The sequence below is a fragment of the Neofelis nebulosa genome, chromosome 15, assembly GCF_028018385.1.
Source record: "Neofelis nebulosa isolate mNeoNeb1 chromosome 15, mNeoNeb1.pri, whole genome shotgun sequence".
NCBI classification, from domain to species: Eukaryota; Metazoa; Chordata; class Mammalia; order Carnivora; family Felidae; genus Neofelis; species Neofelis nebulosa.
The window spans coordinates 4,653,078-4,769,403 of NC_080796.1; the positions used below are offsets into that span (position 1 = coordinate 4,653,078).

The 116,326-nt window shown below is 59.0% G+C and overlaps 2 protein-coding genes, 1 long non-coding RNA gene and 3 pseudogenes across 3 annotated transcripts; 2 read left to right on the forward strand and 4 right to left on the reverse strand.

Annotated features, from left to right (window-relative positions):
- Positions 1-12,014: 12,014 nt before the first annotated feature.
- LOC131495925 (epoxide hydrolase 1-like) lies at positions 12,015-36,272 on the forward strand. The gene is made up of 9 exons (XM_058701104.1): positions 12,015-12,339; positions 22,118-22,305; positions 24,086-24,266; positions 30,284-30,511; positions 30,985-31,114; positions 31,525-31,767; positions 34,427-34,450; positions 35,456-35,572; positions 36,017-36,272. The coding sequence occupies exons 1-9, from the start codon at positions 12,246-12,248 to the stop codon at positions 36,216-36,218; spliced, it is 1,407 nt and encodes a 468-aa protein (XP_058557087.1). The 5' UTR covers positions 12,015-12,245; the 3' UTR covers positions 36,219-36,272.
- On the forward strand, positions 16,528-18,656 carry LOC131495966 (uncharacterized). The gene is made up of 2 exons (XR_009254221.1): positions 16,528-17,162; positions 17,954-18,656. It is a non-coding gene; the product is annotated as an uncharacterized LOC131495966 (long non-coding RNA).
- Positions 36,273-37,085: 813 nt separating the features above from the next.
- LOC131495871 (CSC1-like protein 1) lies at positions 37,086-65,897 on the reverse strand (annotated as a pseudogene).
- A 2,608-nt stretch (positions 65,898-68,505) lies between these two features.
- On the reverse strand, positions 68,506-71,263 carry LOC131495929 (left-right determination factor 1-like; annotated as a pseudogene).
- A 17,533-nt stretch (positions 71,264-88,796) lies between these two features.
- On the reverse strand, positions 88,797-92,129 carry LOC131495889 (pyrroline-5-carboxylate reductase 2-like; annotated as a pseudogene).
- Positions 92,130-98,246: 6,117 nt separating this feature from the next.
- Positions 98,247-101,143, reverse strand: LOC131495930 (left-right determination factor 1-like). The gene is made up of 4 exons (XM_058701106.1): positions 100,861-101,143; positions 99,608-99,854; positions 99,019-99,261; positions 98,247-98,738 (listed from the first exon to the last, which is right to left on the reverse strand). The coding sequence occupies exons 1-4, from the start codon at positions 101,108-101,110 to the stop codon at positions 98,381-98,383; spliced, it is 1,098 nt and encodes a 365-aa protein (XP_058557089.1). The 5' UTR covers positions 101,111-101,143; the 3' UTR covers positions 98,247-98,380.
- Between the last annotated feature and the right edge of the window lie 15,183 nt (positions 101,144-116,326).

Consider the following 116,326-nt stretch of genomic DNA (forward strand, 5'->3'; position numbering starts at 1 on the left):
AGCAGAAACCTTACATTCCAGGAGGCAGTGGGATTACATATTCAAAGTGCTAAGAGAAAAAAGACTACCAATCAAGAATACTTTACTCAGCAAAATTATCCTTCAGAAATCAAATCGAATAAATACATTTGATACACCGCATTAACAGGATAAAAAAATCATATCATCATCCCAGCATGGGAGAAAAAAGCATTTGACAAAATTCAACATCTTTTCAAGATAAAAACTCTCAACAATGTGGGTACTGAATTATCACACCTGGACATAATGAAGCCCAATATGATAAGCCCATAGCCAACATCATATGCAGTGGTAAAAAACGGAAAGCTTTTACTCTAAGTTCAAGAACAAGGCAAAGTTGCCCACTTGACCACTCCTATTCAACAGGATAGAGGAAGTCCTAGCCAAAGCAGTCAGGCAAGAAAAGGAAATAAAAGGCATCCAAATCAGAAAAGAAGAAGTAAAACTGTCTTTGTTTACAGATGATATGTTCTTATATATAGAAAATCCTGATGATACCACCAAAAAGCTGTTCCATGGATGAAGGATACCAAATCAACATAAAGATGCAGGGGTGCCTGGGTGGCTCAGTCAGTTAAGCTTCTGACTTCAGCTAAGTTCATGATCCCATGGTTTATGGTTCAAGCCCTCTATTGGGCTCTGTGCTGACAGTTCGAAGCCTGGAGCCTGCTTTGTATTCTCTCTCTCTCTCTCTCTCTCTCTCTCTCTCTCTCTCTCTCTTTCTCTCTCCCCCTCCCCTGTTCACACTCTGTCTCTTTAGCCTCTACTACAAAGCTGTGATCATCAAGACAGTATGGTATTGGCACAAAAACAGACACACAGACCAATGGAATAGAATAGAAACCCCAGAGGTGAACCCACAAATGTATGGCCAACTAAACATTGACAAAGCAGGAAAGAGTATCCCATGGGAAAAAAAGACAGTCTCTTTCTTCTGGGAGAACTGGACAGCAACATGCAGAAGAATGAAACTAGATGACTTTTCTTATACCATACACACAAATAAACTCAAAATGGATGAAGGACCTGAATGTGAGACAGGAAACCATCAAAACCCTAGAGGAGAAAGCAGGAAAAAAAACCTCTTTGACCTCCGCCGCAGCAATTTCTTATTTGACACATCTCCCAAGGCAAGGGAATGGAAAGCAAAAATGAACTATTGGGACCTCGTCAAGATAAAAAGCTTCTGCACTGCAAAGGAATCAATCAACAAAACCGAAAGGCAACCGACAGAATGGGAGAAGATAGTTGCAAATGACATATCGCATAAAGGAAGGGCTAATATCCAGAACCTGTAAAGAACTCACCAAACTCCACATCCACAAAACAAATAATCCAGGGAAGAAATGGGCAGAAGACATGAATAGACACTTTTCACAAAGAAGACATCCAGATGGACAACAGACACATGGAAAGATGCTCAACGTCACTCCTCATCAGGGAAATACAAATCTAAACCACACTGAGATACCACCTCAAGCTGGTCAGAGTGGCTAAAATGAACAAATCAGGAGACTACAGATGCTGGCAAGGATGTGGAGAAACAGGAACCCTCTTGCACTGTTGGTGGGAATGCAAACTGGTGCAGCCACTCTGGAAAACAGTGTGGAGCTTCCTAAAATAATTAAAAACAGAACAACCCTAGGACCCAGCAATAGCACTGCTGGGAATTTACCCAAGGGATACAGGAGTGCTGATGCATAGGGGCACATGTACCCCAATGTATACAGTAGCACTTTCAACAATCGCCAAATTATGGAAAGAGCCTAAATGTCCATCACCCGAGGAATGGAGAAAGAAGATGTGGTTTATATATACAGTGGAATACTACTTGGCAATGAGAAAGAGTGAAATCTGGCCATTTGCAACAACGTGGATGGAATAGGAGGGAATTATGCAAAGTGAAATAAGTCAGGCAGAGAAAGACAGATACCATATGATTTCACCTATAGGTGGATCCTGAGAAACTTGACAGGAGACCATGGGTGGGGGGGATGGGGAAAAAAAGTTACAGAGAGGGAGGGAGGCAAACAATAAGAGACTCGTAAACACTGAGAATAAACTAAGGGTTGATAGGAGGTGGGGGAGAGGGGAAAGTGGGTGATAGGCATTGAGAAGGGCACCTGTTGGGATGAGCACTGGGTGTTGTATGGAAACCAATTTGACAATAGATTATATTTAGTAAAAAAAAATTACAAAATCAGCATCAAGAGATCCGTTACATTTCTAAACAATAACAATGAAATAGCTGAAAAAGAAATATAAGGAAAAAATCCCCTTCCCCAAAGCATCAAAAAGAACAAAATATTTTGGAATAATTTTAATCAAGGATTTCTGAAAGATAGGTACAGTAAAAACTACAAGACATTGGTAAAAGAAATAGCAGAGACACAAACAAATGGGAAGATACCCCGTTGTTATGGATTCGAAAAATTAGTATCATTAAATATCCACATTACCTGAAACCACCCACAGAGTTAATGCAATCCTTGTCAAAATTCCAATGACCTTTTTCACAGAAATAGGAAAAGCATTCCTCAAATGTGTAAGGAACAAGAAAGATCCCAAATAGCCAAAACAATCCTAAGAAAGAAGAACAAAGCTGGAAGCATCACACTTGCTGGTGTCAAACTATTACAAAGTTATGGTAATAAAAACCGTATGAAGTTGCACACACACACACACAAAAAAACAAAACACAAAGATGAATGAAACAGAATCAAGAACCCAGAAATAAACCCATGCATAAAGTCAACTAAAAACCCATGCATAAAGTCTCTTTGTTAAGAGACCCAAGAATACTCAAAAGAGAAAAGGTAATCTCTTCAATACATGATGGTGAGAAAACTGGATATTAACATGCAAAAGAATAAAACTGTGCCTCTACCTTACACCACTCACAAAAGTCAACCCAAACGCAAATAAAGACTTCTATATAAAATCTTAAATCATAAAACTCCTAGAAGAAAACAGAGGATAAAAGCTCCTTGACATAGATCTTACGAATGATTTAGGATAGGACATCCAAAGTACAAGTAATAAAAGCAAAAACAACCAATGCAATCAACAATGTTTCTGCACAGCAAAAGAAACAAGCAACATGACGGAAAGGCAACCTATGGAAAGGATGAAAACATTTGCAAGCTACAAATATGAAAAACGTCAATATCTAAAATGTGTGAGGAATTCGTACAATTCAACAGCTAAAAACAAATATAATTAAAAACTGGGCAAGGCACCTTAAAAGACGTCTCTCCTCAAAACATATTCAAATGGCCAGGGGTACACAAGAAGGTGCTCGATATCACTATTCATCAGGGAAATGCAAATCAAAACTGCAGTATATAGATATCACTTTGACCTATTAAAATGGCTATTGTCAAAAAGACAAGAGATATCGTTGGCAAGGATGTACAGGAAAGGGATTCCTTGTACTCCTGTAGGACTGTAAATTGGGACAGCCACTATGTAAAACAGTATGGTGGCTCCTCAACAAACTAAAAATAGAACCTCCATATGAGCCAATAATCCCATTTCTGGGTATATATCTTAAAGCCATGACATCCTTATCTTGGAGAGATATCTGCAGCCCTATCTTTATTGCAGCATTATTTACAATAGTCAAGAAACTTGGGGCGCCTGGGTGGCTCAGTCGGTTAAGTGGCCAACTTCGGCCCAGGTCATGATCTCACGGTCCATGAGTTCAAGCCCCACGTCGGGCTCTGTGCTGACAGCTCAGAGCCTGGAGCCTGTTTCAGATTCTGTGTCTCCCTCTCTCTGACTCTCTCCCGTTCATGCTTTGTCTCTCTCTGTCTCAAAAATAAATAAATGCTAAAAAAAATTAAAAAAAATAGTCAAGAAACAACCTAAGCATCCATCAGTGGATCCATGGATTAAAAAAATATGGTATACAGTTACAATGGAATATTTTCAGCCACAAACAAGAAGGAAATCCTGCCATTTGTGACAACATGAGTGAAACTTGAGGGCTTTATGCTTAGTGAAAAGAAGTCAGACACAGAAGACAAACACTGCATGATCTGACTTATATGTGGAATTAAAAAAAAACTGCACAAGAAACAGAACGGACTGGTGGTTGCCAGGGTTAGGAGGCTGTGAGAAATGGGTAGATATTGGTCAAAGGGTACAAACTACCTGTTACAAGATTAATAAATTCTGGGGATTTAATGTGCAGGATGGTGATTACAGTGAACAATACTGTATCATATCATTTGAAAGTTGCTACAAGACTAGATCATCACAAACAAAAAATGATATTTATGTGAGATGATGGAAGTATTAACACTATTGTGGTAATCATTTGACAATATAAAAGTGTATCAAATTAATACAGGTACACCTTACAGTTAGTTACACAGATGTATGTTACTTATATCTCATAAATCTGGAAAAACTTAAAAAATTCAAAAGTACTCATATGTTATTATCTATCACTCAAAAATAACAATCATCTGATTAGTTGTGCTTTTGTTTAAAAAAAAATGGTTTGCGGCGCCTGGATGGCTCAGTACGTTAAGTGTATGACTTTGGCTCGGTTTGTGATCTAAGGGTTTGTGGCTTCAATCCCCACATCGGACTGTGTGCTGACAGCCCAGAGTCTGGATCCTGCTTTGGAATCTTTGTCTCCCCCTCTCTCTGCCCCTCCCCAACTCTCACTTTGTCTCTCTCCAAATGAAGAAACATTTTAAACAATTAAAAAAAATGATTTGGTAAATTTTGTATACTTTTAGCCTAATATCTAATCCTGATAGAAAAAAATGGGGGATTCACCAAAAAGAAAATTATAATTCTGTTTTCATGGACTAAATGCATGCAACAGAATATTATTACCATACAGCTACGTACATTTCCAAAAATAATGAAATTTCCCACAGATTATTTAAGACTTAAACATGAGCCCCGAAGAGCACCAAAAACAAAAACAAAACTAACAATTTTTTTTCAAAAACTGTTATACAGATAACTTTCTTCGTGGAAATAACATCCAAGAAAAGAAGAATCTTTCTGAAAGCAATTGTCAAACAATTCCTCTCAACTCAAATTTCAAAAATGAATCTGTAATTATAGAATTTGAAATAGCTTTCATTTTGAACCCAGTCAATAGAAGCAACTTTTAAGTAGAAAACATCTGGTGAAAGCCACCTCAAACTTAGAAAAAACAAAACAAAACAAAACAAAAAGAAACCCTAACACGTAGCCATGGTAACAAGAAGCCACCAGAATCAGTTTTAAATGTGTTAATCAATGCCCACCAGCCCTACTCACCAACCAATCCATTTCAGCTCCTTCCTTCTGGAAGACAGCAAATAAAGGACAAAAATGACTCCAATACACATGCTTCAGCGTGGCAACCAATCCACAACAGTATCACCCAAATAAGCATGGTGCTTCAGATGATGACAAACCATTTAATTTTCTGAAAGTCCCCCCATCCTTAAACTCCACTCTTCCCCAAACCCTGTATAAGAATAGCAGACTGCTCTGTTAGAAACGACTATACCTAACCAGCAAAGCTCGCTCTTATTTGTAAGTGATCAATTACAACTTCATCTTTTTATTTCAGATATTGAGGGCTCATAATCTTTGGCAAGAATTTTTAAAGTCCTATAATAATTTGCCACCATATTTTAGTTTCCTTAATAAATATAAAGGAAGTTTGCTATTCCTTTGATACATTTCACCATAATGAAAACTAACATAAATACAACTAAAAGAATAAGTAGCAAGTAAACACAATATTGGGCCCCCTAAAATCCAAAAACTGTATATAACTGGCAGGTTTACTTGTCAGAATGAACCCATGCCAAACTTTGTCAAGGTGGGGACTAGTATTATGTTAAAAACTATACACACAAGTTAAACTCCGTTCACTCAATAAACATTATTGAAGAAGTACTATATAGACTAGAACATTTTCTAGGCACTGAGGACATGGCAATGAACAGATAACAATCCTACTCATGAGTGAAGTAAACATACAATAACAATAAGCTACACAGGCAAAATATACAGTATTAGAGGAGAAAAACTAAAGCAGAGAAATCACATTTTGATGTGTTATAGGGAAAAGGGTAGTTGAAGTACTAGTCAGGATGGCCAAGAAAGGCCGTGCTGAGAAAGTGACTTTTAAGCAAAAACCTGAAAGGAAAAACAAACAACAAAGGAAAAATCAAGCCATGAGGTATCTGAGGGAAAGCATTCCAGACAGAGTCAACAGCAAGTACAAAAGTATGTCCAAAGTACTTAAAGAGTAGTGAGAAATCAGTATGGCTGGACAGAATGAAAGGGGTAGAAAAGAGTTCAAATCAGAGAGAGAGAAGGAGACACCTGATCATATACAGGCCTTGTCGGCATTAGGAAGAGTTTGGGCATGTACTCTGAGTGAAATGGGAGGCAATTCGGCTTGGAGCAGAGGAAGGACACAATCCGACTTATGTTTTACTAGATCCAATGTGTTTAGAATTAACGGAAACAGAGGAAAAACAAAAGAAGAAACAAACAAACAAGAAGACCATTTAGTTACCTATTACACCAATATAAACAACAGATGATAGTCTCTTGGTCATGGAAGATGTGTTTGGATTCTCGATATATTTTTTTTTAATTTTTTTTCAACGTTTTTTTATTTAATTTTGGGACAGAGAGAGACAGAGCATGAACGGGGGAGGGGCAGAGAGAGAGGGAGACACAGAATCGGAAACAGGCTCCAGGCTCCGAGCCATCAGCCCAGAGCCCGACGCGGGGCTTGAACTCACGGACCGCGAGATCATGACCTGGCTGAAGTCGGACGCTTAACCGACTGCGCCACCCAGGCGCCCCCCCAATAGTTTTTTTAAATATATTTTCTACTTCCTTGTCTCCCGTATATGGGTAACATGCAAACATGCAGTCTGATTCAGTGGTCTCCTGTTACAAGGTCGTGAGGGATGCTGTCACATAGGCGTTTGGCCAGGTTGCCTTGAGGTTTTTTTGTTTTGTGTTTTTCTTTCCTTAGGGAGGGGACTCTACCACAAAACAGGGTTCCTGTTTTTTAAAAAAAGTGGTGGGTCAGATTTGGCCCATGGGCTGTAGTTTGCTGATGCCCCACAGGTCTAGAGCAAGAATCTGCTTGCTTCTGGTTGAAGAAAGGTTTTCAGCTTTGTCTTGCTAACTCAGTCACCCTGCTTTTCACCTTACAAAAACTCGTTGACATTTCTCCTCTGCTGCTATCTTTTCTCCCACTCACTTTATCCCTGTGGCATTTACAGCTGTTTTCCCCCTCTGTAGTTATTTTCACGTTGTTTTCAGTAGCAGAGACAAATGCATGTTCGTTAGGTCCACAAGTTTTTAAGCTTTTTCTTTCAAAATAATTCCAAACTTAAAAGTTGTTGCAAGAATGGGACAAAGAGCTACCATACACCCTTTACCCAGTTACAAATTGTTAATACTTTACAGCATTTCCTTTATAATTTCCCCCTCTAGATACAACCATTTCAGACCTGGTGTTCTATTCACTACTCCTTAAATACTTAAGTGTAGTTAAAAAAATTTTTTTTAATGTTTATTTATTTTTGAGAGAGAGAGAGAGACAGAGTGTGAGCAGGGGAGGGGCAGAGAGAAAGAGGGAGACACAGAATCCGAAGCAGGCTCCAGGCTCTGAGCTGTCAGCACAGAACCCGACGCAGGGCTCGAACCCACAGACCTTGAGATCGTGACCTGAGCTGAAGTCAGATGTTCAACCAACTGAGCCACCCAGGTGCCCCTTCAGTGTATATTTTCTTTTTTTTTTTAATTTTTTTTCAACATTTTTTTTTTATTTTATTTTTGGGACAGAGAGAGACAGAGCATGAACGGGGGAGGGGCAGAGAGAGAGAGGGAGACACAGAATCGGAAACAGGCTCCAGGCTCCGAGCCATCAGCCCAGAGCCTGACGCGGGGCTCGAACTCACGGACCGCGAGATCGTGACCTGGCTGAAGTCGGACGCTTAACCGACTGCGCCACCCAGGCGCCCCTCAGTGTATATTTTCTAAGAGCACAGATATTCACTCAGAAAAGAACTCAATTTTCCAAGATTTATAATGCTGTTGTTGAATCTACAGACCTTTCTCAGACGTCCCCCGTAAGTCCTTTCTAGAACTGTTCTCAGCCCAGGGCCGGGTCCAGGTACAACCCTGCGGTTGGTTTTCAGGACTCTATAGCCTCCTTTGATGAGGAAAAGCCTGTCAACCTTGTTTTGTGTTTCATGACACTGACGTTGTTTTGACATTGCCATTTTTGGAGATACAGGCCGTTAGTTTGTGGAACGTTACTTAATTTGGGTTTTGGGTGATTTTTCTCATGTGTTCATTTTTGACATAAAGAATGCTGTTTCCTTTGTGGTGAACCCAGAACTGATCTACAATTTTTATTTAAGATTGCCCCCCCACCCCCACCTCCACCCCCCGGAAATCATTTTTCATTCTACTTGAGGTTCCTGGAAACTTTCCAGATGTTACAAGCACAGAACGGTCTTTGTTCTGATTTTTTTTTTAATCTAATGTATTCTAGAGGTCCCATTATATCCATTCTTTTGCTTCATAAACCTTTTCGGTGGCTTTTGACACATGACAGTGAATACATGACTGTCTAAACTTTGCCCTGTTGACTGGGACTCTGCCTTATTTATTTATGGACTGCATATACACAGACTGCAATTGGAAATGCCTTGCACTATCGTAGATTTCATATTCCAGTGCTGGGCGGATGATGTAACCAAGGAGGAGGGTGTTAGGACCCAGCAGTGAGCCCTGAGGTGACAGTCTCACCGCAGTTACTTGGTTTTATTTTTTTAATCTTTTATTTTTAGTTTATTTATTTAGAGAGAGAGAGAGCACAAGCAGGGGAAAGGCAGAGAGAGGGAGAGAGAGAAGCCCAAGTGGGCTCCAGCACCATCAGCCCAGAGCCTGATGTGGGGGTTGGAACTCAAGAACCTCGAGATCCTGACCTGAGCTGAGATCAAGAGTCAGATGCTTAACCCACTGAGCCCCCCAGGCGCCCCCACTGTAGTTCCTATAAAAACAGTTACTGAAATGTAATTCACACACTATGAAATCCACCCTCCTAAAGTGTACCGTTCAATGGGGCATGCAGCCATCACCAGGACCTAAGTTGTACCATGATTTGTTACAGCAAATTTGAGTCCCTTGGTGAACCGGCCAGAACTACTTCTATGTGAAAGATTTGGGGGAAGGTTGGCGTGTGTGTGTGTGTGTGTGTGTGTGTGTGTGTGTGTTTGTGTGTGTAACAGACAGCAAGTTTTGCAAGAGTACAGAGATGCCAGGGCCCTCGGGGTGACAGAAGGCTCCTGCAGGAGGGCACCACTTCCGGGTGCGGCGCGAGCAAAGGCCTGGAGGCAGCCACGGTCCTGTGTGCCCGCTGGCCCGAAACAGCCTCTCTGGGTGCAGGGGAGAGTCCGGGGCGGAGATGAGCGGCCAGGCAGGAGGCCGAGGGTAAGTCAGTCCGCGGCACCCCGCCCCCGCGACAGGCCATCCGCCGGCTGAGGCTTGAGGGTGCCCGGCGTGGGGACAGTCGCCTGCGGAGCGCGGGAGCGAGGCGCCGCGGGGGCGCGAGCAGGTTACCGACCCTGGGCCGTCCCAGGGCCAAGGTCCGGGGATCGGTGCCCGCGGGAGCACTCAGCCCAGCACCCGCCGCTCCCGAGTCGGCGCCGCAGACCCGGGACCTCACCGGGAGGACCGCGAACGGGCCCCGCTTTCGTGCACACCGCGTGCAAGTGTGCCAGCGCGTGGCCGCGCGCGTGGGCGAGGTGCAGGGGCGGCGAGGTCTGCGGGGAAGAAGCGGGAAGGACACGCGGCGTGCGATCCACCGCCCCCCCCGCCCCCCCCCCCCCCCCCCCCCCCCGAGACAGCCGGCCAAGGGGCCGCACTCGGACGCGCCTCTGCGCGATCAGGTGCGCGGCGGCGCGCAGGTGACGCGCCCTTCCCGGGTCGCCCGGGTAACCCGGCCGGGTCGTCCCCAGGCCGTGGGCCCCGCCCCCGGCCGCCCCTCGGGGCCGAGCCTGGGCGGGATCAGCGCGGGGGCGCCCGGGGCGGCGGAGCCACAGTCCCAGCGAGCGCGCGCGCCGGAGCCTGGGGCCTGGAGCCGACGACCGTAAGGGGCGCGGGCTGGGGGCGGACGCGTCGGGGGGCGACTGGGGGCGCGCGCTGGGAGGACGGGTGTCGGGGCGCGGTCCCGGGGGGAAGAGTGGGTGTGGGGGCGCGGTTCCGCGGGGGGCGGGCTCGGGGTGGGGGGGGCAGTGTGACTTACTCTCGCTTCGGGGACCCGCGTCTGCACCCGACGGAGGGCCCGGCGCACCCATGCCTGCCCCCTCCGTGCCCCCGGGGCTGAAGGGGCGCGGCGCCCCCCCCCCCGCCCCGCACTCTCTCCCGAGAGTTCTGCTAACAGGGTGCGTCGCGCCCCGCGGTGAAAAGCACGTGTTTGTCTCTGGACCCCTAAACCCTGCTCGGATCTTGAGTTTGGAAGGCGCTTTCTTGCCTTCGCTGTCCGCCGCCCCCGCCCCCGAGGGGAAAGGGGTGCCTACAGCCACCTGAGGGGACCCGGGCCTGGGTCCCAGTTCACCGTGTGGCCCTGAGTTGCACCCGCCCCTCTCTGAAGCCTAGGCGAGGCGACGGGATCGTGGGGGCAGCGGCTCTAGCAGTGGTCAGTCCCAGTTTGACTTTTTTCTCCACCTGCTCCCTCCCGCCCCCCGCCCCATAAGCCTCGGGGTCCGCAAAGCCTGGATGTGCCCTGCGCCCGCGTGGGCAGACACCCCTCCCCCTTTCTAGACTTCCCTCTCCGTGCCCGAGCAGCACCCAGGCTGGGGGGCGAGGAGGCCTGTGCATTCGGGGTCCCTGCTGTCCGTTCAGCGCCTTTGCTCGGATTCGTGAGCTCTGGTGGGAAATTGCTGAGGACACTGGCAAACGCTGTTTCCGTGCCCCTCCGCGGCATCGCCGAGAGCAACCGTTCTCAGGAGGCCTCGGGGGCTCCAGAAAGTAACACTGGCCTCTGCCCCGATGGCTGGAGGTTGTTGCCCGAGCGAGTAGGGGCTGGAGGGCAGAGCCCCACTGGGCCTGGCTTAGTAAGAAGTTCTGGGATTGTTCAGCATTTATCCCAAACGTCCGCACTTGGAGGGCCATGTGAGGACACTCTTGTTTCCCTGAGGAAGCATGGACTGTGCTCAGGGGTGCCTTCTGCCCTGGGCGGGGGGCTCAGCAGGGAACGTGGACTCACTGGGCTCCCAGGTTTGCTGGGGAGAGGTGGACGATAAAATAAACTTGTAAAATGTAGAGTACGTGTGCCGTCGGGTGTAGAGCCCTGGAAGAGGGAAGGGGGGTGTCCGATGAAAGGGATGCCTTGTCTGAGAGATGGTGGTTGAATGACCCCGAGGAGTTGGGAGTGGCCGGTTGCCATCGGGGATGACAGTGCACTGGGCTGAGGGAAGAGCAGGAGCAAAGGCCCTGTGGCAGGAGCAGTCCTGGCATGGATGAGCTTTAGGTCTGTTTGCTGCGTGCGGGCCTGGCTGCCAGCAGTGTCCTTTGGTGTGAATGACCTCTTGCGTAAACTGAACGAGCTTGAGAGCGAGAGGACTCAGAACTTCTGAACCTATGCTGCCTCTCCCCGACCCCCCAGTTCCAGGAACGGGAGGAGCTCCACGGCCAGTAACTGCTCAGGAGGGCGGCCGAGGTGAACCTCGACACCGTCTGCTCCAACCCGCGTGCTCCCCTGTGCCTTAGGCACCCTGGCCAGACCGGCTTCGGGGAGCGGGGTGCCTGCCGGAAGTGACCGAATGCCCTTGGGCAGGGGGGCCTTTCGAGAAGGAGCACTGGCCATTGCAGGAAGCAGAGCACCACCCCCAGGAACCTCCCGCTCACGTCCGGGCACCAGGTGGAGCTCGCAGGGAGCCCCCCCCCCCCCCCCCGCCGTTGATCTGAGAGCCCAGCTTGCACAGGCTTGGTAATCGCTCACCCGACAGCTTTGACTTCCCTCCCGGGCTCCCGGCCCAGGCCCAGGCCCCACTTCTCCACCCTTGAGCGGATGACACAGAGCTGGGCTTAGGGGAGAAGCGAGGGCTGGGGGCGCCCGGCCGGCTCAGTCCGTAGAGCGTGTGAGTGTCGATCTCGGTCGGGGCTGTGAGTTCGAGCCCCAAGTTGGGTGTGGAGGTTACTTACAAATAAAATCTTAAAAATAAATGAACAAGGGAGATCTAAACGTGAGCGGGTTGCCACCGCCGAGGGAGGAGCCCAGAACATACCCACCCGGGGCTGGGTGTGCAGAAAGAGCAGGTGCGTGTTGGTTCGGGGGGACCCCCTGGATCTCATGCTCAAAACCCACCTCTGCAAGGGCCCTAGAGCCCATCACTAGTGATTGGAGGGAACGCAGCGATGTGGACAGAGAACTGGTGTGGAGAGAAGAGCGGGGTCATGCACTGGCCGGGCCGAGACGTCCCCTGCCCGGGCCTGGTCCAGGGATGCAGGAGGCCGGGCCAATCTATCTGCAAGGCTCCTCGTGGCTCCAGCGGGTGGTGACTGTGTGGTTAAGTCCAAACTGATCTTCAGGGAAGGAAATTTGTAGGCGGGGTGCGGTCGGTTCAGATGGGGCCAGGGTGGGCTTGAAGCCCGTGCCAGGCCCGCTGAGGGCAGCTTCAAGGACAGTGAGGGCTCCGGCCCCAGGGTGCGGGGCAAACCCTGGGACAGAGGGCAGGGACTTCAGATCGACACAGAAGTGTCACTGCCCAGCCCGGCGGGCCTCCTGGGGATAGCGGGGGACTGCCGGTGGGTGTTCTTGGCCTGGGCGTGGCCCTTTAGGAGCAGACGCTTTAGGAGCGTGCCATGGGGACGAGGTGGGGTGCAGCAGGGAGAAGGCCTCCCCCTGCACAGATCCCCCAGAGCACCCAGCCACCCGCTGCCCTGAGGAGGGAGAAGTGGTTGGTGCTCCAGGAAATCCTCCCTGGCGCCCGGGAGAGGACCTCGCAATCCCATCCCTGCTTACATAACGTAACACAGCTGAGCCAGCCAAGTTCAAACTGGTGTTTTTGCTTTTGCTGAGGTGTGTTTACCTTGCCAAGGGAGGTCCTAGTTCATCGTTTCTTGACTCCTGAAGGCCTGCCCGAGGCCCCTCCCCCCAGCGGGGCTCACAGACCTGAAGTGGCCCCCCCATCGTCTGTGTCCAGCGGCTGGGGACACGGTCCCGCTGCAGCTAAGCCTCCCCCTCTGAGGCCTCACTGGAGGTGCTTGCATTTCGGGAACAAAAGGGCTCTTCTGTCTGAGGAGCTCAGGGATGTTCCAGAAGATTCCATAGGAGGAACAGGAGGTCAGGTCAGGAACAGGGGTTTCTGCTGCCTTTGGGGAGGCTGGGTAAACTGTGTTCAGGGGTCTTCTTGGGGCTTCTGAGCCGGTGGGCTCAAGAGAACGGCTTTGCCCGAGCTTCGTTTTTGTGAGTCTCTTTAAAACAGAAGGAACCAGCCCTCACTTGTCGGGGTTAGTCGGTGTTCGAAGAGCCTTCCCTCCCAGGGCTTCTCCCTGCCTCCTCACAGAAGGCCGTGGTGCCCAGACGGACCGTCCCCACCAGGGGCCCACGGGCGGCCTTCAGCCGGCTGTGTCCTGCCCCCAGAGCCCGGGAGGGCGCAGGAAACCGGTGACCAGGAACAGGAGGCCCAGGTGGGCCTGTGCCTTCCCTGAGGGCCACCACCCCGGGCAGCGGGGACTTGGCTTTTCCCTAGGGGACGGGCGCCCTTGGCCTCACTGAGTGGTGATCCTCCCGTGTGTTCCCCTTCTTGTCGGGACTGGACAGATGGGGCCTTCTGGAAAGTAAGAGAAGTGCTTTGGTTCCGGGACCAGGATCAGTCCGGTCAGTGACCAGCACAGCTCGGGGAAGTCTGAGTCTCTTACCAGGTTTTTGGGGGGTCGGGGGGGGGGTCAAACAGATGTACTTTCCGGCTTTCCAGGTTTTTTTTTTTTTTTGCCTGTGGGAGGACCTGCTTGCTAGGCCGCATTGTCTCCGCAGGAGCTGACGGGCCCTGCCACCAGGTGCGGGAGGGTGACCTCGTCCCCCTCACCCGGCTCCGGTCCCCGCCCTCCCACAGAGGCAGGGCTGTTTTGTCCACCAGGACCTTCGATGGAGTTCCAGAAGTCGTTTTTGGCTTCTGCGACTTTTATTCCTTTTTGCTGCCCAGACTTCGCCGCAAGCAAACTAACCCCAGGCCCAGAACATTCCCAGACACCGGACCCCGGGCCCGAGGGGCCGCCCTACGGGAAGCACAGAGGCCCTTTCGCTGCCGTCCAGACGGGAAGGCGGCTTAGGTTCCTCAGCCAGGGCCCAGCCAGCGGCGCTCTCTGGTTACACAGCCCTGAGGAGGCATCCTGAGCCCGGAGCACATTGGTCAAGGGCTGGCTGAGCTGGGGGGCCAGGGCGGCAGAGTGAGGTCAGCGCTGGGAAGGAGATCCGGGGTGCTCGGCCGGGCGCCACCTGGCCCGCTACCTTTATCCTCGGGAATCGGAGTCTTTTCTCTGCTCAGAGATGCCAAGTGCCGAAACCCCACGGAGCACAGCGCTCTTTCCGCGAGGCGGCGAGCTGTGGTCCGCTCGGGCTCCTTCTCTTGTCACTTAAAACCGATGGAAAACTGAGCCAGGAGACAGAACAGGGTCTCAAGTGACTCCCTGGGCGCGAGCCCCCAAGCCCCTCCTCGCATTGTTCAGCTTCAGGCCTGCGTGGAAGGCTGCGTAGACGAGCCTGGGGAGGGCTCGACTCGGGCCGGCCGAGTCCCCCCAGAGGTGCCGGGGGCCTCTAGCCCAGCCGGGTGGCCTCCCTCCTCCCACCGAGGCCCCTGCAGCAGGTGCTGGGCGTCCCTCGCTTTCTGCCTTCCGCCACCCTGGGCTTTGGGGCTCATGTTCCCCGGGTCCCGCCTGCTCTTTCCTCTACAGAGACCACCAAGCTTCCTGTCGTGGTCCCAGCAGCACATGTCTTCAGGGAAGGTTCCCTCGGCCTCCGCCCCCTCTCACCCACCTGTCGCGTTCTCGGGATTTAAGTGCAAAAGTGAATGCCCAGGGCGCCCGGGGGGCTCAGTCGGTTGGGCGTCCGACTTCGGCTCAGGTCATGATCTCATGCGTCGTGGGTTCGAGCCCCGCGTCAGGCTCCGTGCTGACAGCTGGGAGCCCGGAGCCTGCTTCGGATGCTGTCTCTCCTTCTCCCTCTGCCTCTCCCCTGCTGGCACTCTCTCTCTCAAAACTAAATATTAAAAAAAAAAAAAACCTTTTTTAGCGAGTGCCCGTGTGGGGGCACCACCCCTTGACCGAGGTAACTCCTTGAATCCCCAGCTCAGCAAGGCCTGGACAAGTGGGGCCACCAGCCTGAAGTCATGTGGCTGCCGAGTGGCAGGAGCACAATTGGAGGCCAGAGGTTGGTGCCTAAACACCGGCCGGCTGACCCCTGGCTCCCTGGACGCCCCTGTAACACCAGCAAAACGAGTCCTGTCTGTCTGTCTGTCTGTCCACTCAGGAGCAATTGGAGAGTCGGGTTGGGGGGCGAGGGGTCTGCCGGAGCGTCCCCTCCAAGGCAGCTGTATGTCCCTTCACTGCGGCCCAGAGCAGGGCCCCCCCCCACCAGGAAGCCTGCACCACCCCCACCCCACCCCCACCCTGTTTTTACTTCTCTATTATTCTGCTTTGTGGTTGCCTGCAAACTGCATTTTCCCTTCCCTAGGGGCTTGGCTCTGGGCTGTTCTTTCTCCCAGGGCTTGGCTCCCGGCCTGGAGGAGGTAAACAAGGCCCTTGTCGTGGGCAGGGGTGCAGGGCCCATCCCGCCTCACCCATCTTGAGTCCCCGTCCTCGTCTGGCCACTGGGGTTCCAGGGAAAAGGCTGTGGGGGCAGAGGGGGCGCGGTCCGGACGTCCTCTCCCCCTCCTCTCTCCCCTCTTCCCCCCATCCCTCCCCCTCCCCCCCTCCCCAGGCTTTCCCGCTCTGTCTGGGCCAGCTGCCACCAGACCCAACAGCGAGCAGGGATGGCGTCGGGGAGCCCCTGGGAGCCGTGCGTTGGCGGCAGGAGGGCGGGAGGCTCCCTGCCCCGCCGCCTTGGCAGTCCCGCCCTGGCTCCGACGGGAAACCATCTGCTTTTCCCTTTCCGCTGGATGTTCCTTTGCCTTCCTCCAGAGAGGTGTGGGGAAGGCGGCGCGGGGCCCGAGGAGGCACACACACCCCTACGCCCCACTTTCTGTCTGGCTCGCCTCCCCCGTTCTCGCCCTGCCCCGCAGTGTGCTGTCCAGACAGACCTCCCCCAGAAGGAGCCGAGGCCCTCGCTCTCATGTGAGTCTGAGTCACTGGCAGGAAACCCTCAGGAAGCAGGGCAGAGGGCAGAGGCCTCCTGTGCACAGAGCTGGGCCCTCCCGGCCTCTTTTCTCGAAGAAGAGCCCCGGATGCCCGGCCCCCACCCCGGCCAGTACAGGTGCGCTCAGAACTGGGCTTAGCTGGTCTGAGGGTTCTCGCACCTGCCTGGGTGTGAGGCCGGGGGAGGGGCGGGGGTCTTTGAGGACAGGCTGGCAGGACTCCCCACTAGTGTTCAGCAAGGTCCAGAGTCTGAGCCTCATCTTCTGGATCCCAAATCCTGATATCTGCCGGCCACCGGGCACCCTGGCTCTCCAGTCTTCCTTCAGGGGGAATTTGCCAGAACACCACCTCCCACCTACTCAGCCTTCTCCCTGCATCCCACGGCCCGTGTCTCAGAATAGTCTAAGAAGTAGATGATATATATAACTCCTCAAGGAGAATTCAGCCATCTTTCTGGGCACGAGCTCTGGAAATTTTCAACATTGTCAGTGAAAAATTTTTTATTTTGATTTATTTTTTGACGTTTATTTATTTTGAGAGAGAGCGCGGGCAGGTGCAGATGTGTGGCCAGGGGAGAGGCAGAGAGAGAGGGAGACAGAGAATCCCAAGCAGCCCCCACGCCGTCAGCACAGAGGACGCGGGGATCGAACTCACGAACCGCAAGATCGTGACCTGAGCTGAGATGAAGAGTTGAGACGCTCAAGCCACTGAGCCACCCAGGCGCCCCTCGAAGAATTTTTAAATTCATTCTTTCAGCAGAGATTTTCTGAGCATCCAATACGTGCCAGGTGCCGGGGACCAGCGGGGAGCCAGAGAAGACATGGCCTCTACCCTCGGGGAGCTTACTTCCGGGGTGCGGTGGGAGGGTGGGGGCGATATTGCCGCAGGACCTTGAACAGATGTGACCGTGACTCGAGCTAGGGGTGGGAGGCGCACAGAGCTGAACTAGGTCACGGGAGGCTGCCTGGAGGAGGGACGCTGCATTTGAAATCTGAAGGATGAGCAGGGGTTCAGGAGCTGAGGGGAGAGGGTGCTCCCCCACCGCAGGAGGGCGAGGAGGGGAGGGGTGGGCGGGTCAGAGAGCACAGGCCCTGAAGGGTTAACCAAGCATCTCGCTGTTGCAAGGACAGCAGGAAGCTGTCCCGGGGTTTACACCAGGGATGTGCAAGGTCAGGTTTGTATCTGCAGAAAGTCACTCTGGCCGCAGGGCATGCTGGGGGCGGGACAGGGAGGCAGAGCACGTGTGAGGGGACAGGACAGGGCCTTTGCTCTGCTCCAGGGGAGGCGGCCGTGCAGGTGGATTGAGATCGACTTTGGAACTTGCCGATTGATTGGCTCCACGGGGGTGGAACGAAGGAGGGGGTTTCAAAGACGTCGCCTGGGCTCTTGGCTTGCCATTCGGGGGGTGGGTAGTGCCCGTGACAGCGAGGGAACCCCGAAGGAGACAAATTCAGGGGCCCAAGGTCACGGTGCGATCGCAGATGCGCGAGGAGGGGATGTTGAGATGCTCACGAGCAGGGGAGGCGGCAGGGGGCTGTTGGGGTCTTGGTGGGAAACACGCACCTGTCTGTCTGTGCAGGGGTGACGGCGGGAGCCACGTTCGCGGAAAGGGTGGCCCCATTCGGACACAGGTTCTCTGGCGCCCCAGCCAGCTTCGTTGTTGACCCACTGGTTTCCGGAGGCCTGTGGGTTTCCAGATCGTCCTTTTTACAACCCCCCCCCCACGGGTCCTTGGCCGCTAGAAAGTCACCCAGCAGGATCCCAGCCACAGCTGCTCAATTGTTCTTGTGTGGAGAGGGCGTCTGACGCACTGTGGAAGTGGGGCCGCAGGAAGGCCGTCGCCCTTCTGGTCTTTCCCCTTTAAAAAAAAAAAAAAAAAAAAAAAAAAAAAAAAACAACCATAAAATAATCCCTCTGCCGAAGGGGCACAGATTCGTTCTGTGACTCAGCCACAGCGCATTTCATCCCCAACTGGTGGCCAGTCTTACCCTTCTACGGAGAGAACAGGGAGACACCAGCTGCGGAGGCCACATTGTATGTAAACAGAGGTCAGTGTTCCGCAGAGAGAGGCCCCCTCCCTGCCCCCAGGGCTGGGGCGGGGCGGGCAGGGGCCACTGGTGTTTTGCATTCTGACACCTGTCAGGAAGTTGATTCTCACTTAGAGAAGCAGCCTGAGGGGCGCCTGGGGGGCTCAATGGGTGGAGCCTGCAACTCTGGATCCCAGGGTCGTGAGGTCGAGCCCCACGTTGGTTACTTAAAAATAAAATCTGTAAGAACCGAAAGGACAATTTTGAAGGCTGAGCATTTGTTGTTGAGAGTTTGTCCACGGGGAACTGGATATATTATTTCCCCCGCTGACTTTTTTCAGTTAGTGAGGATGTTAAGGTTTATATAATAGAAAACTCAAAGCAGCAGTGGCTCAAACAATGTAGAAATGTGTTTCCCTGTCACCCAAAGGAAGTTTAGGAGTAAGTCGTCCCGCGGTTAGCAGGAACCCACTTTCCATCATTGTCCTGGTGCTGACCTCTTTCCTCAAGAAAACCTCATGGCCCCAAATGGCTACCAGAGTCCAGGCATCACACCTATGCCCCAGGAAGCGTGAAGGGGGAAGGGCAAAAGGTACGTGCTTCCCAGCCGAGTCCAGGCTCTTTCCAGTCTTCCACACACGGGCAGGATCCATGCACCGTTGTGCACGTTGTGCACTGCACAATCTTAGAGGATGCCACGCACGTCATCCTCTAGATGTATGTAGATCTACGTACAAGTGCTTTCTGGCAGATGGCAATGAGGCATCCTATGACAAGAGCAGCAGATTAGGTTAATTTTCTGGCAGCGTTTTGAAGAATGGGGTCTTTTCCTGATTCACACGGAGGTACTGTCTGGGCCACGAGCGGGGAGGAGGGGGGGGCTCCACCCCAAATACACTTACAGCTCTTTGTCAGCACCTAATCGCTCCTTCAAATCCTCAGCTCGATGCTAAGCTGCAGGGAGCACCAGGAAATGCAGTGTTTAGCTGAGCTTTGCCAACAACAACGATTCCCTCCATTCGATTCCATCGCGAGGAAGGAAGGGGCGAATTTAGCCGCCAGGCTCAGCCACCCCGTGTCTCAACCCGAGGGCGCGTTTGCGGAGCGGCCGGAGTTAGGGTGCCGAGTTTTGAGGAACTTGCCCAGGCCCCCTTTTTCTCACACAGCCATGCCGTGCTCCCCTCCCCAAGTGCCCGTCCTCGCCTCGCTCCGGAGTGTTGGCTTGTAATTTACAGGAGGGCCATCCGAATGGCAAACCCGATTTCTGAGTTAAAACTGCCGGCTTCATCATGCAAAAGGAACCGCGTACAAAGGAGGTGAGGTAGAGACCCGTCTCGGCCGGCGCAGGTAGAAATGGAAAGAGTGCGCCCCGGAGGTCCCAAGTGTCCACACCTGTGTGGAACCCGGATGTAGATCCTAGAGGCTCCTTGCTTACACGGCGCACTGTCTCTCGGCCTCGTAAATCCCTGTTTATCCTTAAAACCTCTGTTCCGCTCCCCGCTCATCCGTGCAGCCTTTGTGGCCGACTTAACCACTGCTGCGTTTGCACGCTTCTCCTCGTCTGTGTAGATGGCTGTCATCACTTGTTCATCTGTCTGCCTGTCCTACCAGAGCATGAGCTCCTGCGGCACAGGGCTGTGACCCACCTCTTGTGCCTGCAAAGGGCCGGGCTCACGGTCACAGCCACGCAGTGACCGCCGAACCCGCCTGTGGTCCCACGAGCCAGTTTGCGTTTCCCCTCCCGGGGCCCCGATCCGAATCTCTTACCTGAAAAGAACGAGTGACTTCTGGTGCCTTCCAGACCGCATTCAACTTACAAGAGTTGACTTCGGCTTTTAGGACCAAGCCTCAAATGAGGTGTACATACGGTTTTGAAGCTTGTATTTTTGCCCCGAGCCTAACAGAAACACCGCCTTCGGTGAAACTCCGAGGCCGACGTTCCGTTTACCGGCGACGGGAAGCACCTGCCTGGCTTGACCTCCTGCGTTTAGAGCCGTTACCTTGCGGCAGTCAGGCTCCGAACCCTCAGATCTCGCCGAGTAAAGAGTCAGAACCCGGGCGGGGCGGGGGGCCGCAGTCAAGGGCCGGCGTGCAGGCTCGGGAGGCCCGTGACCACGGCCACCCCAGGCTCCCCACGGGGTGTCCCCGCGGCGGTGACCCCGTGCACCCCTGAGTTGTGTCCCGCACCTGCCCGAGCCTGGCTCCTCGGGTGTCTCTGGCCCAGGCGACACACGGGCCTGTGCCCCCTGCACACTGTCATCGCGGTGAGTGCCGGGCCGGGCCCCGCCACCAGAGGAAACTCCACGCTGCCGTCTCGTGGCCCTGACAGTGGCCTTCCTTTAGGAACGGTCTGCGGGACGTGCCGTTTTGTGTCTGGCCCGTTCGGTGCGGACTGTTGGGGGCCCCCCTGTGTGGACGGATGGCGTCAGGGACGTTTCTAGGTGTGGGGCTCCCCACCTACAGCGCGGTGTGGCGCACCCTCGGGCACCTTCGGGCTGGGTCTGCGCCTCGGGGCGAATCGCGGAGTCCTCGCGTTTGTGAATGTCAAGTTCTAGTAGATTCCGCCAGTGCTCCAGAGAGGTGGTGGGAAAGTCTGCTGCTAGATGTTGACTTCTCCTAGCTTCTCTCTAGGAGTGACCACCACTACGGTTCCGACGGTGCCCTCCATGTGCCCTCGCCTCCTTAAAGGGAAATGTCTCACTTGAGTCTCCTGGTGGCAGGGCTGAGGCCTCCCCAGCCTCCCCGCCTCCCCGCGTCAAGCTGGGGTGATGGCCTCACTGTCTGTCATACACAAAAAATCACCAGATCGAACACTCTAAGTGGGCGAATTATATGGCCCGTGAATTATGCCTCGATAGAGCTGTTTTAAAAAAAAAGCTGAGGGCTCCTGGGGGACTCAGTGGGTTAAGGGTCCGCTCAGGGCATGATCTCAGGGGCGTGGAGCCTCCTTTAAAAAAATACCACCGGGGGGCGCCTGGATGGCTCAGTCGGTTAGGCGTCCGACTTCAGCTCAGGTCATGATCTCGCAGTCCGTGAGTTCGAGCCCCGCGTCAGGCTCTGGGCTGATGGCTCGGAGCCTGGAGCCTGCTTCCGATTCTGTGTCTCCCTCTCTCTCTGCCCCTCCCCCGTTCATGCTCTGTCTCTCTCTGTCTCAAAAATAAATAAAAACATTAAAAAAATAAATAAAAATTAAAAAAATAAAAAAATACAGCTGAGCCGCGTGGCCGTGTTCGGGCCCCCAACACTCCCCGGGCCCAAACCGGGTGCGCCCGGCCCCTGATGGGCACCCTGGGGACAGGCCCCTCCCAGAGACAGCCAGGGGCGGAGCCTCAGAAGCCCAGCATTCCTGGGGGTGGGGGCGCGCGCGCACACGCACACACACACACACACACACACACACACACGAGGGTGGAGAGAAGCTTCCAGAAGCATGGAGCAGAAGGCCCCTTAGAAAAGCAAGAGGCCTCAGAAGTGCAGCCCCAGCATCCAGGGCCGCGAGAGGCCACCCTGTGTTGGTATTTTCCCAATTCGGTGGATGAATGCCACAGCTCTTGTCTTTTTCCTGCTGGTTTCTGTTTCTTCCATGTGCTCAGACTCTTCTTTCACAAGTTCCCGCAGTCGGGGGCTGGGTGGGAGGGAGGGTGGGGGTCAGGGTCTCGGCCGGGGGTGGGGGTGGGGGGGGTCTCCGCACTGACGGGCCCTCCTCGCTCCTGCAGGAATCATGTGGCTGGAGATTCTCCTCGCCTCAGTGCTGGCCTTTGTCGTCTCCTGGTTTGTTTCCCGGGACAAGGAGGAAACGCTGCCACTAGAAGATGGGTGGTGGGGCCCCGGGGCGAGGCCCACGGCCCCAGAGGACGAGAGCATCCGCCCTTTCAAGGTGGAGACGTCAGACGAGGAGATCAAGGTGAGGCCCCTTCCCCAGGCGGGGCTGAGCCGAGGGGAGGGCGGGGACGCCTGGCTGTGTTCCCCGGGGAGGCTGGGAGTGGGGTGCCCTCCGCTGTTCTCACACCGGCCAAGGGCAGATCCTACAGAGACGTGCCCAGCCAGCCCCGTGCCCACCCCGTCCCCCTCTGCCCACCCGCCCCTCTGCTCCTCCCTCCCCTGCCCAGAGCCCAGCAGCACCAGGTGGGCAGGGGGTGCCAGCTGGCCCTGGGCGCGGGCATCACGGGTCACAGACAGCAGCTGCTCTCCCCTCCTCCGCGCCCTCCTGCCACCCTGGGGGTGCGTTTAGCCAGAGAAAGCGAGCAGGTTGTCATCAGGGCCTGGGCGGGGGTCCTGAGTGAGACGCAGGGCCGTGGTGACATCAGATGCTGGGGTCCAGAGAGGCCGCCGCAGGGCCAGCATTGGTGACGCACCTGCTCTGTGACAGCTGTTCGAGGCCCCATTCAGTCCCCGTAGGAGGCAGGACCGTCGTTCCCTCTGCACGTGCAGGAATTGAAGCTTTTTACCCAAGGTGACTGAGGGATGAGCAGGATTTGAACCCAGGTCCGTCAGCTCCAGAGCCCAGCCCCCACCCCGCACGCTGGAGTCAGCTGGGACGTGACCAGGGGGGTGTGCTGCCGTGGGAGCTGGGCCAGGAGGGTGACCCGGATGTCCCCTCCCGTTCTGAGCTCGTCGGAGCACGTGTGTGTGCAGGCACGGGCTGGGTGCTCAGAGAAGAGAGGGGCCCTCCCTCCAATAGCTCCTAGTCCCGTGGCTGAGAAAGGAAGGTGCACAGAGAAAACGTAGCTGAGAGATGAGCAGGGGGTACGTGCTTTCACAAGTGCCCAAGTCGTGAGATTTCCGAGGAGGAAAAGAGTACAGAGCAGAAACTGGGCTGCACCCAAGAGAAACCAGGCTGAGGATAACGCCTTTCGTGGGTTCCTAGACTTGGAGTCTAAAACGTCCAGAATCTGGGAGCCCGGGGTGCTATGGAGGACACCGAGAGGGCCCGGGCTGGTCCCCTGGCCTCGCCTGCTAGGTGCACACCTTCCTTCTCTCCCGGTCTGTCATTTTATCCCAGCCGAGTTACAGCGTATCGTTCAGTGCTGTGTACCCGCGTCCGCAAACCACAGCCCTGGGACAGATCTGTCTGCCCCCCCCGGGTTATACAGCCCCCGTGTTAAGAATAGCCTTTACATCTTTAAAATGGCTGAGGACATAACAAGAATAATGTCTCGTGACCCGTGAGAACCACCTGGCCTTCAGACGTCAGTGTCTGCGAATAAAGTTTTACGGGAACACAGCCGTGTGCATTGGTCCGCGCAGTGTCTGTGGCTGCGTCCACACTGCGAGGACAGAGTGGGCCAGCTGCAGCTGGAAAGGGCCTAGAACGTTCATAGTGCCTGGCCTCTTACAAAAAAGTGTGGCGGTCCCCACCAGAGGTCAGCCTAGGTCCGTTAAAGATGCATGTAGCAGTGATGCACTTAAAAACGAAGAGGAGATATACGGGTGACGTCGAGGGTGAAGGACACAGCTTTGGGAACAGCTGCGGTCATGGGAAACGAGGTGCCTTCTGGGGAAAGCGGACGACCCCGAGGGCACCTGTGGCGGACCCGGGGGACCTCACCCTCCCCGAGGGACTTGGCTTCGCCTCCCCTGTCACAGTATCTGGCCGCTGCGGGTCTGCTCGCCTTCTGGAAACAAACCTTCTGTGCTCTGCCCCACCCACCCCTCTCTCCCTGGGGTCCTGCATTTCGCTCCAGGACTTACACCGCAGGATCGACGGGACCCGTTTAACCCCACCTTTGGAGGACAGCCGCTTCCATTATGGCTTCAACTCCAACTACCTGAAGAAGATCCTCTCCTACTGGCGGAATGAATTTGACTGGAGGAAGCAGGTGGAGATGCTCAACAGGTACCCTCACTTCAAGACCAGGATCGAAGGTATGTTCCCCAGACGCCAGCGGGAGAGGGGTGTGTGTCTCAGGAGCGGCCTTGTAGCTTCCGGAGGGGACCCGGACCCAACTTAGGATCCAATTTCTGGTCCTTGGGGTGTATTTACAGGCTGACCTCACTGGGGCAAAAAGAATGCAGAGTCCCCACAAATCCAGTGGGCTTTAGAGCGAGGCAGGAAGACACGTCAGTAATTTGAAAGCCAGAGATACGCAGAATCTGGTCCGCCGCTCCGTGAGGGTTTGGAGTCCGTGACGCCGTGACTGCTCAAGGGCGCTCAGCCCGGCGGTCAAGGTCCTGAGAACGATTGCCCTCCCTGTCTGCGGCTCGAGACCTGGCGTCCTGCCGCTGTGGGACGCCGCTGTCCCTCGGCATCGCCTGGGAGGTCCCTTCCCGCCCAAAACTGTCTTGGCAAGGTGACCTCAAGATCATTTGGGTGAGGGAATAGTTTCCTGGGCAGAAAAGCATTTTCCCCAGTTCTGCTGAGAAGTAACTGACGCCCATCAGCGGGTAAGTGTGAGGCGTGGGGCATGATGGTTTGATTGACTTCTGCTCTAAAGTGATCGCCTGGGTTGGGGGGAGAGGGGGTGTGGGGGGGGTTCAGCTCACATCCAGCTTCTCCTGCAGAGACGATACAGGGAGAGAACAAACTCCTCTCCCCGTGTTGAGCTCTCAGGACTTACCCTGAACCTCCCTACGTACCCACAGCAGCGCCAGGTCCCATCACCAGGCTGGACGGACGCCCCCAGGGCTCACCTTGACCTGGGGTGTGCACCTTCTGACCCCTCCCTCCAGCTCCCCCACCCCCAACCCTCCTCTCGTCTCTTTTTTCTACGATTTCGGCTTTCGTTTCGTTTTAGATCCCACACATAAATGAGATCACGCGGTATTTGTCTTTTTTCTGTCTCTGGCGTGTTTCACTTAGCGCAGTGCCTTCAAGGTCCACCCATGTTGTCATAAATGGTAAGGCTTCTTTGGAGCGCCTGGGTGGCTCGGTCGGTTGGGCGTCCGACTTCAGCTCAGGTCATGAGCTCACAGTCCGTGGGTTTGAGCCCCGCGTCGGGCTCTGTGCTGACAGCTTGGAGCCTGGAGCCTGTTTCGGATTCTGTGTCTCCCTCTTTCTCTGACCCTCCCCTGTTCATGCTCGTTCTCTGCCTCAAAAATAAATAAATGTTAAAAAAATTAAAAATAATAAAAATAAAAATAAATAAATGGTAAGGCTTCCTCATTTTTTTTAACTTTATTTATTTTATTTGCTTGAGAGGGAGAGAGAAAATCCCAAGCAGGCTCCATGCTGTCAGCACAGAGCCTGACTCAGGGCTCAAACTCATGAAACTCAAGGTCAGGACCTGAACCTGAAATCAAGAGTCAGACACTAACTCGCTGAGCCACCCAGGCGCCCCCAAGGCTTCTTCGTTTTTAAAGGCTGAATAGTATTCCATTTATATTTATAGAGAGAGACCACAACTTCGTTATCTGTTCATCTACTGATGGATACTTAGGTGGCTTCCTTGTCTCGACTACTGTAAATAACGCTGCAGTGAACGAGGGTGCATTATCATCATCATCATCATCATTATTTTTAGAGAGAGAGGGAACCTGCGAGTGAGGGAGAGGGGCAAAGGAGGAGAGAGAGAATCTCATGCAGACGCCATGCTCAGTGCAGAGCCCAACCCAGGGCTTGATCCCACGACCCTGGGATCGTGACCTGAGCCAAAATCGAGAGTCGAAATCTCAACTGACTGAGCGCCACCCAGGTGCCCCCGTTATCTTTTTATATATATTCCCAGAAACGGAATTAGTGGACCATATTTCACTTTTCAGTTTTTGAGGGATCTCCATACTGTTTTCTAGAATGGCTACACCAGTTTGCATTCCCACCAGCCAGCAGTGCACAAGGGTTCCCCTTTCTCCACATCCTCACCAACACTTGGTATCTCTTTTTGTCTTTAAAAAAAAAAAGCTTATTTATTTATTTTGAGAGAGAACAGGGGTGCCCCTTTTTTGATCATGGCCATTCGACAGGTGTGAAGTGGTATCTCAATGTGGTTTTAATTTGCATTTCCCTGATGATGAGTGATGGTGAGCATCTTTCGATGTGTCTGTTGGTTGTTGTCTGTCTTCTTTGGAGAAATGTCTATTCAGGTCCTTTGCCCATTGTTTTAATTGAGTTATTTGTTTTTCTACTATTGAGTCGTTAGGAGTTCTTTATGTATATTGGATACTAATCCCTTATCAAATGCATGGTCTGCAGTTAGTTTCTCCCATTCCCCAGATGGCCTTTTCGCTTTGTTGATGGTTTTCTTTGCTGTGCAGAAGCCTTTTAGTTGGATGTAGCCTCCAAGAAACTGTCATCAAGACCCACGTCAGAGAGCTCTGTGTCTGTTTCCTTCTGGAAGTTTCATGGTTTCAGGTCTTACATTTAAGTCTTTGATCCATTTTCAAGTTCATCTTTGTGAGTGGTGTGAGGTAGGGGTCCAGTCTCATTATTTTCCATGTGACCATCCAGTTATCTCAGCGCCATTTACTGAAGAGACCGTCTCCTCTCCATCGAGTGTTCTTGGCTCCCTTGTCAAAGCTTAGTTGACTGCATATGCCCAGGTTTATTGTGATTCTGTTCCGTTCATCTGTTGGAAACACTTATTTTAACCCCAGAACGATTGATTAATTGATTGATTGATTTAGAATGCTTGTTTACTTATGTTGAGAGAAGGAGAGAGCAAGCAGGGGAGCGGCAGAAAGAGAGGAAGAGAGAATCCCAAGCAGGCTCCACACTCAGTGGGGATCCTGACATGGAGCTCTAACCCATGAACCGTGAGATCATGACCTGAGCCAAAATCAAGAGTCAGACACTCAGTTGACTGAGCCCCCCAGGGACTCCTTGGAACAATTTCAAATTTACAGAAAAATAGGACGGTACGGGAAGTTCCCCTGTACCCACTCCCAGTTTCCCCTTACTGTTAACCTTAGTCTGGTACATTTGTTACAAGGAATGAACCAATACTGATATGTTAATACCTCCACTAAAGTCCATACTTTATTCAGATTCCCTTAGTGTTAAAAACATCTTTACTTTTTAAAAAAATTTTATGTTAATTTATTTTGGGGTGGGGAGGGGCAGAGAGAGAGGGAGACACAGAATCCAAAGCAGGCTCCAGGCTCCGGGCTGTCAGCACAGAGCCCGGCACGGGGCTTGAACTCATGGACCGCGAGATCATAACCTGAGCCGAAGTCGGATACTCAACCGACTGAGCCACCCAGGTGCCTCAAAAACATCTTTATTTTTTAAATTCTATGGTTGTGGGGCACCTGGGTGGCTCAGTCGGTTGGGCGTCCAGCTTCGGCTCAGGTCATGATCTCACGGTCTGTGGGTTCGAGCCCCGCATCGGGCTCTGTGCTGACACCTCAGAGCCTGGAGCCTGCTTCGGATTCTGCGTCTCCCTCTCTCTCTGCCCCTCCCCGCTCATGCTCTGTCCCTTTGTCTCTCAAAAATAAACATTAAAAAATAATAATAATAGGGGCGCCTGGGTGGCTCAGTCGGTTAAGCGTCCGACTTCAGCTCAGGTCACGATCTCACGGTCTGTGAGTTTGAGCCCCACGTCGGGCTCTGGGCTGATGGCTCAGAGCCTGGATCCTGCTTCCGGTTCTGTGTCTCCCTCTCTCCCTGCCCCTCCCCCGTTCATGCTCTGTCTCTGTCTTAAAAATAAATAAACATTAAAAAAAAATTTTTTTTAATAATAATAATAAAATAAAGACTGAACAACACAGTGTCCACAGACAATGGGATATGGCTCAGATTTCCTCAGTCTTCACCTAATGTTGTATTTCTTTCCCGGGACCCCATCCCGGACACCCCATTACGCTTTGTTTCCATGTCTCCCTAGGCTCCTCTGGACTGTGACAGTGCAGACTTTTTACAAAAGGCTCACAGATCCTAACTTGCCTTGAGCAAAAATAGAAGCCTATGTACATTCTATTTTGGAACGTGGTTTTCCACTTGACAACACATCCCGGGGTCCTTCCGCGTTGCTGAATGCACTCCTATTCGGGGGCGCCTGGGTGGCTCAGTCGGTTAAGCGGCCCACTTCGGCTCAGGTCACGATCTCGCAGTCCGTGAGTTCGAGCCCCACGTCGGGCTCTGTGCTGACAGCTCAGAGCCTGGAGCCTGTTTCGGATTCTGTGTTTCCCTCTCTCTGACCCTCCCCCGTTCATGCTCTGTCTCTCTCTGTCTCAAAAATAAATAAACGTTTAAAAAAAATTTTTTTTTTAAAATAAAAAAAATGAATGCACTCCTATTCATAGGAGACCTTACCTCCTTTGGAACATACTGCACGGCGTGCGGTTATTTCGAATTCAGATTGTCACCTTTTCATCTGAGTGTAAAGTTAGGGAACACCCACTCATTCGCGCCCGTGCTGGCGTGCGCACGGCGGTCCTTGGAAGCTGTCCCCCGGGAGGGGACTGGTGGCTGGGGGAAGGGCCGAGGCCAAGGCTGACTGTTCACTGTTCCCTTGTATCCTTTTTGAATTTTAAATATTTGAATTTTATTTTCTTGCTTTTTATGTTTATTTTAGTTTTGAGAGAGACAGAGCACGAGCAGGGGAGGGACAAAGAGAGAGGGAGACCCAGAATCCAAAGCAGGCTCCAGGCTCCGATCTGTCAGCACAGAGCCGGACGTGGGGCTCGAGCCCACAGACGGCAAGATCATGACCTGAGCCGAAGTCAGACGCTTAACTGACTGAGCCGCCCCAGCGCCCCTAAATGTTTGAATTTTAAAAGCGAAGGGGTGCCTGGGCAGCTCAGTGGGTTGAGTGTTCAACTCTAGGTCACGATCTCACGGTTTGTGGGTTCGAGCCCCGAGTCGGGCTCTGTGCTGACGACGCAGAGCCTGCTTGGGATTCTCTCTCTCCCTCTCCCTGTCTCTCCCCTGCTCACACGTGCTATCTCTCAAAAATAAATAAATGAACTTGAAAAAAAAAATGAAGACAGACGTTAAAAATCAAAGAGGAAGCCCTCCTTGTTTCCCAGCAGGTCTGTGGAGCCCCAGGCACCCCAGACCCAGGCTGCGGGCTCAGAACCCAGGAGCAGAGCTGGGCCCGGGCCTGACGGGTGGCGAGGGGCCTGGAGGGGGGTGTCCTGGCCCAGCGCCCGCCGGGAAAGAGGCTGGAGGCGAAGGGACAAGGGCCCTGAACCTCGGCCTCCCTGTGATCAGCAATGCCGTTGTCTCTGAAGGCCCTGCCTCACCCCCCGAGGGAGGCCCAGGCCTCCTTGCAGAACAGGGAAGCCGGCACAGAGGCTGGAGCCCGGGGATAGGGGCAGAGAGGACCCCAGAAAGTTCGGGGCGTGAGGGTCAAGGACGGCAGGCGATGGAGAGGAGGGAGGCCCTCTGGGATCACCCGGGCCGGGGAGCCAGGGGAAGACTCTCGAAGGCTCGCTGGGCCCGGGCCAGGCCACCAGCGCGGGGACGAGGCCCACGGCACCTGGGTGCAGCCACAGCAGGCCGCTGTCCGGACGACTCAGTGTTTCGTGCTGTGACGTCCTGGGGAACCCCGAGGCGGTCCTGGGGTCAGGCGGTTTCCGGGAAGGGAACAGCCCTTTAATAGCTCTCGCCTCTGGGTTTTTAAACATCCAGGCACCCCTTAACTTTTTTTTTTAAGTTCATTTATTCATTTTGAGAAAGAAAGAGTGTGAGCAGGAGAGGGGCAGGGAGAGGGAGACGCATAGAGATGACTTACAAAAATAAAATCTTGGGGCGCCTGGGTGGCTCAGTCGGTCGAGCGTCCGACTTCGGCTCAGGTCACGATCTCGCGGTCCGTGAGCTCGAGCCCCGCGTCGGGCTCTGTGCTGACGGCTCGGAGCCTGGAACCGGGTTCGGATTCTGTGTCTCCCTCCCTCCCTGCCCCTCCCAGGCTCGCACGCTGTCTCTGCCTCTCAAAAACAAATAAACATTAAAAAAATAAAGACAATATCTCCGATGCCTGCCGGCCTGACTGTGCTCGTCTCCCCAGGGCTGGACATCCACTTCGTCCATGTGAGGCCGCCCCAGCTGCCGCCCGGCCGCACCCCCAAGCCCCTGCTGATGGTACACGGCTGGCCCGGCTCCTTCTACGAGTTTTATAAGATCATCCCCCTCCTGACTGACCCTGCGAACCACGGCCTGAGCGAGGAGCACGTGTTCGAAGTCATCTGCCCTTCCGTTCCTGGCTACGCCTTCTCGGAGGCAGCCTCCAAAAAGGGTATGGGGGCTGCGGGGGGCGGTGTGGACCGGGCCTGCCCGCCAGGCGGGGAGCCAGCACACCCTCTCGGGCTCTGAGGCGGGCGAGGGGCGGTGGTGACCGACGCTGGCCCCGGGGCCCCGACTCCCGTGCCCTCGGGAGCTCCCCGCATCTGGGCCCCGGGCTGTCCCGGGCCAGCGAGGCTGACCGAGCCCCACAGGAGCACACTGGTGGCTGGCCTGAGCCCGTCGCGCCCTCGCTGCTTGGCTGTCCCCTCGCTGTCCCTCCCTGCCACGCGGACACCAGGCTCGCTCCCTGCGGGGCACTGGCCGCGGCCTCGCCACCACCGTTGGGCCCCGGGACGCCTCCTCCCCTCCTGTGAGCTGCTGTCACCCTAGCGGGGGGGGCGAGAGGGGTGTGAGGAATTTCACAGGAGCCCAAGAGGACCCCACAAGTGACTTCCTGTGACTCTGTTCTCCTTCCCTCCCAACCAGGCTTGAATTCAGTGGCCACCGCCAGGATCTTTTACAAACTGATGCTGCAGCTGGGCTTCCGGGAGTTCTACATTCAGGGCGGGGACTGGGGGGCCCTGATCTGCACCCACATGGCCCAGATGGTGCCCAGGTGAGTGTGCGTGTGCACAGCCCCCGCGAGGTCACTGTGTGCGCGGGGGCGGCAGGATCTGCCTGCGGGGGTCCACCGGGCGGGGTGTCTGTGGGCCCAGGGGGAGAGGACGGAGGGGCCCCTGTCACCCAGCCGCGCCCAGAGCTCTTTGGTGTGGATCCTCTCCGTTCGGTATCACACGGGGTTGGTGACGCTGGGCCAGGTGCCCAGACAGAGAGGGACAGATAGAGGAGGGGAACGTCAGAGTGGACCCTTCTGGTGGCCTGAGCCTTGGGAGAAGCCAGAACTTTCTGGAAACTCTGTATTTCCCCCTCCCCAACGCCTCCCTCCTCCTGCCGGCCTCCCCCCACCCTTGCCCTGGCCCTGGCCCTGACGCCAGCCTCACCGGGGCCCGCTCTCCGCCCTCACAGCCATGTGAAAGGCCTGCACTTGAACATGGTTTTCATTTTAAATGGCCGCATCCTGACCCTCTTCCTGGTTCGGCATTGCCCGAGGCTCTTCGGTTTCACCCAGAGGGATATGGAGCTGATGTTGCCCTTCAAGGAGAAGATTTTCTACAGACCGCTGCGGGAGAGCGGCTACATGCACATCCAGAGCACCAAGCCCGACACCGTGGGTGAGCCGGCGCTCGGGACACGGCGGCCAGGGCGGGGGTCACTCCCCTTCCATCCAGCCGGGCGCTGTGGGGGGGGGGGTGGGGGGGGGAGCTCACCCGCCCCAGAAGCCGCGCTCCAGGGATGCACACCTCCTGGGAGGGACCTGAGCTCTTTCTTAGGCTGCGTGTCTCCGCTGAGGTCATTTGAGGTCAATTGTCCCAGACGACAGCTTGAGCTGAATGCCGTGTGCACTGGCTTTGACCCCTGACCCCTGGACTCTATGAGCCTGCACGGAGCAGGAAGCCCGGGGGCCCGGCAGCCCCAGGACCGTGGGGGGTGGAGGGGGTCGTGTCCATTTGTAACAGATCCCCTATTTTGGACGTTCAGGCTGCTTCTTACTTTTTACTGATCAGAGCGTATAAACCAAAAGCCCCACCTTTTCTTTTTAAATGTTTATTTATCGTGAGAAAGAGTGAGCAGGGGAAGGGCAGAGAGAGGGGGAGACAGATTCCTAAGCAGGCTCTGCACCATCACACAGCCTGATGTGGGGCTTGAACCCGCAAACCACGAGATCATGACCTGAGAAGTCAAGTCGGACGCTTTAACCGACTGAGCCACCCAGGCGCCCCAACCCCACCTTTTTTTTTTTTTTTTAGTTAGTTTATTCATTTATTTTAATGTTTATTTTTGAGAGGGGAGGGGCAGAGAGCGAAAGAGGGAGAGAGAGCGAATCCCGAGCCGGCTCCGCGGTGTTCGCACAGAGCCTGAGGCGGGGCTCAAACTCACAAACCCTGAGATCATGACCCGGGCTAAGATCAAGAGTCTGACGCTTGACCAGCTGAGCCACCCAGGCGCCCCCGGGTCTATTTACGTATGCAGGTAATCTCTACACCCAAAAGGGGCTCCAGCTCACGACCCCGAAATCCAGAGTCGCACGTTCCACCAAATGAGCCGACCGGGTGCCTCTGAGACCCCACCTTTTAAAAAACAGCATTCATACAGATCTCGCTTGTGGACCTCCCCGAACACAGGACGCTGCCCGCGTAGTGGGTGGGCCCCCAAGAAGCCGTGAGGGTGTCCCCCTTTTACTCAGATCAGGATTCCAAGGCCAAGGGTTAAGTAGACGGGGTGCAGAGCACCCCAAGAGTTAGGGCAGAGCCGTGCTCCGACCTGGGCGCCGCCCTGTGGGGCCCGCAGCAACCCGTGTCCTGACGGCCAGCTCGCGGGTCCCAGGCCTCTGTCACTCCCCGCCTCTCCCCTCGCCAGGCTGCGCTCTGAACGACTCACACAATCGACAAATCTGTAGTGGACGGATGAGCTCTGAGAGACCGTCCAGAGAAAGGAGGCCTTGCCTTGTCTGAGGGGCGGGGCGGAAATGACTGGGAGAATCTACTGGACTTGGGCTTTGAGGGATGAGGAGTTTGCCGGCGGACAGGGTGGAAGAAGGGAATTTAGGCGAAGAGAAAACACCAGGTGCTCCTGGAAAGGCTGGCTCGGCAGAGGCCAGGGCAGAGGGCAGGGACGCAGGGGCCGGGCCATGAACCCGTGCACAGCCCTCACCTTGGGATCTGTTCCCCATCCCACATTGGAGAGGACCCCGGGGGGATGGGCTTCCACCAGGAGCTCCTAGGCAGGGCTGGCCCTGTTCCTTGCCCAACAGTACCTGCAGCCAGGTGAGGATCCCCACCAGACCGCCCCCCCCCCCGGGCTGACCACCCACTGTAGCTGCTGCCTGGCCCCCGGGGGCACCAGAGCCTGGAGCAGGGGGCAGGCGCCATCAGCTCTGTGTTCTAGAAAGATCACTGCGGTAGGCCGGAGACGGGTGTGGTGGTAGTTTCCAAGCCGGGACCGGAGCCGAGGGAATACGGGAGCCCTTAGCCACCTCGCTGAAAGCCCAGTTCACAGGGTTTGAGAGCCGATTCTAACCATTCTGTTCCCATCAACTGCTCTCCATTTGGAGGTTCCCTTGTCTCTGTTCCCGCTCCGGGCCGCTGTTGCTGGAGACTAAGAATGTGGAAACGAAGATTCCTGATGAACGTGTTCATCATTCTGGAGAAGCCTCTTTTCTCCCAAATCCTTCGTATTTTCATATTAATGTTAATGCTCTCCCTTCCCCCGTCACTATCTCAAGCTGCACCGGTGGGGAGCAGGGCAGGGGTGAATCGTGGTGCCGAGGACAAAAGCATATTTGGCCGACGGCCTCCCAAGAGCCGACACAAACAAGTAAATTCGGCAAATTGGCTTCGGTTCGTCAAAGTCACTGCCCTGGAGGCGGAGAGCTGGGCAGGCGCAGTGACGCTGCGGGGCCTCCCCCCGCGAGGGGGGCAAGCAGGGCGTCGTGGGGTCGGTGTGAGGGAGGTGGCAGGGGGGGCGGAGGAGGGGTGCCTCGAAGTATGCATGTGCGCATGCACTTGCATCCGTGAGCGTGTGTCCGAGAGGGGCTGGGCACAGAGCACACTTCTGTCCCGGACGTGCTGGGTGCCAGGTGCCCACTGGGGAACAGGACTGACATCTGAGCCTGGGGAGGGGTCCAATGGGAGGAAATGACCCTCTCTGTGCTCGGGGAAATTAGCAGTTGGCATCAGTGCAGGTGGGGCAGCATCGGGGGGTGCTGGGGGGACCCCTGGCTTACTGGCTGCTTACTGGGAGGGGGACGGAGGGAGGTCTGGGAAGACAGAACATAGTGAGAAGGGCGAGTGTGGATGGAGAGTTGCAGCGTCGGTGGGGGGGGGTTGCCGAGGCATGGGGGATGGGTGGGGCAGGGGAGGGGAGGCAGAAGGCAGGCCCGGGTGGCATCGGACGGCAGACCGTGGGCAGGGGAGGGAGACTTGGAGGCGGATGGAGGGATCGGGCCCCCCGACAAGGAAGCTTAGATCTCCTAAGCCCCCAGGACTGGAATGGAGCAGGGAAGGCCCGAGGGGAGCTCTGTGCAGACTTGGGTTCCCTCAGGGAGGCTGGCGGGGTGGGGGCTGTGGGTGGCACGTGGCCATCGGGACGCACCGAGGGTTGGGACCCGTCCCCAGAGCTGGAGTCCCCTGGGGTCTGCGCACCAGCAGGTGGGTCTGGGTGGCCGAGGGCACTGGCAGGGCGTTGTGGGAATGAGAGGGGACAGGGTGGGAAGCTGGCGGGTCTGTGCGCAGTGGATGTGGGGTTTCTAGGGTCAAGAGGACCAAATGGCTCTTTCCTCCCCAAGGGTGGAGCCCCGCAGCCTGGGTGGGGTCCCCCTGCTCAGCAGTCCCAGCCTGAGTGTGTGTGTGTTGGGGGGGGTCTGCACAGGGCCCCATGACTCCTAGGGTGACTCACTTGGCGGGAAGCTTGTGGGTAATGCCAGGCGCGTCCAGGGGCTCCAAACGCTGCCTGGAAACCCCGTCCTGCCCAGGCCCCGGCAGGGGCGAGCCCACCTGGGGATGGTCCTCGAGGGCCAGAGGTGGGCAGCCACCTCCAGGCACCCGGTGGTGACCAGCCCAAAGCCTCTGGGTTCGGTTGTCCTCACCTGCTGTTTCCTGCCCAGGTGGGACCGCTCTGGGGGTGGTCGGGGGTGCGGGCGGCCGTGAGGGCCAGCGGAACCTGCCTCATGCACGGTCCGCATGCCGCGTCACCTGCCATCATGGTGGCTGGTGACCCTGGGCGGAGCCTGCCTGTGCCCCGGTCGCAGTGATGTCTGAGGGGGGGGAAAGCAGGCAGGCCTGGAGGCTGCCCTCTGGTGCACCCGGGGCTCAGCGGCCGTCTGGTTCTGCTTCCGCAGAAAGTTCTCCCTGGACGACCTGCTGACCAACGTCATGCTCTACTGGACAACTGGCGCCATCACCTCCTCCCAGCGCTTCTACAAGGAGAACAGGGGGCAGCTCTTCAAGCAGGATCGGTAAGCCTGGCCCAGCCCAGAGGCCTCCAGGGCAGGGAGCCGCAAGACAAGCCGGCCTTGAACCCGAGGGCAGACGCCCAGCCTGAGAACGAATTTGTGGGCAGGCCGGAGGTGCTGGGAGAAATCTTGTGCGTCTAGAGTTAGCTCAGGAAGGGAACGCGGGGCCGGCCCGCTGTGCCACCCCTGCTTCCGGGGCCCCTTGGACCTTCACACGGAGACCCTCAGGTGGCAGCAGAGGGACAGGGGACACCTGTCCCACCTGGCCCTGTTCCCCAACCTGGCCAGCCCTTCCAGAAAGGCCCTGGGTGGGTTGGAGTTGAGGGCGCGGTCACAACCCTGGCTCTGACCTCCTGTCCCCTCCGCCCCGTCCCTGAGCCCCCGCTGTGGGGACAGAAGGGGACCAGGATGCGACGTTGCCTCTCAGGGGATCTCTGTCCCTTCCAGGGTCAAGGTGTCGGTGCCCACCGGCCTGGCCGCCTTCCCGTGTGAGCTGATGCACGTACCGGAGAGGTGGGTGAAGGGCAAGTACCCGAGGCTCGTGTCCTACTCCTACATGCCCCGCGGGGGCCACTTTGCCGCCCTCGAGGAGCCGGAGCTGCTGGCCCAGGACATCCGCAAGTTCGTGGGGCTGGTTGAGCTGCCCTGATGCCACGGGGGTGGCCCCAGGGCCGAGTCTCCCTCCCCATCAGCCACCCCCTCCCAGTGCGGCCCCCCCATCCCCCTCCCTCTCCCTCCCCCCCCCACCCCCCCCCGGCTTCTCTTGGCGAAGGTGTATCCCCACCCCCGCCCCCTCCCCTGCCCGTCCTGGGCCCCAAGCGCGCTGCACGCACCCTCCCACACGCAGGTGGATGCCGATAAATGATTTTAGTCCTCAGAGCGGCTGGAACCAGGTGACCTCTGCTTGTCCCGGCCCCACATAGGGTCCCCTCCCAGGAGAGCTGGCAGGCATACGGTCTGGGCTGGGGAAGGAGGCCCCACTCGACCCCCCCCCCCACCGGGTGTCCTGGGCACCTAGAACACCCAGCAGGACCTGAGGCTGGGCGGTGCAGGGGTGGGGTCTCAGGAGGCCTGGGCCACGCCCTGCCCCTGCAGGATGGAGCCCCACCCCTACCCCCTTCCCTGAAGGATGGAGCCCACCCCCCCCAGCCCCACCCCACCCCTGCCGGATGGAGCCCCAGCCCCAGCCTCGCCCCTGCAGGATGGAGCCACCCCCCGCCCCCACCCACCTACCCCGTGCACAAGGGCCCCCCTGGGCCTCTGGCGCCCCCTGATAGCAGTGGGAGGCTGCTTCTCTGGCAGGTGCCCAGAACGGAGTCCCTGTCCCATGGGGAGAAAAATTTAGGCAAGGGGCCACCTGTCCTCACAGTTTAAGGATGGTGCCTGGCCCAGCTAGGGGCAGACACCCTCTCCTCCTCCCCCCTGCCCCACTCAGGTTTCCCCCTGGCTCCAGGGCACTGGGAGCACTAGCCCCAGCCTGGGAGGGAGCAGGTAGATGGGGCCCTGACCTCACCAGTCTGGCCGAATGAGCGCTTTATTCGTGGTCCTCCTGCCCTTGCCTGCTGCAGGGTGACCTGACCCAGCCACTGTCACTGGCAATGTGACACAGAAACAAGGAGCCTGGTCCCTTCCTGCTCCCGCGGCGCAGCCCCGATGGGTGGGAGATGGCTGGATGCGGTGATGGGGGGGGTCTGGGGGGGCCGGAAGAAACCCCGCCCAGCATCGCGGCCCCGCCCAGAGCTACACGCAGGCTCTTTGGTTATCGCTGGGTGTGTGCCCAGAGGTGGTGGGCAGTCCATCCTCACAGAAGAGCAGTCCTTCGCTGTGTCCTCCCGGGTACCTGGGACAGCTGCAGGGGCTGCTGGGGCACCGTTCCCACATGTGGTCCTGCGGAATCACCAGGGATGTGTCCCAGCTACAGAGCTGGGACATTTATGCAGAAGGGGGACCTGGAGACGCACAGAGTCCCCGGCACGCACCGGCCCCCCTCCCCGCTGCTGTGACCAGAAAGGCCGCCATTCCCTGCGTGGTGGCCCCGCCCTGTCTTCCTCGGCCAAGGGCCCGGGGAACCTTTCTGGGTCCATCTTCCCAGAGCAGGTGTGCTTCACACAGGTCAGAGTAGTCCTGGGCCTGGTTGGGGCCCGAGTCAAGCCGCTTTTCCACCTGGGTCTCCTCCTCTCCGTCCTCGGAGCCTGGCCCGGCCACCCTCAGGCCTCCTGGTAGGCAGCCGGCCTGCTGTCGCTGTCCGCAGGGCCCTGGGCGGGACACTGCCCCAGGACGGTCCCACTGATGTCACAGACGGCTCCATGAGTCTGCTGATGCTGTGGGGACAGGGCCGTTCTCTCCGAGGACAAGCCGCTCAGAATCCGGGGCACGTAGGGCTGCCAACATACGGGGGCATGAGCACCTGGAGCGGGGGCTGGGCACGAGATTCCTCCCCACTCCCCCCGCCGGCCCCTCCCCCAGAGCCTGGCTAAGAAAGGCATTTCCGCCACCCGCCTGCCCGTCTCCTCGTCCGCGGAGGCAGGTGCACCCCTGGGTAGTGAATCTGAGAACCGTCTCCCTGGGGCTGGTCCAAGGACTGACACCCATCAGAGTGCCTGAAGCGGCTGGAGAGAAGGCTGCTGCTGACGGGGTCTCTGTCGCAGCCCTGGCTCCTGTCAGGGACCCGGAGCAGGACGCCGGGGGCTTCACGCAGCAGGCCGTAGCGGGCATTAGCCACGCCGGGAAGGGAGGAGGGCGCCCGGTGAAACATCCAGCCCGCGGGACCGGGATGCCCTCTCCCGTGACCTCAACGTAGGAACGTGGGTGCCACGCGGTCGGGGCCCTTCTGTCTGGACAGGAGATGCTCGGCACGTTGCCCGGGGACACTCACCGTGAACGGCGGTGGCCTGTGGGCCTCGGCCTCGCTCCCTTTGTCGCTGGCCAATTCTTCCGTCTGCAGACACAACAGAAACTCGCGATGAGAGACCAAAGGCCCTTCCCAGATGAACATCCTCCCAGCACACAGACCGGCACCGCTCGGGATAAGAGCACCAGCTGGTGCCAGGCTCCTGGCAGCAGGGGCCGGGGCGGGCGGCACAGGGCAGGACAAGGGGCGGGGAGCGCAGGGCGCACCCCAGCCCCAGGCCTGCCCACGGAGAATCTGCACGCGCTGGGATGAGGTGCCCCTTACCCTGTAGTTCAGAGGGCTGAGGTGCTTGAAGCATCCGAAGCAGGTATAGACCAGGCAGACCAGGATGGTGAGCAGGACGGCCAGGAAGGTGAACAGGGTGAGGGGGGCCTTCAGACCTGGGGACACAGGGATGCCAGCCTCAGTGGGGGGAGAGGGGCCACGTCTGGGGCAGGAGCCGTGCGTGACCTCTGCCTCGGGCAGAAAGGGAAGAAAAGAGCGTCCGCCCCCCGCCCTCCAGCAGCTGGGGTGGTGTCTTCATCGCTTGGACAGACAGAGGGACCCACTGGCCTCGCCCCCGGTTGGATTGCAGGAACTGGGACACCGAGTCGATGGCCTGTGCCAACGGTCAGCCCCCTCCAGGCTCCAGCGTCCTGGGCCAGGCGGGACGGAAGCTCCCCCACCTGGCTGGGGCACGGTCACGTCCTGTCTGCCTTTTTCTTTTCCCCGAGAGTGTCCGTTTTCCCTTCTCCACCCCCGCCCCCCAAAGAGCAATCCGGCCCCCTTGCCCGTCCCCTCTGGTTCAGCCCCTGCGGAGCTCACAGAGGGACTGCCTTCTAAGGCTTCTTGAGCGACGCGGCCTCCTCCAGGGTTCCCCGGGCTCAGGCCAGCTCGGGAACCGGGGCGTCGGCGCTGTCCCCAGCCAGCCCTCAGCCCGGGTACCGCGTTCCGACTGGACACCGGTTTGGATGCTGTCGGGCTGGCGTGGATGCGGAAAGAGGAGGCCGAGGGCCGCCACCCGCCCCCACCCCGCCCTGGTCAGAGGGCCCCTCACCCAGGCGCAGGAAGGAGAAGAAATAGAGCCAGAAGAGGCACAAGATGGGGGCGGCCAAGGCCTGGTTGACGGCCGCTAAGTGGATCCTTTTCTCCAGCTTGGCCGGGAGGTAGGCAAAGTACAGGTTGTGACGGTCCACCAGGTGCTTGAGCAGGATGTAGGTGAGGCCTGCGGACACGGGGCCGTGAGCAGCAAGCCTGGTGGGGCCCCAGGGGCCCCCGTGCCCCCTCCCTCCCGGGGCATCGATCTGTCCACGGGGCCGGGCTGGTCTGCCATCTGACTACACGAAGGCAAAGTGGGGCTCAAAGCAGATCCCGGCAGCTCGGGAGCGCTCTCGCGCTCGCTCGCTCTCTCCCCCGCCCTCTCCCAGTTTCCCCCTGACCCCAAGGAGTAAAAGGCAGCTGTCATTCTGTCCCTAGGGAAGACAGAAATTCTAGGATCATTTTGCAGAAAGAAGTTACTTTGTACCGAATGCCTGGCCCGACCTCTGCCCGGGCCCTCCCCCGCGAGCCCCCCACCGTCCTTCCGGGCTCCCTCTCTCTGTCCCTTCCCGGCTCCAGCTGGCCCTCCGCACTCATCAGGCGGCAGGTGCCAGAGGGTCCTGCCCCAGGGGCAGCACACAGGGTGGATGTGCTTCTGTTATGTCAGGATCTTTAAAATTTTGTTTTTTTATTTTTTATTTTTTTAAAGGTTTTATTGTTAAGTAATCGCTACACCCAACACAGGGCTTGAACTCACAACCTGAGATCCAAGAGTCGCACATTCCACTGACAGAGCCAGCTGGGTGTTCCTGTTTTGTTTTCAAAAAGTAAAACTTTTGGGGCACCTGGGGGTTCAGTCAGTTGAGCGTCTGACTTCAGCTCAGGTCATGATCTCACAGTACATGAGTTCGAGCCCTGCGTTGGGCTCTGTGCTGACAGCTCGGAGCCTGGAGCTGCTTCAGATTCTGTGTCTCCCTCTCTCTCTCCCCCCTCCCCCACCTGCGCTCTGTCTCTCTCAAAAACAGACACTAAAAAAAAAAAGTAAACCTGTTGATTTTTTAAATAGTTCAAGAGTAAACGGAAAACTAAAACCTCCTCCCGCCCCTAAACCTCAGCTGCAGTGCCAACAGTGTGCTGGGTGTTCTACTTCCTTCTAGAATCTTCCACCTGTCTGCAGTTCCTCACGTTTATTTTAGCTGCAAGACCTCGGTCTTTAAAGTCAAACAGTCCTCAGCTCAGATCCTGGGTCTACTCCTCACTCGTGTCACACTGAGTGTGAAAGGGGCCACAAACGAGATGCGTCGAGCGGTACGAGTGACAACCCACGGAGCGCACACATTCAGAGCACGTCTGCCGCGCGGCGCGGTCACCCGCGAGCCAGGCGGTAGCTGCCGGACGCTGGGATCAGGGCGCCACCAGGGATGGCCAGCAGGACCAGGGATGTCCCTGTGGCTCCCGGGCGCTGCAGAAGTCCTCAGTGTGCGGGGGGCACCCCTAGGGTGCCCCGAGGGGTCAGCCACCGCCCCCGGGGCCACACTCACCGAAGGGCGCGATGATGGGGCAGGTGATGCTGTAGGCCATGATGACGGTGAAGACGCACAGCATCCACGCGTACATGGCTCCGAACTCGTACTGGAAGGCCTGGTTCTGTGCCAAGAGGGCAGAGCGCAGGGTTTGCTCCAGATGCCACCCGCCCACGCCACGGGGGCCGTAAGGGGAGGACTTTGGAGACGGGAGGCTCACGGCTGCCCCCTGCCCCACGGACCTCTCCGGCCCGCCCCGGGTGCCGTCTGCACGGACCTCTCCGGCCCTGCTCGCTTCACACCCAGGCCGCCAGGGGTAAAGGAGTCTCGTTCTCTCAGTGTTTCCCTTGCTCCAATCGGGTCTACGCAGCAGGCCCGAGAGTCCCGCGTCTACGCAGAGGACAGGTGCAGAGTGCGTCCCCCCCCAGGACGCGCCTCCTGGGTGATCACCGGCCCCGTGGAGGGGGGCGGGGTGTACCTGCTTGATGTTCCTGTGGTCGGCGGCCGTCTTGGCCACGACCATGCGGCAGGTGTAGAGGACCAGGCCCGGCAGCCGCAGCAGCTCCATGCCGTTGCCAATGAAGGCCGAGGCGATGACGTAGTTCACAAAGAAGGCGCCCTGGTCGGGCAGGAAGACGCACCTGGGGGGCGGCCGGGCTGTGAGCCTCTTTCCCGTCCCGGGGAGGGGCACTCGGCAGGGCGGGAGCGGAGCCCCTGCATTTGGTGCGGATGCTCGCTCCGTGTTCCGGGCTCAGAGATGAAAGGGGGGCCCTGCCCCTGCCTCTGCCCTACCCCCGCCCCTGCCCTGCTCTGCGAGAGCCTGCATCCCAGCGAAGGGGACACACAGCATGCCAGATGTGACGTGTGCTCGGGGGAACCGGAGCAGAGGAGGGACGACGTGCCCCCTGTTACACGGGCCGCCAGAGAGGCCTAAGGAGGTGAGACCCGTGCTCGCGGAGCAGGAGGGCAAGGACAAGCGTCCAGGGACCGGGCAGAGAGCGGCTCTCGGCGGGTGCGGGGCGCGCGCACCGACAGGGCAGGGGGGCCGCGGGCCAGGGAGAGGCAGGGCATGCGTGCAGGGAGGGCTGGGGCTGCACAGGGGTGGCCGCTGGCATCGGTGAGGCGGGGCGACCGGAGGGGTGCTGGCGGACCAGGTGCGGCGGGGGAGGGCACAGAGGGGACAGGTGCCCCAGGGCCCCTCGGCTGGGGCAGCCAGACACTCGTGGGCAGCCCTGGGCGCAGGGCCGCGGGTGCACGGGGCCTGCAGGCTCCAACTCGGGAGCACGGGGCCACGGAGGCCGGGGTCCAGCTGAGGTGACTGGGAGCAGGGCCACAGGCATCGGGGAGACGCAGGAGAACCCGCGATGGGAAGAGAACCGGGACAGGGCCATCCTGGAGCCTTCGCGGACGAAGGCGTGACGATGTGTCAGACGTGGCTGACGGTTCATGAAGGTGAGGGCCCAGCCCCGAGCGCCAGATCTGGCCATCTGGAAGCCACAGTCCACCCAGACGGGAGCTGGCTGGGTGTGTGGGTGCCCGCCTGTGGCCGCCAGCCCCCGAGCCCTCAGCCTGACCAGCAAGAACCCACGTGGAATAATTCGGTCTAATCTTCCCAGGAAACGTGGCCAGCCTTCCTACCAACACTGGGTTGGATGAGTCAATGCCAAGGCGGGGGGCCAGTATTAGGGCCCAAAGGGTAGGGCAGTCGGGGCTCAGGCCGAGTTAACGGGCTGGGTAGCCCAGGGCAAGCTATTCCAACATCTCTGAGCCTCAGTCTCCCCATCCATAAAATGGAGAAACAATGGCGCCTACCCCCACAGCTTGTCGTAAAGGTTCAACGAGAAAAAGAATAAAGCATTTAGCCCGCAACGCCCTGTCAGGGGGACACACCCCAGAGACAGGTTTATTCTGTTCTCCGGGGGTAAACGGGGCCCGGGCCCAACCGCACAGCCGCGTGGCCGTCCCCACCCCGGCCTCCCCGGCACCACTGGGACCCACGGGTTCCTTCTCCCTGAGCGGCTCCATTCTCAGTAAGTAAGTGAGTTTCCAAGAATGAACAAGACTGCCCCTGATGGAGTTTCAGCCTAAAAGATTAACCACACTTCTGCACACCTGGCACAAAGTGGGTCAGCCCCCATAGGGCGGCCTCAGCCCTGCCAGGGGCCGTGGGCTTCCCCGGCCCCGATGGCCTCAGGAGGAGACGTCTGTGCCGGGCACAGGCCACCGCGCCCCCAGCCCCAGCGCAGCCACGGCTGAGCCCCCGTGGGACCTCTCCCCGGGACCACGGCTCCAAAACGCAACGTGGCCGATACTTACTCCAACCTGATAGAGGCTTCGGAGGAAGTTTTGTCAAAGAGCCACCGGAAGAAAAAATCCAGACTGGAAGAAAAATGAATCCCGTAAGAATTTATGTCCAGCCCTCCAGGTGATCGCGACCCGTTTTCATTCTTCCCTGCTCTCACCAGCAGGCAGGACATCGGGACCCCCATCTGTCGTCTAAGGTGCCCCCACTCCAGAGCAGCCTATGAGGGGCTGCTCCAACGGCGGCCCCCTCCCTTAAAATCAACACAGCCGTGACTCTACCCTCCCCCTGGGCGGAAATGTTGTCTTCAAGCTTCTTTTTAAGGAAGAGAGACCGGATCTCCGGAACAATCCGTGAGCCTGCCGCGCAACGGCACCCCAAGTGGGAGGGACCGGCTTAAGTGTCGTCAGGGATCTGCATCCTCTAAAACCACTTGGGGACGGAGCTGTCCAGATCCTGACTGTGAACTCAGGGCAGGAGGTGACGACGCGTACCTGGTGAGGCCGAGGGACGGCAGGATCAGCACCATGAAGATCAAGAATATATAGACCTTGGACATCATGATCTCGTTTTCTCCTGACCTGCAGGAAGTCAGAGGTGAGCCCTGCCCGGTGCTCCCCCCAAGACCCCTGCTGGGCACCCACGGACGCCGTCAGGCGAGCGTCCTCACTCACTTGGTCCAGTGAGACTCCAGCAGCGTGGAGTAGTAGACGATGGTGGGGAGCAGGGCCGAGAAGGACCACAGGAGGAGGGTCGGGAAAAACTGACTGATGACCGGGTCCTGCAAAACACGGCCCACAGAAGACACAGGTGGAGAGGCTGTGGCCATGGGGGCTTGGAGGCCACGACCTGCTGTCACGGCGACTCCGGGAACTCCCGGTCGCCCTTGCCTTGCCCCCCAGGGCTGACGCTGTGCCCCATACAGAGCAGGTGTCCCGTGCCGTTGGCCGAACAGACCAGAACTGCACTTGGTGTTAGTAGGGCTGGATGAGCAGAGAAAGTAACTTCACATACAACCGATCTCCACCTGTCTGACTGCCCAGAGCGACCGCGCCCCCCCGACCCCCACTGCCGGCTCCCCTCTGCGCAACCAAGGGCAAGTGGGAACACGGAAGCCAGGGCCTCCCCAGGAGGCCTGCCCGCTCAGCTCCCTCCTGCCCAGCAGTGACCTAACTGCCTGTGCCTGATATGCTCACTATTGCAATCACAGGAGCTGCCTACTTTCCCTGATAAAACAGGCATCTTTAAAAAGCTGCGTACTGGGGCGCCTGGGTGGCTCAGTCGGTTGGGTGTCCGACTTCGGCTCAGGTCATGATCCCAGGGCCGTGGGATCGAGCCCCACGTCAGGCTCTGCACTAAGCCTGGAGTCTCGAGATTCTCCCTCTCTCTCTCTCTCTCTCTTGCCCTCTGCCCCCCCCCCCCACCCATGCACACTCTCAAACAAAAAATTTAAAAAATGCTATTGAGGGGCGCCTGGGTTGTTCAGTTGGTTAAACATCCGACTTTGTCACAATCTCGCGGTTTGTGGGTTTAAAACCCGCGTCGGGCTCTGTGCGGACAGCTCAGGGCCTGGAGCCGGCTTCGGACTCTGTCTCCCTCTCTCTCTGCCCCTCCCCTGCTCGCACTCTGTCTCTCTCTCTCTCTCTCAAAAATAAAATAAATATAAAAAAAATTTTTTTAATGCTATTGAATGAGACGAGAGTAAATGAACTGTAGAAAACGGATGGAATGAGAGCCAGGAGGGTCCTGTTCTTAGAACAGTGTTGCAAATATCTGTAGATTCTTGCTTTACCATAAGAAACCGAAACTGGTTTAGGGAGAATCGACAAAGAGGGTTCCACTCGGCCGATTCCACCCTCAAAAGAACAGACTTGGCCATACATCCAAAGATGCGCAAAGGCGTGAACACTGACACGCTTTTAAAGATAAACAAAATTCTTAATGTGCGCAAGGGGTTATTTTCGGGTAAGAAGGCCTGGGCCACACAGCAGCTTATGTGGTCACCATCACCAGAACCCCGCAAGGATCATCCGGCAGGTGCCTTCGCCCCAGCTTTGGGATGAAAACCCAGCGTTCGGAATTCGTCAGCTGGGGGACGGCACAGCGAGGCCCTCACGCCTTCTAGCCCCGCGTGCTTGCCCTGAGCGTGACTGACTGAATGCCAAGTGGAACTGGAGAAAAAAAAAAAAAGATTTAGGGGGATATTTCAACAGAGCCAATTATGGGAAATCAGTATCTTTTTAATTTTTTTACGTTTACTTATTTTGAAAGAGCGAGCAGGTGAGGGACAGAGAGAGAGCAGGAGAGAGAGAATCCCAAGCAGGCTGCACGCTATCAGCTCAGAGCCCGACACAGGGGCTCGATCTCACGAACTGTGAGATCACGACCTGAGCCAAAACCAAGAGGTGGACACCTGAGCCCCCAGGTGCCCTGGGGAAACCAATATTGTTTTCAAGCAGAGGCCACTTCAGGAAGCGTTTCGTTGTCTCGATTTGTCTAAGATTTTAAATAATCATTTGTTGCCTATCTAGAATCAATGAGTTGACGATTATGTAACAGATACTTAACTTTCCATCAGTACATGCCCTTCAGCTCACACGACCCTACCGTTGAACGTTCAGATTGATTTCGAAAACACGCACGGGCGCGCGCGTGTCGTAAACCAGTGTCGTAAATGTGGCCACACCTGCTCAAGGCCTAAAGGCACGGACGTGAGCTGAGAGGCACGGCTCCTGGTTCAGCCCCCACGTCCCTGGGCTCCAGCCACCGCCCCCCCCCCACGCCTTCTTGTCCCCAGCCTTGCAGGACGGGCTTGTAGCATAGTCACTCACGTTGAGCTCACGGATGGGTTTGGTGACATTGAACTTGTCTATGGTGGACAGGATGATGGCGGGGGTGGTCAGGAAGAAGAGCCCCACGAACAGAGTGAAGTTGATGCCCAGCCACTGGAGCCACCAGCAGAAACCCTGGACGGAGAGGTTCTTCCTGCAGGAGGGGACACAGGCTTGGAGGCTGAGACCCCCCCCAGGCCGGGCTGCCGACCACGCCCCCGGTGCCCTCAGGTGGGTCAGCGGGTCACATCGAGGCCCGGCGAGAGACCAGACTGAGGCACTTGGACCCCAGGAGTACAGGTGAGCCCTCTGTACCGACCTTCAGCTCCAGCAAGGTCAAATGCGGGGTCCCCTTGAGTTCAGAGAGAAAACAGGTTATCCACCACTCACACGGCTCCCCGGCCACAGCCCGGGGGCCAGAACCCACCAAAGGGACTCCACGGTCACCCAGACAGACAGAACGAGGCTACGACACGGCCACATCTAAAATGCCTGGTGACCAGCGACACAGGGCCGGGGGCTGGGTGCACGCAGAGGGAGGGAGGCAGGGGACAGCAGTGCCCAGGCCCCACGGCGGTCATGCTGGCCTCTCACCCCACCGAGAACACAGCAGCACGCTGCCCCCACGTTTGGGAAGCCCTGTGAACCATCAGAGATCAGCTTGGAGCCACGGAGACGCTCCCAAAGCTCGCTCTGGGCAGGGAGCTGAAGCCAGCCACGCTGGGGGCTCTGCTGGGGCTGCCCTCACCCGCGGCACTGTGCTCAAGGCTCACCAACGGCCCCCGTGGACGCGGCCGAGCTCAGCAGCGTGTCCCCAGGCTAGACCTAACGCCACACGACACAGCAGCCAGGGGCTACCGAGCCCTGAACCGGGGCTGGTCCGACTCAAAAGAACATACACGCCGGATTTCAAAGCTACTAAGTATGAAAAAGAGACGCATCTCCACTAGAAGGTAACTGATCACGTTAGAGTGATAATATTTCGGATATATAAGGAGAGAGAGATTATGCAATTAAGTTGAACAGTTTCCTTCTACTTTCTCAACGCGGCCGAAAGGAAACTGGAAATTATAGACGTGGCTCCCGGACACCCCGGATGCCGGGGGGCATCACTGGAGCGCAGTGCCGGGTGTGGATGCCCCCCCCCACCTGACGCATCCCCCCACGCCCGCCCCAGGCCCAGAGCGGAGCCAGGAGCTATGGTGGGGGGGCCCTGAAGGCCAGCTCGCACCTGTGATGCCCGGCCTGGGGCCCCTCCCCCCTCCCCAGTCCAGGGCCGGGGCCTCACCAGCAGATGTCCTCGGGGTACGTGGCAAAGGAGACCGTCCACTTGGAGATACGGAGCTCCGCGCTGCAGGAGGACGGCTGGGGCTCGCCTTTGCACTGGAGGCTCTGACACTTGCAGGCATTGAAGTCTTTGAGGATGCTGCCAGGAAGGAAGAGCAGACGTGGCCGTGGCCCAGACACCCGGGGCACCGCGCACACGCGCAGAGTGAGGGCAGATGCCGCGGGGCCCCGGGGCCGTTGCTCTATCAGCGGGTTGCTAGGTTAGCCGTTACTACAGCTCACGGGGAGGACTTGGCCTCATCCTCAGGACCACGCGGCGAGCCGGGGGTCACTCCTGCCTCCGCGTCAGGATCCCGAGGCTCTCCGGCTCAGGTGCGCACCCCGTCTGGCCGCTGCACCCCTGGACCACGGCTGCTCCCTGCGCCATCATCACCCTCGGCCGCCCAGGAAGTCGGGGCCGCGGACGCACTGCGCGGCCGGGCCAGGGCCTAGCTGTCCTCACTTCTTCCCACCCTGACGCCCAGGGCCCCCCCGGACTGCCACCTGGACCCCCGCCGTCTCCATGCCCCTCACTCCTGCCTCAGCACGCCCCCCCTTTCCACGAGCCCCTCCTGGCTCTGGCCTGGCTGCAGGGGACTTTTCCCGGGTGTGCGGTGCCCGCAGAGAGGGCTGGGAAGGGGCACTTGTGTGGCCACCTGCGTCCCCCACCCCAGGCGTGACGCCACTCCAGGAGCCAGAGCCCCGTGCTGGGGCCCACGTGTGCTCCGCAGCCTGGCCCCGGGGTCTCCCTGCTGCAGAGCTGGGGGTCTGTGCAGTGCCTGGGGTCTGTGCATCTGTGCGACGGAAAACCCAGCACAGAAGATCATCTGCGGTCCAGAGTGGACATCTGAAGGGGGGTGGCAGAATGCTGGACGCCTTCCCTGGCATGGCTGGTGGGAGCTCGGCCCGGGGGTGAGGCCACGTCAACCCACGAGGGACTCACCTCGCGCGAGGATCACCCCACACGTGTCACACGCACCTGGGTTGGGATGATGGGGGGATTGTGGCCTGCCCCAGCCCCAACCCGTCCCAGGGGCGGGTCATAAGTCACCTGGAGGAGACAAAGGGCTCCGGACACGCCCTACTCACTAGGTGGCCATGGACTTCTCCTGGAAAGTGACGAAGGCCATGCCCAGGGGCTGTTCCTGCACCCGGCGTTCCTCATCCGCGATCCTCTCCAGCAGCCTGTCCCTCATGCGCGCGTAGTAGGAGACGGCATCCTCCTAAGGACACGCACCCCCTCGTGACCACGGGCCCTGCGCGGGCGGCGGGGACCCCGTGGCACTCCCGCGGGGGGCCGGGCCCTCACCCACTCGCACCCCGGCACTTTGCAACAGCAGAACTGGCCGCAGGGCCTGGGGTTGATGAGGGTCCACTGGCCTGTCTTCGCCCGCAGGTTCATGTAATAGATCAGGCTCTTTTCTGTCTTCTTCCTGCAGGGGTGGGGGTAGGGGGACACACGTCAGAGTCACCATAACCCTGCGGCACAGACCCCACGCCCACTGTCCAACTGCCAGGCCCAGGAGCTCAGCTTTCTTTTTTAAAGTTTATTTTGAGAGAGAGAGAGAGAGAGAGCGAGCGCAAGCCGGGGAGGGGCGGAGAGCAGGGGAGAGAGAATCCCAAGCAGGATCCGCACTGCCCAAGCGGAGCCCGATGCGGGTCTCGAACTCACGAACCGATCCGAAACCAAGGGTCGGAGGCTTAACCGACTGTGCCCCCCTGGCACCCCAGGGGGTCAGCTTTCCAAACAAGAAAGGGGCAGAGCCCCCCCTCCTGCCTTCCCCCCTGGGGGCTCCGCCTAGACCCCCCACCAGCAGCGAGGCAGCAGGGTGGGCGGCCCAGGAGGGAGGGACAGGCTTCCGGCCACCGACCAGCCCCGCTCACCTCTCCCTTCACAGGTGAATCAGCCTGGCCACGTCGTAGCACAACTGTACGTCCACCACTTCACACGTGGGATACGCGTCCCTGTGCGCAAGGCAGGCCGTCGGAAAAGAGAACCCTCCCCACCCGGCAGGAGAGATCCCCCCCAAGTCCCCGAGGGTACTCGGGGTACCACAGAAACCTCTTTCCTTTCGTCTTTTTACAAAGGGTGAAATTTTGAAATTCAACACAAAGAGGGCTTTTTTTTTTTTAACAGCACGAAAGCAATCGCCTGAAACTGAAAGGCTCGTGCCCGCTTGGCTGTACGTCAGCGGGCGCGTGTGGGGCCAGATGAATCCGGTTCGTGACCTCCTTCACCCACCCGGAGGAAGAGCACTATCGTCTGCTCTGGCTCACGCCTACCTTGGACCGTGCGGAAATCCTACCCAGCGTGTGGCCCCTTTTTGAAGATCACAGACCTTTCAGGTTCAATGAACGCAGGGGGCTCGCAGCCCAGCAAACGTCTACACCCGCATTAACAACCGTAGTACGACCCTCACAAGTGTGCTGTGTGTGGACTCACACCGGCCGGGTGCTCCCACGGTATTCACTATGCCGTCCTCACCATAGCCTGGGAGGTTCTGTCCCCATTTTACAGATGAGGAAAATAAGGGCCGGAGAAGTTAAGTGACTTGTGCCCAAGGTCACACCGCGAGTGGCTGTTGGAGCCCAGATGTGAATCCAGGCAGCCGGGCACCAGTGGCCGCTAAACGATGCTCCCTGCCCACCAGACACACAAAATCAGGCACTCGCTCTCTGTTTCTACGAATCGCCGTCGTCCGCAAATAGTGCTGAGTTACACCGTGGTCACCCCGAGTCCCCGCGGCAAGTTAGTGGCTGCGGGACTGGGAGGGGTGCGTTCGGACTGAATCCTCAGCTCGCCGCCTGGGGCAAGCCCTCCAGCCGGGGTCCCGGGGCCTCTGCACCTGCCCTCCCCTCTCCTGCTCCACACCCCCCTCCCCTGCATCCCTGGTACCACACACACACACACACACACACACACACACACGGCCTCCCCCAGAGGAGCCCTGCCTCCTCCTCCACCGCAGGACTCCTTGGTGCAGGTGCTCCCTCCAGAGACACCCGTGGGCGGACGCCTGTGCCAGCGCAGGCCCCCCCCACCCCCCGGAGACCTGCTCGTGCCCTCGAGCTATTTCTCTGCACCTACAGCCTGGCCTGTGCTCCAGCTGCTGTGGTCCCCCGGGGCGGCCTGCAGCGGACAGGCCTTCTAGACCCCAGACTTCTAGAAGCCTTCCACAGCAGGCTGGCACACGGCGGCCATGGATGCTCGCATGGCAGGGCCAGGCCCTTCGCCAAGTCTCTGGGCGCCCAAAGAGAAGACAGAGCGGCCCGCCTGAGGCATCTGCCCCGCCTGGAGGGGCCACAGCCCTGCTCACCGGAAGTGGGTCTCCACTGTCTCCTTCTTGCTGTCTCGGGGGAGTCCCGTGATGAACAAGGTCCACCTCACCTGCCAGAGACACACATGGGGGCGGGGGATGTCACCCCAAGGCACGCCAGTCCCCAGGTGGGCCCAGGGTTTCCGCCCTATTCAAGCCCACCCAGCCCCGCCCCTCCCCACGGAACACAGTGAGAGCTCGGAGGGACCAGTGCTCCCCTGGGAGAGCCCGGAGGGGGTCCTTCACATGCTTTACTGACTGACCCCCGCCCCCCAGATGCCCCTAATCAGAAAAATTTTAGAAGCTAATGTCAGGCATCTGGGTGGCTCAGTCAGTTAAGCGTCCGACCACTGATTTCGGCTCAGGTCACGATCTCACGGTTCGTGGGATCGAGCCCCGTATCGGGCTCTGTGCTGACAGGGCAAGGCCTGCTTGGGGTCCTCTCTCCCTCTCTCTTTGCTCCTCCCCTGCTCGTGCTATCTCTCCTTCTCTCTCTCTCAAAAAATAAACACATAAAAACCTTAAAAATAACAAGTGAATTGGGGCGCCTGGGTGGCTCAGCCGGTTGAGCGTCCGACTTCAGCTCGGGTCACAATCTCACCGTTCGTGGGTTCGAGCCCCACGTCGGGCTCTGTGCCGACGGCTCGGAGCCTGGAGCCTGCCTCGGATTCTGTGTCTCCCCCTCTCTCTGCCCCTAACCCACTCGCATTCTGTCTCTGTCTCTCTCAAAAACAAACATGAAACAAAAAGAAATTTATGAAATAAAAAAAAAATTAACAAACGAATGAACGAAAAGCTGAAGTCAACCGTGAGCACAAACATGCCAGCCAGGTCCCACAGAGGCCTCTTTAAGCGCACGGCTCCCGTGTCCTGGCAACAGGCCGGGTCAAGGCTCCGCTCTGGCCCCACCCGTGACCCTCCCCGCCTCGCTCACCGAGTTCTCCTCCTGGTACTGGATGGACCGGGTGTGGTGTCTCATGAAGCCCACGGTGAGGAGGAGATAGATGACGGCAAAGACAGTGTGCAGCCAAAGGAGGTCATCGCTGAGCGGGGACACCTGCCATCAGGGCCCGGCTCCCACACAGGGCGGGGTTTGCGGGGGGGCGGGCCCTCCACGTCTCCTAACCACCCCCCACCCCCACCCCGCACAGCAGCACTGCCCGGGGCAGGCAGTGCCCGCAAAGCCCTGGCCCCCGCCCCATACTCACTCCGTCTGCAGGTTTGCGATGGTCGTCCTCCCAAAGCTATAAGGGTCTTTGTCTGCAGACAAGCAAGACACTTAGTCTTAGGGTCACACTAGGGAAGGGGGACGGGGGCGGCCCGCCTCGGTCCGTGGGTCTCTGAGGAAGCACGAGACGGCCAGGCCCGTCAGAGGACAGGGACCGGCCGTCCGGTCTTTTCAGAACTGCACCAACCCAAGGCCCCACTTTACCCGACAACCTCTTCCCGACCCGCCGCGTGGGTAAGTCACAATCGGAATTTCTCTTGCTTTGAGATTCTTGTGACATTCCTTGAGAATCTGAAATCCTCCTGAACGGGTCCCAAAACCGAGCTGGGAATCCCTGGGCATGAGAAGTGGATTCGTGGGGCCCCTGGCTGGCTCAGTCAGCAGAGTGTGTGACTCTGGATCTCGGGGTCGTGAGCTCCAGCCCCGTGTTGGGTGGAGAGAAAGAGAGAAAGAGAAAAAGAGAGAAAGGAGAAAGGAGAAAGGGGAAGGAAGGAAGGAAGGAAGGAAGGAAGGAAGGAAGGAAGGAAGGAAGAGGAAAGGAAAGGAGAGGAAGGAAGGAAGGAAGGAAGGGAGGGAGGGAGGAGGGAGGAAAGAAGGGAGGGAGGAAGGAAGAGAGGAGAGGGAGGAAGAGAAGGGAGGGAGGGAGGGAGGGAGGAAGGTGGGGAGGGAGGAAGGTGGGGAGGGAGGGAGGAGGGAAGGGAGGAGGGAGAGAAGAAGGAAGGGAGGGAGGGAGGAGGAAGCGGATTCTTTGGCATTTTGGAAGCCAGCCTCCCGCACTGGCAGGACACACGGTTCCAGGCTGTGACTTTGAGCGTCACGAACATCTCCCACACCCACTCACTGTGGCCTCCCGATTGTGATCACGTGGGGGCAGGAAAGTATGAAACGCTCTCCGAAGGCCCCCGATCCTACGAGTCTTGGGGTTTTATTCCCCTTACTTAGAACCGAAGCTCACACCGGGGGCCAAGCTCCTGGCCCAGGCTCAGGTCCGGGGGTGGGGGGTGCCTCTTGAGAGGCACGGCCAGGCAGAGGGGAACGTTCCGGAGTCACCCCGAGGCCTCCTGACACCTGGGCCCACCCCAGCCCCACGAGCCCCCCCCAACCCCACCCCGGGCCGTGAGTCACACAAGAGGAGGGAACATTACCCAGCAAATCACCCGAGAGGTTGACGGGCAGGATGACGCACAGGGACAAGCAGCTGACGACCACTAGTAGGAAGATGACATGTCTCTGGAAGGACAGGTAGTGGATGGCGTCCTCCCCACACCGCTCCAGAATCTGGTCATCGCTGCCCAAGACACGCACAGGGGACCCGGGTGAGCGGCAGGGCCGGGCCGGGCTGTCCCGTCTCCTCACATCCCAGGACACCGAGCTTTCAGTCGCGCAGCTCGGGAGGGCGGAGGCAGGACAAGCCCGGAGGAGCCTCCTTCCCAGCGCCCTGCACCACACCCCCCACACCACACCCCCAGGCACCTGCTGCCCGCATCCCTGCAGACACGTGTGCAGGGGGAGGTCCCGCAGCCCCTCCTGCTTCTGTCAACATGTCAATTGTTCCGGGCTCCCCACCCTGCCGTCCGGCCCCCTCCCTGTGTCCTGCTGGCCTCATGGGGGCTCCGCCCTTTCCTCCTTGCCCTATTTGGACGCTCCGGCCCCCTTGGGGACCTGGAAAATTCCAGGCGCTGACAGCCAGAATGCCACAGAGGGAAAAGGGGGGTCTCCCTGAGGGTCCGGCTTCCAGAAAAGCAGGAAAATTCTGCGCGGGCAGTGGTAAGAGAAGCGGGTGTCACGGCACCAAAGCAGATCCGAGAGGTGGGAGACCGGCGGGAGCCACGGGCCACACGTGAGGCGGTGAGGTGGGCACGCCAGGCCGGCCGGGTACCGGGCAGATGCTCAGAAGCCAGCCTGGGGATGGACGCTACCCTGCGTGCTGTTTACCTGGAGGACAGAGCTTTGCACCTGACCACACTGGCTGCACTTCCCAATCACCTGCCAGAAAGTACCTGCCCTGCCCCCAACCGTGCGCACTGAACAAACAGGATGGGGGCCCAAACCTAACCCGGCGGCGACTTCCGACTTTCTTTCCTCAACAGGTTTTCTGGAGACACACCTCTGACCGACTCCCTATCTTGCCAGGAAGGCAAAGCCAAGGAAACTGAGGGGATGCTTTGAATGTCACCTGCAACACTGGCCGCGAGCAGCTGTTAGAATGCAACTGTGGCCTTAAAACAGTCAAAGTATCCTTTTTGCAACAGGAAGGAGTAGACACTGAAAACATATCTAATACAGTGTTACAGGGACACAGGGAGTCCCAGTGTCTGATACAGTGTTACAGGGACAAAGCCGGGGGACACGCGGCGTCCCAGTGTCTGATACAGTGTTACAGGGACAAAGCCGGGGGACACGCGGCGTCCCAGTGTCTGATACAGTGTTACAGGGACAAAGCCGGGGGACACGCGGCGTCCCAGTGTCTGATACAGTGTTACAGGGACAAAGCCGGGGGACACGCGGCATCCCAGTGTCTGATACAGTGTTACAGGGACAGAGTGGGGACACTCAGAGTACCAGTGACAGCCCCCCTCCAGAGAAATGCCTGTGCCAGCAGAGGGAACTGAGCGGGGGGGAGGAGCACGGAACAGGGTGGGGTATGGAGGGGAGAAAGGGGGTATGGGGAGAAGGGGGGATATGGGGAAGGGAAGGGGGGTATGGGGAGGGGAAGGGGGGTATGAGGGAAGAGAGGGGGTATGGGGAGGGGAAGGAGGGCATGGGGGGGAGAAGGGGGTTGGGGGGAGGGAAAGGGGGTATGGGGAGGGGAAGGGGTATGGGGGGACAAGGGGGGTATGGGGAGAGGGAGGGGGTATGGGGGGAGAAGGGGTGTATGGGGAGAGGGAGGGGGTATGGGGGAGAAGGGGTGTATGGGGAGAGGGAGGGGGTATGGGGGAGAAGGGGGGTATGGGGAGAGGGAGGGGGTATGGGGGAGAAGGGGGGTATGGGGAGAGGGAAGGGGTATGGGGGAGAAGAGGGGGTTGGGAGGAGGGGAAGGGGGTATGGGGAGGGGAGGGGTGTATGGGGAGGGGAAGGGGGGTATGGGAGGAGAAGGAGGGTTGGGGGAGGGGAAGAGGGGTATGGGGAGGAGGGTCTATGGGGAGGAGGGGGGTGTGGGGAGGAGCAAGTGTGGGTGGAGGAGGGGGTATGGGGAGGAGGGGTGGAGGGAGGAGGGGTACAGAGCAGATCTGCCAACAGCCTTTGCGGGTTACCATGAAATGACGACGCAGCGTGTCTCACGCCGCCCCACCCAACCCAGGCTGAGTGGGGTCCCCACCGCCGGGACAGGGGAGCAGCCTGAGCCCCACCCAGCAGTGGCCACAGGCCGCAGTCCCCCAAGGGGCACCCGCCGTGGGCACGTGTCAGGGGAGGGTCTAGGACACCTAAAATCCTCTCTGTGTGCGCCGGACCCACGCTCGGAGTGACCTGCCACGTCAGGAGGAAACGCGTCCCAGTGACGTGATTTCGCGGTGGTGGGCAGGCAGGGGCCGGCCGACCCACCTCTCCCGCTGTGTCGCCTGGGCCCCTCTTACAGTCGTGGAAACTGAGGCCCAGGGAGAGGGACGTACCCGACGTCCCGCAACCACCGCATTTCATCAATTCTAAGAGGCCCTCCTCTTTCACCACCTCCGAAACCGCACCTCCTCCGCTCCCAGCCGCTCCCAGCTTCACAGGATTTCTCCCCACGGGCCCCAAACGTTAGAAACAAGGAAACTTGGAAGCGGAGGAGTTGAAGGTGCAAAGCGTTCCTGCCCAAAGCGAGGGGGAAAGTGGCTTGTGCGGGCCGTGTGGGCCACCTGCATGCCCGGCCCCCACACGAGGCTCCGCCTCGAACCCAGAAGCATCTAGGGACCCATCTCGGCGTCAGGCATCCCGGCTCCTTTCCTCCTCGCCGGCCAAGCGCAGAGGCAAAGCCACCCGAGGAAAGACAGGCAGACACGCGCGCCCACCCACTAACACACCCACCCACGTTCACGCACACACCCGCTGTACTCACTGCAGGCGAAAGATGGCAGTCAGCCAGGGACAGCATCCCTGGGAACGGAGAGATCAGGGATTAGCTTTGAGCATCTCTGTCCCCGGGAGGCGGATGGAATCACCGCCTCTGACGGTCACTAACCATCTAACCCCCCGTTATATAGAAGCAGCGCTTTTGTCCCAAATCCAGCAAAGGCCACGGCTTGTCCCCAAGGCGACAGAGTCTGCCGGCCCCCAGTCCTCTGGGACACGCACCCTGTGCCTGGAATTCTCGTAAAAACCCCTCAAGTTTTGACAGTTTGCTCCAGGGCCGAGGCCTGAACTTGACCCGAGAGCCGGTGAGAGCTCAGAGCGGTTCTGGAACTGTTCTGCTGGATGGCCCGCAGTGCTGACCGAGACGCAGGACAGACACAAGGAAACAAGCCTCACGGATGGGACAGGCCCCCCCCCCAGGTGGGACTCTGGAGGGAAGAGGGTCCGTCGGCTGACTGTCCATCGCCTCTCTTGATCGTAACCCCTCCACCCCCAAAGCTGGGCTGGACCCCGGCCCGCTGGGCACCTCCTCAGGGTCAGGTGCCGGGGAACCCGGCTGGGCCGCCCACCTCTGACTCGCCGCCAGCAGGCACGTCAGCAATGAACCGTCACACAGATCCCTGCGTGTGATGAGAGCCGAGCGCTGGGACCACAGGGGACTCGGGAGCTCCTGCCTCAGAGTTAACCCCGTGTCACCCCCTGGGCCTCCCCGCTGCACCCTCCCCGCGGTCCGTCCCAAGTCCAGGGGGCTCACCACCAGCACCTGCCACTCAGGACGCGGGGGGCCAAGTCGGCCCCCGAACCAGTACCCGGCTGCCCTGCCCCGCCCCCACCACGGCCACAGCCACGCCTGTCCCGTCGATACCAACCAGCTCGCTTTCAAAATCTTGTTGCCCAAAAGAGGACGACGATGACAGTCTCTGGAACCTGGAATCGCTGGGAACACAAAAGGAAAAAAATGCCAGGAAATCCTTTTTCGAAGTCTGAAAACCTCCGTCCGGTATCCCGCCATCCCTTAGAGCCCGGGACCAAAGCTGTGGCCTTCCTCCAAGTCTGGGACAAGATCTAACTCAGCCCGTGAAACACACCCACCAGGGCGGCGACCGCACCTGGGCGTGCAAGACGCGAAACCCCCGCGTTACATGGGCCGGGTGACAAGGGGTCAGGGCACTGGCAGGCCGTCCCCGCACCCCGCACCCTGGGGCCTCGGCTCCGGGCCCACCCAAGGGGACTTCAGACTGTTGACGTTTGCGATACGTCTCCCGGCACGTCAGATTAACCTCGTTTTATCAAATCGACACCACCACTGGCTGCCAGGGACATAATAATCTTATGAACCGATGAGAAAGACTGAAGTGTGACCGCCATTGATGACAAGCGGCACCCCACTTTCAGGGACAAGAAAATGGGAGCGTGGGCGTCTGGATGCTGGGGGGGGCTCCCCTCCCCTGCCCTGTGTGTGGGGGGTCGCTTGAGGTGTGTGAATTATGTTCATTATCACTTCCAGTTTTCTAGAACCGATTCCAAAACCTCACTCGCAGGGGCAGAAGACAGGAAGAACCTTGACTTTCAAAGCCTTCACAGGCAGCTCTCTCATTTGACCTTCTGGGTGCCCTGCGGGGGACAGGGGACAGGAGGAGAGAAACCCCAGAAGGTGGGGACTTGACCACGGCCTTGCAGCCAAGGAGGAAGCAGGGCCTCCTGGGGTTCACAGGCTCAGTACCTTTCCAGTGCACGGCCCCTCCTGGGACTCGGGGTGCCACAAACACATCACGTCCCCAGAGTCCCCCCAAAACTGTCTAAGGCTCCCAAGAAGCCCTCGGGGCAAGGTGAACACCCTCGGGCTTTCGCAAACGCCAGGACCCAGGAGGCAGGAAGCGGCACGGAGCTTTCGCAGCGACGCGGCCCGTGCCTCGCACAGAGACCACAGTCCAACGCCTGTGCAGCAAGGGTGGAGGTCGGCCTGGGGAAGCCGAGCGGCCCGGTGGGGGGAGCCTGGCCACAGGGGTGTCTCCCCCCACTGCTTCCTGTCCTGCATCTGACACCAGGTCCCAGGCCGTGTGACAGCCAGCCGGGGCTGGAGACGCCAGGGTGCGGACCTAGAGGACGGTCCCCCCTTGAGGAGTCGTGAGCAGCCAGCAGAGCCCAGGTGACGTCCAGCCAAGGGGGTCCCTGCTGCACCAGACTCACCCGACGCTGGCTGAGTGAGGGCCACCGGCCCACGCTGACCCTGAGCGGGGACAGGAGCAGCTCCCCGGGGGCTCGCCTCGCCCCCAGCCCCCAGCTAACTCATGTCAGAGAAGGGACACTCTTTCAACATTCAGGGTGAGGAAGAAGAGTGGCATCCGTCTCAGCTGATAACGAAAGCCCCGAGTGTGTAAAGGAACTAAACTTCCTCCAGCAAGGTTCACGGCCAGGCCACGGCCGTGGGAGAGGCACCTGTGGTGAGGAGAGACGGCTTCTGACCCAGGCCTGGCGGACGGATGTGCTCAGTGGACACAACGTAGTGTCAGCAACACGCGTGGGCCCCCAGCCCCGTCCCAGTGACACACACACACACACACACACACACACACACACACACACTCACGCTCTCGAGGTGACACGTCCTGCTTACCTGTCCGCTTCTGACACCAGGGCGATACGGCCATAATCCCAGAATCTCCTTCTTATGATGGAAAACACCAAGATCAAACACTGACAGGAGAGAAGAAACCAAGTAAAGGGACTTCTCATTAGAGACACCTGCCTTAGGGGCAAAGCCCACCAGCCTGAACCCAGCGGGGCTACAAGGGCCCAGAGAGGGCACCGAGCCGCCCGAGGCCACACAGCTCAACCATCCGACCCTTTGCCCACCGTCTTCACGAGCGCCTGTCGCCGATGCCAGGGCACAGAGGCCACGAGCCCGTCCCTGAGCTGGCCCCGGCGCCCTCCTCACCATGAGCATTGGCCCCGCTCTTTGCTCTCAGGGCAGCAACAGCCAGGACCCCCACCCCACCGACCCTGCGCTGATCAGCCCTCAGTGCTCCTGAGCAGGAAGGCGAGACCAGGCCTCACAGCCGCCCAGGACCCGCTTCCTTCCTCTTACACAGAACTGCACTTAATTACAGGGCGAGGAAGCAGAGCTCCCCCAGGCCGAGCCGGGTGCTCCCCCAGGCAAGCCCCGAGGACGCCAGCATGGGGCCTGGACGGGGGACAGTGCCCACCGAGGAGCCTGGGCTCTGGCAGCTCGGTCTCCACAGCCTGGGGCCCTCAGCCAATCGCTCTAAACCCCGTCCAGCTGTAAAATCTGTAAGCTCCACACCACCTCCTCCGCGTTCACCTTGGCGGTCCTCAGACCCGGTCTTGCCTGGACAGACCACCGCCCTTCAAGGTTCAGGGAGGGTGACACAGAGCCGTTTTCAATTCACCTACCCCTGCCGGCCTCGGTCACAAACCAGGCGTTCATTTCATTTCATTTTCTTTTCATTTCATTTCATTTTCTTTTCATTTCATTTCATTTATTTCATTTCATTTCATTTATTTCATTTCATTCATTTCATTTATTTCATTTCATTCATTTCATTCTATTTCATTTCATTCTATTTCATTTCATTCTATTTCATTTCATTCTATTTTATTTCATTTTATTTTTTATTTTCATTTTATTTCATTTACTTATTTTTTTTAGGAACTAAGCTTTTTTTTTTTAAGGTTTATTTATTTATTTTCAGAGAGAGACAGAGAGAGCAACCAGGGGAAGGGCAGAGAGAGAGAGAGAGAGAGAGAGAGAGAGAGAGAGAGAATCCCAAACAGGCTCCCCCAATGTGGGGCCCAAACCCACGAACTCGGAGATCATGACCTGAGCCGAAATCAGGAGTCAGATGCTTAACCGACTGGGCCACTCAGGCGCCCAGAACTGACCTTTTAAATGTGGGTTTGTCTCCCTAAAGGGAATCCAGAGGCCAGAACCCCACAGGGGCCGCGTCCCTTTCGGGACCGTCTCCAGGTGGACGGGGAAGCTGGTGACTATTCCCGGAGGCAGGTGAGTCACGTCTCAGGACAAAGCTGAAGGCCGTCCGGCAAGTGCCCCCCCCAACCCCGCCGCCCCCTCTGCTGCCTTCTTGGGGTGTGTGTCTCATGCGCCCATGTTCTCCCAGCCGCTCTGGCTCACGTGTGCACCCATCACATCCCCTGATAAACACCCAGCTCCCCTCGCCGGCGCCCCTGCAGCCGTGTCCACCCTCGCTCTCCAGCGCCCCTTCTCGTTATTCCCACCAGCCCTCAGCGTCACCGGCGCACCCCCGGGACCCCCCACCCCTGTCACCCGAGGCTGGTGTTCTCAACCTACACGTGGACTCCAAGAAACAGGTTGTCTGGCACCTAAAAGCCCTTCTCATAAATGTTTTTAAAGTTTATTTATTTGAGAGAGAGAGAGAGAGAGAGAGAGAGAGAGAGACAGAGACAGCGCACGAGCCAGGGAGGAACAGAGAGAAAGGGAGACAGAATCCCAGGCAGGCTCCTCCCCATCGGCACAGAGCCCACTGTGGGGCTCGAACCCACGAACCGTGAAATCAGGACCTGAGCCGAGATCAGGCGTCGGACGGTTGACCGACTGAGCCCCCTGGGCGCCCCACAGAGCCCTTTCTCGTGAAAGCGACGTGAGTGGCAGGTGGGTTCCCATGCCAGCCCCTAAGGTGCCACTGTGAGGCAAATCCTGGGGCAACAGGGCAGATCTGAGTCCTGGGGACACCCCCTCCCCAGCACAAGCTACTCATTTATACCCTCAGCGAGAGGTATGGCCACCCCACAGGCAGGAACACAAGAAGGGGCCCCGTGGCCCCCGGGGAATCCCACCCAACCACCCGTGGGGGAGAAGAACAGCATACTGCAAACCGGGGGACCCCCTGGGAACAGGCAGGTCTGGGCCACTGAAGGCCACGAAGGTGGGCCTTTCCCCAGCTGTGTCCTCTGCTCTGCGACTGATCCCCTAAAAGGCCCAGGACCCAGCGGGGGACAGGAGGTGACATTTCTAAGCTGGGAGGTGCGGCCACTCTATTCCAGCCCATGCCTCTGGTCCCTGTGGACTGACCCCTTCCACGGGCCTCACCACGCAACAGGCTGACTCTGTGACCAGGGGGACAGCTGCGTCACCCGCAGAGCGCGGCTCCCCGGGGTACAGCAGGTGAGGGGCAGAGGTGACGTGTGAACTCGGGCACGCCTGATCCCATACCTGAGTTTTCCAGAAGGCCCGGGAGGAGAGGGGGGGACACGATTCAGGAGGGGACTCACCAGGAAGCAACTGACGTCTATGAGCAGGACAGTGGGGACGCCCCCGAAGGTGACCCCCTGGAGCACGGTGCTGTTTTTGGCCGTGTTGTAGCAGTACGAGTCGTTGGGCTGGTCCCCGATGCCCAGCCGCTCACGCACAGACACCGCCTTGGACCGCCACAGCTCCAGGATCAGGGAGTTGTTCATCGTGCCCCTCCTCCCTGGAGAGCAAACCGGGCAGACAGTCAGGACCAGGGGTCCCCGGAGGGTCCCCCACCCGCACTGGCAGGGCCCGAGGTGGGCCCAGGGGCCGCTAGGCGCAGCCAGCAGCAAGCAATCAGGGAGAGGCGGGCACCGGGCCCCGCGTGCCTGGCAGAGCCCAGGAGAATAGCCCCATTGTGGGAACAGTCCCAAGGGTCAGATGGCCCGGTGGACAGCTCATCAGGACACAGCAGGGAGGGAGGTGGGGGGACAGGGGCCTGCCTCCTAAGAGGTGCCTGAGCTCCTGCCAGGAAAGTCCTCCCCGGGGAGCCCCTGGGGGCTTGGGGGGACAGTCGGGGGACAGAAACGAAGGAGATAAAGGTGGGAAAGACGAAAACGCAGGAAGAAACAAATCAGGAACGTCCATCCAAGTACGCACACACATGTCAGCTCCAGGAAGGCCCTGAAGGGGCAGCCAGAAAGGGCAAGGGGGGTGGTGGAAGCAGGTGGGAAAGAGGGGCACACCCCCACCCTCCCGGGGAAACCCCCCCCCCACCTCCCCAGTCTAACAGGAAGGCCCGGCCTTTTCAAAGCAAATACGACTCCAGGTTACTCCAGGCTGCTCGTAGACCTTTCCTCTCTGAGGCTTCTGGGAGCCCCAGGAAGCTAGGAAACCACCAGTGTTTGTCCCTGTCATCGAAGGCCCCCGAAGGCCCCCGAATTAGCGCCCCCTCACACCGTCTGTGGCTGGAGAGCCGGGAGCGATAACTCAGCAACCCTTCCTCAAGCTCTGACTCGTCTGTCAGGGAACTTCTGCGAGGTCTGCTATCTCTAACCTGCCACAGGGACAAAAATCTTGGGGACCAGAAGAAAAGGGACGGAGGTATTTGGACTGCCTGGCGATGTGGCTGGGGTGGTGACTGCCACTTCGACCCCCAGGACGGGCTGGCTGGGGACAATGTCTCATACACACACACACTCTCTCTCTCTCTCTCTCTCTCTCTCTCTCTCTCACACACACACACACACACACACACACACACACACACACACACACACAAAGGATGGACTGCAGGAAGCGGTTAGAGGCAGCTCCAAGGACATGGGAGGATGACCCAGGAGCCTGAGTCACTCTCTCACCCCTTATGAGAGGCTTGCCAATGGCCAGACGATGTGACGCCAGAGCCACGGAGCTGGTGGCCCTCAACAGAGTCACAAAGACTACCTCTGGGAGGCAGATCTTGGTTTCCCTGCTTTAAGGGTCGCCCAGCAGCACCACCCCCGACAGAGCGCCCGGCCTGACGCTGTGAGGCCAGCGCCTGCCGCCCCCCCCCCAAAACCCCTGTCCTGCCTCACACATACCAGACGCCCAGGGAAGGAAGGACTGCGGGCGAGTCCCTGGGCGAGGTCCTCAGCCAGTGCCGGCAGAGACAGGAACAGTCCCGGCCGCCTCCCAAGCTGCCTCAGGCCTGCCACTCACTTCCTGCTGGGCTCTCCCGACCCCAGGACTGGGCCGCACGGCCTTTCCAGGCCTCCCTGAAGGAACGCAGAGTCACCAGGAGCTGCCTTTTCCGCTTTGGCTCACGCCCGCCCCAAGCCTCTGAACTCAGGGCCTCACATGCAGCCTTTGGTGTTTCCACCCTGCTTCCCCCGCCCAGCTCCCCCCCCCAATCCCCCACCACCACCCAAACTGGTTCTGGGCGCTCCTCTGTGCTGCCTGCCCCTCTCCTCCTCCTCCAGCCTCAGCAGCCTGACCTCTGGCTCGAGGCCTCGCTGGGCCCAGGGAGGGTCCACTCCACAGAAGCATGGGTGGCTGTGGGCCCCCGGTAAGGGCCTCCCCAAGGGCAGCTGCTACCCGAGGGCCAGAATCAGGAAAAGGGACACAGCAGAACAGGGAAGGCTTGAAAGGTAAAGAGGAAAGGAAAAATCACGCCCATAAAATGCTCACAGAGGGAGCACTGTCCCTGAGGAGTGGCTGCTGGGGGCGGGCGGCCCTGGCCGATGCTGCTTGAGGCTGAGCAGAGCAGAGGTCCCGTGGGAGGAAGCCCCCCGAGGCTCCTCGTCTTCCTTGTACCCCCTTCCACCCCGGGCACACCTCTGGGTCCCTTCCCTCCTGCCAAACTGGCTCCCTGGCTGGTTTTACACAGTCCGATAAGAACTGGCCAGGTCGGCCAGCAAGGACTGCCAGCCTGGTGGGGGGGGGGCTCCGGGCTCCCCAGAGCCAGCCCCCTTCCGGGGGAGGGCACAGCTTTGGGGGGTGGTGGTCTCTCTCAGACCTTTCAGCTCGATCGCGGACTGTCCCTGCGCTGGACACACATGGCGTCCAAACTCTGCTGAAAGGTCGCGCTCCCTCCAGGGCCAGCTCCCCTGCACTTTCCCCAACAGGCCGCTGGGGACACAGCCAGCACAGGGCAGCCTCGCGGGCTGGGGAGGAGGCCCTCCTTCATGGATGCGCAGTCCTCCCTGTGTGCGTCGACAGACCTATGTGAGTGCCTAGCACGTATCTATGCCTTCCAGAGGGTTCTCCACTACCAACGTGAGGGCAGGAAAGCCACAGTCACCGTGGAGGCCCCGCAGCCCCTGGAGCAGCAGGTGACTCGGGTCCCCAGCTCAAAGTTCAGCCCAGGTGCACCCCAGAGCCTGGCCGTGGCCGTCGGGAGGGAGGGCTGGGTCCAGCAGCTGGTCTCCCACTTGCCACAGTGCTAACTCACGGCCCACGTGTGTCCAGCAAGGACCGGCCCACGCAGCACACCTGACCACCTCCCCCTTCCTTCCGGAAACGCCAGAACGTAGCACCAGGTGCGTGAGCATCATCAGTTCTTACAAAAAGGCCCCACACAAATTCAGGGTATTTTTATCATCGCAGATCTTCCGGTTTTGTTACAAGACCACAAGCAGCCCGGGTCCCTCCACCACGGGAGGAGCGGACTCGGAGCTCCCAGACGCAGAAGAAGGTTGTGAAGGAAACACAACGGGGGGGGGGGGGTTCCCCAGGAACCTGGAGAGCTGTCCACCTCCAGAGATGTCAGCCCTGGAGCGTCAAGAAAACGGCCCAGCCTTTGGCTACAGTGGGAGGCAGCGCGCCCAGCAGATACCTGAGCAGCCCTGGAGTTTGGGCTCAGACAGCGGCTTACACGCTCAGTGCCTTGACTTCCTCCCCTGTGAAGCGGGGCGGTGGTATTTCTCTCAACCCGGGCTGTTGGGAGGCACACGCCTGAGACCGTGTGCATGAAGCACTCAGCCCAGCACCTGGTCCGTGAGCACCCAAAAGGCTCCTGGCTTTTATTTTAAGTCACTTCTCCAGCCAATGGGAAACACAAGGTCAGCAGCCGGTCCAGGTTTTTCCCCTGTTAGAGCCCAGGGAACAGCCAGGGAGACCTTTGCCCCAACACTGAACAAAGAAGTGGTGTGAAGAGAGGTTTCTGCTTCTGCTCACGTCCACGTGGAGGCAGAAGCGACTCAGGGCTGTGACAGGTGTCCCGCCGGGAGGGGAGGAGGGAGGAAGACAGTGATGCGGGCCGGAGGGGAAAGGAGAAACAATACGGGTTGTTTCTCGGGTCGGGTTCGGGATGATCTGGAGTCTGTCCCCATCCCCCACGGCCTCAGCCCTGTCTGAGCAGGAGCCAGGGACTCAGAAAGGCGGGTCTCCCTCCCCTGCCCCCTTGTGCCCGGGGCTGCACTGGTGGGCACAGCCCCCTGGCTTAACCGCGAAGCCTGGACACCGCGGGGGTGGCGCGCAGGCACTCCTGGGCCTGGAAGGAAGCTCGAGGTCGTCTGGTCAATCACCCCGGGCAAGTCCTGCGCCAGCGGCCGCCCCACCCGGGGCTGGGACGTGCAGGCCGCCCCGGAGTCTCAGGTAGCCCGTCGTCTTATCAGGTCCCCGAACCCGACGGTTTGGGTTTCCAGGTGGAGATCTCCTCCTCCTCCCCTCCCTGCAAGGCCCCCTCCCCCCACACCCCGGCCCCCCTGGACTCCAGCAGGGCCGCGGGCAGGGGTCACCGAGGAAAGGGCCCAGTGGCTCCCACCTGCACCCCCCGGGGGGGGGCGTCTGAGAAGGAAGAGCCCCCCCCCCCCGGCTGCGCTCCTGCTCCCCGGCCGGCCGGGTCAGCCCCCCAGCGAAGGCGGGGGGGGAGGGGGGGGCGGTCCAAGACGGCTGCGGGGAAGCTAGAGAAGCACGTCCCCGCCCTGCCCGGAGAGAGGGGGTCCGCGCGGGCCGGGACCCTGGACTCGGCCCCGGGAGGGCTGCGGGCGCCCCCGACCCGGCGCCCCTGCCCACCGTACCTGCGGCGCCCGCGCGGCGGCTGCACCTGACCGGCGGGTCCCGCCCCCGAAAAGTTTCAAAGTGAAACTCCTGGCGCCTCCCGCACATGCGCACCGCGAGCCCAGTTTTCGGATCCCGCCCCCGCCCCCGCCCGACCGCGCGCCGCCCGGGGACTTACGCCCGGAACCTGACCCCGCCCCTGCGCACCCGGGGCCGCCCCGCGGGGGGAGGGGGCGCAGGTCCAGGGGTCCCGGGGCGCGGGGGCGGCTGTTCCTGGGGCCCTTCTAGGGGTCCCGCTGGGGAGAGAGACCTGGATGGCATGTGCCCTTGCAGCCCCGGCCTCCTGTGGTTGCAGCGATAAAGGCGCTCTCTTATCTCCCTACTCATCACCGTGACCCTGACCTGAGCCCCGGCCTGTGGCTCCCTGCGCTGGGCTGGGGTCCGGGTGTCTCCTGTTGCTTCCCTGAGGGGTTTTTTCCGTCCCATCTGGCCTCCTCCTTCTCCCCACCCCGCTCCCGCCCCCACTAGTTATTTCCTGGAGTTTGCAGAGGGCCCCTGAGCTCGGCCCCCTTCGACTTAGTCCCTGCGCTCTGCCCCTGCTCTTGGCCCTGGTCTGCTCGGCCTGGTCCACTCACCCCTGCGCTTGGCCCCGGTCCGCTGGGCCCTGGTCCCCTCCGCCGGGTCCCCTTACTCCTGCGCTCAGCCCTGGCCCGCTCAGCCCCGGTTTGCTCGGCCGGTCAACTTAGCCCTTGCACTCGGCCCATGTGCTTGGCCCTGGCCTGCTCGGCCTGGCCTGCTCAGCCTCTGCGCTCAGCCCTGGTCCACTCAACCCTGATCCACTTAGCCCGGCCCGCTCAGCCCCTACGCTCCACCCTGCAAGTGTGTGGACATCTATCCTTTCCTGCTCTTACCTCCGCTGCCCAGAGCCTCACACTTGATCCCCCCCAAGGTGATGGGGGTGGGGGGTGTTGGCTGGATGTCTGCCCCCCCACCTCCCCAGACTTATCAGACCTCCTCTCACACCCCTCTCCTGCATGTCCCCACTGCCTCCCTGCCTCAATTAATGCCACCAGCACCTGCCTGGTCTGTGCTGAAGGGTCCAGGGAAATGCCTGGTTCTAAGTTTATCTATTTTGAGAGAGAGAGAGAGAGAGAGAGAGGGCACACGTGCACAAGACAGGGAGGGGCAGAGAAAGACCAAGAGAGAATCCCAAGCAGGCCCTGCACTGTCAGCGCAGAGCCCCAGGCCGGGCTCAAACCCAAGAACTGTGAGGTCATGACCTGAGCTGAGATCAAGAACCTGATGCTTAACCCACTGAGCCCCCCAGGTGCCCCAGCAAGTGCCTGGTTCTAACTAATCTCTGTAATTAGAATGGTGAAGCCACCCACTGACCAAAAAAAGAAAAGAAGAAACGTCAGGGTCTTTGACTTCACAGCGAAGGGATTTCTAAATTTTATTTTCAGTAGGTTAAGTTTATTTCAAAATCAAGAGAAGGCCAAATGGGTGAGACGGTGTGTTGAGGTAACTAACCACAGCCCCTGTTATGGATCAGACAGTATGAGGGGTGCTTGGGAAAACACGGTTTCCTTAAATCTCCAGTAAGTATATGGGAGTCAGGAATCGTTCTGTTTGATGGGGAAGGAAATAGGGGTTTTCAGAGTGTGGAATTCAGAGCTAATTAACGCTGTGCAGACCGGCTAGGAATTAAGGTGTCCTGGCTGGGATCCTGCGACACAGTCACAACTTAACAGCCCCTATAATCTGGGCATTCTAAATTGTCTGGGGCCCCCAGGTGGCTCAGTCGGTGAAGCATCCGACTTTGGCTCAGGTCATGATCTCACAGTCCTTGAGTCCCAGCCCTGCTTGGGGCTCTGTGCGGACAGCTCAGAGCCCGGAGCCTGCTTCGGATTCTGGGTCTCCCTCTCTCTCTGCCCCTCCCCTGCTCACGCTCTGTCTCTGTCTTTCTGAAAAATAAACATTAAAAAATAATAAAAATAAATTGTCATAGCCAGCGTTTTCCACAGTTGCTCCCCTCATGTGCCCCTAAATCTAAAGGAGTGACCTACAGGCTTGTGTGACTGATGATTTTCATCACAGACCTTTTTATTTTGTAGAAAGTAGAATTGAAACAAAGCCGGCTTGCTGTGCCCAGAACCGTAAGGCGTCCACCACGACAAAAAGATGTCTGTTTCGATTGTAAGAGGACAGACACACAGGGCTCAATGTGTTTCAATCCTAGCTTCCTGTGTTGCTCGGCTCCTTCCTTGATTTTCTAAGCAGGTTGACCTAATCTCTATAGAACTTTCTGTTCCCTTGGGGTTCTGGGGAAAATAGAGAAATACAGAATAAAACGTGTTTCATTTGTTTATTAGATAATGCCCTTACAATCCGGGTTGGAAATGCATAACCCGTACTTGACCGGACCACGTAGGCCCTTTCCACAGAGCTTAGCCCAGACCCAGTGAGGGGACGAGGAGACAGTGACAGTTTGGGAACTGACAGAGGTAAGTGCTTGGGATGTGCAGTGAATGACCAGAGCAAAGCACGGGAGTCGTGACCCTGGGCAGAAAAATTAGGAGGTGAGCTGAATGGACACAGGAAGCAAATTCTGAGCTCAGTAGATGGCCCAGCGTTAGCCATCAGCAGTCCTTAGTCCCCAGCTGTCCCGATGCCTGGATGCACACAGAGGCAAGTCCATCGGAGGCCACAGCCAGCCCTAAGGCCCCAGCCTCCTGGGCACAGGCGCCCCGTCCCACGCGCAGCTGCACTTCTCCACCCTCATGTTGGGCAGGCTGACCACCTGGGGCCTGGGCCTGCTGCCCTCCTTGACGCCCACGATCAGGGGCAGCGAGGTCATCTCCGAGGCGACGCACTGTCGCGGCCCCGGGAACGGCCGCCTGAAGGTTGGGGGCTCCGGGGGCTGCTGGCACGCGCCCACACACTCGTAGGCCAGGAAGCCCGGGGGCTCCAGGACCCAGTTCTCGGCCCACCGCATGCCCCGCAGGTCAACGTAGGTCTCCTGGCGGCAGCAGCGGGCGCCCTCCATCGCCTCGGGGGGTCGCAGTCGCCCTGAGCTCTGCGGGGACGGGAGGGGCGCAGGTCAGCTGAGGTCACGGGCCTGGGAGGGCACCCGGGAGGGAGATTTACCGCCAGCTCTCGTCACGTTGCACAGGCTGGGGTTTGCGCCGCGGACGGGGAACCACCAATAACCAGACCCTGCGCAGTACGTGGCCTTAGTCCCGGGACGGGGGGGGGGAAACCCCGCGTCCGTTGATTCCCACGGCGCCCCTGGGAGACCCCACGCCAACCCGCCCGTTCGTGGGGGCCCCCGAGGGCCCAGGCGCCTACCCGTAGGCCCCGAGGTCCAGGGTGTGCAGCTCCAGCTGGGGCTCGCCCTGCCCCGTGCCCTCCTGGCCCTGGGACGCGAAGCGGAGCAGCGTGTGGGCGCCCGAGGCCCGCGGGCCCAGGTGCGCCCTCTGCACGGACACCTGCAGCAGCAGCGGCTGCCCAGACCGGCCCAGCTGGCGCCAGAAGTTCACGGCCTCGGTCACGTCGAAGGCCTTCCAGCCACTCCCCTGGAGGGACACCAGCCTGCGACACCCGTGGAGACGGGGGCCTGAGCTGGGGCTGGGGACACCCCCTGGGGGGAGCCTGCCCCCCCACACACACTGGGCCCACCTGCCCCCTCCCCCTCCCCTCCCCCTCTTCTCTCCCCCCCTCCCCCACACTAGGCCACATGCCACCCTCCCCTTCTCCCCCTCCAGCCCCCTCCACCTCCCCCTTCCCCCCCTCGGGGCCCACCCACCCCGTCCCCACTCCAACAGTCCCCCTCCCCCCCCCCACTCCCCGCCAACCCCCACCCACCCTGCCTTGCTGGGCCCACCTGCGCCCCCTTCCCCTCCCCTCCCCACTGGCAGCCCGGCCACGGCCTCCCCACCTGGAGTCCACCAGGTAGGTGCGGTTCGAGCTGTCCTCGTGGATGCGCAGCCACTCGACGGTGACGCGGGCGCGGGCGCCGTGCGGGGACAGCCGCTCGAGCCTGCGCAGCGCCGCTTTGGGGACCGGCTCCTGGAAGAGGCGCAGCACGGCCTGCACCAGCTCGCTGTTGGGCGGCAGGCGCCCCTCCATGCCGAACACCAGCACGTGCGTGGAGGCCTCGGCCGCCAGCAACCTGCCCGCCACCTCTGGGGACGGGAGCAGGGTCAGCAGGCAGGTCAGGCCCGCTGGGAGGGCGCGGGGCCCAGAGCCAGTGAGCAGAATCCCCCAGGAAGGCAGGGAGAGGTGGGGGCGGGGCCTCACCTGCACAGCCGCCTTTTTTTTTTTTTTTAAAGTTTATTTATTTATTTTCATAGAGAGACAGAGAGAGCGAGTCCAAGAGGGAGAGGGGCAGAGAGCGAGGGAGAGAGGGACTCCCAAGCAGGCTCCGTGCTGACAGCGCAGAGCCTGACGTGGGACTCGATCCCACGAACCCCGAGATCACGACCTGAGCCAAAACCGAGAGTCAGACGCTTCACCGACTGAGCCCCCCAGGCGCCCCGACACGCAGCCTTCTTTAGGGGAAGGCGCTCAGCTAAAGTGGGAGGGCCAGCGGAGAGAGGGAGGCAGAGAGCCACCGTGGATATCTGTGGTCACCAGCTGAGAGTGGCCTTTCCAGGAGGGAGGGCAAGAGCCCCGACTTCCTCTCCACTCCCTGCCTGAGGGGCTCCTGCCCAGTGAAATGTCCCCAACCGGAGGAAGAGGCACCTGGGGCCTGTTGCCAGCTCCTGTTCCCCAGAGGCACCAGGCCCCGTGTCCCCAACGCCTGAGGCTCCGGGCTGACGGTCGGACCACCTGACCACGGGCCACGTGGCCGCCAGCGGTCAGCTCTGCAGAGCGTTCAGGACCAGCCTCCTCGTCCCCAGGCCTCCAGGCGCCTGACCGGCCAAGGCCATCCTCCCTGTCACTAGCCCCAAGTCCCCTTTCTCTGTCTCCCCTCCTCCCACGGGGCTTCTGCACCCACGAGGGTGTCGTTCCTGCCTCGCCTCTGCCAGTGGGGCCCCTGGTGCAGACGGAGCCCAGGGCCCCGGATGCAGCCACGCTCACAGTCCCGTGGAGCTCCCCACCCCCACGACGGCCACCCCGGGACAGGCCCGCTGGCCTCAGCCTCCCCGCTCCCAACGAGCACCGGGCTGCGGTGGGAGGGGGACCTCACCTCGGACCCTCTGGCTGAACCTCTTCCCGCGGGAGTGGGCGCCGTGACTGCGCCGCAACAGGGCCACGTACTGGGCCCTCACGTGGGCCGGGGTGACCAGCCCCTCCACGTCGCGCTGGTCCAGGACGGGCGCCTCGCGGAGGCCCAGCTGCCGCAGCAGGCTGGCCCGCACCTGCTCGCCGGTCAGGGCGGCCCCGGGGCCCGTCAGGGGCAGCGCCCAGAGCGCCCAGCACAGCCACAGGGGCCTCATGGTGCCGCCCGGGGATGGGGGGGCGGGGGTCAGAGCGCACGCATCCCCCGAGGAGGCTCGGCGAGGGTCCCAGCCCGGTGTGCGGAGGACCGGGCCCGGGCCAGCTTTATAGGCAGCCCTGAGCTGGGCCCGGGCGGAGGGGGGAGGTCACACCCCTCGGACCTCCTGGGAGCTCAGCAGCCAGACGGTCCTTGGGCCTCGAGGAGGGGGCCGTCTGGAAAGGGCACAGAGGCCCGTCTGGACTGTGGACAGCTGGCTGTTGCTATCTGCACGGTGGCCGGGAGGCCCTGCCTTGCTTCGCGCCGCCTGCCCTGTTAACCTCACAGATGTGTCTCCTGGAGAAGAAGCAGGCGTCTCCTCTGTGCCACGTTCCCAGTCTCCCCAGTCACAGAACCGACCGGAGTGTGGCCCTGGCGTCCAGTTGCTGGCCGCAGGTAGAGTGCCTGCCCGCCACCAGGGCTCTTGGATCAAGGACCAGTTCTGGTGCAGGGATGAGCCTCCAGCCTGGTGTTCGCAGGGCGGTGGGGACTGCTGAGATCCTGGGCTGTCCCCGGTTGGAAATTCCTGCTCCGGGGACCCTTCCCAGGCCAGGGAACCTATGATCATTTAGCACCGATGGGTGGGTGTCCAATAAGGACCCTCCCTCCCCCTCTTCTTGGCTGTTCATGGATTCAGACATTAGAGGGGGGAAACCAATCCATGGCCCCTTCCGACTTCTGAGCCAGAAACCGAGGGGTGACATACTCAGACTCACTAATTAGTTGCCGTTTATCTGAAGTCCGGATTTCAGTGGGAGTCCTATACTTTGATTTGCTAAATCTGGCAGCCAGAAAGCCAGTGTGGATTGGGACATTTGTTACAATGGGCCGTGGCAGCCCCATCCATGGTGATGCGGAGGTGGGAGTCTGGCTTCCACCTGCACAGGGTCCCTTGGGCCAGAGATCCTCAACGGCCCTGGGGCCAGATCCTGTGTCCTGAGGGAGGAGAGGGGGGTGAGGGAATGAGGGATCAGTGCCACTGCCTGAGGGCCTGTTTGGACCCAGTCAAGGGCACTGTGGGGGACACCGGACCGGCCTGAGATGTGGGCAGCGAACCTGGCACCCAGCTCGTCCCGGAGAGATGGGTGGTGGGGGCCGGGCTGGGCAGGAGGTGGGAGCCACCACCTCCCTCTGCCCCTTCGGGCCAGGATTTGACCCCAGCCAGAGTCCAGGCTGCCACGTGAGGGCCACGGGAAAACGTGGGCTCGGAGGTCACCTTCAGCCTCCATGCTGGGGGACGAGCCTGACCGGACCTGGGCTCAGAAGCAGAGGGGACTCAGGGCAGTGAAGGCTGGAGCCCAGGAGCGGCTTCACGTCGGCATCACCCTGTCCCCTCCTTTTCAGGGCCGACTCTGCTATGGGTGTCCCAGAGATGGCCCGAGGCCCGGCCCCAGGTGCCCTGGGCTGTCCCAACAATGCCGCCCTCAGCCTCCCAGACCCCAGGTCTGGGGCCCACATGGCCCCGTGGGGCCCTCCCAGGACGGCCGGGGTCCATGGGGCCGCCCTTGCCCAGGGCTCCCTCCACAGGAATGGGGACCCACGTTTCAGTTCGTCCAGCCCCTTCCCGGCAGGAGTGAGTCCTGGGCTCTCCTCGCTGTGCCACCCACGAGCTGTGTGGCCTCTTGAGTCACTAAACCTCCCTCCTGACAGCTATCTGCTAGTCAGCTGGGTGAGGCCAGTAGAGCCTTTCTGGAAGGACGCCTTTGCATTCAGACAAGGAGAGCTGATGTGGATCCGGGCTCCTAAGCCCCTTCCCATGAGCTCACAGGATACACATTGTTAATGCCCCCATCTGACAGATAAGGAGAGCACACACAGGCAGGTGATGAACTTGTCCAAGGTCAGGGGCCAGGCCGGGCACCCCTCAGTGCTCTCATTAACAGTCTACGACCTTGGGCAAAGGCCTCAACTGCTCTGAGCCTCTGTGAAATGTCCACATTGTTTTCCACCCAGGGTGTGGGGAGGGCGAAGGAGAACCGTGAGGTCCCCAAAGGGAAGGGAGGCACCAGGCTCTGCAGGGGTGAGAGTGCCCACTGTGCATCCCCCAAAATGGGCAGTGGGGCACCCTTTGGCTCCTAAACACAGCTTTGCAGGGAGTGCCTCCGGTCCCCTGGGCCCCCACACTGCACTTGGGCTTCCTTTCCTGTCAGCTTCCTCTTTGTCCCCACAGGTGTCCCCAGGACACAGAGAAGGAGCCAAGTCATCAATAAATATTTGCTTAATTAATTGAAGAGAAAGGGAGGGAGGAAGAGAGGGTTATGGAGATGCATGGCTTCCAGAAGATCCTTCTTCAGGGCAAGATTTGGGGAAAGAGACTGGCTTCTGTGGGCATTTTTGTTTTTGAACGTTTTTTACTGGGTAGTCAAAAAAGAGAGTATTATTGCTGACAACTCTCCCCAAGAGAGAAAGAAAGAGAAAAGGGAGGAAGGAAGGAAGGAAGGAAGGAAGGAAGGAAAGAAGGAAGGAAGGAAGGAAGGAAGGAAAGAAGGAAGGAAGGAAACAAGGGAAGGAAGGAAGGAAACAAGGGAAGGAAGGAAGGAAGGAAGGAAGGAAGGAAGGAAGGAAGGAAGGAAGGAAGGAAGGAAGGGAGCCGTCTGCGCTGGCCTACCGCCTAACAGTGATCGTTCTGTTTGGAGTTTCTGAGCCCTGGGCCTCTGGGTCATTAGAAGGGAGAGGGAGGGCAGCGTCTGCACTGAGGAGGTGTGGATGGGGAGGAGGGCGGGCCAGAGCGCTGTGGACAGAGACCAGCAGGCGGCAGGCGACAGCGACCATCGACCATCGGGAGCACAGCCTGGAGATGGGCCGGAACCGATGCTCGTCCTCCAGAGGACCACCTGGGTGTTTTCTCGACCCCGGGGCCGTGGTTCACCGACTGGGAGGGAGCCCATCCACCCGCCGGGATCGCTGCCTGTCCCGGGGCTCCTTCGCTGGTGACCTACCTGTCCTACCTGTGTCACCCATCCCAGGTCCTACCAGAGTTTCCGTGCTTTTGTTCTGGGCGGAGTGAGGCCCGCGACACAGAGAGCAAAAGACAGGCTCGTCAGATACGTCGTGGAAGTTGCGGGGAAGGGGGCCCCGTGGGAGCTGGCGAGGAACCAGCTCCAAGCCCTCTGGGGCCCAGCCGCCCTGCCCCCTCCAGCGGCTCCCCCTGCCCCAGCACCAGAGGAAGATGCAGGGGTGGGGAGGGAGGTCCCCGTGCAACCACGCATGCGCCCACCGTGCACCGCTGCGCGGAGGCTGGTGCGGGTCCCCATGCGGCCCTCCGGGGGGGCACAGAGGACAAGCACTTGGGGGGGGGGAGGTCCTCCCCACACACCAGTAGTCCCAGTCCAGGGCGCCGGGAGCCCTGCAGGCCCCATGTCACCCCCCAGAGATCAGCCGCTGGCCGCATTGGTGGCGTGGGAGCCCCGAGCCTGCCTGGGTCACACGGGCAGGAGGACGGTGTGGGTGGGACAGCTCAGGGACAGGAAAGCCAGCCTCCCTGGGACTCTGGTGGGCTCTGAATATGGGGACATGGGGGCCCCCACATTGACCTGATGTCCCCCACCTCCAGTCCGGTCCCTCCTCCCCCCCATCCCCTCAGGTACTTCCAGCCTCAGACAACTAAGTGACACTGTCCCAAACTGTCCCCAGGGAGAGAAAAGGGCCAAAGGGGGCTCCGCAGCTGCGGGAGGCCTCCTTCCTCCAGCCACCGCTCTTGGGCACGACCCGGGCCACCCCACCCCTGTCCCCAGACGTGCCCCCCAGATCGCGGTGCCCCCTCCGAGACAGCTTCTGGCCCAAGGAAGCCTCCAGACTCGGGGGGCCACCCCACCCCGTAGTTGTGGGGCTCTGCCTCTCTCTCATCTCATCTGGCTGAGCCACCCAGGCGCCCCAAACTTAACTTTCTTAAAGTAAAACATTGTGAACATTAGCACTGTGAAAGACTCCTCCTGTTTATTAAGCACCTACTGTATGTATATGATGGGCACTCTGTTGACATCTCGATTAACCCCAAGACGTTCCTTGCCAAAAAAAAAAGGACATAATTCCCAGTTTACAGGTGGAGACATATTGAAGAGGGTAGAAAACTCGCCGGACGACACGCAGCTCGTGGACGGCACAACGAGGAGAGCCCAGGACTCACTCCTGCCAGGAAGGGGCTGGACGAACTGAAACGTGGGTCTCCATTCCTGCAGAGGGAGCCCCGGGCAAGGGCGGCCCTGTGGACCCCGGCCATCCTGGAAGGACCCCAAGGGGCCACGTGGGCCCCAGACCCGGGGTCTGGGAGGCTGAGGGCGGCATTGTTGGGACAGCCCAGGGCACCTGGGGCCGGGCCTCGGGCCGTCTCTGGGGCACCCACAGCGGTGCCGGCCCTGAAAAGGAGGGGACAGGGTGATGCCGATGTGAAGCCACTCCTGGGCTCCAGCCTTCACCGCCCCAAGTCCCCAAATGTCCTCAACTGCAGGCCCTCGGTCAGAGCTGTCGAGGGTCTCCTCGTTCTCCCCACCCCAACGCCCCCTCCTCCCCTCAGGGACAGCAGGTCTGGCTTTGAGATGACTTCCCCGCCCAGCAGACCCCACAGAAGGCCTGGCTCTGCCCAGACCCACAGCCTGGGGGGCAGGGCCCCTCTCCGTGCATGACAAACGTGGGGGCCGACCCCCCCGTGACCAATGTCCCTGTCCACAGTGGCTTTCTTCTGTTTGATTGCCCCGTTGTTTTACGTCCCCAGCAAAACTCTTGAGCCCAAGTGGAATCCACATCCGGGAGAGGGGCTGTGTTTGCAGAGGGCTAACAGGTCTGGGAGAGTGGCCCTCTGTCTCCACTGGTCCCCGTGCTGGGTCCACACTCAGCCTGCTGTATTGAAGGCAACTCACCGTGTCTCTGACCCCGGGCCAGAAGGGCCCCCTTGAGCCGCACACGGCAGGAGGCCAGGGAATGAACCGGCTTCTCTTTCCTCCCGGCTGCAGGGGCGTCTGGCCCGACCCCCCACACTGGGGGGTGACCATCTGGGACCAACCATCCATCCCTCGTCCTGGAGGCTGTGACTGCCACCTCCCTCTGCCTTCCCTGCCCCCACAGTCCACAGGAATCCCAGACAAACTTTAATCAGAGGTACTCTATTAATTAAAACCCTCCCGAATTAACTCAAAACGGATCACAGATCTAAGTCCAAAATGCAAAGCCACAGAGGTGTCTGGCTGGTTCCATCAGTGGAGCAAATGATTCTTGATCTGGGGGTCGTGAGTAAGAGCCCCACATCGGGGGTAGAGTTTACTTTTAAAAATATATGCGGGCGCCTGGGAGGTCCAAGCATCCGACTCTTGATTTCGGCTCGGGTCATGATCTCACAGTTCATGAGTTCTAGCCCCGCGTCGGGCTCTGTGCTGACAGCTCCGAGCCTGGAGCCTGCTTCTGTTTCTGTGTCTCCCTCTCTCTCTGCCCCTAACCCACTCCCATTCTGTCTGTCTCTCTCAAAAATAAACATACGTTAAAAAAAAAAAAATCAAGTCAATTAAAACACAACCACCACCAAGCAAAAACCCTCCAATGACTTCCTGCTGTACTTTTGGATGGAACTCAAATATCTTAAAGCCCAGGCTGACCTGGGCCAGGCTCACCCCCCTGCCTCTGAGCCCACGGTTCCCCACTTGCTCCCCGACAGCCAGTCACGTGGGCCTTCTTACCGTCTGCACACCTGCCATGCCGGTCCTACCCCAGGGCCTTCGCACTAGCCGTCCCCTCTGGCTGCAAGGTGCTGAGCCCTGACCTTGGCAGGGTTAGCTAATTCCTATCATCCAGAACTCAGATCAGACGTCACGTCCTCAGAAAGCCCTCTCTTGCCCATGCATAAAATCTGTGCGTCCCTTCCTGCCCCCACCCATCAAGGTCTCTCTTATCATCCAGCTTTATTTTCTTCCTGCTGCTTGGTGCTATCTGAAATCACCTTCTTTATCTGTTTGTTTAACTGCTTGTGGACGACTCCCCATTAGAATGTAGACACCACGGCTCGGTGACTTTGTCCGGCCCATTCACGGCTGTGTCCCTGTGGGAGAACGGCTGCCAGCCCCCTGTGCTGGATAGTCGATCAATATTTGTTGATTGCATAAATGAAGTAACGAATGGCAAGATGGAGTCTTAGCTCTGTGTGAACTTGGGGAACGTCTCAGGATCTCCGTCTCTTCGTAAACTCGATTTTTCATCCAGCTCCAAAGCACTAGGAAAGAGCGAAGGGTGGGGGGCTTCTCCCTGCACAAACCCTCGTCCGCCTAAGAGGCTGCAGGTTCCCGCCAAGGATGGCCTCCCGGGGACCGGGAAGGGTCGTCAGCTCCCCAGCTGTGGCCCACCTGCCCCGGAGCCCCGGGAGCACCAGGCTCATGAGGGCAGGGCCGTTCCTCATGCAGCGAGCCCTGCTGTGGACCGGGAAGTCTCTGTACCCGCCTGGGACCCCGGTCCCAGCAAGGAGCGGGACCCCAGGTCCGCACAGGGGCCCCAGTTGGTTCTGTGCTGCGGGGCTGACCCTGAGCCTTACTGAGGAGGTGAGCCCGACTTCATTTCCTTCTCCGGAAAATAGCTCTGAGGTGTGCGGTCTCCCCAGGCCCAGGAGAGGCTCTGCCCCCACCCCCCGGGAGCCCACAGGGGCCCTCCCCCACCCCCACCCCCGCCCCGTCCCAGGGCATCTCCTAACAGGAGGACACCTTGTGCATCGAGTGGGGGTCACACTGGTGGGGACGGGGTGGGGAGAGGGAAGCCCCACAGGACAGGGCAGAATCAGAACAGCAGGAAACACCCAGACCCCAGCCCGGCACAGTGCAGAGCGCCACAGGCGGGGGCTGTGGTCACGGTCACGGGCAGGCAGGTATGGAAAGGCTCAGAGCTGCCAGAAAGGCTCTGAGGGCAAGCTTCCTTGTTCTACAGACGGGGAAACTGAGGCCTGCTGAGGTCCTTGCTAACGGAGCGGCAAGGCTGGAGTCAAATGTCTCGGTCATGGGACGCCCCCCCCCACGTCTCCAACCCTAGGCCCCCGGAGCCCCACGCGCCCCCCATGCTCTGTGCAGTGGGCCCACGGGGCTTTCCTGCGGGAGAACAAAACTCCAGTTAGAAAGCCTCACCCCTGCAGTTAAAACTGGAGAGACACGGCAAGTGAGGGAGGGCCGGTCCCCAGGGCTCCGTGTTCCCCGTGCAGGGCTCCAGTGTCCTGCCCTGAGCCCTAGAAGGGAAGGAGGCTGCAGGGGAGGTGGGAGGCAGGGGGAAAAGTCTCGGGCACCTGCGGGCTGGTGTGACACAGCCCCTGGGGTGGCTGAGGGAGCCTCGAGGGGGCACGGGCGGGACCAGTGAGCTGTGTGACCTTGGGCAGCCCAGGGGCCTCTCGGGACAAGAGGGATTCGACCTGCGTGTGCTCACATCCCTCCAGAGACGCCAGTTCGAGACCACGGCCGTCTCCCCTGGTCGGGAATCATCCAAGACGTGTCTCTGTTTCATTCTGAGTCCCTTTTTACACTGGAGGTTTCCGCGAGAGGCGTCCGCTCTGTGTGAGCAGCAGTTGAGTGAAACAGAAGCATCCGCTGGGGTGCGTGCATGTGCGTGTGTGTGCGTGTGTGCGTGATGGTGCAATCCCTTCCCTGCAGCACTGGGGACCGAGGGGACATGAGCAGGCTAGGGGTGGTCCCAGGAGATGTTCTGGTGTCTCCGGAGCGGGGACAGCTGTAGGGAGACTCCAGATATGGGGAGCCTGGGGACAGCAAAGGAACAGAACGGGAGACACCACAGCCCCGACCGGCGGCGGCCGGTGGTGACCCCCATGACCGCACTGGTGGGACGGATGACTGACTCTGCAAGGTGGAGGCAGCCGCTCCAGCCACGACCTTCGCCTGCCGTGAGCCTCCCCACTCCCCCGGGTTCTGGTTCCAGAGCCCAGCTCCCTCCACCCGGATCACTTGTGGCCTCTGTCGCCGGCCAGGCCTCTCCTCCGCCTCGTCCTGCGAGCTCCCCGCACCCCCGCGCCCCTGCCCAGACTGCCTGCCCTTTGCTCTCTGGTCCTTCTCTTCCCCTTCTCCCTATGACGTCCCTGTTCCCCAGACTCTGCGTGTTATGGGCTGAATGCTGTCCCCCAGAATTCATGGGCGGACGCTCTAAGCCTCAGATCTCAGAACGTGACTGTACTCAGAGGTACGGCCTCTAAGGAGGTGACTGAGGCAAAACAAGGTCGCGTAGGTGCCCACAGGGGATTTTCGTTGCTGAAACCCCCCGGGCTGGGGGACTTCTCTATACAGTCCAAGGAAACGGATATTCTGATGTCCTCACTCGTATGTGCACAGAGTCCTAACTACCCGGCTCTAAGTTACGCTGAGGCTAGTGCGTCCACACCCGGGGCCTCGGCCTCTGCCCCCACGTGTTGTTCGGAGATGGGGTCCCCCGGCAGAATGGGTGCTCTCGGGCTCTAAGTTACTGCGGCTCACCACAGCCCTGGGCGACCCGGAGCCTCGTTCTCCTGGCTTGTAAAAGTGGGGATCGAGACGCCCACTTGACGGGGCGACCAATTCAGACAGGCGACCAAGACGAGGCCTGGGCTTGTGAGGCTCGGGGCGGCCGGCGTGAAGGGCCCGGGCCGGGCTGCAACCTGTACTCGGCGCTCAAGGACTGCAGCCGCTGTTCGGTCATTTCTCACAAGCCTGACCTCCTTGCAGGATCTGGCAGGTCAGTGAAGGGAGTCGCCGAGCGGGAGGCCTCGGCCCCTGCTTTCCCTCACCTGCCCACGGTCCCCACCGAGCCCCTTCTCAGCGAGTGAGGGTGTTTACTGAGCACACAGGGTGAAGCCTGTTGGGGGGGGGGTGGGGGCAGCTTATGTGCACAGTGATCACACAAACTCTTTTTTTTAAAGTAGGTTTCACGTCCAGTACAGAGCCCGACACGGGGCTTGAACTCATGACCCTGAGATCAAGACCTGAGCTGCAATCAAGAGTCAGATGCATAACCGACTGAGCCACCCCGGCGCCTCTTAAATTCAGTTTTTGCAGTTTTTTTTATGCTTATTTATTTTTTGAGAGGGAGAGAGAACGAGCAAGCGTGGGGGAGGGGCAGAGAGAGAGGGAGACCCAGGATCCGAAGCAGGCTCCGGGCTCCGAGCTGTCAGCACAGAGCCCGACGCGGGGCTCGAACCCACGAACCGTGAGATCGTGACCTGAGCCGAAGTCGGACATCCCACCGACGGAGTCCCCCAGGCGCCCCTGCAGTCTCCTTTCTTAAGTGGAAATAGGCCCGCCCTCCACCCCCTGCTTAAAACCCCCGTGGGTGCTCCCACCTTCGATCGTGGGGTCCCACAGCCGTGCCACACCAGCTCTGGACGCCTGCCACGCGGAAGACGCTACCGACGTCGAGTGCTGGCGGGCAGTCCCCGCCTGGCACAGGCACCTCTTCCCTCTGGAAGGTCCCCTTATCTTTCAGGCCCAATCGCAGCGTCACCGCCTCTGCGGGCTCCTCGCAAGCACCTGCTGTCCGCTCCCGGCGCTCTTACCGCCTGTCGAGCGTTGACCGCCCGGAGGGACGGACTTACGGTCATCCTTCCACGTCTCCTTCCCCCACCAGATCAGAAGGCCCTTTGGGGAGGAAGAGACTGGGTCACATCCGCCGCTCTGGTGTCCCGCACGCCGTGGGGCTCCGGGCGTGCAGATCGAGTAAATCACTGACCTCACGTGAGTCTCCCACCGAACCGGGCGCTGCCTCCGCCTCCGCCCATGTCACCCCCCGCGGCCGGGGAAGGACAAGGTGGCTTCAAGGCCACCTTCCATCTCTGCCTTGCCTGTCCCTTGACCCCGCGGTCCCCGGGGTGTCCGACCCCTAGGGCTGCCCTGGACATCTCAGGATACTGACAGCAGCTCAGCGAGGGTCTCGGTATGCAAATACTTTGTAGCTCATTCCAGATAAGCCGTAAATAAACGCCTCCTGACGGTAACGGCCACGTCTTTTCTCCGTCTTCGGCTCCTTTCTGGCGTGACTCCTCCGACGCCCAGGCGTGTTGGCTGTGGCCACAGCTCAACTCCGTCCAACAGCATCTCTCAGACTCACAGGACGTGCCAGGAGGCGGCCCCCCCGACCACCCGAGGACTCTGAGGTTTGGGGTGGGAGACGACGACCCGCCAATTCAGACAGGCGACCAAGACAAGGCCGGGCGCGTGCGGGCGAGGCTGGGTCTGGGGTCTGGGCTCAGGGAGCATCTTGGAGAGCAGAGGGCAGTAAGAGTGGAAACGGGACTCAAGGCTGCTTTCCTCTCCACTGGCCTCCATTAAAAAAGGCAGGCGAGGGGCGCCTGGGTGGCTTGGTCGGTTGAGCGTCCGACTTTGGCTCAGGTCATGATCTCGTGGTCCGTGAGTTCGAGCCCCACGTGGGGCTCTGTGCTGACTGCTCAGGGCCTGGAGCCTGTTTCAGATTCTGTGTCTCCCTCTCTGTCTCTGCTCCTCTCCTGTTCACGCTCTGTCTCTGTCTCAAAAATAAATAAACGTTAAAAAAATTAAAAAAAAAAAAAGGCAGGCGATTGGGGCGCCCGGGGGGCTCTGCCGGTTCAGCATCCGACTCTCGGTGTCGGCTCAGGTCACGATCTCACGGTTCATGGGTTCGAGCCCCCGCATCGGGCTTTGTGCTGACAGCACGGAGCCTGCTTGGGATTCTCTCTCCCTCTCTCCGCCCCTCCCTTGCTCGCTTACTCTCTCTCCTTCTCTCAAAATAAGTAAACAAACTTAAGAAAAAAGAAAGGCAGGCGACCGGGGGCACTGGCTGGCTTGCTCGGTGCAGCATGACTCTTGATCTCCGGGTCGTGAGGGTGAGCCCCACGTTGAGCGTAGAGATGACTTTAAAAATAAGGGCAGGCGATCACTTGGTTTGAGAACCAGTCTGGAGCCAGTGGTGCCGGGAACAGGGGCCGTGGCTGCCCCCTCCCCCCCGCCCCCCACCAGAGCTCTGGATCTGGGACCTGCCTTCCTAGCTGTTATGTTCCCTGAGCCCCAGATTCCTTTCCGATCCCCATGAGAACAAGAGCAACTCCTGGTTATTGGAGCAGCGTCCGTCCTGTCGGACCGAGCCCAGCAGGTGAGTTCCCGGAGGACAAAGCAACTTGCCTCAGGTCACATGGCTACCAAGGGATGTGACTCTCCAGACCTCTTGGTGAGACCAAGGAGAAGCCTGGACACGGGGGGCCGCTCCACAAGGCCCTCCCTCAGCCGGGCCACCCAGGAGGCAGCGAGGGGTGAGGGCGGCCGAGAGGTCACCTGCCTGCACACCGGGGACGGTGATGCTGGGGGCAGGGGCAGAGGCTCGGAGGAGGAGGAAGATTCAAGAGCTTCCTTCTAAGGGATACTAAGCCGCTTTGTCACTGTGTCGCGGGGAATACGTGAAATCACCTGTCACAGCTGGCAGAGGCAATGAGATGGCTCCGGTGTCCCTGCAGGGTCTCCTCACGTGTCCGGCGACCTGGGCCTCAGCGGTTAGCGGCTGGTGCCCTCTAGTGGCGCAGCTGGGCAGTGGGGCACCGGCAGCCAGAGCACAACGTCCTCCCGGGCCTGTCCCCTTTGTCAGGGGCACGTATGGGAGCCACCTGCTGTCCCTGAGCGCTCTCTGGGGGACAATGGGGGACACTGGAAAGAGGAAGTGGGGTCTGAAGACTGGGATTCCGGCCCCAGCTGCTTTAAATAAGTGCCTTGGGTTCTTCATGTAAGCGAAGGGATGCCCACGCCCACCCACCCCCGCCTGCCTCGGGGACCCTGGAGAGACAGGTGACAGCTCCTTGCCAGGTCAAAAGCATTGCTGAAGAGCAAACTATTGCGCTCATGAGAAAACAGTGACAGCGCAGGTCCCGGATGCCAAGGATGGATGGAGGGCTGGTGTGGGGGAAGGGGCTGGGGCAGGGGAGCCAAGGAGGAGAAGGCATCCCCCGCAGAGGCAACGGTGTAAGTGCCGCTGGGGAGGGCGGCGGGGAAGGGCGTCAGCAGAGACAGACACGTCCGTGCAGGGTGAAGTGAGCCTCCGGGGAGAGCCAGGCCATGGGGTTGGAAATGCTCACTTCCTGTCCCTTTCTCTTAATCCAAAAGGCAGGTAGGTCCGTACTGCCCAACCCGATCTACAGACTCGATGCTCTGCCTATCAAAATTCCAGGGGCATTTTTCACCGAAATAGAACAAACCATCCTGAAATTCGTGTGGACGCACAAAAGATCCTGCACGGCCAAAGCAAAGCTGGAGGCGCCAAACTATGTTACAAAGTTACAATAACACAAACAGTATGGTGTCAGCGGGAAGACAGACACGTTGATCGAGGGAACAGAACAGAGAGCCCCCAAATAAACCCACACGCATACGGGCAGGCAATTACGACAAAGGAGGCAAGAGTATACAACCGGGGAAAGACAGTCTCTTCAATAAATGGCAGGAAAACTGGACAGCTGCATGCAACAGAATAAAACTGGACCGTTTTCTCACACCACACACAGGAACTAACTCAAAATGGATTAAAGATCTGAAGGTTAAGGCCTGAAACCATAAAACTCCCAGAAGAAAACATACGTGGTAAACTACTAGACATTGGTCTTGGTGATGATTTTTTTTTTAATTTTTTAAATGTTTATTTATTTAAAAAAAATTTTTTTTTCAACGTTTTTAATTTATTTTTGGGACAGAGAGAGACAGAGCATGAACGGGGGAGGGGCAGAGAGAGAGGGAGACACAGAATCGGAAACAGGCTCCAGGCTCCCAGCCATCAGCCCAGAGCCTGACGCGGGGCTCGAACTCACGGACCGCGAGATCGTGACCTGGCTGAAGTCGGACGCTCAACCGACTGCGCCACCCAGGCGCCCCAATGTTTATTTATTTTTGAGAGACAGAGAGCGTAGTGGAGGGGCAGAGAGAGAGGGAGACACAGAATCCGAAGCAGGCTCCAGGCTCTGAGCTGTCACCACAGAGCCCGACGCGGGGCTCGAACTCACAGACCTTGAGATCGTGACCTGAGCCGAAGTCGGACGCTTAAATGACTGAGCTACCCAGGCGCCCCCTGATGATTTTTTTAATTTGACACCAAAAGGAGAAGGAACAGAAGTGAAAATCGACAAGTAGGACCACATCGTACGAAAAAGCTTCTGCACAGCTCAGGAAGCAATCAACAAAATGAGAAGGTGGCCTACCGACTAGGGGAACACAGCATATCCGATTAGGGGGTTATAGCAGAAATAGATAAAGAACCCACACAGCTCAACAACAGTAACAATCATTTCATCAGAAAATGGGCAGAAGATCGGAAGAGGCGTTTCTCCAAAGAAGACAGACAACAGCCAACAGACACGTGAAAAGATGCTGAACATCACTCACCATCAGGAAAATGCAAATCGAGACAATGAGATACCACCTTACGCCTGTCAGAATGGCTAAAATCGTAAAGACAAGAAAACAACCGGCGTGGGCGAGGATGCGGAGAAAGGGGAACCCTCGGGCACCGTTGGTGGGAATGCAGACTGGTGCAGCCACCGCGGAAAACGGCGCGGGGGTTCCTCAAAAAATTAAAAACAGAAATACTACTCCACTTCTGGGTTTTCATCTGAAGGAAATGAAAACGCTGACTCGGAAGGGTGTCTGTCCTCCCACGTTCGCTGCAGCATTATTCACAATCGCCAAGACACGGGAACAGCCATCCATCGACAGGTGAACGGACAAAGAAAATGCGGCATAAATATGGGGGAATATTACTAGGCCATAAAAAAGAGTGGAACTTTGCCATTTGCGACAAGGACGCATCTCAAGGGCATTATCCTAAGTGAAATTCGTCAGATAGAGAAAGACAAAGACTATATGATACGATCTCTCTTACATGTGGAATCTTAAAAAACCAAAAACCAAAACCAGGATCATAGATACAGAGGATATTGGTATTTGCCAGAGGCAGTGGCTGTGAGGTAGATGAGATGGGTGAAGTGTTTTTCTTGTTTAGTTTAAATGAATTGAATAACTTGTATTTTTTTTTTGAAGTATAATTTAGGGCGCCGGGGTGGCTCAGTCGGTTGCGTATCCGACTTCAGCTCATGATCTCGCGGTTCGTGGGTTCGAGCCCCGCGTCGGGCTCTGTGCCGACAGCTGGGAGCCTGGAGCCCGCTTCGGATTCTGTGTCTCCCTCCCTCTCTGCCCCTCCCCTGCTTCTGCTGTCTCTTTCTCTCTCTCAAAAATCAATAAAAGACTTTACTGACTCAGAATGTCAGCAACTAGGAATTTGAAGTTTTTCCCATTAAAAAAAAAAAAAGGGAAGTAGGAATATTTGCTTCTATGAAACAGAAAAAACTAAAACGTCTACTTCTTGAAGCACGTTTGCCAGAGGCTTAATACCGTCAGAACCTACCCTCCAGAGTAGGCTGTGAGGAGGCCAGTCCCGACCCTGTCGGCTTTCTGGGTCTCCTTCCCAGGCCCCTGCCAGGGACCCCTGCCTCCACCCCAGCTCCTCACCAGCCGGGCCTTCCCGCCCTTCCTCCCGCGGAGGGCCCGTCGGAGGGGCGAGGACAGCTCAGGGCTCCGGAAAACGGGTCTTAGGTTTAGGCCACGGGCTTTCCTCCTCACTGGCTGCGTTCCTAACTTCTCCCAGCTCCAGTGTCCATCAGTAAAATGGGGAAATACTAATTCCACCATAATTCTCAAATTAGGGGCGCCTGGGGGCTCAGTCGGGTAAGTGTCCAACTCTGGGTTTCAGCTCAGGTCATGATCTCACGGTTTGTGGACTCGAGTCCCACGACAGGCTCTGCGCTGACAGCGGGGAGCCTGCTTGGGGATTCGGTCTGTCTCCCTCTCTCTCTGCCCCTCCCCCACTCATTCTCTCTCCCTCTCTCTCTCTCTCTCTCAAAATAATAATAATAATAATTCTCAACTTAAAGGTGAAATGAGGTCGTGCATCTCGCACATGTAACATTGCGCCTGGCGCTCGGTCGGTTCAGGCACTTCGCGTGTTTTAGGTCACACAGGAGGAGCTGTTGACCAGGAACAGCGACAGGGTGTGCCGCCTGGTAAGGGCTACCCGGGCACACAGAGGCAAGTCCACGTCCCCCACTTCTAACTGGGGAGGCCGGGTCTGCATGCTGGCTGCCACGACCTCAAGGGAAAGAGAGAAAGAAAATCAGGTGAGAAGACCGCCTCGATGCCACTTTCCGGAAGTAACTACTGGTAACAGCGGGGCCGAGATTTGTACCATTTCCCAGGAGAGCAAAACTGGGGCAGCAGAGAAGGAAGTTTGGGGGGTCTGGAGAGAAGCCAGCTGTGGAATGGGGATTGAGGCCTGCTCTGGTCCTGATGGGGGCGGGGGCAGGGGACGGGGGTGGGGAAGAGCAGGGGGCAGGGGCTGGGGTGGGGGGTGGGGGTGCTGGAGGCAGGGGGCAGAGGGCAGAGAGCAGGGGGAGGTGGGGAGGGGGGAGGGGGACAGGACAGGCAGTTATACACACGCCTTCCTTACACCCCCAGCCCTCTCCGCACCGCCTTTTCCTCTGCCTGCCACATTCTCCACGTCCCGTGTCCACACGTGTCCCTGGTCCCGGGCCACCCCAAACAAGGACGGTCTTACTGACCGGGGACCGGGGCGCCGCCAGGCCGCAAGGGCGCCGGGCAGGGGAGTCCTTGGCACGCACTTCCCGGCGAGGCTGCGCGGGCCTCCAGCACCAGCTCTTACTCCTAAAAGCCTTGCAGGGGGCACTCGGGCCCGAGCTCGAAACCTGCGCAGGCCTGACTCTCGGGGGGCCCCGTGACCCCCCCGGGAGCTCCCAGCCTCCGGTTCTGTCTGCCTGCAGCTCCGGCCCCCCCCCCCCCCCAGCCCAGGGCCCCTCAGCTCTGTGGGAAGCTGGACGCAAGTGTCCTCCGGGGGGTGACGCCCTCCTCCCTCTCCCTGGAGGTCGAATCCAGCCCTGCCCTGACCGGGTCAAAGGGCCGAAGCGAAGGGCAGGCGCCCTTAGCAGGTGAGGTCCCCCTGTGCCGGGTGGGCCCCGCGCACCAGGGACGAGCCAGGGCTCGGCAGTTGCAGGTCCTGGGTAAGTGCGTGTTGGTGGATTTAGGCCCGGGAGGGGGTGGCCTGGGGGGGGGGTGAAGGAAAGATGAGGGTCACCCGTCACCTAGGCCAGTTCGCCAGCGGGCACAGCGCCCAGAGGCCGGGATCGAGTGTCAGACGTGGGTGTGAGTCCTGGGCCTACTCTCCAGCCAATGACACTTGGGCGACTCACTTCACATTTTTTTAATTTAAAAAGAATTTTTCTAACATTTATTTCTGAGAGAGAGAGAAAGACAGAGTGTGAGTGGGGGAAGGGGCAAAGAGAGAGGGAGACACAGGATGTGAAACAGGCTCCAGGATCTGAGTGGTCGGCACAGAGCCCGACGCGGGGCTCGAACCTACAAACTGTGAGATCGTGACCTGAGCCCAAGTTGGACACTTTATCGACTGAGCCCCCCAGGCGCCCCAGGTTTTTAGCAGGGTTGAGCCTATCACTCTGGCCCCACAGGGACGAACCTGGCCCACAGGCTCTCGGGTCTGGAGTCGAAGCCCGGCGGTCTGACTCACGCGAGGGGCCCACCATGTTCTAGACCGCGTGCTGGACCACTCCGCAAGGTCTCACTGCACACCCGCCGGAACCTTTCGGTGAAGCGTGATCCCCTATTTACAGGATGAGACCTGCACACCGGACTCGCTAACATCTCCCGGTTGCCCAGCTGAAAGTGGGAGGACTAGTGCACTTGTCGCGATGGGCACCCGGCGACGGATGGACGTGCCAAATCCCTACGTCGTACACTTGAAACGAATACGACTGTAGGTCAACTAGATGGAATTAAAGTAAAAATAAACTACCAGCAAATTGGCAGTGGCGGGGGGGGGGGGATTGGCAAAAACCAAGACTTGAACCCAGCGACGCTGATGCCAATGCCACAGGCGGCCAGCCCCTGGGGACACGCGCGAGGGACACTGGCCTGCATGGGGAAACCGCAGTTCAGTCCGGCTGTGTGGACGGCACACCCAGCCTCGGCCCCACCAGCGACCAGCGGCTCCATGAGAGCTGCCCCTGGGCCTCGGCATCTTGTGTAAGGTGAGAGAAAAATCATTCCCCCCACAGAGAGCGCTTGTCTGGACCCAGCGTTCAGCAGGTAAGAGGCCCGACAGAGCTGGCAGCTTCCACCTTTGTGTCTGGGCTCCTGCCCTCCCTTCCTGCACCCCAGCCACTAGGCTCTTCTCTGCCATGAGCTCTGGTCCATTCTAGAACAATCTCCTGACCTGCTCCCAGGGGCCGGGACGGAGCAGAGTATCTTTCCAGCTCTCAGGGTCTAGCCCACAATTTCTTGTCTTTAGACAGTGCTCCCCACAGAAGGGTGGGGGCACCCAGTAAGGTCCTGGAGTTCCCTAGAAGAAATTAATATTAAGCATAAAAAAACAAGAGAAGAGGGGCGCCTGGCTGGCCCGGCTGCTAGGACGTGCACAACTACTGACTTTGGGGTCGAGAGTTCAAGCCCCACGTGGAGGGTAGAGCTCGTGTAAAAAAAAAAAAAAAAAAAGCAGGGAAATACAAAATAAAACTTTATTCAAGCAACTAAACAGCAAACCAGAGAACACTTTGTTCCATGGGACACCTAGGGCAGGCGAGTTAAATATCTGCGCACTTTTCTAATTGGAACAATTTTAAGTTGCTCGTACCTTTCCCGTCTGTAACTCAAAGCGAACAGCCCCGCTCACGTTTGTACCTCTGTGTCCTCAACCCGGCAGCAGGCCAACCCTGCCTCAGGCTCCGGCTGGAGGACGTGACCGAAGGAGCCGTCGGCTGCAGGTCTGCAGACCTTCTTGCCGAGTGGGACTCGGGACCGCCCCCACCCACCGCCGGCATCAACCCCCGGAGCAGCGTCCCACAGACGGGATGGGAAACCAGCGTGGCCCGGCCTGAAAACGTCTGAGGAGGATTCGTCACAAGGCCCTGCACACTAGGGAGCCGAACCCGGTCCTGCACAGCCCCTCGGGGATCGGAGGCCTGGTGGCCTCACTCCTTCTTGCCTCCAGGGGCCGGGTTTCTCGTCAGGAGCTTCCCGGAGTTGGAATGGGTCAGCGTGGACACCGTGGGGGACTCCAGCTTCACTCTGTCCAGGAGGGTCTTCTTGAGTGCGGCCGGGGAGATCTTCTCCTGGTCGGCCATGGACTGCAACTCCCTACGGACAGAACCCCGCGGGGGTTACGGGAGCCCGAGCTTCACGAGGCCACCCGGTGCGCACGACCCCGGGCCCCCAAGAACCCGAGCCCGCCCCAAACCACAAGCCCCCAGATCAAACACGCCCGGAAGCTTCTCAGAAGTGCTCTTTAGCTACGTGTGAGTCACCACCAGGTGTGCAGCTCCCCACGGTGCCTGCGGTCACAGGAGGAGTCGGCATGGAAAAGCCCCGGGTTTGGAGTCAACGCTTCCCCGGCCCTGCCTCCACCACGTACTGGCCGCCTGAGCTTGGGGACGTCGTCTCTGAGCCCCACCTTCCTCACCCCGATAGATCACAGCCACCCCGCCACCACGGCCACGGTGGGCATTAGCGAAGTAAGGCCTGCAAACTCTCAGCTGAATCAAGTCTAATGAACCGTGGCTCTGACCGGAGCACAGACTCTGACGCCGCTAATGGACCAGGGACGGCAGGATCTGCCCGACGGGGCTGGCCCACGGGCCACGGGGAGATTAACCCACCGTGTTCGGATATAGGAGGCCTCCACGGCGTTGATGAGCAGGGAGCGGAAGCCCCCGCTCTCTAGGAAGTGCAGGGCGTGGATGGTGGCACCCCGGGCGAGCACACGTTGTCCTTGAGCTGGCCAGGGTGCTGCTCTGACGCCAGCAGCATCTTGGCAGCGCCCTGGGGCGGGAGGGAAGGAGGGGGGGCGGGAGCGGCCGGTGGGCCTTCGGAACTTCCACCCTTCCCCACACCAGCCCCGCCCTTCCCCAGCCTTACCCCGGCTTCCCCACCGTGCCCCACCCCCAGTTCAGGGACCCACGGAACCCCCATCCCACACCCCGGTCCAGAACGTGCAGCGTGTAGATACCAACCAGCAGGGCCTGGGCCCCCAGTCGGACGGCCAGGCGCCGGGGCAGGCCCATCTTCACCCCGCCATCAGCCAGCACGTCCAGGGCCATGAATGCCTGCGGGGACACTCGCTGAGCCCCAGGGCAGCAGGCACTCGGGGCATTCCCTAGGGCCCACTCTCCGGGTGACCGGAACTGGCGACCAGAACTGGCCGCAGAGGCTGACCTCCTCCGCTAGCTGGCCACGCCCCCAGCCCCAGTCTGCCTACAGCCCGCCTGCCACCCTCCGTCCCCAGAGGGCCTCACGTAGGCAGGCCCGCTGCCGCTGAGCCCGGTGACAGCGTCGATCAGGTCCTCCTCCACCTCGGTGCAGAAGCCCACGCTGCTCATGAGCTGTTCCAGAAGCTGCCCGTCCTCCACCAGGGCGTGGGTGCCCGTGGCGTACACCGTGGCGCCCTCCCGCACCACCACGGGCGTGTTGGTCATGCAGCGAATCACCTTGGGGGCCGGCTGGAACGCCATCAGCTTCTGGGACGCGGAAGATGCCCAAGTGAGTCTCTGCGGCGCAGCTTCCACCGGCACCCCGCCCCCTCCCACAGGAGCACCCCGGGGAAGAGAGGGGGCACCTTCTCCACAGAGCTGATGGTGACACCGGCAGCACAGGAGACCACGATGTGCCTGGCCTGCACGTCCGCCCCGATCTCGTCCAGGATGAAGGGGATGATGTGCGGCTTCACGGCCAGGAACAGGACGTCACTGTGCCTCACCGTCTCCTTGTTGCTCCGGGTCAGGTTCACGCCCATCTTCTGCAGGAGGAGATGGTCCAGGCTCAGGGCGCGGGGCGGCCTCGCTGGGCCCAGGTCCTCTCCGGGAGCAAGCGAGCCCCTGCCAAACCCACTCTGCCCCTGCAGCCTGGAATTCCTGTCCCTTGGGGAGTCTGCCCCTCCCCCCAGGGGCCCGAAGTCCCCGGTTCCACTACTAGGCGGGCGAGCTAAATACCAGATACGGACCAGCTTCTCCGAGGCAGCCAGGAAACAGCTGTCTCCCATCCAGGGGTTCGCATGGAAAGAGGCGCAGGCAAAGGGAAAGGTGAACCGGGAGCGCCAGTGGGAGACAGAGGAGTTGGGTCCAGCCTTGGACCATGAATGGACACCTGTTCGCCAGGCCGCGCGGTCTCCGCGTGGTCCAGGGGCGACCCGGAGGTCACCCCTCCGCTTTGGACTCCGAACTGAAAACCGGGGCCCTCCAGTTCTGGGAGCTGCCCAGATTTAGGGTGAAGAACTAACTCAGCCAGCTTTCCCAGCGATCACTCGTGCCTCAGAATAACTCCGAAAAGGGGCTACCGTGGGCTCCGCTTTGCAAAAGAGGAAACTGAGGCTCAGCGTGGTTGAGCACCTTAGCGTCGCACTGCCAGCAGGTGAATTAGGCAGTTTGTTCGCCACGCATCAGTGTGCCGGGCGCTTAGCACACCTCGGCCTCCATCAGTGTCGGGCCCACCCCGCGCCGTCCGCCCCCTCGCCCGCCCCTCGGCCCCGGCCTCCCCGGCCCCGCCTACCCGGAGCGAGGACACGGTGGGCAGGTCCATTTCCGGGGAGCTGGCTATGATCCTGTGGGCCGACAGGATGCCTGCGGAGAACGGGACCCGTCAGCCGGCGCCCCCGGGAGTCCCGGACTGGGCTGCGGCCCGTCCGCCCCCGCGCGCTCACCTGCGGCCGTGAAGCCCCGCGCCAGCGCACAGGCCAGCTGGCCCGCGCCGATGAAGCCCACGCTCATGACCGCGGGAAGGGGCTCGGCGCCACCCGGGAGCTGCACGACGCTGGGCCGACAGAGCCCCAGAGGCCCGCGCGCGCCCCGGAAGCCAGACCCGCGGGGCTTCCGGCGGCTTCGGGACCCCTCCCCACTGCCTCCGCGGCAGACGGCGCCGCGAGGGCGGCCAATCCGCGGCCAGAAGCTCGACGGACCAGTCCGCGGCCAGAACCTCGGACGGACCAGTCCGCGGCTGGGAGCTCGGGCCGTGTGCCCGCCCCTTGCATCCGGGATTGGGCGGTCGGAACCTCCGGAGCGGAGGCCGGAAGTCGCGTCCCCAGCTGGCGTGTTCGTCTGGGGGCTCCTCCAGGCGTCCGGGGGTTCCGGGCGCGGGTCAGGCGGAAGTGTGGCCAGAGTTGTGCCTGGGGCGGACCGGCGCCGCCGACTGTGGGCGGGAGGCGTCACCGGGTTGCAGGGATGAATGGGGCGGGGATCGGGCCGGCTAGCGGCGGCGCGCACCCGGCTGAGCGGGGCTGCCGCTGGAAGCTCCAGCTGCCCGCTCGCTCCCGGCCCGCGGGCGTGGTGGCCGAGCAGCCGGTCCTCGGCTGGAACCTGCAGGGCTCCCAGGAACTGGTCCCGAGGCGTGGTGGATAGGCTCCTTTCCGGTGCTTGGGAGGATGGACTCCTGAAGTAGGGAGGCGGCCAGCCCCCTGCCGGTCGACCGCCGTCTGTGCTTCCTAATTCGCCCTTCCCGGTTGATCACCCAGGCACCCACCTGCGGGCAGAGCGTCCCCCGTGGGAACCGAGACTTCCCCCTGGAGCGCAGGGACCGCCCTGAGCCTGGTGTCCGACCCCAAGACCGTGGTGACCTGACCTTCACTGCCCACCTGCTCGGACCCACGACCTGTGTCCCACACTTTCTTTATATGAACCTGGACATGCTTTGAGCACTTTGGAGACGGTCTTTGAGACCCTAGTCTGCAGTCTCCGGGTGGTGGTCTCACCGAAATAAATTCCTTTCCTGTTTCCCCACCATCCGTCTCTCTCTGCCTTTGATTTTGTGCGTGGCCAGCAGCCGAATCTGGTCTGTCTGGGACCCCCAGGGCCGGGTACTCTCGCCCCCTGCGCCCTGGGTACAGGTAGGGCCCCGCCAAGTACAGGGAGGTCTATGCCTCCGCCACCCCACCACTCGGTGTATACGCCCCACACACCGGCGGTTTCCACTTCCATCCGCAGTAAAGGTGTAAGTAAGGGGCCTCGGGGACCGGGTGACAAAAAATACGGAGGAAGAACGCAGCATCCCTGAAGGGTTCGCAGGAGCGGGAGAGACCGTGGCCTCCCCAGCCCCGGTCTGCCGGCGGTTCCGCAGCCCCGCCCCTGCCCCCTCCCTGCACCCCTCCCTGGGCTGGGAGCTTCCTCTACCTGCTCCCCCTGAGCAGGCCCCACCCTCTCAGTTCTTGCACCCTTAAAGGTGCAGGCCAAATGTTCACTATTTTTATATTAAAAGTTTTTATTTGTTTTTATTTTTTTTAATGTTTACTTATTTTTGAGGTTGAGAGGGACAGAGCCTGGGCAGGGGAGGGGCAGAGGGAGAGGGAGACACAGAATCTGAAGCAGGCTTCAGGCTCTGAGCTGTCAGCACAGAGCCCAACTTGGGGCTTGAACCCAGAACGGTGAGATCATGACCTGAGTGATGTCGGATGCTTAACCAGACTGAGTGCCCCCAGGTGCCCCATAACTTTTTCTGATTAGAAAAGGAATACAGGCAGGGGTGCCTGGGGGGTTCAGGTCAATCAGACTCTTGATTTCCGCTCTGGTCATGATCTCACCACCTCTTGAGATGGAGCTCCTCGCTGGGCCTGAAACCTCAAGATTTCTCTCTCTCCTTCTGCCCCTCCCCTGCTCCGGCGCGCGCTCTCTCTCTCTCTCTCTCTCTCTCTCTCAAAAAAGAAAGGAATACATGCATATTGAGGAAAATACGGGAAATACAAAAACAGTAAAAGTTAAAAAGGGTCAAAATCACCTACAATCACACTTCCTAGGGATAGTTTTTTGGAAACATTGTTGGTGTATTTCCTTAACGTTTTATTTTACAGGCGTATAGACTTTTCCATCTTTGGAAATAAATGATAAACGTAACAGTCTTGAAATTTCTATACTAGATACGTAGTAAGCATTTCCCAATGCCACTGAAAAGTTATTTGAAACAAGATCTTAGTGACTACTTGGCATTCCATTATGTGGACGCGCCACACAGATGTAACCGCTGTCCCAAAGGTCAGAGTGAGGTCCATTCATTGCACAGATGCCTACCAAGCCAGGTTCTGGGGAACAGCCATTGGCAAAGCAAAGTCCCTGTCCTCACAAACTTACATCGGTTTTTAAAATTATTCACACTACTGTGAGGAAACCTTTGCCTAACTCTTTGGTTATTTCCTTAGTTACATGTGGTTAGTGGCTTTTGTTTTTTAATATTTAAAAAATTTTTTTTTATTTTAACGTTTATTTATTTTTGAGACAGAGAGAGACAGAGCATGAGCAGGGGAGGGGCAGAGAGAGAGGGAGATACAGAATCTGAAACAGGCTCCAGGCTCTGAGCTGCCAGCACAGAGCCTGACGCGGGGCTCGAACTCACAAGCTGCAAGATCATGACCTGAGCCAAAGCCGGACGCTCAACCGACTGAGCCACCCAGGCACCCCATGTTTTTTAATATTTATTTTTGAGAGAGAGACAGACAGACAGAGTATGGGCAGGGGAGGGGCAGAGAGAGGGAGACACAGAATCCCAAGCAGGCTCCAGGCTCCAGCCTCCGAGCTGTCAGCACAGAACCTGACGTGGGGCTCGAACCCACGAACCGTAAGATCATGACCTGAGCCCAAGTCGGACGCTTAACCGACTGAGCCACCCAGGCGCCGTAACATGGTAGTGGCTTTAAAGGCTCCCCGTGACGGCCACCCTCCCCTCCTCCCTCCCTCACCCCTACCTCCTCCTCCATTCAGGGGGTTTCAGCTGCTGAGGCCCCTCCCCCCTCCTCCCTCCCCACAGCGCCCGCCCCCCTTCCCTGACAAAGTGCCCCCACTTGTCCAGGTGCTTATCCCAGGGGCCCTCCTTCCTGGCCTCATGAGCAGGCTCCCATGTTCTAGGAATGGACGTGACCCACACATGACCCAGGGAGGATTCTGAACTGCTTCCCGCTAACCCTGTGGCAGAGCCCTTGCCCCCAACCCTTCCTGACTGAGGAGGTTCTCCAGGAAAGCACACTGTGCGTGCAGTTCTTCCAGCAATCCAGCAATTCGTGTTGGCTGTAGAAAGAAAAATGTAGTGTGATCAAAGGGAAAAACGATCATTGCTTTTAATCCCACCACCTAAAGAGATCCCACGTGACTCTTCGGAGTATAGCTCGACGCCTCTTTGGCTGACAAATCGGGCACGTATTACATCTGCGTCTGATTTCTTTTTTTTTTTTAGTGTTTATTTATGTTGAGAGAGAGTGGGGGTGTGAGCGGGAGAGGGGCACAGAGAGAGAGAGAGAGTCCCAGGCAGGCTCCATGCTGTCTGCGCAGACCCCGATGCAGGGCTTGACATGGGATCGTGACCCGAGCCAAAGTTAGGAATCGGATGCCACCCAGGCTCCCCACTTCAAGTCTTTGGGACTTCCTCTTCTGCCTCTATTGGTTCCCACCCTGCTGGCAGCTCCCGGCTGTGATCTGAGTCCGGCCCCCCAACACGGAGGACAGGGAGGGACAGAGGAAAGAGGCCGCTCCAGGTGGGCAGGGGGCAGGGGGCAGGTGCTGTGAACACAGGGAACTGACCTATGAGGCCTGTCTTGGGGCTGCAGGACGCTGGACCCCCGCACCTGCCCGCCACGTCCTAACAGGTCACAGAGCGGCCGCAACGGGGTTCGGTCACCCATACCCTCCAGATGGTCCCGGCGCCACATCTCTGTCTCAAGGCCGTCCTTGGGGCAGCTTCCCGGAGAGGGGTCCCGGGGCCACATTGCAAGGACAGGAGAGGAGGTGAGGCGCCTCCATTGCCCGGGTCCAGCTCACAGGTCAACTGGCAGTCACGTCCTCTCATTGACCTTCCCAAGTAGCCTCATCTCTGTGCCTCCAGCCAGAGAAAGTTCTCTGCTTTGAAGGACTCATGTGATAAGATCAGATATACTTGGGTCATCCAAGATCACCTCCTCATTGTGAGGTCTGTAACCTTAATCCCATCTTCAAAATCCCATTTGACATGTAACCTAACGGGCTCCAAGGACTGGGGGGGTTGGATGTACTCGGGGAGAATATTCTGTCTCCCGCACTGTCTCCCTGCGCTGATGAACACGTCCTTACATTTTGAAACAGAGTCAATCTCCTGGATTTGTTTTTTAGCTCACATCGGATGATGCGAACAGACTCGTCCCTGCCCCTGATGGAGTGTGACTGGCTGGGGGTCCACAGGTCATTTAGAGCCACGGAGAGGTCACGGAGTAGCTGGTAGGATTCTTTAGAAGGGTATGATATCCTTCCTGTAGAGAAAACAGCTGTGCCTGGTGCCCACAGCATCCCACGCGGAAGGCTGTCTTCTGGAGGTGACCTAGCCATCTCTGGGTCAGAGCCACGGCCTCCCTCCCCACCTCCAACGGTATGCCTGCCACGTCCTCAGACCCTGGCTGTCCAGAGACTAACGCCACCTTCCCCTCCACCGTCCAGTTGTTCTTCGTTAGCTCTGCGGGTAAACTGAGTCCCAGATCTTCAACAGCCATGCAGAAGGGACTCCAGCTGACTGGGAAAGGTGAATGCAGGGGGACTGCCCGATGTGGCAGCTTCCAAATGACCCGGTGACTAATGCCCGGGTCGTCAGCCCGGCACGCTTCCTGGGGCTTGCAGCGGGAAGGAGCTTTATAACGCATTCTCCACAGATCTGCATCGCCTCGGTCTTGATTTCTTCACCTGAAAAATGGGACTAATAATACCTACCTCAAGGAATCCGTTGCAGGAATTAAGTGCTGTCACGTATACAAGGTGGCCTGGTTTATGGGGAGCGCTCAGGACGTGTTAGCTTGCCTGCCCCACCACTGTCACCCCGTGCTGTGTCCCCATAAGAGTTAAATTCTTTCTTTTTTTTATGTTTATTTATTTTTGAGAGAGAGAGCACAAGTGGGGAGGGGCAGAGACCGAGGGGAACGGAGGATCCCAAGCAGGCTCTGCTCTGACAGCAGCGAGCCCGACGCGGGGCTCGAACCCACGAACCACGAGATCGTGCTCTGAGCTGAAGTCGGACGCTTAACCGACTGAGCCCCCCAGACGTGCTTTCTAAAGCGGAGGCACATGTGAGCGATCTAGTTTACTAGTTTTGGAATGAGACTCCGGGGAGGACACACAAACAAAATGTAGTCCAAACTTGGCGATTTCTGTCTTCGGCACCCCAGAGGTTGGGGGTCTGTCACCCCCTCTCTTCATGTCATCACGTGACCTGGTTCCCTGTTACCGCCCCCGTTCGTCTTGTGTAAAGAGTGCTAGAAACAACGAACCGCAGAGACCCAGTGAAACATCACTTTATTTTCTTTGGGTGGACACTCCATTGTTTTTGCTACATTTGTTTTAAAAAAGGAAACACGCGTGGGTTCTGGTGGTAAAATCTCTAAAACGGGGGTGGGGAAAGAAGCTAACTTTGCACAGGCAAAGCCGGGTCTGGGGAGGTGCGGGTGAGGGCAGGGCTCCCTGCCCCAGAGGGTAATGACTCTTACAGCTCATTCCCACCTCCTCCTTTTTCAGAGGAACCCGGTGGCCCAAAGGCTGCCCCATCTGCCTGAGGTCACAGGTGTGGCCCTGCTGGCTCCAGAAACCAGGTGTCCTGGGTCCCTGCCCACTGCCCCCAGCCGGACGCCCCTCGTCCTCCCTCCCAGCCATCTCCCAGGGAGCGGGGGACCCAAGGGCGTTTACAAAAGTCCAGAATGGGTCAACGTGTTGGGGAAACGGTTGTAGGGGAAACGGGAAGTTTTTGGTTGTGTTTTAATCCCTCCTGCCATAGAGTAAATCAGTCTGTTTCTCCCATTCTCATCATTGGGGTGTGTTGTCCCCAAGCTTCGTTGCGAATTTGCCAGAGAAGGTCCCGGCTGACCATCTGTCCGTGCTTGGCTACATCCTCTACAGAGCAGTCTGGGATTCCTTCTGGAATTTGGCAATCCCGCTGCATTAGTTACTCCTGTAAGTGCTTGGGGTGACGGAGGGACAGGAGGACAGAGGGAGGGGCACGTAGGCAGGAAAGTTACCGCAGGGGCCAGGGCTATGGTGCTAAATTGGAAGATCTGCACCAAGGCCCCGGGCGGTGCACGGGTCCATCGGAGACCTCGGTGGCCACGGCCAGCCCTAAGGCCCCAGCCTCCTGGGCACGGGCGCCCCGTCCCACGCGCAGCTGCACTTCTCCACCCTCATGTTGGGCAGGCTGACCACCTGGGGCCTGGGCCTGCCGCCCTCCTTGACGCCCACGATCAGGGGCAGCGAGGTCGTCTCCGAGGCGACGCACTGTCTTGGCCCCGGGAACGGCCGCCTGAAGGTCGGGGGCTCCGGGGGCTGCTGGCACGCGCCCACACACTCGTAGGCCAGGAAGCCCGGGGGCTCCAGGACCCAGTTCTCGGCCCACCGCATGCCCCGCAGGTCAACGTAGGTCTCCTGGCGGCAGCAGCGGGCGCCCTCCGTCGCCTCAGGGTCGCAGTCGCCCTGAGCTCTGCGGGGACGGGAGGGGCGCAGGTCAGCTGAGGTCACGGGCCTGGGAGGGCACCCGGGAGGGAGATTTACCGCCAGCTCTCGTCACGTTGCACAGGCTGGGGTTTGCGCCGCGGACGGGGAACCACCAATAACCAGACCCTGCGCAGTATGTGGCCTTAGTCCCGGGACGGGGGGGGGGGGGGGGGGGAACCCCGCGTCCGTTGATTCCCACGGCGCCCCTGGGAGACCCCACGCCAACCCGCCCGTTCGTGGGGGCCCCCGAGGGCCCAGGCACCTACCCGTAGGCCCCGAGGTCCAGGGTGTGCAGCTCCAGCTGGGGCTCGCCCTGCCCCGTGCCCTCCTGGCCCTGGGACGCGAAGCGGAGCAGCGTGTGGGCGCCCGAGGCCCGCGGGCCCAGGTGCGCCCTCTGCACGGACACCTGCAGCAGCAGCGGCTGCCCAGACCGGCCCAGCTGGCGCCAGAAGTTCACGGCCTCGGTCACGTCGAAGGCCTTCCAGCCACTCCCCTGGAGGGACACCAGCCTGCGACACCCGTGGAGACGGGGGCCTGAGCTGGGGCTGGGGACACCCCCTGGGGGGAGCCTGCCCCCCCCCACACACTGGGCCCACCTGCCCCCTCCCCCTCCCCTCCCCCTCTTCTCTCCCCCCCTCCCCCACACTAGGCCACATGCCACCCTCCCCTTCTCCCCCTCCAGCCCCCTCCACCTCCCCCTTCCCCCCCTCGGGGCCCACCCACCCCGTCCCCACTCCAACAGTCCCCCTCCCCCCCCCCACTCCCCGCCAACCCCCACCCACCCTGCCTTGCTGGGCCCACCTGCGCCCCCTTCCCCTCCCCTCCCCACTGGCAGCCCGGCCACGGCCTCCCCACCTGGAGTCCACCAGGTAGGTGCGGTTCGAGCTGTCCTCGTGGATGCGCAGCCACTCGACGGTGACGCGGGCGCGGGCGCCGTGCGGGGACAGCCGCTCGAGCCTGCGCAGCGCCGCTTTGGGGACCGGCTCCTGGAAGAGGCGCAGCACGGCCTGCACCAGCTCGCTGTTGGGCGGCAGGCGCCCCTCCATGCCGAACACCAGCACGTGCGTGGAGGCCTCGGCCGCCAGCAACCTGCCCGCCACCTCTGGGGACGGGAGCAGGGTCAGCAGGCAGGTCAGGCCTGCTGGGAGGGCGCGGGGCCCAGAGCCAGTGAGCAGAATCCCCCAGGAAGGCAGGGAGAGGTGGGGGCGGGGCCTCACCTGCACAGCCGCCTTTTTTTTTTTTTTAAAGTTTATTTATTTATTTTCATAGAGAGACAGAGAGAGCGAGTCCAAGAGGGAGAGGGGCAGAGAGCGAGGGAGAGAGGGACTCCCAAGCAGGCTCCGTGCTGACAGCGCAGAGCCTGACGTGGGACTCGATCCCACGAACCCCGAGATCACGACCTGAGCCAAAACCGAGAGTCAGACGCTTCACCGACTGAGCCCCCCAGGCGCCCCGACACGCAGCCTTCTTTAGGGGAAGGCGCTCAGCTAAAGTGGGAGGGCCAGCGGAGAGAGGGAGGCAGAGAGCCACCGTGGATATCTGTGGTCACCAGCTGAGAGTGGCCTTTCCAGGAGGGAGGGCAAGAGCCCCGACTTCCTCTCCACTCCCTGCCTGAGGGGCTCCTGCCCAGTGAAATGTCCCCAACCGGAGGAAGAGGCACCTGGGGCCTGTTGCCAGCTCCTGTTCCCCAGAGGCACCAGGCCCCGTGTCCCCAACGCCTGAGGCTCCGGGCTGACGGTCGGACCACCTGACCACGGGCCACGTGGCCGCCAGCGGTCAGCTCTGCAGAGCGTTCAGGACCAGCCTCCTCGTCCCCAGGCCTCCAGGCGCCTGACCGGCCAAGGCCATCCTCCCTGTCACTAGCCCCAAGTCCCCTTTCTCTGTCTCCCCTCCTCCCACGGGGCTTCTGCACCCACGAGGGTGTCGTTCCTGCCTCGCCTCTGCCAGTGGGGCCCCTGGTGCAGACGGAGCCCAGGGCCCCGGATGCAGCCACGCTCACAGTCCCGTGGAGCTCCCCACCCCCACGACGGCCACCCCGGGACAGGCCCGCTGGCCTCAGCCTCCCCGCTCCCAACGAGCACCGGGCTGCGGTGGGAGGGGGACCTCACCTCGGACCCTCTGGCTGAACCTCTTCCCGCGGGAGTGGGCGCCGTGACTGCGCCGCAACAGGGCCACGTACTGGGCCCTCACGTGGGCCGGGGTGACCAGCCCCTCCACGTCGCGCTGGTCCAGGACGGGCGCCTCGCGGAGGCCCAGCTGCCGCAGCAGGCTGGCCCGCACCTGCTCGCCGGTCAGGGCGGCCCCGGGGCCCGTCAGGGGCAGCGCCCAGAGCGCCCAGCACAGCCACAGGGGCCTCATGGTGCCGCCCGGGGATGGGGGGGCGGGGGTCAGAGCGCACGCATCCCCCGAGGAGGCTCGGCGAGGGTCCCAGCCCGGTGTGCGGAGGACCGGGCCCGGGCCAGCTTTATAGGCAGCCCTGAGCTGGGCCTGGGCGGAGGGGGGAGGTCACACCCCTCGGACCTCCTGGGAGCTCAGCAGCCAGACGGTCCTTGGGCCTCGAGGAGGGGGCCGTCTGGAAAGGGCACAGAGGCCCGTCTGGATGCCGCACCAGCCCGGGGCCTCTGGCTATTGCTGTCTGGGCAGCTCAGTGATAACTTTAGTGTCTGTTGAACTTCCCTGGCCCTGCCCCAGTCCTAGTCTGCGAAAAAGGGGGCCTATTCTGGGAGAACGAGAGTCCTATTAGGAGACCGTTTAAGTCTCTCCTGGAGGCTAGTGTGGGTCTCCGTTTGGTCATCAGGCAGGAAGGACTCTGGGTTCCTGCAGCGAGCTTCCCCAGAAGCCCCTGGACCCATGTTGCCCCTTTCTCTGTCCCTGCCAGCCCCCCACCCCCCCACCCCGGCTCCCCTCCACAGGCCCTGGGAAGACTGTGTCCCGTCCATGACAGAGGAGGCCCCTGCAGTCAGGACCATCAGGACCGGCTCTCCAGGGGTCCCAGGAAGAGCAGTTTTGCAAGTGTTTGCTGTCACATGACAGACTCGAAGCTCTTTAGGCAGGAACTTCATTCTGGGGGCCCTCCATGCCCTAAAACAGAGGCCACAGCTGCCCAGAGTCTCGTCCTGCCCACAGCCTCAGGTATGGCGCCCACGGGGGTGGGAGCCCCCAGTGCCACAAAGCGCACAGTTGAGACTGGCTGGGTTCAAATATGGGGCGGGTCTAATAGCCAGCAAGTTCCTTACGCCTCGGTGCCTCAGTTTCCTCATCTGAAGGATGGGTAACAATCCGGTCTACTTCACAGGGCTGGTCCGGAGATCAAACGGATTAACACGCAGAGGATGTTCAGCCCGGCCGCTGGCAAGTAGTGGGTGCACGATAAGGGTTTGCCACCCTGATCACCTGTCCACCCAGTGCACCTCCAGGGCACGGCTTTCCTAAAAATGCCAGTAACGAGAACAATCGTTTCTCGAGTGCCCCCTGTGTGCCAGGAAGCCTTCTAAGCTCTGAACACGATTCACAGCAGCCGGAGGCGGCAGGCGTACCCTCCCGACACGCAGCCAGAGCTCTGCCCAGGGAAGGAAGGTGTCCCGGCTCACTCAGCCATTGGAGGCCAGGAGGCCAGTGCCCAAATCTGTCCCCAGAAGCCCCTGTGTGGCGCAGGGGATTTGGGGAGGTGCAGGAAACATGTGGGCCTCATAGCCCAGTGTTCTGACACGGCCTGTGCCTGAGCGCCAAGGGGCCCCGCAGCCAGGAAGCCCCCCGCCTCCTCTGAGGTTCGCTGCGTCACTGACAGGTCTCCCACGCCACCCCCCTGCCTCTGTGCTCCCACACATCCCAGGCAGAGGAAGAGAGAAACTTCTCGTGCTCAAGGGCGGAATTGCCACCATGGGCGTATGCATATGAAATATGTAATAACCTGTAATAATGGTGGGAGGGGGCGGTGCTTAGAACTGGAGGAATAATAACACTGATCGTGAACCTCATGGTAACAGTGCCTGCGGGTTACACACGTTCTGAGTGCTTTGCACACATTAACTCTTTTGTTTACACTCCGGTGTAATCCACATGTAACATTGTTAGTTTCACGTATACAAAGTAATGACTTGATTTGTTTACTGGGCCACCTGCTCCCCACAGTAAGTCTGGTTCACATGGGTCACCACACGTAGTTACAGAATTGTTCTCCTTATGCCGAGAGCTTTAAGATAGTACCGAAAAAAATTTTTAATGGTTATTATTCACTTTTGAGAGAGAGAGAGCGTGAACGGAGGGGACAGAGAGAGAGGGAGACCCAGAATCCGAAGCAGGCTCCGGGCTCCGAGCTGTCAGCACAGAGCCCGACAGAGGGCTTGAACTCATGAACTGCGAGATTGTGACCTGAGCTGAAGTCGGACCCTTAAGAGACTGAGCCACCCAGATGCCCTATTGTCCCCGTTTTGGAAAGAAACTGAGCCACGACACTGCTCCCTGGCTTGCCCGAGGTCGTCCGAAGGGAAGGAAACGGGTTTTGGCACATATGTCCCCGGTACGTGGAAGGGTAAGACAGAAACCCGGCAGCAGCCGGACCAGAGGAGAATCGGGGCCTCAGCTCCTTCTCCACCGCCCCCGCCCGTCCCCACCCGCCTCGCATCTGCAGAATTAGTGTAATTCACAGGCAGGAGCCCATGTCAGAGCTCACGTCTCCCATAGTCTGAACGCCCCTGCATGGCGAGGCGCCACCCCTCCCTCCCCGCCCCCCCCCCCCAGCGGCCCCACAGGCCTCCCGCTCGCTCTGGGCCAAGTGCATTCTCCCGCAGAAGGGAAGCTGTCACTTTTCTTGGTGAGTGATTAGCAGGGACTTACTTGATGCAAACATTTGGGCCAAAAGGTGCAGAAGTGTCACATTCCCAGGCAAGCGGGACCGTGTCCCTTAGTCCTGGCAGCTATTCTGAGCTGGTGTCCCATAAATATGCAACGGTCCATCACCCTTGCCGCGGGGTGAGCGGAACCCCGGTGGCTTATCACTGGCCAGTAGGTGCCAAGGAAGTAACACCTGGGCTGCCTCTTGCATGCCAGGGAACCCCTCCCCGGGCCCCCAACATCCCGGCCCCAGGAGCTCCCTGGGGCTGGAGCCTCGCGGTGAGGCCGATGGGCCCCTGTGCTGGTTCCAGCAAGGACGAGGTGTCACAGGCTGCTGTGAGCGGACAGGATGCTCCCCCCCGCCGACACCTCTGGGAGCCCCCTGTGCCCCAAGTCCCTTTTGCACCAGGGGTAACCGACCGGTTACCCTGAAACTTCACTTTCCCAAGAAGAAAGTCAAGCAGAAAGACCTGCAGACCTTCCTCTGCTGGAATCTCTGCCTCCCCCAGGCCTGTCACCGTGCTCCTGGCCTGGCCTCCCAGCACGGAGAAGACTCTAGAGCCGAGTCCTGAGTGCGAACTGGACTGCGAGTCAACACCCAGCACCTCTGACTGAGGAATGGGCTTCTGGGCCCGGGTGCTCAGGGGGCCGTGGGCACCTGGGCAGGTGGCTCTCCAGGATTGTGGGGACCTCCCTCAGGGGAGAGCCTGGGGGCCCTCAGCTCCCACCCCAGAGGGACTGCCCCACAAGGTGCCCCTAATTCTCCCCCCGCACCCCGTACTCTGTAGCCTCAGGGATCTGAGAGCTGAAATGCACCGTCCAGGCCATTCTGCCCGCCCCCCGGTTTTACTTTATTTATTTTTTATGTTTACTTGTTTATTATTTTGAAAGAGAGAGAGGGAGAGGCAGAGAGAGGGGGAGAGAGAGAATCCCAAGCAGGCTCCGCACTGTCAGCACAGAGCCCAATGCGGGGTTCGATCTCATGAACCAGAGATCCTAGCCTGAGCCCAGATCAAGCTTACCCGACGCAGCCCCTCCAGGCGCCCCTCTCCCCCACCCCCACCTCCCGTTTTCAAAGCCAAGAAAACCGAGGCTCAGAGAGGCGACCACTTGGCCAAACTCGCACAGTCACGGATGGCTGACAGTTGAAGCCAGGCCATCCAGTTCCCAGGCTGAGAGCTCCTGCCTCACGCTGAGGCCGGCAGGGCGCACCCGGCGGCCCCAGTGAGCTGGGGACTCGGTCAGTCCGGGTCGGGCTTGGACTGGACGGGGGCCACAGAAAAGCAGACAGACAGGCAGCCCCCCTGACTCCTGAGGTTTCCTGGGCACAGGCTTTTGGTCCCGAATGTGGATTCCAGGCCGACTGAAGTTCTGCTGGGGAAATAAAGTAATTGGGCAATTAGCCAGTGGCCAAAAAGAAAAAACACGAATGTGGATTGGGACGCTTTTTCCGAGGGACTCATCAGCCAGCAGGAGGGAGGGTGGTGGCCTTTGTCATGCGGAGCCGGGAAGCAGGCCCACCCTGCAAACACTGTGACCTGTGGACAGTCTGGTCTGGCAGCCTGTGGGGTCAGAGTGGGCTCGAAAAGGGGGAGAACTACGAAATCACCTCTTCTGACCTCGTGGGAGGAAGACTTACAAAGCTGTCGAAATCAGCCCTCGCTCCCCCGGGGCTTTGTAAGGCAGAAGGCCAAGCCACTTACCACCCTGTACTGTAGGTTTCCAGTTCTGTAAAGACCTTTTTTTTCAGGTTTGTGTGTTTGTTTATGAAAGAGTGAGAGTGAGAGAGAGAGAGCGCGAGCTTGAGCGGGGGAGGGGCAGAGAGAGAGGGAGGCACAGAATCGGAAGCAGGCTCCAGGCTTCGAGCTATGAGCACAGAGCCCGACGCAGGGGCTCGAACCCACGAACCATGAGATCATGACCTGAGCCGACGTCAGATGCTTAACCAACTGAGGATCCCGGTGCCCCTTTCTCGTGACTTTCCTTTCTCTGCCTTACTTCCTTGTAAGAATACGGTATATTGGGGCGCCTGGGTGGCGCAGTCGGTTAAGCGTCCGACTTCGGCTCATGAGTTCGAGCCCCGCGTCGGGCTCTGGGCTGATGGCTCGGAGCCTGGAGCCTGTTTCCGATTCTGTGTCTCCCTCTCTCTCTGCCCCTCCCCCATTCATGCTCTGTCTCTCTCTGTCCCAAAAATAAATAAAAAACGTTGAAAAAAAAAAAAAGAATACGGTATATAACACACAGAACATGCAACCTACACGTTCACCAGCTATGCTGTCCGTAAGCTCTGGTCCACGGCAGGCTGTTTATTGGTGGTTAAACTGGGGGGAAGTTGAAAGTTCCACGCAGATTTTGACTGCACAGGGGTTGGCGCCCCGACCCCCCCACATCGTTCAAGGGTAGGCAGTACTCCGCACCCCTATGCATGCACACTCGGGCTCAGCACACGACCCAAGTCCCCTCCCTCCTCCTCGGGTGGCCGGTGCACAGCCCAGCCTTCCGGCTGGCTCCGACCTCTGCGTCGGGGACTCCTTGGTTCCTGCGGTGGCTCTCCCTGACCCGGTGCTGCCCGGCCCAGTCTTTCTGCACGGCTTGGCCGTGGTAGAGCCACAGCGCGGGCCACCCTGAGCTTTGCAGGAGGGCTCCCCGCCCCGCACCTGCCCCGTTCTGGCACCTTCCCTCCCAGGTCAGGTTTATTCCGTGGGCGAGCCCCGGGGTGCGGTGATTTCTGCCCGGAATCACCCAGGAAGCTGCAAAATCATGGACGGCTGGACCCCAGGCCTCCTGAGTGTGCCTCGCTGGGCTACAGGGTCCAGGAATCCGACAGACGCAGGGGGGAGGCTGGCTGGGACTGTGAGAGCAGGCCTGTGAGGGAGACGACATCTGTTCTGCCATTAAGGGCATGGTAACCTGGCCCGTTCCAGACAATTCCTTGGCTTCCTGATTGCCTGAGAGAAGAAAGAAAGGGCTCAGGAAAAAAAAAAAAAAAAAAAAAAAGGAAAAGAATTTTTGTCGTGAGGTCTTTTCTGGGCTTTACCTGAGCGTTCGAGAGTAAGAAGAGAGGGACAGAAAGGGGTTTCTCTCTCTAAACGCTCCAAACAAAATCACGATCTATGCAAACGGAGGTTCCTATTCAACACTCTGGAGTTCACACCTTGTGGGTCAACATTTCCCTCTAAATCTCTGTTAATTCTCGGGGCGCGGGGGGTGGGGGCGGTGCTCAGTCGGTTAAGTGACTGACTTCAGCTCAGGTCATGATCTTGCGGTTCGTGAGTTCGAGCCCCGCGTCGGGCTCTGGGCTGACAGCTCGGAGCCTGGAGCCTGCTTCGGATTCTGTGTCTCCCTCTCTCTGTCCCCCCTGCCCCTGCCCCTGTCTCAAAAACGAATACACATTTAGAACATAAATAAATAAGTATTCTCCACCACCACCCTCTCCTGCGAAAAAACTCTTTTCTGTCTTTCTGGCTATCTTCACTTTCCAGAGCCCTGGCCCAGGAGCAGGAGGCCAGTGCTAAGTCTGAACCATGGCGCCTCTGCCTGGGGGACCCCCAGCCTGTCACTTCTGTGACACAGACCCAGGTTCCTCCTCCCGAGCACCCCTGGAGGCTCTCCCGAGGCCCAGCCCAGCTCCCCGCACCCCCCCACCCCTGCCACCAGCAGCACCCTGGCCTCTCACAGAACAGCCCGGGGAAGGTCAGCTACTGGCTGGCCCTCCGTTTCTTCTTTGCCTTGGAGACAGTCTCCACTGGCAGGTGTAACATAAAGTTCACTTCCTTCATGAAAACCCCTCGCTGGTGCTCTGACCACCGCCTCTCTCCCTGCCCGGTCCTCCCTCTGTTCCCTGGATGCCCTTGACCCCTCATGGGAACACCGGGTGACACTCCCTCTTGGCAATCTGGTGCCAGACAGAGTTATCAGCTTGGCCAGGGACGGACAGCCTCTGGTTGGAACCAGTAATCCTGCCCAGCCCGGTGCCTGGCAAACAGCTGGCACTCAGGGTTGGTGGGGTGGGGATGGGGGGCAGGGGGAGGGAGGAAGGGACGAGAGAATACATGGGTGGGCGAGTTCTTTTTTTTAATCTTTATTTGTTTATTTGGGGAGAGAGAAGGAGAGCATGAGCAGGGGAGGGGCAGAGAGAGGGAGAGAGAATCCCAGGAAGTTTCTGTGCTGTCAGCGCAGAGCCCGATGGGGGGCTCGAACCCCCAGACCGCGAGATCGTGACCTGAGCCGAAGTCGGACGCTTAACGGACTGAGCCCCCCAGGCGCCCCTAGACGGGCAGTCACATTTTCCAGGCGGCAGGTACCGAGTCAGTCATGTGGAGCCAGAGCCCGGGAGCAGCAGCAGGGAGGCTCTCTCGGCAGGGCAGCTGATAGCGGGGAGGAAGGATGTGTGGGCTCTCCGGGGGGGACGGGGCAGGTGGGCTAAGGGCACAGGGGGCCCCCGGGAGGCCGCAGCCTTTTGTCAGGAGCTGTCTGGGGAAGGAAACGAGCTTTGGCCCTTTTGTCCCCTCCGGCCTGCTTCCCCCACTCCCCACTCTTCATTAGGGAGTGTGACACCAGGGCCACCGCGCAGCCCCCGCACCTCCTGGGAACACCTGTTGCTTCCTGCGTGGCTCTTGCTGCCCCTTGAGCATTTGGCTCCAAGAGGTTCCTGGTGGGAGCTGGTGGGGTTTCTAAAGAGACGAGTTGGGGGGCGCCTGGATGGCGCAGTCGGTTAAGCGTCCGACTTCAGCCAGGTCACGATCTCGCGGTCCGTGAGTTCGAGCCCCGCGTCGGGCTCTGGGCTGATGGCTCGGAGCCTGGAGCCTGTTTCCGATTCTGTGTCTCCCTCTCTCTCTGCCCCTCCCCCGTTCATGCTCTGTCTCTCTCTGTCCCAAAAATAAAAAAAATAAAAAAAAAAAAAAAAAACGTTGAAAAAAAATAAAGAGACGAGTTGGGGGGGGGTGTGCGTGCGTGCGCATGATGTGTGTGTGTGTGTGTGTGTGTGTGTGTGTGTTAACTTACACGACCCGGTGGACGCCCCGCTCAAAAACCCCAGGTGCAGCCCCTCCCCCGCTCGGCAGTCCATCCTCCCCTCAGAGTTTCAACAATCCCGTGGGTGACTTGGTCCCTCTGTCGCTTTGCAAACGTGTAAACAGCACACGCAAGCCTGGCGCCTCGGCCCCGGGGCCGCAGACGGTCTGTTGTGTCGCCAGATAAATGCAGGGGTCCTGCGTCTGCTCTGGGGTCACCCGTGCCGAGCCGGTGCTCGCAGCCCGGGGGACAGCTGCCACCTGGGAAGACACGCGGGAAGACAAGGGGTCTGCCCAAGTCTCTCCAGGGACAGGTGCCTGGTGTTGAGGCTCGTGGCCGAAACACCAAACACGTACGTACCATCTCACGGAGGCCGGGCCACGGGGCCAGGAACGGCTTTGCTAGATGGTTCTGGCCCAGGGTCCCTGGGGGTTGCGGTCAGGACCACAGTCAGGGCCGCAGGGCGGCCTCCAGCTGGGCTCGCTCACCCCTCGTGGACCCAAGGCAGCGACCCCAGGTGGAACTCTCCAGAAGCTCCAGGACGCAGCTGGAGGGAGGAGGTCAGGGCTGGAAGTAGAAACCTGGGAATTGTCTAGATGGAAGTCGAACGGGATGTCGCAGAAGCCAAAGTCTGAGACCCATTCTGGTTTTAGTTTCAAATGTGACACTTTGGCATTCATTTTGATTTTTTGAAATTCTCAACTAAGACAGTATTTATCTTGACTCCTGAGTTTCCGGAGCCTCCTGAATGTCGCGTGCAAGCTGAGTGCGTCACTGACCCCCCCTCTGGTCCCAGCCGTCGTGGGAGAGGGGATGAGGAGGGGGCAGGAGGGGAGGAGGCTCGGTGGAGACAGGCCCTCGCCCCTCCGGCTCCCTGTGCCCCCCTCCGCTGTGGCCACATCACCAGGCTTGCTCCCGAATGTGGGAAAGGTGGGAGGAAAGCTTAGAACTTTCTAGAGGCCAGCCTCAGCCTCTGTGGGACGTCTCCGGGCAGACCCCCCAGTGGCCTTTGCCCTCACGTCAGTTTCTTCCCCGGGGGTTGGCTGAAGCCCGTCTAAGGGCAGAGCCCCTTGTGAGGAGAAGAGGTAAGTCCAGGCAGGGACCCCAAATGGTGTCCCATGTCCCCTTTCTTCAGCAGGACCAAGAGCAGGGGCAGGCTGGGGCCCCGTGGCTGCCTGCCCTTACCCCCATGGCGTGGCGCCCACGGTGTGTGTCTGTCCGGGGCTCCAGGCCCTCACGTGTCTCTACCCTCAAAACAGTGGAGGCTGGGAAGGGAAACCGAGGCCAAAGTGCCCAAACTAATTCCATGTCAAGGCCACGCAGCCTGTCAGGGGCCCCACCGGGATTTGAACCCAGGGCCCCTGAGCAGCCAGACTGCCCCACGGCTCCTTAATCTCGTGGGGAACAAGCCCCTGATCCCAGTGGATGGGCCACTTCTGGGTAGGGGGCTCAGTCGGTTGAGTGTCTGACTTCGGCTCAGGTCATGATTTCGAGGTTCGCGAGTTCGAGCCTTGCGTCGGGCTCTGTGCTGACAGCTTGGAGCCTGGAGCCTGCTTGGGTTCTGTGTCTCCCTCTCTCTCTGCCTCTCTCTCTCTCTCTCAAAACTAAATATTAATAAAAAGGAAAGAGAAAAGGAAAGGAAAGGAAAGGAAAAGAAATAGAGTGATGAATCAGGAAATGTGTGCCTGAGACCCAGGCCAGACCGGCTGGCCTCTTCCCCCAGCAGAGACCCCCCCCTCCCTGCTTCTGAGTGGCCCCAGTGCCTCCTGCCAGGCAGTGTCACCCTCTGGTCAGGCCCAGCTGGCCCCTGAGCCATCGTCCCCATCCTCAGAACAAGGAGAAGGCCCAGCCTTTGCAGGGTTGTTAAATCAGTACTTATGAAGCACTTAAAACGGTTGCCAGAACACGGAAAGCCCCAGGTAAGTGCTTTATAAAATAAAAAAACGAAAAGAAAGGATCCCAGAGGCTGTTTAACTGACCCCAGGGCCCTCAGACAGGACCCATCCACAGAGCAGGGACGGAACAGCACAGCCTGGGCGGCAGGAAGGGAACATCACGCAGGCAGGTGGTCAGTGAGGACCCCTTGTGAAGAGCTGGCGGTCAGCAGGTGTGTTTACAGGAGCCGCCTTTTTTTCCCCCAAGTTTATTTATTTTGAGAGAGAAAGTGTAAGTGGGGGAGGGGCAGAGAGAGAATCCCAAGCAGGCTCCACACTGTCAGCGCAGAGCCCGACGCGGGGCTCGAACCCACAAACCTCGAGACCATGACCTGAGCCGAAGTCGGGCGCTTCACCAACGGAGCCACCCAGGCACCCCTTAATGTGATCTTTATACTCTCTGTGTTTTCCAGAATTCTTGCAAGCTTTTGTTCCAGAATCAGAAAAATGAGGGGTTTTTTGGGGTGGTTTTTGGTTTTTTTTTTTTTTTTGGCTGTTTTGAATGCACCGATGCTGGTGTTACAACAGATAACTCGTCACAACAGACGGCGTTACAATAACCTGCCCGCTTAGAACCTTGGGTGAGTGACGTAACCAGTGACACTGGGTCTGGTTAGGCACAACGAGGGGCGAAAAGAATGCCAGATGCGGCGGCCTGGCAGAAAGCGCCCATTCCCTGACTCGTCCCTTCGCCACGCTTTGTGCCAGAGGGGATGCCGCGGGGGAAGAGTCGTGCCCACCCCAGGGACGTCAGACTCAACCAGGCTGTTTATGGATTGGCTGTTTGCTGCCCTTACACTTTGGGAAAACGTTCAAGTGCTTCTTGGCCGCACAGGCTGAGCTACACTCCTTAACCCACAAAGTCAAAGGAACTTCCTTCCAAGCCCTCAGATGTAGAGCGTTTGCGAAATGGTCTTGCAGACTAGAGAGGGGACGTCCACGTGGCCGACAAACCCCAGCCTCGCTGGTCATCGGGCCACAATCCGCTGTCAGGAAGGACAGAAAGGGTTGACATTTCTCTGTGTCTCCCAAAGCCGAGCGCATCCGTTCCTATGACCGGCGTAGGCGTGTACCCGACAGAAAAGGGTCACGCGTTCCTCAAAAGCATGTGCTAGGACGTTCATAGCTGGCCGTCGGTGATGCTCCCACACCGGAAACCATGCAAAAGTCCGTCGGTCGTAGAACGGACGCGGCAGGGCAACAAATGTGAATGGACAACTAGCCCGAGCGGTATGCGGAATCCCACACGGACACGCGCACAACAGAACTGACTTCGCGTTCGGTTTCCGGAAGCCAGGATGGCATGTGCCCTTGGGAGGCGCGGCCCAGGAGCAGGCCTCAAGGGGCTTTGCCGGTGCTGGTGACGATCAGATTCTCACTGCGCGTGCTGGTCACACAGTTCCGTTGTAAACAAGCCACCCTGTGCACTGCGGCTTAGTCACGGGTTCTCTGTAAGTGACATTCAGCGGTACATTTATTGAAAGGCCCCATTGGGGCGCCTGGGTGGCTCAGTCGGTTTGTTCATTTCCATTTGTTTTGTGGGCACCAGGGTGGCTCAGTCAGTTGAGCGTCCGACTTTGGCTCCGATCACGATCTCGGGGTCCATGGGTTCGAGCCCCGCGTTGGACTCTGTGTTGACAGCTCGGAGCCTGGAGCCTGCTTTGGATTCTGTGTCTCCCTCTCTCTCTCCACCCCTCCCCCGTTCATCCTCTCTGTCTCAAAACTAAATAAACGTTAAAAAAGAAAAGAAAAGAAAAAAGAAAAGAAAAGGCCCCTTAATGAAAGGACGAGTTGAGAGCAGGAAGCAATACTTCCCTAGAACATCACCGAGGCTTGCCCGCCCTCGAAACCAGGGCCTGGTCGTCTTTCTCTCACCACGTAAGTTTACGTGTTTCTGCAGACACGCGTGATTGGAAACTAAGTTCCTTTTTGCGTATATTGGATCGATTTCCCCCCAGTACGAACTTCTGAATGCAGATGAGTGGAACTTGGGCTCTTTCTCTGGGGAAAATTTTCAAAGAAGTTTCTTATGTTGCCCTGGGTTTCTTTCTTCCCTGTGGTTAAACGATTCGACAGGCTCTTTTCTCAAGCTCTTTATTTTTCCCCCAATGTTGTCAGAGTCTCTGTCTCCTACATCCTGTGAAAGGAAGGAGAAGAGCCTGGGGTGGGGTCCCCTCCCTCGGTGTGAGGTGGGGGGACCTGACCCTGTCCCGCTGAGTGATCCGGGGGTACGGGCGCGGGGACGGGTGGGAGCCGGGACCCCGATCGGTCTAGGTCGGCCCCTTCCCAGGCCGACCGCCGCCTCCAGTACTGCTGTTGTAGATGAGCTTGTAGGACAGTCACAAGCCACGGGTTCAGCCAGGCGCCCGTGAGCACATCCTCCCCAAGCCTGGCAGCTGTGACCCAGACGCGGCCTGGGCCTGGACGGCCCCCCTTCCAGGAGGGGAGACAGACAATAAAGAAGACGCCAGAGAAACCAGATAAGGGAGAGGAAGTAAACAGGGTCATGAAAGAGAGAGTGACAGCGGTGGCCTCCCCGAGAGGGGCGGGGGGTCGTCTGGGATGGAAAGGGCCAGCATGAAGGGGGGTGGAGAGGGCCGATCCAGGGAGGCAGCAGGGGTGTGGGGCCCAGAAAAGGCGAGGTGTGTGTTCCAGGAAGTGGCCCATGCGGCTGCAGACAGAGGCAAGGGGCAGGGGCTGGAGGAGGAGGGGGTCTCCGGCCATGGGAGGGCTCTGACTCAGAGCCCTGGGAAGCCGCTAGGAGTTCTAGGCCAAGAAAAGTGACACGATCTGATTTGCATTTTATCTTTTAAACTTTTATCTATTACGTAATCTCTACCCCCACCATGGGGTCAAACTTTTGACCCTGAGATCAAGAGTCACACGTGGGCCGCCTGGGTGGCTCAGTCGGTTGGGTGCCCGACTTCGGCTCCGGTCACGATCTCACAGCCCGTGGGTTCGAGCCCCGCGTCGGGCTCTGTGCTGATGGCTTGGAGCCTGGGGCCTGCTTCGGATTCTGTGCCTCCCTCTCTCTCTGCCCCTGCCCTGCTCATGCTCTGTCTCTCTCTCAAAAATAAACATTAAGGGGCGCCTGGGTGGCTCAATCGGTTAAGTGTCCGACTTCGGCTCAGGTCATGATCTCGCGGTCCGTGAGTTCGAGCCCCGCGTCGGGCTCTGTGCTGACGGCTCAGAGCCTGGAGCCTGCTTCGGATTCTGTGTCTCCCTCTCTCTCTGACCCTCCCCCGTTCATGCTCTGTCTCTGTCTCAAAAATAAATAAACATTAAAAAAAATTTTTTTAGGGGCGCCTGGGTGGCTCAGTCGGTTGAGCGTCCGACTTCGGCTCAGGTCACGATCTCGCGGTCTGCGGGTTCGAGCCCCGCGTCGGGCTCTGGGCTGATGGCTTGGAGCCTGGAGCCTGCTTCCGATTCTGTGTTTCCCTCTCTCTCTGCCCCTCCCCCGTTCATGCTGTGTCTCTCTCTGTCTGAAAAATAAATAAACGTTAAAAAAAAATTAAAAAAAATTTTTTTTAAATAAAAAATAAAAAAAAATAAACATTAAAAAAATTTTTTTTAAATCAACCAATAAAAGCCCACATGTCGGGCCACTGCAAGTCTCCAAGCCCGGCACGTGTCAGGGCACAGGACGCTGGCCTGGAACTCGCATCCATAAGGGCTCTCATTCCAGCAGGGTCTGGTCCAAGAGCCCCACTCACTCCCGACTCCTGGGCTTTGTCTGACCGCACAGGGTCGTAGCTCCAGCCCCCCAGCACTAGAAGGCACTGGGCCCAAGAGGGGTGCTTTAGGGAAGTGCCTCGTTGAATCCTGAGGCCACCTAGGAGGCAGGGACGCTGGCCCCTATTTCACAAGTGAGGACGTAAGGCTCACGGAGGTCGAATGGTCAGCCAGCCGGGCCGGGGTGGGGACGAGGTGGATTCTCCTCGGGAGACACTCAGACCCTCACCCAGAAACCCTAGGGGCCCCACAGGGGCAGAGGGCGACGCAGAGGTCCTCAGAGGCCTTTCTGGCACCTTCTCCTCTGGGCCGCGGGCTGGGCCCCGCGGGCTGGAGGCTGAGCCCGGCCTCCCCGAGGGGTGCTCTGGGGCCATTCTGCGGAGGGAGAGGCCGGCCGACCAGGCCGGGCTTGGGGAGGCTGGGCGGACGAGGAGGCCGGAAGGTGATGGAAACAGCAGCGCCTCAGAGCCCCAAGTCCTCGGCCTCTCTGCGTCATGTGCCTGGGTCAGTACTGGTCAGCCTCAGTGTTTTGTCTGTAAAACGGGGTGGAAACAGGGTCTGCTTTGAAGGGCGGTTGTGAGAAGCAAGATAGAAAGTGTTTGCACAGCGCTGGCGCTCAGATGCTGTGTTTATCTGGGGAGGCCCGGCGGGGGGAGGTCTGCTGGGGGCTTCAGGGTCAAGGGTGGCCGCCAAGCCTCCCCGCTCAGCTCCGGGCACTAGCTGCGTACGGGAGACCTCGGGGTGGCACGCGGAACCCCCCCCCCCCCAGCTTGACATCCATGTTGTGTCAGGGGCGGGAGAGTAGCTTTCGACCCCCAAGTCACAGATTAGGTAGGGAACGTGGAGATCGGGGCGGGGAGGGGAAATAATCCGTTTCACACCCCCAGTGATAATTCCGGCGAACCTTCCCCTGTATGTCCTGGGACGTCTTCCCGAGGTATAATCTTTGTTTTCGCATAATGATCTTGCGTTCTCTACGCACGATTTTTATATCTGGCCGCTCTTACCTGTACCCCAGGTGCGATATTCCGTTCGTACATCTTGCCATCATTTTCACCCGTTCTTTCCCCTTTACCCAGTTTGGGACTCTCCGTTTTTCCAAAACCCATGTTTCCATAAAGAATGAATGCCCAAATGCTTTCAAAATTGTTTTTATCAACAAACCCTATTTCTTTATATTTTACTTTTGTTTTTGAGAGCAGGCCTGCGCATGCGGGAGCACCAGTGGGGGAGGGGCAGAGAGAGAGGGAGACACGGAATCCGAGGCAGGCCCCAGGCTCTGAGCTGTCGGCACAGCGCCCTCCGCGGGGCTCGAACGCACGAACCACCGGGAGATCATGACCTGAGCCGCAGTCGGAAGTTTCACCCACTGAGCACCACCCCCCCAGGTGCCCCGCCCCCCAATATGTTTTATAACACAAAAAGGAAGCGGTTGTCGAATATGCAAATTCCTCCAGCAGAAAACAAGAGTGAGTAGGAAGGAAGCATTTATGGAGAAGCAGAGGTTTGGGGGGGACTGTAAATGATGGGTTCACGGCTGCGGCGCGGAGGCAGAGGGGAACTGGGAGAATCCAAGAGCCAGGAAGGACTGAGTCTGGTCCAGTCCAGGCCGGCCGCCTCTAACCGTAAGCTGTCCCTTATTCTGTGTGGGGGACGGTGGGTCTGAGGGTCTGAGGGACCCTCCCCGCCGCCAGCCCCTCCTCGCTTGCCGATCCCGTTTGTAGGCGCCCAGCTCCCCCTGCTGGCAACAAGGGCCTGCCTTCCTCGCAGAGCTGGGCGGCGAATGGAGACCCCTTGCTGCATGTAGGACAGACAGCCTCTCACACGGGCGCTTGGGCTGCTCTCGGATTTGCTTTCGGTAAACCATTCAGTTCCGGTCATTTTCCTTAACAGCCGTCCAAGGCATCCCATGTCGGCAGGCGCAGGTTTCAAACACACCCCGTGGATGGGCCGTGTGACCCACTGATGAACGGGGAGAATATTTGGAATTCTATTATCGCCTTATAGGATACATCACATTAGTCCAACAGTACGTTCCCTCGTTCAATAACTATTACCCGGC

Coding starts and splice junctions, on each gene's coding strand:
- LOC131495925 (XM_058701104.1), top strand. CDS start 12,246: ATGAACAAGGGAGATCTAAACGTGAGCGGGTTGCCACCGCCGAGGGAG. Junction 12,340..22,117: donor TGGGTGTGCAGAAAGAGCAG/GTGCGTGTTGGT, acceptor TCGCTCCTGCAG/GAATCATGTGGCTGGAGATT. Junction 31,768..34,426: donor ACACGGCGGCCAGGGCGGGG/GTCACTCCCCTT, acceptor GGAGAGTTGCAG/CGTCGGTGGGGGGGGGTTGC.
- LOC131495930 (XM_058701106.1), bottom strand. CDS start 101,110: ATGAGGCCCCTGTGGCTGTGCTGGGCGCTCTGGGCGCTGCCCCTGACG. Junction 99,262..99,607: donor ACCTACCTGGTGGACTCCAG/GTGGGGAGGCCG, acceptor CGGGTGTCGCAG/GCTGGTGTCCCTCCAGGGGA. Junction 98,739..99,018: donor CTGGACCTCGGGGCCTACGG/GTAGGTGCCTGG, acceptor CCGTCCCCGCAG/AGCTCAGGGCGACTGCGACC.